The sequence below is a fragment of the Neltuma alba genome, unplaced genomic scaffold (genome assembly GCF_004799145.2).
Source record: "Neltuma alba isolate B1F8T4 unplaced genomic scaffold, ASM479914v2 tig00000105_pilon, whole genome shotgun sequence".
Lineage (NCBI taxonomy): Eukaryota > Viridiplantae > Streptophyta > Magnoliopsida > Fabales > Fabaceae > Neltuma > Neltuma alba.
In genome coordinates, this window is record NW_021631921.1 from 728973 (window position 1) to 873151 (window position 144179).

Genomic DNA, 144179 nt, shown 5'->3' on the forward strand with positions numbered 1-144179 from the left:
ACTTTTTTTTTTTTTGGTTATAAGGAAAAATTAATCATTTAATTCTTATAGTTTTAACCTGTCTATAACATAATTCCTAAACTTTTTTCAACTCAACGCAACTCAATTATTATAGTTTAACCATGTAAAAAATAATTTCCCATATATCAAAAAGTAAAATTATATATTTCATGAAGTTTAGGAACTAAAACTTTAAACTACAGAGACTAAATTGATTTAAACAACGAATCAAAATTATATAAAATAAGTTATAACGAGTTAAAGTCTAGAAATTGAATTACAAGTAATTGTCTTAAATTTTTAATTTTAAAATTAATAAGAAAATTAAAAATGATGATGATACAATGGTGATAAGAAATTAAGGATAATTAGTAAGTTAATAAACGATAAAAGAATAATAAAATGGTAATGCTCATATATTTTATTTTAATATAACGTACCAATTGATGACTTGATTTTAGGGAAAATCACAAAAAAAGATCTTAAAAATAGAAAAATTACAAATAGGAATCTGTTATAATATTAATATTAGTTTTGACAATAATTGATAAATAAATAAGAGCAATTTTTGTGAACTGGTCCCTGTATGTAATTTTTCAGTTTTAAGATTTTTTTTGTGATTTTTTCTTCATTTTATCACTATGAGTGAAAGAAACTCGTCAGGGTAAAAAAAAAAGTCCATAGTATTAAGAAAGTATTTAACCAAAGTTCAAGGAACAAATGTAAATTTCTAAATTTTTAAATCCGCTTTTATATACTGAAAAAGTTTTAAAAAACCAAAAGGAAAAAAGGAAACTTATAAAATTAAGAAGACACAATTGCACGTCTGCACCTTTAATTTTATAAAATTTTATAGTTTGATCCTTTAATATTTTTTTAAAAATATTTTTCAGTTCGTTAATCCTAACATGAGTAGTCTCTAAGTCTCGAATGATTTTTTTTGTGCCAAATAGTATTATTATTTTTAAAATTAAAGTTATTATGTATTGTTATTTTTAAAATTAAAGTTATTATGTCAATATTCTAATGAAACCTTGTATAAGTTTTGTGTGTTAACAGTTTTTGAGTTAGTAAACTGAAAAGATATTTTATAAGAAATATATTGAAATGAAAGCTTGTGTAAATTTAAAGAATTAAAAATGCATTTTTGTCTATTAAAAAATATCTTTTATTTCTTATCATATACTCCTCCGGTTTTAATATAAGACCTAATTATTGAGTTTATTTTGATATTAAATATAAGATTTATTTCTTATATTTATCAATTTTCTCTAAATTACCCCTATGGATACTCCCTCAATCATAATCAAGTAAAAGAGGTAGAAGGCTATTAAGAAAGATGATTATGGTGTTTTAGGACAAACATGTGATATTTCTTATAATTAACTTACATACCTAACTGTTTTAATCTAATCAAATTAATTAAATAAGTTTTATAGTAAGGACTACACATGCTACTGGCAGTTCGTTAAAAAAGAAAGTCGCGTATTCTTTTTCAGGTTGAAACACAAAATCGCGTGTTTTTACAAAACTGGAATGGAACGCGTATAATAAATTTCACAGCAATGAATGCAGAAACGAATGGGTACGTCCCTAAGGCAGGAGATGGATAAGAACCTAACATGAACGTGAATGAATGGATTGATTGATTGATATATAAATATCCCACCATTTTTCACATTCCTCAAATTTGGGTTTACCCCACCAATGCCCCCACCCTCCACTTTCTCTCTCATGTTCATCAAGCAGAGCCAGGGGGCCACCTCCCACTTATAAAGCAATAAAACCAGCATCATCCTCACTTCTCTCTTCCTTTTCTCTCCCCCCCCCCCCCCTCTTTTCGCATCTTCCTTCTTCTGAAGAAGAGCAACTCTCAGAAACCCGCCTTCTTCTTTTTTTCTCTTGTTCTTCTACTACGGTTGACTTTTTCTGACTGCAGAAGAGGAGAAAGTCCCAGTTTTTTTGGGATCTTTTGGTGAGATTCCCTTGCCTGCTTTTGCTTGTCTGCTTCCTTTTTATCTGTTTGTTGTGTTGTTTCTTTCGTGTTAGCCTGTGATTGTTCAATCCGATCTGTGGAGTTCTTTTAAGGTTTATGGTTTTTGAATTGAAGCTGATTATGTTGCCTGGTGGATCTGCACGAGTCTTTATAATGGGTTAGTTTATCTTTTGCTATATTTATGATCTAAATCGCTTTTTTAACTCGCTTGTTGGTTGTCTGAGTGATTGAGTTGGTCTTAGATCCTGTTTTGAAAGCCTGCTTGGAAAGTTTCCTGGAAAGTTTTGCTTCTATCCTTTTATATTCTTGATGAAGCTTTGATTCCTCTCTTGGCTGCTTTCTTTTGATGATTGTTTGAGAGAATATCGATCTGAAATTTGAGTTTCCTTTCCATAAATCACCATATGAGTGACTGTGGACGCTTTTGTTCTCATGGTTTACATGTGGAGGGTTTAGATCTGTGCAATCAATTAAGCCCTGATTGCTTGGTTAATGTGTGTTCGAAGTGAAAAGAATTTAGACGTAGTCCTGTTAATATTATTTTTTTGGTGATCAGGAAATTTTACCCAATATCTAAGATTCCCTTGTTAGAAATTAAAGAAGAGTCTATTGATGAAAATCCTACGGCTAAAACACTCTATTCAAATGGAGAGTATTTGATTTGTTTGGTTTTACTGTGATTAATTAATGATATGATCTTTGCTTCATGACTTTGGACAGGTGTAAAGCTATTCAAGGTTGAGGTATTGTGGAATCTGATCTGTGTATAAAAGAAGGGAAAGATGATGATGTTTGAAGAGATGGGGTTTTGTGGTGATTCGGATATGTATTCTGCTCCCACTGGGGAAGGAGATGTTGTCACCCGGCAGGCTGAACCAGAGGTGGCTGTTGAAGATGATTACAGTGATGAGGAAATCGATGTGGATGAGCTCGAGAGGAGGATGTGGAGGGACAAGATGCGCCTGAAACGGCTGAAGGAACAAAACAAATCTAGGGAAGGAATAGATGCAGTGAAGCAAAGGCAGTCCCAAGAACAGGCAAGGAGGAAGAAGATGTCAAGGGCTCAAGATGGCATCTTGAAGTACATGCTAAAGATGATGGAGGTTTGCAAGGCTCAAGGATTTGTTTATGGGATAATTCCAGAGAAGGGAAAACCTGTGACTGGGGCATCTGACAATCTCCGCGAATGGTGGAAGGATAAAGTCAGATTTGATAGGAATGGCCCGGCTGCCATCGCCAAATATCAGGCTGATAATGCAGTTCCAGGCAAGAATGATGGATGCAGTTCTCTTGGTCCAACTCCACACACTCTGCAAGAGCTTCAGGACACAACCCTGGGTTCTCTCTTGTCAGCGTTGATGCAGCACTGCGATCCGCCTCAGAGACGGTTTCCTTTGGAGAAGGGAGTTCCTCCACCATGGTGGCCCAGTGGGAATGAAGATTGGTGGCCACAGATCGGTTTACCTAAAGATCAAGGCCCTCCACCATACAAGAAGCCACATGATCTCAAGAAGGCATGGAAAGTAGGTGTTTTAACTGCTGTCATAAAGCACATGTCTCCTGATATTGCCAAGATTCGCAGGCTAGTCAGGCAGTCCAAATGCCTTCAAGATAAAATGACAGCCAAGGAAAGCGCGACCTGGCTTGCCATCATCAACCAGGAGGAGGCTTTGGCAAGAGAACTATACCCTGATTATTGCCCTCCATTATCCTCAGCTGGAGGTAGTGGATCTTTGGTAATCAATGATTGCAGTGAGTATGATGTTGAAGGAGCCGAGGAAGAGCCAAATTTTGATGTGGAGGACCAGAAGCCTGAAAATCTTAATCCATCCAATCTTGGGATGGATAGAATGAGGGGAAGACTGCCAGTTCAGCAACCTTCTTTTCCCATCAAGGGAGAGATTGTTACAAACTTGGATTTCCTTGGGAAGAGGAAGGCTCCCAATGACTTTAACATGATGATCGATCATAAAGTCTACACATGTGAGCACCCTCAATGCCCTTACAATGATGTTCGCCTTGCTTTCGCTGATAGGACATCTCGGGACAATCATCAATTGAATTGCCCATGTCGAGGCACTTCCTCAGATTTTGGTGGGTCAAATTTCCATGTTAATGAGGTGAAGCCAGTTATCTTCCCTCAATCTTTTGCCCAACCCAAGACTACTGTTCAGTCTGTTAATTTCACTGCCTCTTCACTAAATCTATCAGGACTTGGGGTCCCTGAAGATGGCCAGAAGATGATTACTGACCTTATGTCAGTCTATGATGCGAATGTTCAAGGAAGCAAGAACATAAGTTCTGGTAGCCGTGTAACTGTGGAAAACCAGAACCTTCCCCAATCCAACGTTCAGCATCAACAAAACAATTTCTTCCCTAATCAGGGAGTTATTATGGATGGGAACTTCTTTGAAGACTCCAACATGTCCAATAATCAGCAGATGTTTGCTCGCAAGGAAGGTTACTTTGACCGGTTCAAGGCCATGAACTCTCCATTTGAAGCCAACAATCATATCAGCAACAGCAGTAATAACTCCAATTTCAATTTAATGTTTGGGTCCCCCTGTGATTTGGCATCTTTTGATTTTAAGGACGATATGCAAGCAAGCGTAGGAGGCATGGAATCTCTTCAGGAACAGCCAGATTTATCGTCAATATGGTATCCTCAGTGAAAGTGACTTTGAAAGAACTCATGTATCATGGGACTCTTCTATTTTTCCTTTAAATCATGTGAAGTTCCCGTGACTAAGAAAAGGTAGTTCACTGCATTTTTCTTCACGTGTAATCCATGTAGGTTTTGGCCCCAAAAAAAAGAAGAAAAAGAGTCCTTGTAGGTCTAGATATTATTGTTCTGTGCTTGGCAGGTCTGTTACATGGGGTTAATAAACAATGGAATCTCCTATTTTGTAACCCTATATTTTGTGTGTTTTATCAGTGTAGCCCTGTTGTCAGTAATATTTTATGTATGAATGTGATATAAATAAGTTTATAGTCTCTCTAATTTTCAGTTCCACCATAGTCATGGCCTGAATATCTGCCTGCTACCAAAGCATATTTTTGTGCAAGTTAAATCCTGTGTGAGCCTGAACTATCTGTTATTGTCAAATTATTACTTAGTGGGCTCCATTATGCTACAAGACGTTCTTCATTATTTGAAAGCTTGTAAATGACTCATTGGTGGACTCTACTATTTGGTGGATTCACTTGTTTGAATGTGAAGATTGTGAATAGTGTTTTGTGACACATGATTCAATGAACTCTACCCTTTTTCTCTTGACAACGATCTGATATTATTCCATACCACCGATAGTTTCATATTCAAGTATTATCAGGTCTTAAAATAAAATATACTTGTTCTCCAACATAGCCTTGTTTTTTTTTTTTCCATATGCAAGACTTAAATCTGAGATTTTACTTGAGAAATTTTTGGGTAGGAAAGATAGGTTGAAGAAGAGTTTGTCCTGATATGAAATGCTTCCACCCCTTTTTTTTTTTGGTTGAGCTTATCGTTAGGCATGTGAAATGGACCCCAGAAACAGATGGAGGAATGGGAGATGCCAAGTTAAGAGCTGTTCAATTGCGTGATGAAGTTGAAAACTAGTTAGTGTTTGGGGGTGGTGGGGTCTTTTTCTGTGAGGGACTGGTCTTTGTCTTTTACAAAAGTCTCTGGTCAATGATCCAGCAAGCTTTTTTAATGTCTTTTCCTCTCTAACTTTGTTGAAATGAAAGTGGCTTGTCCATGAGAGGCCATGGAAAATGATGGCCCCCTTCTTCTTTCTCTCTTATTGCCCAAGGCGGCTGCAATTTTCTCTCTTCATATCAGGGTTAGTTTCCTTCCCCCGCCCCACGTGTCTCTGTTCCATTCTTTTCCTTTTTTTACCATGAGATTCTCCCAATTAGGATGCCTTTTTTTTTCCCCCATTTTTGACGTGAGAGGATCTCACAGAGGTTCTAACCGGACGGGGCCAAATGAAAGAACATAACGTAGGACTTTTTTGGAGTTTCGTTCAAAACGGATTTTTAAACAAGTTCATGTAAGTTGAAACAAAACTCTTTTCATATAGTTACCTCGTATTCCGTAAATCACATTTGAAAAGCTACTTATAAATTAATTTAAATAAGCCCATAGAGTCATCAGGGATTATCACTCAAATTATGAGTATTTACTGCTCACATAATGTAAATTTACAATTAAAAAATATCTAACACTATTCATTACTCAAATACTATCTCCGGTCCTTAATATAAAATCCTGTTTGACTTTTATTTTGATCCTAAATATAAGACTCCAATCCACTTTATCTCTCATATATATACATTTTTTTTCAAAGTAGCCCTTCTAGTAATGATAATTCTAGTCAATATACTTGATTAGCAAGGATATTTTAAGAAAGACAGTATCTATTTAGGACAAATAACTAACTCAACTTACTTTCTTAATCTCCTCAAATTAGTCAACTGGCTCTTATAATTAGGACCGGAGGTAGTAATAAAAATTTACAAGTAGAATAATAGGTATTTACCATTAGAATATATGCCTAAACTTGAACATATGCCTTTTTTATTGCATATTGGATCAACCTTTTTGTTAATTACCGGGTCAAACTTTTATTAATATGCACTGATCATTTTTATTCAAAGATGTCCCTTTCGTGGTGTTTAATACATAATGGCATTCTAAATTAGTGCCATTTAATTATAACATAGAAAAATATTATAATATGTGAGATGAGTGGATTTAAGATTATAATATATTAAGTGCTTCCATGTGCATATTGATATATAAGAATTATAGCTCGCATGTGCATATTGATGAGTTTAATAATGGCAAATTATTCGAAAGTGTCGCTGCCACAAGTGTCATTGAATTCAACAAAGTAAACTATACACTTTGAAAACAACCACAGAGTATTACATGGAATCAGAATTATTTAAAAGCTATGCTATAAAATTTTAAAAAAAATGTTTAATTGATCAGTCTTGCTCTTCCTCTTTTTTTAAAAAAAAAAAAATTCTTCTCTCTCCTCTCTCCTTTTTATTTTACATGAGTTTATTTAATATTCACTATATTAAATTAAACTTAAACAACTGAATAGCAATTGGATTTGATAGGAGGAACTAGTCCTAATATGACGAATCAAATTTGAACTCTCACTAAAAAAGACATATTTATATTTAATATCTGACAATATTTCAAGTAAGATTATTTTTAATAAAATAATACTTAAGCGTGTGACTAATGTCACCAGTCACCACTCTTCGGAAGCGCTAACTTGCAATAAAAAATTTGTTTGCTTGAAGCTAAATTTTCCTTTTGGTCATGTGCGTGGCATTTGAATTATTCAAACTTAGTGTCAATGAATTCTGCTTGATTTTGATCATAAGGATTACTTTTTAAGACTAAAAAAATAGTCTAACTTCTTATATTTTGACAAGAAAAGAAAAGTTAAGTGCGTATGACTTTCTTTGTCATATACTGTACGCAAAATAAAATGAGAGAAGTTAAAATATAAAATTAAATTGTATCGTTTTAAAATGAAATCAATATTACAATCTTTAATATTTTATCCTTATTGTTTCTTGAGGAAACTTTAGAACAGATCATTTTATTTTTATTTTATTTTATTTCTTTATCCCAAAACAAGAGTTTAGAACTGATTATTTAGATAAGAAAAATTCCAATGATTGATGGTAGGCGCCATGTGTGATCTTTTACATTAATTGAGCTCAAGCCTAAGAAAATGACAGATTATTTAAATTGAAAATTAAAGAATATCTTAAACTTGATTTTTTTTGTCATCCTTTTTAGAAGCTGTGGAAAAACATTAAAAATGTTGATAACGGTATATGAAAGCCATAAATTAAAATATCATGAAATTTTCATTAATCTAGGCATGAGAGTTTAGGGTGATTAATTAAAAATTTAACTAGAAATTTTTTTCATTTATATGTTGTATAAAGTTTGCAAAATAAGCTCTTCAGTCATAGTTGTACAATTCATTATATTTTTCTGTATTTTTTATTGATTTTAATTTGATATAGGGATGATAAGATCCTTGCCCTTGAGGATAAGAAAATTAAAAGTGAGTAAACAAAAATTAGCATGTCAATTTATTTTCTTTAATATTATTTAAGCACTAAGATAATATATATAATCTATTCATGCCGTACTGTCACTTTTCATCCACAATTTAACGTGCTATCAAGGGCGTGTTTGGATGAGTACCAAACCACAACTTTATAAGTAATTTTACAGTATACGAAGAGAGTGTTTAGATAAAATTAAAACCATGATTTTGCCAATAAGTAGAGAAATTTATCTTGATTTGCAGTTTTATGTTACCTAAATATTCCCGAAGTAAATATATAGAGAAATTTATCTCAATTTGTGAAAAAATATTTTTAGTTATCCAAACATCCTTTAAATTGTGGATAAAAATTAAGAGAAGAGCAACACAATTTATATTACCATGTACAATATAAAAATCATAAACAGTGATTAAAAAAAAACAGAATTCTTTGCAATCATGTTAATTTCAAAATGCAAGAATATTTGATTCTCATGCATATGCTTAATAAAATTAGACATCTAAAAATATTTTGAATATAGAAAAAACCAAAAAAAAATAAAAATTTACAGTTGTTCTCTAATTTTATACAAAGTATTTATTCATTTTCTTAAATTCAATCCTTAAATCCTAATATTATTAGTGTGAAATGATAATTTTTGTGCGACAATTATTATTATTTTAATTCTTTTTTTTTATAAATTCAAAATCTCCACAAGTCACTTTGGATTTAAGATTAATTTTTATTAGACTGGAAGTATTAAGGTTAAAACTATCCCCATAATTATGTTTTTTGAGATTTGAATTTATATTTTTTTCTTTGTAAAAATGAGACTGCTTATCATCTTAACCAACAACTTGTTGGTAATATTTGATAATTCTTAAATGTTGCCTAAAGTTAAAAGACTAGATAAAATTTTTATAACACCTTATCTAAAATTAGGGTTAAGCGGCCTATCTTCAGCATGTTTGGCAATAATTAGATAACATGTTATAGTAACAAGATAACCACATAAAAATCAACCAAAAGGGTCTTGTGCCCCGCAAAAAAGAGGTACCCATCCCAATAAAAGAGCATCCAATTGAAAAGACATATTGATGGGAATAGATTGCATTTATTTAACTAATTTAATTAAATTAAAAAAATTAATTAAGTTAGTTAATTATAAAAAATATAATATATCTTTTAAAAATATAATAATAATTTTTTTAATATCTTCACTACTTTTTCTACTTAATTATGGTTGAGAGAGTGTCAATAAAAATAATTTAAAAAATTAATAAATATGAGAATTAGGTGTTATATTAATGACCAAAATCATCTTAATAATTAAATTTCATACTAAAGACGGGAGTAAATAAATGCAAAAAGGGATTTTATTTTATATTTTATATTATTTTTAATTTTAATTATAAAACTTTATTTATAATCTACAGGCAAGGTTTTATAATTAAAATCAAAAATAGTATTAATAATTTGACATTCGTCAACTTTTTTCCTTTTTTAAATTTTTCTAAAAATAATTTGATAAATTTAGGTCCACTCAGTTTGGATTTTCCACTTTGGTGCAACGGAACAGACCTTTTTTACTTGTGTGGCCAAAAGTAAGGCACTCACAGGCAACAGGTGAAGTAGCATTTTCTGACACATGAACATGCAACCCTTCTTGCGGGAATAATTATTTTTTAAATCTAAGATGAATGAACCTAGTACATAATTTAGGCATCTGCATATCTGACAAACAATGTACAAAATTTATCAAAAAAAGAAAAAGAATAAATTATATTATCCCTAATTTATAAATAATATAAATTGCTATAAATTTAATTTTATGCTTCTCAAAAATATAATCCTAGATATAGAAGTTAATTAACGAATTCATTTTTATTAAGAAAACAAATATATATTTTTTATAAATAATTAATTTAACTAATCTTCTAATATTTACAAATTAGTTATCTAATTTCTATTTTTAGGATTAGATAGTGTAATAAAAATATATGAAAATACGAATTTGTTGGGCTCATAAAATAGTTTATGGTGATGTTAATGGATTAATTACACTAATATGATCAACGATATAAAAATTTTAAAAAAATTATATTATTTATATTTTAAGAGTTGTTATCTATAAATTGGTTAATAACATTGATAGGTGTTAAGTTTATTACAGTAATATGCTACTCCTCTGCTCCTAAATATAATACTATTTTTATAGTGTAATTTATACTATAAAATGAGTATTATATTTAAAACCGGAGGAGTATTAAGTTAACACGGGTCTTATGTACTAAATAAAGCTTGACTCACTATATGAAAAAAATCAAGTTGAAGTTATTTGATTAAACTGATACTAAACACATCTTTTAGTTTCATCCTAAGCAAGGAGTTTAAGCTTTCATGAACACAACGAGTGCATAATTTTTTTTAATAAGTGAACGGTAATAAAATAAAAAAAATCTTAGAATATCCAAATTTCCTCACACATATAAAAAAAATTTTTTGCCTATCACAAATATAAAGAATTTTTATGATATACTACTACTTCTGGTCGTAATTATAAGAGCTAGTTGACTAATTTGAGGAGATCAAAGAAAAAGTTAAGTTAGTTATTTATAATAAATAAGTGTTGTCTTTCTTAAAATATCCTTGCTAATCAAGTGTATTGGTTAGAATTACTATTGTTAGAAGGACTACCTTGGAAAAAAATGTATAAATATGAGAGACAAAATTGATTGGGATCTTATATTTATGATCAAAATAAAAGTTAAACAATGTCTTATATTAAAGACAAGAGGTAGTACATTTTATTGTCCCCCAAAATAAAGTAGGATGCATGACCATATCATTATTCTTAGTCTCCATTAAGGCAATAATGATTTAATTAAAAACAAAAGAAACGAAAATAATAAAATGTAAACCTTTTGAATACTAGTTTTGAGAAAAAAAAATTAATTGTTTGGCTAATAAATAATTAACTTGAATGTTCAAGATTCGTTAAAAATATATAATATTATAATAATTTATATTTCAAGCGGAAGCACCTGGACACTGTAGAAAATATTTATATATTTATTTTATCATTTTTGTCAATAAACAAACACATCAGCGTCCAATAATTCATGAGACATATGTATCGATGTGTTAAATAAATTGAATATGGCTTCTATCAATAACTTACGCAATGGACAGCTTAGTTCAAGGCCTGAGAGATTTGTCTTCCTATTCTTTTTATATAAAAAAATGAAAATATATTGCTTCTTATCTCAACAATTAACTAAAAGTGTTATACATTTATTAGATGTTTGACATTTATTAGTAAATTTAAAAAAAGAAGAGAGAGAGATAAGAAGAGGAAGAGGAAGTTGCATATATATAAATATATATATATATATATAACGTTTTAATTTTTAGGTAACAACAACTTTTTTTTAGGTAACAACCATTTTTTTCCTGCATACTATTAAATTTGTTTAAGGTGACAACTAATTGTTTAAGAAGTTGCATCTGTTTTATTTTTTTGGGTGCCACCTACTTAATAGTCATATTTCTCTCTCGAGTCTTAAATATAAAAATTAGATAACTAATTAATATATATTTTAAAAAATTAGTAAAATTATATTTGTAAAAAAATGTTAATTTATCAACAAAGCTTGACAAATGACTTGGGTTCAAATCAACAAGTTTCAGGAGGATTAATCTCTGACTATCAGTTAGGAAATACCGCTTGGTTTCTTAAAAAAAAATATGTTAATTTTTTAAAAATATCCATCCAATATAAAGTAAGTATACTTTGAAAAAAGAAAACAAAGCTCTATTCGATCACATTCTTCATAAGCATGACTTGCTCTTGTCAAATAACACATTAAAAGCTCTTTATTTTCATCACGCATTTCTTCATTCTAAAACTTGTAATATTTCTTACGATCCATATATATAAATATATATATTATGGCTTATTTTTAAATTTAATATATTGTAAAGTAAGCAAGAAATCGGGATTTCTAGCCACTGCTTTTGATTGATCCTGCTTTGTCTTCAATATCAAGGAATACGACGACGTATATAGCTGGCTATTTCTATATGTTGACCATACTCGCTTCCAGAAAAAAATATATATATATAAAAGGGGAGAAAAAAAGATGTGGTTCTCCACTATATGTGGGTTATACTTCACGCTATATATAACATGTTTTATCATTTAATTATTGGTCTTTCCTATTTAAAATCGATTCAAAAAATTATAGTTAAAAATCCAGTTTGACTTGAAAATTATAGTTTTATTTTACTCTATGCTTTAATTGATTTTTTTTAATGAACATATTCGTATATTACGTCTAAGAATGCTTAATTATTGAAAACTCAAATTTCGCTATTTATATTGTATAAGATACCATTGTCTTATATTTAATTGATCCAGATATTATTCAGCCTGTTTGGTATAGCTTATAAGTAGTTTTTTAATCATAATTTATGAAATACGAAGTAAGTATATGAGAGAATTTCTGTCTTGATTTATGTGAAACGTGTTTATAAGTACTTCTTCAGTCTTTAATATAAGACCTATTTAACTAATTTGATTATATTAAAAAATTAAGTAAGTTAGTTAATTGTAAGAAATATAATACATTTTTTCTAAAACACCATAATTATCTTCCTTAATATTCTCTTTCCTTCTTTTATTTGATTATGGTTGAGGGAGATCCATATGAGTAATTTAGAAAAAACTGATAAATATGAAAAATAAGTCTTATATTTAGAACCAAAATTAACTCAATAATTAATTCTTATATTAAAGACCGGAGAAGTACTTTTCAACCTCATCCAAACAGGCCTCTTCTCTTCTTGAATTTATAAAGTTTCTTATAAATGACATCACTCATTATCTTCTTGAAAGCGGTAGAAAGCACCACACTTTCTTCCCACTCAATGACATTTGACAGATCCATGCATGCATCCTCTCTCTCTTTAACTGTGCTTGACTAAGATTTCTCTTCAACTTTTTATAGCTTTTAGTTTTAAAAAATAAAAATAGTGCATTCCACCAATAATAATAACAATAACAATGATAATGCTTATCACGCAATAATAGTCATAATCAGTAATCACGGTGAGAGGTTGTGATTGAATTAGATTAACCTGATTACTGATTCATGAGTTCTTTGAATTTGGTTCATAATTAATAACATGCTTAACTTAATTACTTTGATTATTGTATTGGGCCTGCTTATCACTTGACCTGATTAAATCAAATCATGAATCTAATTGCCCCTTCTGTTTCTTTCCCCTAGCCAATCAAGAGTAATTACGGCAAATCAATTTCTTGCAGTCTCTTTCATTGATGACATATTAAAATCCAATTTGAGTTGGTAAGCTAGATTAATAAACTAGTGAACTATTTTCCTGACTAGTTCAATTAAGGTTTCCTTTTACAAAGCTTAAAATCACATCATTTTGAGTTTAGAAAAATAATACTCCTTCGGTCTAAATATAAGAACTATTTTATAGTGTAAATTACACTACAAAATAGGTCTTATATTTAAAATCGGAGGGAGTTACAATCAAAAAAAATTATGCTATTATAACTCTATTTTGTTAGATTAGGTGTGGTTTATTGATGAGTGTTCCATTTCAACCAAGCAATTCCCTTAGTCTAAGGGGGAAATCTCCGGATCTAATTAATTGGCCATGACCCTTCCAGTGCAGACATTAACTAACTCACTAAAATATTTTTGACTTGCTAACTATAAGATAAGAGGGCAAATTTTTAAGCAGGGAAAATTACTGTTTTTATTTTAAAATCATGAAAGCAGACATCAAAGTCTTTCTATATTGCCAAAGCTAATGGAAGCATATAAGCACTGTTGTCAAACTCGCGAGTTGACTCTTCGAATTTAACGTTTTTACGTTTTCAACTAACAAAATCGTGTCGACTCATTTATAAACTCGTGATAACAGTAAACTCGGTTAAACTTACAAGTTCATTTATCGAGTTTACCATTTTTACGTTTTTAGCTTACAAAATCGTGTCAAATCGCTCTTAAACTCGTGTTAAATTTTTTAATTTGATTATATTTAGTGACTTTATATGATTTTTTATAGAAATTTCTTTGTTGAATATGATAAATTATGAACATTGATAAATATAATTTCAATTATTTAAATTTAAAATATATTTAAATGAAAGTGTTCTCATTTTTTATATATTAATTATTTAATTATATACTTTTAATATCAGTTTATTAATAAAAATAAATCCTTACGAGTTCACGATTCGAGTTTACGATCCGAGTTTACATCATTCTCACGAGTTTAACAACCTTGCATACAAGAGTTTTTTTTTTTTTAATTTTTGATGTCTCTGTTATGAAACCAGACTGGTGTTTGATAAGGCTGCATTAGCCAATGACTTTTAGATAATACATTTATTTTAACATATTTATAACTATGTTGGATTCTAACTTATACAGATTTTACTTTTTTGCTTTCAATATTTTGTCATAGTTTCTTATGGTTGTGTTAACATTTTTTTAAAATGTCTCTTACTATTATCTAAAGCATTTATTTTGAAAGCATGGAATCGTGTTTCTATATACATAAGAATATAACTAGTATCTTAGAAATAAAAAATTAAAAAATAAAAATATTTATTTAAAAAAAAAAAAAAGATGTACACCTTTTGAGGGGCCGGACTTAAAAAAATTATTCCCCCAAGGAGGTCGGTAAATTCAACCCACCCCACGAAAATAATCGCTTATTTTATTCTATGGTGTCTTGAAAAGGGTGTCTATACTTAATGGAAAAATTAACAAGTTAATTACCCATATGGACATTGAACTTTTTCGAATTATTTTGCAAAAGCAATGTCCTTCTTTGAAAAGAAAAAAAATCTATAATGACCAAAAGTCCAAAATAGTGATTAGAGAAATAATTTGCTCTTGTCTATCACAGGTATACAAGTTAGTACTAAGCTAAAGAAAATATAATAGTCAGCCATAGAAAAAAAAATGCTATTCTTATCCTTTATATATGTGCGTGTAAGACTGGGAAATATATTTTATTTTAATATTAAATTATTTGTGCGTGACTATTAAAGGAGATAAACTATTTGCCTCTGTCATCTTAGTTATTACCGATTTTCTTTTGTAGAAAGATCTCGTTCTTGCAAAATAATTTTATAAGTTGAAGGTTAACATCTATTTTTTTTTTAAAAAAATGGAAACTTGTCATTTTAATCTTCAAGCATAATTCCCCGCACATTTAACCTCATACAGTGTTAGTGTGTGTATTAAAATAAAGAAATAAGCACCTAAACAAATTTCGAATGTCGAAAAGTACACCTGTTGAGAAGATATTAATTTTAACGCTCTTGACTCAGAATAGTCACTTTATTTTTCCTCTTATACAGATAGTTTTAGATGCATTGTGTTCCAATGGCACATCATGGGAATCAGGACCCATTTTGTAGTTCAAAGAGTGTTTATAGATGAAGATACTTACAAATTACTCTTTAGTAAAATCTTTACATCATTATAATTAAGATGCTTACAAATTATTTCTTTGGTTCTATTTGTCAATGACTTTCAACGCATTTCACTTGAATTAAACACACAAAAAAACACATTAAGTCTTATTAATCTTGCCCTAAAAAATTTAACAAATTTTTAAGTTTACTTTTATTTGAGATATAGTATAATTTTCAAGAAAATAATAATCTAAACAATAATAATTGAATGGTAAAATAATATATTCGTATTAAAAATTTAATAATGTGTCCTACTCTCTCAGTCCCCTATTTTAAGATCCAAATAACTGAATTATATGGTTTGAGAAGACTACTATTAAAACTATTTAAAAATAATAAACATGGAAAAAGTACATTTTTCCCTGAATATATTCTTATTTATGATTGGGCAGGTGAGTGTTGGAAAAAAAATGAAAGAGGATGCATGAAAAAATGAGAGAAAATATATCAATTAAGAATAAAATAAATAAAAATGACATTTAATGTTTGGACAGACAAAGGGTAAATCTTATAAAATGGGGAGAACAGACCAATTAAAAAATTTAAATATTATAATAATGAATGGACAGAGTATAAATAGGATCAAATAAAATGTTCTCTTTATCTTATTTATAAATAAGACTAGAAGATTACTTGTTAGCAAGATCCTTATTCAGGACAAAAGACACCATAATTAATCGATTAGGACATTTGTTGTAATGAACGACAAGTGATAAATTTACTATTTTTTGCTGTTGTCATTTCAGCTACCCCTTATATATAGTTGCGAAATTGCAGTTTTAAATAGATTTTGAATATATTATTTTATACTAGTGCATATAAAACAACATAATTTTTACAAATAATTAACTAAACTTATGTTTTTTAATTTTTACAAATTAATTATTTATATTTATGATCCAGACTATATAATTTATTAATGTGGATGGAGAATGCTTCTAGAAATATTCTCAAATTGGCCAATTATGCTAAAGTGCAATGAAACGCATGTTGATAAGATTATTGGTCGCATGTGCTTTTCATATTCTTTCATAATAAGGTTGTCATACTGATTTAATCATACATCGCTTTCAAGAATCAGAATCATTTCTTTTTTATAATCCATTGTTTCTCTTTTTCTCACTTGCTTTAATTTTGAAACATGAAAATAAGTTTAGTTTATACCATAAAATATCAGGATATTTGTAGTATCTCAAATTCTAGAGGCATCTCATATACTGTGATTACTTTTGTTATCTCGAATAATGTTTAATATATTCACTTAATACATTTTTTATTTCATTAGGACAAGTGCTAAAATTGAACACTAACTCCATAAGTTTAATAAATTAAAATTTAAATAGGGTAAGGTGGAATTAAAAAAAGTGTTTGAGTTGGATCATTTAATTAAATGAATATATAGGGTTTTAAATCTATTTTTTTAATTGATGATAAGCCTCAAGCCTCCTGCCAATAAAATCACTCTAATAATTTTTTTCCCCAAAAGAAGGCCAATATAATGTATGGCTCAACTCCAACAATTTACACTCTTTCGTTGTCATTGTTATATGCACACGCATCAGCTCTATTCTTGGCACGAGGGAAACAGAAAAAGGAAAAGATTCTTAATAACTTTGATTTAAAAATTAGAAAAGTGAGATTTTAAAATATTAATAAAAAGAAGATGTAATATAATAGAGTATTAAAATTTTTTAATATACTAGAAAAATGGAGGGAAGGGGAGGAGGTGAACAATTTTAATGAGTTGGGTTTAAAAAATTAAAGAAGTGAGATTATAAAACTTTGATAAAAATCAAAGACATAGGGTAATATACCTATCATGAGGCATTTTCTAGAATATATTCATTGTAAGTGATTAAGTAGGATATAGCTTATATTCTTAAGATGTAGTACCTCGAGTCCTAAGTACAAGAGAACTAACTCTTATGTTTAGGACAGGAGATAGTAATTCATAATTTTTTAGCATTTTCTAGAATATATTTATTGCCATTGACTAGATAGGGTATTAATTATATATTTTTAAATTGTCTATGTTTAAAGCTTGATATAATTTTTTTTCCACTTCTTAAGATGTAATTCATAATTTTACATCTCTGCCTAAAAATAAAGCATAATTTTAAATAAGGGTGAATTGAAAATTTTTTCATTTCCAAACAAATCTGATAACTTAATTACCTCTCATTTGTATGATTGAAGTTGTCTTATAGTAGATATCATAATGCCACACATTTCTTTAGTCTTTCTTATAGAGCATTCTTACACGTTTTATTGAAATTATGAAAAATTTTAAACCTTATGAACACTATCTTGAGATTTAATAATTTTTGGATTTTATCCGTATTTAATTTGTATATATTTTTTATGAAAATAGTAATAATAAATTAGAAGTAAAATTGTGCATTTATATAATAAATTTAAAGAAGTGACTTATATTAAGAAAAAAAATTATTTCTACCTTATAAATAGAACCAAAAAATATATTCTAGCAAATTAAAAAATACTCACACATGTGTTGTTGTTTTTTTAATTTTTGGGTGTTGCCACCACATGTGTGTGTCTAAAACAAAACCTAGTGTTATATTATTTATGATCGCAATTATAATACCTCATTTATAGACTATAAATAAAATATTATAATTAGAACTGGAAGTATTATTATATTATTATCTCTTGGTAAGCGTGTATTATTCAGTTACTTGATGCAAAAGGGATAATTGTAGTTATTTGCAAACAATTGATTTAATTTAACTTTTGGTAATACTAAATAGATTAATCTTATTTGAAAATTGTTTTGTTTCAATATCGTGGCATTTCATATGGACACAAAATTCATGAACTTTGTGAATTGTAAACAAGGCACTACGCTTATATGGGGCCAACTAATAAGGAGCATCTTTTTATTTGTTTAATTATAATATAATAGTCAGAATCAAGGTGCCAACTAATTAATATTATTATTTTATGTGTTAACGTAAGTTGACAGTTGGGATGCACACACATCGACATGACCCCAATAAAAATATCCAGTGAGGAATTTTTCACTTAAAAAATTAAATTTCAAAAATAATTAAAACTCTTTTATATTAAGAAGTCAATTAGTGGGTGTGTGTCTGTATAGTTATATATAATAAAATAAAATACTGTAGCTCCATAATTTGTTCTTCCTGAACATAAAATAGTTGGTGCAGTTTTTCAGTTAGTTTATTGAAACCGAAAGGGCATCTACTATCTGGGAAAGTAATAAAGAAATTGGCAAATGAAAGACAAATATAAAAATAAGAAATTTTTTTTCCAACAAAAAAGGTTTGTATATATTATGTTCCCTCTAATCTCCAATATAGGAGCTGGTAGTGAATGAGGCGGGATTCTAAACATAATACCTTAATATATTTTGTTTATCATATTTATAATTTTTTATGAATTAATTTACTTAAGTTATAACGAGATCTTATAATTAGGATTGTGTCTATGTTTTGTGAACTCTACTATTAAAATACATATAAATTTATATCACGGGATGTAGTTTTCCATTAAAAAAAATGTCATTAAAAAAATAGAATAGTAAGAGAAAAAGTATAGGCTGATAAATAAAATAGTACTAGTAATATGTAATAAAATATCTAAGCTTGATTATGCAGCAAAGCGGCTCATCCCCATATATGCTTATCCAATAAAGTTAATCCCTTAAAATTCCATGATCAGATTTCATCAAGAAGAAGAAGAAAAGGCCATGATCAGAACACTAAAGCAGCAAAGATTAATGAATCCCCTTGTTAAAAAATTATGCTACCTCCAGTCCTTTTTAGTTCTAAATATAAGATCATAATATATTTTGTTTATCATATTTATCCTTTTTTTTCAAGATAATCCTTGTAATAATAGTAGTTCTAACTAATAAATTTGATTAGTAAGGATATTTTAGGAAAGATAATACTTATTTATTACAAATAACTAACTTAATTTATTTTTTTTAATATACTCAAATTAGTCAACTAACTCTTATATTTAAGATCGGAGGTAGTACAAATTTAAGTTGATGAAAATTTTCAACGTGTTCTAGAAAAGTAAGAGGTCAAATTCTATCATCAATATAATAGAATGATTTTGTGCGAAGCACGTATATTCTTTTTATTTGAGACAATTCTGTTTGATACATTATCATATACTAATGTGAATTCTCTTTCAATGGTAATTTGAAAATTGATTTGTTACGTTGTGAAAAATTAATCCCTTCTAGTTTCTACTAGACTCAAATCCCATTGATAAAATGATTTTAGTATAGAATAGTTAATGAGTAGTTGTTTTTTTTTTTAGCCAACTTATAATGGGTAGTTTTTAAACTATGAAAATTGTCTTGATTGACAACGTCAAGCTAAGTAACCTAAAAGAAAGATACATCAACGTATAAGAGAATCTCACGCGCAGCTGAAATGAGACTAGAAGAATTGCAAACTCTTTCCTGTGGTGCTATAAAATACCATCAAAATTTAGCCGGCTGTAAATTTTTTTGCTAGCAAACAGGTATTTTTTTTTTATTGAAACTAATTCTATTTGAAATAGTATTTGATACTAAATATGAACACTTTTTTTAAATAAAAATTTGAGCATTGATTTACCAATATCATATTGTGAATTATTAGTTTCTTTTGGTAAGCCTAACCTTTGTTAGTAGCTTAAGCTTATTAAGGGTGTGTTTGGTATGAGGGATTTGGGAGAGAGGGGAGGGATTTTAATTATTTTCTCTTATTTGGCAATACACAAATTTTAGGAGCGAAGGGAAAATTTTCCCTCCCCTCCCCTCCTCAACCTCCCTTCCAAAATTGGTGGAATTTAGAGAGAAAATGTAATACTGTAACTATTATACCCATATCTTAAATAAAATAAGGGCAAAATTGTCCATTTTAAAATATTTTTCCCTTCCCTTCTCTGATGAACCAAACAAGATAATATTAAAATTCTTTTCCTCCCCTCCTTTTTTTATAAATCCAAACAAGATAATATTAAAATCATTCCACTCTCCTCGCTTCCCCTTCCCTCCATTAAAATCTCTTCCCTCCCCTTCCTTTCATTGAGTCAAACGAACCCTAAAGTTGTGATTGTACTTCGTAAATTTATTGTTCACTGCCAAAGTTCTTTTTTTTTTTATAAAAAAATTAGTAAAAGGATATTGTGGTTTTTCCCATTATATACAAAATATAAAATAATTTTTATACTAAAGTTTGATTTATATACGCTAAACATATTTTGAAAACTCACTTCCATCCATCTTACTATCGCTTTTACTTTCACTTTTATTTCCACAGCCACTTCTTTTGAAAATACTTTCAAAGTACCATGGACTAGGTAAATGGACTTAGAAAAACTTCCCCAAAAAACACACACTGAAAAAACAATTACTCAGACTTATTTATTCTTATTATTATTATTATTATTATTATTATTATTATTATTATTATTATTTTATTTATTTACTGTTTGCAGGTAAAGTAAAACGATAGCGGATGAAGGAGAAAAAGTCCGCAGTGGCCAGAAGGAATAATAGGGACGTCTCTATTAATAATTTATTATTAATAAATAAAATATCTGTTTTCCTTATGAATCACGGACGGCGGCGGGCACCGTTTCAAAGAATTTTCAACGCCATTAAATGATATTTATAGGTGAATCGTACTTAATGGTTAGGCAAAGGTAGTTGATGACAAAGAATATAAGTAAATTAACTGAGCTGGAAAAAACCCCTTTTTTCAAATAACAAAAACAAAATATATGCCATTAAATTTTTAGGATTAATTTAAATTCTAATTCAAATAGGATTTTCAGTATAAAAAAAAACTGTTGAGTTTTAAACTAATAAGTTAGTGATTTTCATTTATTTTGCCATGCCAAGAGTAGTCAAAATTATTACTAGAATAGTAAACATCACGTTTTTTTTAAAAAAATTCAATAGGTATTTTTTTTTATCATTTCCTCTGTTCTTTTTTGTGTTTTTCTTTATTTCTTAGGCAAACTTTCATGGATTTTATAGTAGAAAGTGTATTTGATTGTACGTCAGATATCATTATAATTTATATTATGATTGCTGGGTTGGAAAAAAAAAAACTTTTGTATTCCTTAAGTTTTGAGTTCAAGTCTTGTAAATTAAAAAATATGTTGTAGGGAGAATTTCCTCTCATTTCAGTCTAACATAACTTTTATTTCAATTAATGGATACAACATTTTATTATAAGGTTATAAATATCTGAAGATAGAACTGAAATGCATGGTGATGCATTTTTCATTGTAATATTACAAAGCAAAGCCAATTGAGAATTGAATAATTTCTTTTTAGTTCAAATTCTGTTTGGTCAAAATACCTGCTCCACTCTTTAAATGTTGATTAAAATGTTTGTTAACGAGGTACTCACTTGTCTCCTAGGTACTTATCACTCCCATGGATAAACCAATCATTATTCGATCAAAAAATAAATAAATAATACTCTTTTGGTTCTATATATAATACACTTTTAACATGTTTCACATAAATAAAAAAAAAAACCTTAAGCTGCATTAACTCTTCATTAAAATATAATAACTTTTCAATTTTATCTCTATTTAATATATATATCTTTCAAAAAAATAACAATCTACATTATAATAAATGAAAGACAATATAGTACATTCATGGTAAAAATTTAATGAAGTAATTTATAAATTAGACAAAAAAAATTTTCTTTCTTTATCCTATAAATAGGATCAGAGTAGTAAGAATTATTCAAACTTTGCTTATCAGAAAATGATTTTAAAGAAAGGATCAGTAGGATTATAGGAAGAAATTGGAAGGCATATGTTTCTTCTAATTTTTATACTTTTAATAAACTTTCACAACAATGTGTTAAGTTAATGAATAATGAAAAGAGATTCCTGGGTTGGTCCTTCCTTTTCGTGTACTCTTCTATGTTTGGTATTTATTTGACTGTATATTTTCAGTTTCTATTGAAAGAAAAGTGTTAAATAAAAAAAAATCAAACATACAAAAGTCATATTAACATGACAATGTGACATAGATATTATCCTCAATTATTTTTCCAATCAAACATCGTATTCAATATTTTTTGTCATCTTCTTTCTCATTTTTCTCATTGTTGGCGTGGTTGGCATTATTCATGAAGAAGTTGCCTATCCCTTTTATCACAGTTTTCTTTCCTAAATTCAAATGTTCTAGATAACTTCATCCCTAACTGTATCATTTATTGAAATTATATTTCTACTTATTTTTTTATTTGTTAAAATTTTTATTATTTTGAAAATTGAGAAAAAAAAAGGTTGGTATAATTTTGGCATAACTTACAGGATGTAAAGCAGTTTACTTTTTCTTCATAGAGTAAAATTTTGTATAAACTTTAAAAATGAAAAATTTTCAAATTAATTTTAATGAAGTTTAGGGAATGCTGTGTAATTTTTTGAAAAATTTATGGCCATTTAGAGCAATTATCCTTAATTCCGGGTCCTTAATTTTAACTTTCTCACTTTGGCACTTATTAGAATAATGAATAGTTTGGTTATGCTGATCTTCAGGTTAGCCTAATTCCCAAAACCTATGCACTAGAACGTCACGTCTTATCCAAATGCATTTATTATGGTTTTATTACAAGATAGGCACAAATTTAAAATCAAATCTTGTTTTAATAATAAAAAATTGAAATTAAATCAATTACAGCTGGGGAAAAAATCTTGGATGGAATATATTACCAAGAAAAATTAATCTTATCTTACCATATTGTAACTTAGAAACTAAATGATTGAGGGGTTATTATGCAAGGGTAGTAATGTAAATTGCCATCTCATATTAGGACGCCCATTTCACTAGTAGTAGTAGTGCAATGAGGCAAGGGATTGCTGGTCAAAAAAAGGGGCGGGCATCAATTTCACTGTGTAGGATGGAATTTTAAATCACTGGGAAATGGGATAAAATCTGATGAATGTCAACCGAACATGCAATTGGCATTTGGGGAATTCCAATTCCAATTTTCATTTTTTTTTCCTTTGCTAAGAATACATATGAAACATTCTTGTATTGAAAATAATTTAATTCAAGATACTGTTAGATATTAAATGTAAGCATCTCTTCTTATGAAAATTAAATCTTGTTCTTCATATTATGACTTATGAAGAACTAATCCATTCTATTAAACTCAGCTTTTGTTAATATTTTAATTTTAAGAGTAAACATTGTTAGAAACCAAACAGGATTTGAGGAAGCCAGGACAACAATAACTAGGAATTGGATTGGATAGTAAAGATTGTAACTTGTAACATTAGGGGGAAAAAAGGTTGGCAAGAAAAAATATAAGGAAAAAAAGAGATTGTAACTACATCAGCTTAGATGAATTAGTGAATCTAGGTCAAGATACTAATAATATGATTTTTTTTAATATAAGAGGTATTTAATTAATTTGATTAGCTTCAGAAAACTAAATAAATTATTTAATTGTAATTAATATGACATGATCTCTTACGTACAATATACTTAGGTAATGGATAAACAACTTAAAAATAAAATAAAAGCATCCTCCTCTTCATCGTCTGTCCAATAAAATATGAAGAAAACTTCATTGTTTTTATTTAACAAATTAAAGGGTAATTCTTTTTTACTAAAACCATATTAAAATCTCTAACGGCAAGAGTGCATCTTTGGTCCCTTAATTACATATAAGTTTTATCTTGATCTTTTGATTTTGTAATGTGTCCTTTTAATCCTCTAACACTAATGTCATTAACAAAAAGATGTCTATATTAAAATTTTAAATGTTGATAGAATATTCTCAAATATTTACATATTAAGATTAATTTTTTAAAATAATAATAATAATCAGCACAAAAAGATACTGCTAGTTGAACATTTCCCGTTTCTCCAAAAAAGAAAAAAGAAAAAAAAAGAGCCTATCTCTTTTAACATCATATATTGAGAGAGATAGAGGGAGATAAAGAGGGACCTACCTAGTTCATATTAATATTATCCTTACCAACAGGAGTTGGGTATAATAGAAGGAGTTAGTCCCTTACAACGTGATAAACTAAAGTTCGAATTCTCATTGAGAGAGGTGCCTATATTTAGTGCCCGACAGTGTTTCGAATAGGATTTTCTCTAATAGGAGGATAACTATGCTTTAGCACAATATATATATATATATACCCTCGGACAACAGTTAATATAAATTGCAAAATCTATAAAAAAAAAATTAGTAATGTTATTTATGAAGATTATTATGAAGCCTATTCAATGACAAATGAATAATATTTCTTATTATTGCCAAACTATACAGCCAAGTGTCATTAGTCCAAATGAGAGAAATGCAAAATGTTTGGTCAAGGTTGAAAAAGAGGAATGGGGGTGAAATATCAAGAGTGGAAAGGGAAATTGAAAAAGAGACATTATGAATCTAAAACTTGCCAGGAGGGGTTCAAAAGAGAGAATTATTGAATGCAAGCAAATATAGAAAGTTTCAACTATTGTTGTGTTTTGTGTTTCTTTTCCTCAATAACTATCCCATCAACCACTCTCATTCTTTCTTCTTCTCTCTTGGTTTTTCTCCTTGTTTCCCACCTTTTTCTAAATTAGGTTTTTTTTTTAAATGTTAGTGGCTGATAATTTTTAAGCAAAATGTTAGAAATCGGGCCAATCATCAAATTAATTGAAGTAGGTAATTTTTAATCAAAATATTAAAAATCAGATCAGTCATCAAACAAATCAAAACAACAGTTTGAGATTTAGTGGTCTAATCAAAATTAGAACGATCATGATTAAAATAATATAATTAAATTAAAATATAAAAATATTTATACATAATCATAAAAAGTAATATTTATATAAAAATATATTAATCCACAAACAATTAAAAAATTATGCATAAATTTACAATTTATGAGCTATGTAAATTTTCATAAAATTTATATATGGATTATTTTAATTTTTGACACAAGCTTTTTTTTTTCCCAGCAATTTTTAACATAAACTGAAATGTTCCAATGTATTTCATACGGAGGTTAGCAAGATATTATCTTTGGCATATGATTATGAATATTCCAACCTTTTTTAACCTTCTTGGATATTACAACTTGTATTGTATCTATGACTAATCTCTTACTCTGTTTTAGTTTTTTTCATAAACACGAAATAAAAAAGTTACTTAATATTTCTATATGCATGGATAATGCTGCTATTAGATTTTTTTTTTTGGTAACATATTCCCATTTATAGAAGACACAAATACATATCCAGATTTTTAGTATCATTTTTTAATTTTTACTTCCATTGGTTGGTCTCATTATATTAATTATTCTCATTCTCTCTTTATTGGATACTTTTAAAAAAATAGGTTATTAAAATATCATTTTTAATTATATGTTATGTAACTTTCTTTTAATGAAAACTCTTTTATTATATACAATTTGCATGGATATTATGAGAAAGATTATAATTTAAGAAGTAAAAAGGATCAAAATTTTATATTTAAAATTTATATCCATTTTTTGACCAGGATTTAAAATTTATATCTAATTCTTATATTTATGACTACATGTAATATAATTTTTTTTATGGTGAAACTTACATCGGGTTTTAATGAATTATTTGCTTTTTCTTTAAAGACACAAAAGGCCAAATACTTTCTATGACGTGGGTATTTCTTTTCCATTGGATGACATGAAGGGTTCAGATTTGCCATTCACAGGGAGTCACGTTGCCGCTCCCAAAAATAGATGTGAACGCACCCAAAATCCCATAATCATCACTTCCCTCTTCCTTTTCTCTCTCCTTCTTCTTCTTCCCACCTTCTGCCTTCCTCTCCTTCCTCTCGTCTTCCTTCCCTTTCTGGTCAACTCTCATAAACCCATGTTCTCCTCCTTCCCTTATTGACTTGTGCCGACTTCAGAAGAAGAGAAAGTTTCAGATTTTGGATCTTCTGGTAAGATTCCTTCATCCGGTTTTGCTTGCTTCTTTTGCTGTTTTGTTGTGTTTTTTCTTTCATCTTAGCTTGTAATTGCTCAATCCGATCCGTGGGGGGTTTTGCTTTAAGTCTTGTTTGAATTGATGCTGGTTTTGTTCCCAGGTGGATCTGTATGAGTCTTATAGTGGGCTCTCCTATCTGTTTTTGGATTTCTCATCTGTTTCTAACTTTTGAACTTGATATTGTTTGCTTGAGTGGTTGGGTCGGTCTTGGGTCCTCTTTTCTTTGGATGACCTTGTTTGGAAGGTTTCCCTGCAAGTTTGCTAATATTCTTGTGACTTCTTTTGGAGGAAAACCTGCCTATCTCTCTCGGCAGTTATCCTTTTGATGATTGTTTGATGAGATAATCTTCAAAATCGACCTGAAGTTTAAATATCTCCTTCATGAATCACCATATCAGCGACTTTGGATGTTTCTATTCTTGTAGCTTGCGTGTGGCTGGTTTAGATCTGTGCAATCATTCAAGTCCCCAGCACTTAATTAATATTCTGACCGACTAAAGATTTTAGATATGGTCCGATTGATTATGTATTGGTGATTAGGACATTTACGATGTTTTTGGTGAGATTTTTAGCACTTTATCTGATTTATCTGCGCTTGAAAATGAAGGAAGAGTCTACTCATGACAATTCCGTTGTTAAAAGCCCTGTTTACATGAAAAGTGTTTGATTTGCTTTGTTTTACTAGGTTTGATTGTTCTATGTTTATGTCCTTTGACAGGTTGAAGGTCTAGAAAAAGTCTGAGAAATTCTTGACTTTGATCTGGGTATAAAGAGGGGAAAAAGTTTGGAACACTGGTCCTGTAGCTTTTATTGGTGGAATCCTTTTTTTTTTAAAAAAAAAAACATTCAGGCAACGTTTTAGGCATATCTTTATCCGTGGGGAATGATGATGATGTTTGAAGAGATGGGGTTTTGTGGAGATTTGGATATGTATTCTGCTTCCCTTGGTCAAGGGGATGTTGTCACCCGGCAGACTGAACCAGAGGTGGCTGTTGAAGATGATTACAGTGATGATGAAATTGATGATATGGATGAGCTTCAGAGGAGGATGTGGAGAGACAGGATGCGTTATAAACGGTTAAAAGAACAAAGCATGTCCAAGGAAGGAACAGATACAGCAAAGCAAAGGCAGTCCCAAGAACAGGCAAGGAGGAAGAAGATGTCAAGGGCCCAAGATGGAATCTTAAAGTACATGCTAAAGATGATGGAGGTTTGCAAAGCTCAAGGATTTGTTTATGGGATAATTCCAGAGAAAGGAAAACCTGTGACTGGGGCATCTGACAATCTCCGTGAATGGTGGAAGGATAAAGTCAGATTTGATCGGAATGGTCCAGCTGCCATAGCAAAATATCAGGCAGATAATGCGATTCCAGGAAAGAATGATGGATGCAGTTCTCTTGGTCCCACTCCACACACCCTGCAAGAGCTTCAGGACACAACCTTGGGTTCTCTCTTGTCAGCACTGATGCAGCACTGTGATCCGCCTCAGAGACGATTTCCATTAGAGAAGGGAGTTGCTCCACCATGGTGGCCCACTGGGAATGAAGATTGGTGGCCACAAATCGGTTTACCTAAAGATCAAGGCCCTCCGCCATATAAGAAACCACATGACCTGAAGAAGGCATGGAAGGTGGGGGTGTTGACTGCTGTTATAAAGCACATGTCTCCTGATATTGCCAAGATTCGCAAGCTAGTGAGGCAGTCAAAATGCCTTCAAGATAAAATGACAGCCAAGGAAAGTGCAACCTGGCTTGCGATCATTAACCAAGAGGAGGCTTTGGCACGAGAGCTGTACCCTGACTATTGCCCTCCATTGTCTTCAACGGGGGGGAGTGGATCCTTGGTCATCAATGACTGCAGTGAGTATGATGTTGAAGGGCTGAGGATGAACCAAACTTTGATGTGGAGGAGCAGAAACCTGAGAATCTTAATCCATCCAATCTTGGGATGGATGGCATGAGGGGAAGGTTGCCAATCCAGCAACCTTCTTTTCCAATCAAGGGAGAGATTATCACAAACCTGGATTTCATTCGGAAGAGGAAGGCTCCTGGTGACTTTAACATGATGAATCAGAAAATCTACACTTGTGAGCACCCTCAGTGCCCTTACAGCGAAGTTCGTCTTGCTTTTGCTGACAGGACTTCTAGGGATAACCATCAATTGAATTGCCCATACAGAGGCAGTTCTGCAGATTTTGGTGGGCCAAATTTCCACGTTAATGAGGTCAAGCCTGTTGTCTTCCCTCAATCTTTCACGCAGCCAAACCAAGTGCCCAGTCTGTTAATTTAGTTCCACCTTCATTGAATCTATCGGGCCTTGGAGTTCCTGAAGATGGCCAGAAATTGATAAGCGACCTTATGTCAGTCTATGATGCGAATGCTCAAGGAAATAAGAACGTAAGTTCCAGTAACCGTGTCGCTGTAGAAAATCAAAACCTTTCCCAGCCCAACATTCAGCAGCAGCAGAACAATTTCTTCCCTAATCAAGGAGTTGTAATGGATGGAAACTTCTTTGAAGACTCCAACATGTCCAATAACCAGCCGATGTTTGCCCGAGAGGAAGGTCATTTTGACCCGTTCAAGGCTTTTAACTCTCCTTTTGAAACCAACCATCAGCACCACAACAACAGCAGCAGCAGCAGCAACAATAACAACGGCAGCAATTTCCATTTAATGTTTGGGTCCCCTTGTGATCTGGCATCTTTTGATTTTAAGGATGACATACAAGCAGGAGTAGGAGGAATGGAATCTCTTCACAAACAGTCAGAAATGTCATCAATATGGTATCACCATTGAAATTGACTTGGGGAAATCACATGTATCACGGGACTCTTATTTTTTTCCTTGAAATCATGGGAAGATCCCGTGGCTAAGAAAAAAGGTAGTTATTGCATTTTTCTTCACTTGTAATTGTAGGTTATGGCCAAAACAAGTCCTTGTAGGTCTAGATAATATTATTATTCTGTGCTTGGCAGGTCTGGTATATGGGGTTAATAAACAATGGATGCTCCCATTATGTAACCCTGTATTATGTGTCTTTAAACTTTTATGTAAGAATGTGATATAAATAAGATTTTATATAATTCTCTCTTTTAGATTTTAGTTTTCCCTTGAATCATGGCCGGAATTGTTAGTTCAGCCTGCATAGGGCCTAATTATCAGTTTCCTGTCACGCATGACTTTGTGGGCTCCATCGTGTTGGAAGATGCTTTTCATTATTTGATGCTTACAAACGACTAATTAGTGGACTCTACTGTATGGCAGACTCACTGATTTGCAAGTGAAGATGATGAGAAGTGTTTCATGACACATATGATTCACTGAACTCTGCCATATATATATTGTTATCTGATATAACAGGTTGAACAAGCAGGAGAAAACTTTGGTGGTGAATTGGTTAGGAAAGGATATAGATGGAGTAAAGTTGTGTCCTTTTTTATGGCCCCATTTTTTTTCATCACTTGAGCTTATCCTCTGGCATGTGAAGATGGACCCCAGAAACAGATGGAGGTATGGGAGATGCCAAGTTGAGCTCTGTTTGGTTGCGTGATGGAGTTGGAGACCAATGTGTGGGAGTGGTAGGGTCCATAGTGGGGGGAAGGAGTCATCGTGTTTTGTCTGTTTGTAATTGTAATTGAAAGGGTCATTGGTCAATGACCCAGCAAGCTTTTTAATGTCTTTCTTTTTCCCTTTCCTTTCCTTTCCACTTTGGAGAAATGAAAGTGGCATATTCATTCATTCATTCATGGGACCAAAGAAAATGGCCCTTTCTCTTCTTCCTTGGCCCTAGGCGGCTGCTGCTGCAGCTTCTCTCTTTCTTCCTTTTGAGTGCTTAGTTTTCCCCACCCCACGTGTTGCTGTGCATTTCTTTTTATTCCTTTTTTCTTTCAAACTCCAGTACAAATATTTGTGGATCTCAATTCTCAGCATTTAGCAAGTGAAAATGTGTCGTGCATGATTTGAGAGATGAAAAGGAAACACAGTAGAGAATAAAAAGATAGTCTTATTTTCACTTTTGTTGTTAAGTGCCACGTACCGTAAAATATCAATCAATCAATATGAAATGTGAAAATTATAAAAAGCAATACTATACTTCAGGACAGAGAACATAGAAGGCAATACTATTGATGAGAAGTTAATAATAATTTTACTAAATCAGATAGCTTGGTCTGAGTAATGGGGATTGTCGTTATTTAAGGAAGTGATTGAATATTAAAAAAACAATGGCATCTTTTGTTTTCAGCCGTTTTGGTTTTCTTCAAACACACTATTTTTAACAAATAATTTTATGTGTGTGCTGGTTTGATTTGTACGATAAAAAGTGGGGGGGGGGAAGAACATGGAAAGTAACCATATAAATATGAAAAGACACTTGAATTCCTAAATAAGAGTCAAAAGATAAAATGATAATTGAATAAACATAGTCTGTGTTTTGAATTCGACAACAAAATACGATTCCTTCACCCCTGCCAACCGTATAACAATTAATCATGAGAGACATTTTATGATTAAGATACTATTTATTTACCTGCTAGTAGAATCAAATTATGATATAAGCCTTACATAAAAAATACCCCAAATCAGTAAATTAATAATTTAGGATCTCAAAACAACTCAATTACTATGAAGTTTCTAGAGATTAGTGGGATTAAATTTTGTAGCAAAATTACCTAATGCCCTTAATTTGAAATATAAAAAAAGGTCAAGGGGCAAATTTGTCTTAGAAGTTTTGAATTTGATACAACAGAATACGATTCCTTCACCCCACCAGCTGTATAACAATTAATCATGAGAGACATATCATGGTTAAGACACTATTTATTTACCCGCTAGTAGAATCAAATTATGACATAAGCCTTACATAAAAATACCCCAAATTTGTAAATTAATAATTTAGGATCTCAAAACAACTCAATTACTGTGAAGTTTCTAGAGATTAGTGGGATTAAACTTTGTAGCAAAATTACCTAATGCCCTCAATTTGAAATATAAAAAGGGTGAAAATGTAAATTTGTTCTAAAAGTTTTTACTCGTTAACAAAATTTTTTTGAATGCAAATTTGTTTCAAACAATTTTGTCCATACTATTAAAAAAACTAATGTAAATTGTTACAATTTTAAACTCTTAGAGGTAAATTTGCACCTTAACCATATTTAAAAAAAAAAAAAGAAGTGGCAATTACAATTCAATAAGTAACAAATTAACTTATCGCATGATAATAACAATTGAGACAGAAACAACTAATTAACTTGACAAAATTTCTTCTAAATATCAATGGCAACAAGAGGCTAACAAGTAACAAGTATAAAAAAATAACAGTTAAAACAGTAACAACTAATTTTGTCGAGGACAATTAGATCGTTTGGAAAAAAATAATTCCTAAAAGCTTCATAACAATTAGGTCATTTCAAAAAATTATTTGAGATTGTCATATTTCGGTGATGCTTATACCTTTCTCCTAATTTATTGTGTATTGGTGAGTTAATGAACGATACATGCCAGGGCATAATCATGTGAGCTCACGTTATTTTACAAGTGATGCATTTCGTCTTATTTGATTTGGACTTTTTTTCTACTAAAAAGATATTAATTATGTAACACTCAAGAATATTTAAAGCTGATCATTAATGAAGATATGTGTTACTACCTCCGTCCTTAATATAAAACCTTGTTTGACTTTTATTTGATCATAAATATAAGATCCCAATTCACTTTGTCTCTCATATTTATAATTTTTTCCAAAGACCCTTCTAAATAATAGTTCTAGTCAATACACTTATTAGTAAGGATATTTTAGGAAAAACAACACCTATTTAGGACAAATAACTAATTCAACTTACTTTCTTAATCTCCTCAAATTAGTGAATTGGCTCTTATAATTATGATCGGAGGTAGTATTAAATTTTCAAAACTCTATAACTTATAATGTGTTTAGTGTAGTGTAAATTTCAATATTGCTAATATGGTTACATAATATTAATGTGTACATTGCCAGATACCAATTAATTTTTAAATTCTGAATAATTTTGGTGCCGAAGACATCATATTTAACAAGCTAAACATAATGTTTTAAAGCTGACTTAAGTGTTTTTTTGGGGGGTTAAATCACAAAAGTTTAAACTTTAATCAGTCATTATTAAAATTGGCAATATTAGTGCAAAAAAAGAGCCTGACAACCTGCAACCCACAAGTTGACCTGTTTTTTTATTTAAATTCTTATGTTTCGTAACATCATCACATATGTGTTGCATTACACTCTTAAAAATCTCCAAGAGGATAAAACACTATTGCGGACCATTATCTTGTTTGATTCTCACCTTTTTATTAGTAATATGTAGACTCTCAAATATTCAAACTTGTTTTTGTGCTCTTGATTTTATAGTTAATCAGTCTAATGATGGCTTAAATGTACCCTAAATTATTGGACCGATGGGGAAATATTAAAAATATGATTCAAATCTAAAAAAAATTTAATTTATTTTTCTTTAAGCAAAAAAGAAAAGAGGTTCGATTAGTTTGAAATGAATGTCTTTAGACCATGTCTTGTTATCATTAAAATCTTAAAATGTGATTACTTATGTTAGTAGTGGAATCAAATTGAGCCAAACATTATCATGTAAAAATTTTTAATATATTCAAATACTTTTAATTTTCTAAAGTCAATTATAATAATTTGCATATTCGTAAATTGTAAATGGTAACACGTAACCTATTTTTCAAACCCTGTAATATGCAGATCATCTACTTAGTTTTAAATAAATAAACACACATATACATTTCTTCAGTCCCAAAAAAATATACAGATACATTCATACACTATATGAGATTTAGTACTATTGAAATAATGTGCGTATTTCTTTCTGTAATTAAAAATATCATCTTGTAAAAGAATTGAAATATTCAAATCAAATTGAAAATTGAATATATCACTTTGAATTCTTTTTTGAGGGGGCAAAAAAAAAAAAACAATCCGAAGAGAAGCATAAAGTTGACGTTGATAGTGGTTAGTGACTTGGTGCATACCTAAAAAATAAGAGTATCTTGCAATTGTCATTAACCTTAAAAGGAATCTATTAATTTGGATTTTCAAATATTAGTTTGATTAAATTAAATCGTATCTATTAAGACCATAATCACATGGCATCCGAAATTAGTAACAGTAACAATAACTAACAAGGCCTAATTTGAATATTATTGAGGGGCTCAAAAAAGAAAGAAGTTTTCAAATATACTTTTTTCATACATACACTCTGAATTCATAAGTAATTTAATAGTTAATGACAATATATTAATAGTGAATTTTTAAATTCAATTATGGACTCCGTTAAAAATTTCGATCCCTAGGTATAATTTAATAAATATATAAGGCAAAATTATGCATAGGTCCCCTGCGCTTTATGTTATGGATAGTAGTCTTTTTAAACTTTGAAATTTTACCATGAATCATCTTAAACTATTACATTTATACAAATAACTCCTCTCATAATAATTCTATTCGCTACTTATTTTTACGTGTATTTATATACATATAAAAATATTATATACAGTTCTTAATATAAGAAATAGATAATTAATTTAAAAAGATTAAAAAGATTAATTAAATTTATATTGACTTTCTTAAATTATTTTATTTAATTATGTATATTGGAATAATCTCTTAGTGAGAATTCCTTACAATCAATTAATAAGAATATTTTAGATAAAAAATTATAGATTTAGAAAACAAAGTTGATTGAAATCTTATATTTATGACCAAATTTAAATTTTAACTAGATCTTATATTAAAAATTAGAGCGAACATAACTTAAGGGGCCATTGATGACTGAGGTTTATCCATGCAGGGTTGAAACTTTAGGTGGGTTCATTATTAAGTTCAAAAGGTTAACGGAATTATTTGTATGTTGTTCAAAGTTTAGGAAAGTTTTATATAATTTAACCTAAAAATAAAAATAATTGGCGTTGGTATTGTTTTACTTTTTATTTATTAAACACTTTTTTGTCTTTGGCAAAGAAAAAAACTCTTTTTTGTCTCATAATTTTTATTTAATGATTTGTTTAATCTTATTTAGAGGGATGCAACAGGAATGTGTCTTCCTTTTTTTTTAAAAAAAAAAAAAATTTGTAAACCGTCATGTCACACCGCAAATAAAGCCTTTTCAATGATTTTGTTTGTGCAGTTAATTCAGCAACCTAATCATGCATGCCTAATTAGCTGCGTCATTGTTAGAGAACAACTAAGAAAATACATTGGACCTAATTGAAAAATAAATAAAAACAAAAATAAACATGAATCTAAAGCTAAAGTCCTAAGCTTATTTATATTGGCACCTCCATGAAAATTTTATTTATTGGATGGGTCCTAAGTTCAAATGAAGTTTCAAGCAAAAGTATTAATTGGGTCAATGCCCAACAACTTGAGGCCTCGGCCCAAAACAAAAAGGCATGGCCTTTATTTCGACCTTATTTTACCCATTAAGTTCGTTTCTCTCTTCTTTTTTTTTGAGTGAGATTTTATCCAGCAAATTCGTTATTGCATTAACAGAAACAAATGCGCCCTTTCAATTTAAACCCAAAAAAAAAGAAAAAGAAAAAAAGTGCCCAACGAGGTAAATTTGCTCATAGAAGACCAATAAAAGTTGATTTAATTAATAAGGAGTTGGCTTATAATTCGCACGGTCATAAGCTTGAATCTTGCTGTCGTTGTGAGGGCCTTGTTGGTAGACAATATATAAGTATCTCTGTAATTGTTCTCAAAACCCAGAGGTCTTGACCTTGATGAGCTTCGAAAAGTCAACTCAGCTACACCTTTTTGTACAAAAAAATTTGCTTATAGAATGAGAACAACAACAATAATAAAAGAAAATGCAACCAATTAGGCTTAAATTTAGTGGAAGTGACTAGTTACTCATAATCTTGGCAAACCAAGATTTCAATTATCATTAAGAGAGGTGTCTACATTTAGTGTTCGGTAGTGTTTCGAACAGAATTGCTTGTAATAATGGGATACTTGTGCATACTAGAAAAAATAATAAGAGAAAATGCAACTTTTAGATTTTAAACTTTAATTTTACGGTTAACACAATTTTTTATCATTTAAATTTTCCTTCATTTTAGTTTTATTCCTCCAAGTTTTAAACCATAAGTATTGGTTCATTAAGTTTTTTTTCATCTAAAACAGTGGTCCTTATAATTTAATAAAAATCTGGACCATTTTATTTCATGAGGGACCAAAACTTATAGCTTGAAATTTGAGGGACCAAAACTAAAATGAGGTCAAATTTGAGATACTCAAAATTATATTAACCCTTAATTTTATTTAGCCTTTGAACATTGCCTTTAAAACTACAAGCATGTTACCTAAAACTAACTAAGTTAACATACTCTGATATTCAAAACTTTAGTCCAAGCAGGACCACACACATCAACTCATCTAAAGGGCCACATTAAGACTCTTGTTTTTGAATACTAAAACTAAGAAAACTCAAATAGTTATAACTGATCACACCTTCACAGATTGTTATTAGATTCTATTTCTGATACACATGATCCTCTTAAAAAAGCAAGTACAGAGCATACTCAGAATCTCTGATCTCTGATGATAGAAGAAAGATATTATAAGTTAGGTTTTCAGAAAAAGAAAGAAGCTTAGAGAGAATTCATGAGAGTACACTTGTATTATATAATGAAGCTCATACAATTCATCCCTGCCTCGTCACTTGGCAGAGCTCCATTTGCATAGATCCTTGGATTACAATATGACAAACAAACTAAAATTATTATTACAAACACTAAAGCAAAGATTCCAAACAGATACATAATATAAAGGTAAAGATACCTTTAATTATTAAAACAAGACTAGAACTCTTTGACTTAAAACAAACTTAAAGTAGACACGTGACATGAAGTGACATGAGTCACACTTAAAGTATATTTAAAGTAAATTCCCGATAGGACATCCTTATCTCAAACTTTTGCACATAGGTTGATGACTTGAGTGAATAGATTATATCGGCTAAATTGCTTCAAATTAGCAAGTTATAAATATTGAATTGTTATGAGTCAAGAATAATAAGTATTGAGTTGTTTCCAGTTTATGCATCAGTAAAAAAAAAGAAGAAGAAGATTTATGCGATTTGTTTCAACTTCTAACTGTCAAGTCAAAATTTAGGGGAATTGATAATTAAGAAAATAAAAAGATAAAGCCAATTTAATTATTTAACCCATTTAGATATTGATTTAAGGGTTAATGGTCTTATCATTGTTAAATTGAGATCGTCCTACTACTACTACTGTTACTACGGCTGCTATTACTACTGCTATTGCCGCTATTACCTACTATTGCTACCGCCTATAACTGCTATTGCTGCTGCTACTACCATTGTTACTAATCCTACTGCTACTATTGCTGCTGCTGCTACCACCACTAGCTCCACTATTAATACTACGACTATTGCTGCTACTGTTATTATTGTTGCTGCTACTACTACTACAATTACCACTACTACTGCCACTACTGCTACTACTATTACTGCTACTGTTACTAATAATAATAGTAATAGTAGTAGTAGTAATAATAATATAATTAAAATTTAAAAAATATTTATAACTTAGAAGAGTAATATTTAAATAAAAAATTATTAATTTACAAGTAAATGAAATATCATCCCACAAATGACACATAATCTAATAAAATAAAGTTACTAAGCATACTTTAATCTTTGAAACAGTTACCACCAAAATATGACTAAAATTTGTTTAAGAACTTGTTTTTTGACCAGACAATTTGTTCAAGAACTCAACTCCTTGAAGGGTTGTAACAGAGCATTTTGGTTGCATGCAATTCTTTTTAATTTTATGAAATATGTCTTTAACACATAGTTAAAGATACGTGGCACATAAGTAAAAAACTTTAGGTACCTTAGGCGATAAATATTGCAATGAGAAATTTCTCAACAATTGTTTTTTTTTTTTTGAAAAAAGCTCGTATAAATACCATTTCAATTTTAAAATTTCATATTAGTTATTCTAATTTCATAGGAGGTAAATAAGTCTGTAAGAATTAATTTGGGATTTGTAAATTTTGACAATTTACTTACATTTCCTTTTTCTTATTCCATTTTTGTCAGAATCAAAGAGTTCTCCTCTCTCTCCCTCACATTGTTCCCAACGTCCTTCTTTTAAAAAATAATTATAGACCCTTTCCTTACTTCCAAGTCATCCCTCTCCGAACGCCCAACTTCGGTTCACCTATTGTTTAAATTTCCTATTTTGATTACCTTCACGTTCCTCATATTACCATTCTTCAATTATACAATGGATTACTTCTCTATTCTTTTGACTTTTTCATGCCACTTGAAGAACACATATCTATACCTGGACTTCCTCATTCCTCATTTGAATATATATGTAATGTAGTTGTTGTCATATGGTTGCTAATTTTTGATAAATATCATCACTTTAATAGTCAAATTCATTACAAATATAGCAAATCATAAAAGTTATTATTAACATGTTTATTATGATGTACTTTAGATATATTCATCTACTATCAACTAATTTCTTAAAAATATTTATCTCATTATTTAATTCCCCTAAGAGGTTATACTTAGTGAAAATTGACTGTCAATAGTATGAAATGGTCAAATCCATTTCTTAGATTATCAATCATATTATATGTCTAGTCAATTTGTCTAACCGAATGTCCTCAAATTGCACAAAGTATGGAAATGACTAATAATATGTTGCAAAACACATTAAAGAAATAGTTGAATTCATTTCTCAAGGTGTCAATCACTTTATATGTTTAGTAAAGTTGTTTTGAAATGGCTAATAACATGTTACAAAACATGTTATATAAATGGTCAAATTCATTTTACAAGTTGTCAATTACATTATATATTTAGTAAAATTATTTGGAAATGGCTAATAATAGGTTACAAAATGTGTTATGGAAATGATCTATTTCATTTTCCAAGTTGTTAGTCACATCACATATTTAGTAATTTTATTCAATTCAATCCTTTTGAATTTTACTAAGTCTGTATATGACTAATAATAGATTGCAAAACTCATTATGAAAATGTTCAAATTCAATTTGAAAGTTGTTAATTATTTTACAAATATCGTACCTAAAAGCAAAACTTTTTAATGCTTTTCATCTCTCAATGACATTTTAGTCTTTCTATTAAATTTTGTAAATTCCAAATTCATATTTCAAGCCCCTTAATCCTTTCACTTATTTGCATTACTTATTTGTCTTTTTAAATTTGAATAAATATTTTTATCCATTTTTTTTTGTTTTTTCAAAGGGACGATAACAAAAAAAAAACTGAAATTTTGTAAATACCAAATGAGGAACAACAACAAAAATTTGTTATTATTTATAAATTCAGACTTGTTAATACTGAATATAATTGTGTTGTCAAACTTGATTTGGGATTTATAATTTTTATTTTCATTTTCTGTCGTTTTTTTTTCCCAAATCAAAATGATCGAGTGAAAATTGTGAAATCCACTGCCAACCGGGTTGGGTTTTAATACCAGATTGTTCGTCGTTAATTTACCTTGTCCTCGTTTCCTGCAGCCAGGTCTCCCTCCTCAACGGCTTTCCTGCGATCCAAGGAATGGTTCTTCCCCATCTGCTGCACTGTTCTTTGTCTTCTGATAGAAAGGAGGCTGCTTTCCGTTTCCTGAGCTAAGCTTTCGTCCAATCAAACGGCTCTTAAAAAGTTTCTCCGGAGCGAAAGCATAACAGTACAAGAGGGAAGCTCTTCCCTACGAGTGCGAAAGTGAGGGTTTGGCAAATTGGCTAAGAGAGACGAATGGACGAAGATCAAATACTGGGTTTTGTCACTGCGTACCTGAGAAAGAAAGGGTTTACTCAAACGGAGCATGCTTTTCAGGAGGAACTTCAACAGAATAAGAACACTTCCTCCGCTAATTCTCTTATCGAACCCGACATTGCCAAGCAAATTCTTGCCTTCTCCACGTATTTTCCCCCTTTTTGCCCCATTTCAGTTTTATCTTATTTCATCTTTTTTGCTGCCCCTAATTTATGCGTTTACGGTTTGCCTTGGAGGAATGTGTCCTTGCAGATGATTTGGTATGCTCTTAATTGCTACTCTGGTAGGGTAATGCTGCTCAAACAGTAAACTTGTATATAAAATCTGACAAATGATCTCGGTCATCTTCATCATAAATAATCAAACATCATGCGTTCCGCTGAGTCAGTTTTCAACTTTTGTTCAAATACTAGTTTTGTTAGCAGTATTACCTAGGGGTTGGGTATGTTATGATAGGACATGTTAGGACGTTAGTTCATACTGAATAATTTTACATTATCGTGGTTTGCAATTTTTTTTTTTTTTTGATGAACTGGATTTGCAAAATTTATGTGCCGTTGATATTCCATCCCGGCGTTTACTAGCCAAGAAACTTGCTGGGATTTGGGTACAAGTGTGAAATTAGCTGTGTGTTACAGCCAGTGAAAGCATTCATACTGTTAGTATGATGATAAGAATTAGTTTACGGGCCTTGCCCCAGCGCTTTAAACCAAGTCGGATGGAGGATGCCAATAACTGACTTGTATTAGAGACAAACATTACTTTGATGAGTTCTGATCAATGGATAACATACAGTTCATACCATTTGTCTAATTCTTGTAGTACATCATACTCAAGGTTTTCAGATTTTCACTCTTGTAGTCCTGTAGAATGTATGCTTAACGGCCTTGAAGTAGTATCCTTCAGTTGCAAAGAATGTGATTTTGGGCAGGCATATGAGAATTTTTATTTTGACTCTGTCTTTTCGCATAATTGAGATGCCCTCCCAGACTGCTGGCGCTATTTGTTTGATAGTTGGATATTCAAAAGTTTGAGGATTGGATTTATATGTTAAACCCACTCTGCTTTCGATCAACAATACTAGTTTGTGTTGGATCAGATGTCCGAACCTATTTGCATGCCCATCTGAGTGACTTATACTTCAATGCTAATGTGAATTTAAAAATATAGTTTGGATCCATTTTTTTGGGAGAAAGCAGTAATAGAAAAAGGAAATAACATATTCGTGTGCCAGCAATTTATGATAAAGAAAGAAAAAGTCAAAGTTATTATTTAGCTGAAGGAAGACTGTAGATCGAATGGACTTCTATTCTAACAGGCCTCTGTATTTCCACACTGATGACATGCTCTTATTGCCAGTAATTATAAATGTTCTTGACATTTTTAGTGTCTGACATGTTAACTATTGCACGAAGATAATTTTCAAACTTGAACATAGTTATCTAAGTGCTAAAGGGTAGGCTGGCGCATTATTGGGACATGGCCATACCATTGAGTGAATCCTACCCGTCAGATTATTTTTCAAATTGTTGCCATTAATATGGTTCAATGAATATCCTTTAATTTGTAGGTTAGAAAGTGGTCCTGCAAGATTTCACGATGGGTATAGCAGACTCAGATCATGGGCATATAGTTCATTGGATTTGTACAAGGTAAAACGCCTATTAATTACTCTTTCATCTGAATTTAACTTTTGAAACTGCTATGTTCAGTTTCTGCTGTCATTACATTTTTTGCCTTGTCCTTGCAGCATGAATTATTGCGTGTGCTTTATCCAGTGTTTATTCATTGTTTTATGGATCTTGTGGCAAAAGGGCATATCCAAGAAGGTATAGATAAATTATCATATGCACTAATTTTTTTTGTGTCACAGAGATTGCAGATTTTCCAATATGAGCTCTCCATGTAACATATATTACTTTTTGTTTATATGCTTGTGGTTGATATCCTCAGCCCGGAACTTTTTCAATACCTTCCGTGAAGACCATGAGATGATGCACTTACGAGACCTTCAGAAGTTGGAAGGTGTGCTTTCTCCTTCTCATCTGCAGGTTGGTTGCCACCTTAAATTTGCTACTTTTGGTTTCTTCTATTATTGGATCATTAGCTTTAGATAATCTGACAATGTTTTTACTTAGGAAATGGAATTCGCTCATTCACTTAGACAGAGCAAATTCAACATAAAGATATGTCAGGTAATTTCTTGACTCCTCTGGGTCAGTCTATCAGATATGTTCTAATTGAAATTTGACCAACATTATGACTAAAATAATTGGGATTTAACTTCCACATTATTATTTTTATGCTATGTTATTGTTGTGTTCTACTCTCACCTCTGTGGATGAGGTTTTCTTGAAGACATAAAGTCATACACTGTTTGAAGATTAAAACGTAATTTTTTTTTAAAAAAAATCAGAATAACAAGATATTCATCAATGCCACAATAACTCTTGGAATCTGCTGAAATTGATTAATCATTTTTTTTTTAATTTCCCTTTGCTTTAATACAGGTATATGTTGTTTTGTAATTTCCATTATAAGGAATGGTCCTTTCATTTTTTAACTAAAAAGTTGAGCTATATTCTTGGGAAAGATGATATGAGTAAATGTCTTGCCAGTATTCCCACCAGCTTCTGTTGCAACATCTCCGCGATACGCAATCCACCACTGTACTTGGTATAATTAATGAGCACATTGACTTCCAAGGTACTTCTCTTCAGGTTAAGTTTATCTTTTCAGTGGTACTTGTTAATATTGCTGGTATTACTCATTCCCCTCCGCATTTGCAGTTACTCCCGGACAACCTAGCTCAATTTCTGATGATCCAGAGGCTGTTACGCTCTCTGGAAGCAGCCAGGACGCAGCAAATCAGATAAATCAAAAAGAAATACATTGGGGGGTTAGTTAGTTATTATGTGTACAAAACATGACCATGTAATGTTGGAAATTATTCTTTTTACGATAATTTTATTAATGTGATCCCAACTGCCTTTGTAGTGCTTCGAATGAATTTTAGTTCCAATAATAATCTGATCTAATCTTCACTGGATCTAGTTCCGTGGTGTGGATATCAGTGTACAACCATAGGATGAGAATATGATTTGATCTGTGAAAACTTTAACTTAGGAAGCACTAAATCAGTTGTTCTATCTTCTAATACATGGTGCCATTCGTTGTAATAATTGTGCCATCATAGTGCTTGGAATGATGCATGGTATTAATGTTCAAGTTCTAATTGTAAACTGACATAGTCTCTACTGGGCCAACCCTTGGTTTCTGTGGTGTGGAAATGAAAAAACTAACATAGGAGACCATGTGTAGTCTTCTGCTTCATAAGGGGGATGGGGTAAATTGGGAGTGACACCAGAAATTAACTCAGTATATATAGTAAATGACTGCGGTTTGTTGGTTGTGAAAAAACATGCAACTGTATATATTTTGAAAAGAAAAATTACATATTGCTAAACTAATGATACAAGGTTAACGTCATGCATGTTGAAATCCCAGAAATAAGTGCAAATATTGCATTTTATTACTTTGGTTGGCTCTGCTAATCTGCTATTAATGCAATGACCCACAATTTGCCACAGTTTAGAGAGTAGCAAGAGAAAACTTGAACCGTGAAAACTTGGTGTATATCTGATTTAGTGTTCAGTTTAAACTCAAAAGTACGGTCATTTTTTGTATGGGGTTGTGTTGAGTTGGCTGTTTTGATTGTTACTGCCTTATTAGGTAATTAATTGGTTGTAAATTGTAATCCTGCCACAGTTGCTTGAAGACTCTCTAGAAGAACGCCTAGAGAAGGCTGGTGCCTTGCTTTCCGATTCTGAAAAGGGGGAAGGGGAAGCCAAAGAAGGGGACAATGAAGAGAACAAGGTACCGTTTGATTTTAAACCTTAATACGTTTAACCATCATGCCTGTCCTCTGGAATCTGATATTGCATGTTGAACAGCATTCTTGCACTTTCTGATGCACGAGTTTCTTGTTGAATACATCTTTTATTGCCTTAGTTAAATATGAATTTATTTTGGTTGATCTTCTCAAGTTATTTTTGAATGATTTTAACTTCTTGTTTTTTTAACGTGAGCATTCTAGAAAAGATCAATTGAAGGGGGAAAGCAAGGTGCCTCAATCAAGAAAGTAAAAAAGGACAAGGGTGGAAGTGCATCTGGGAAAAGCGCAAAACCTGATGCTAGTACTATACCTGCAGCACCACGTGTTAAACCAGAACTTCCCTTGCCCATAATGTATTAACTCTTGAAGTCCACTTCTTCATTTAACCTCTTTCGATTTACATGTAGGCTCTGCATCAAAGCAGAAGGCTGTATTTTTTGTCCTTTTCAGTTGGAATAGTTGCTGAAAAAAACGCAAGTAGTGATTTTATTTCAAAACATAAGATGAACACTGTTTCATAAGACCCAACAATGAATTCTTTCTATACTTTATTAAAACATTTTGTAGTTATTATGCTGTCAAATGTTAGCTATGTGAAGGTGTTAACATTTGTACCCAAAAAATGTAGGTGTCAACATGAACTGGAGGTCTGATTTTTCAATTATAAACTAGTAAATCTTGTAATTACTTTCCATTAAATTATACAATTTTGCATTGTTGCAGTCCAACAGAGGTAGAACAGTCTATCCTTGAAGATTTAAGGAACCGCGTACAATTGAGTAGTGTTGCACTGCCTTCAGTTAGCTTTTACACGTTTCTCAATACACATAATGGGTAATGTTCTAATGCTTGGCAGATCAGCGTTAGTTGATTATGTTTTGAACTCTATTGCTTAATGCTTATTTTCTTGGTAAACTGTTACAGTTTAAGCTGCTCATCAATATCCCACGATGGTTCGTTGGTTGTTGGAGGGTTTTCTGACTCATCACTGAAGGTTTTCTCTGGACTTTCTTTCTTTGACCTTCCAATAGAAGAGAGTTCTAACCTTTCCTTTTGGTTTTGAGAGGGTTATTTTGCTTGATTTGGTAATCTCTAACCCGTACGTGTAGGTTTGGGATATGGCAAAGCTTGGACAACAGACTGTCAGTTGTAAGTTTGTAGTTATCACATTTAATTTTTATATTTAACTGCACATGTCTCGTTCTTTGCTGAAAATTTGTGGATGTATGGACAGAACATTGATAATTCTAAGAAAGCATCAATATCAATATAAAAATATAAAATTTTTAGGCCCCATATGACCCTTTAGTTTTTTAATGAGTACCTTCGAGATTTCTACTACCCTGACGGAAGAAGTTCTATGCAATGTCGTTTTTGGTGATGAAATTGTTTGATGGATTCTTTTGCTGTTAGGAAGGTATCCACCGCCTAATCTATTTGTGGTAACATTATCTGTTCAAGTACTTCCGGTGGGAAAGAAAGAATGCAAGGGAAAAGTTTCTTTCTTTCTTTGTTTTTTTTTTTTGGTGGGATGTGGGGTTGCTGATTCATATGACCTGTGGCATTGTGGGCACTGTATTTCCATCATTTGAAAAGTCATATACTAGTTATTATATTTGTAATAATTGGTCCTTCAATTGAACGATGGTCTTTATCAATGTTCTTATTCCCATATAATTCGCACTTCTTGAGCTCAAATATTTATTCTACTGCTGAAAGTGTCAGGGCATCTTAACCAAACCAAAATGACAGTTGAGTTAATGAAAACCAAAATTAAGTTGCTATTTGACAAAGTAAGCTTGGTTTGAAAAAAAAAATATGGAGGGAAGATTTTGTGTGTCTGGAGCAATACAACGTGCTCATATTAAGTTGTTTTACTTGATGTAATAGTCCACTAATTAATTCCTTTGTGTTCAGCTCTTTCACAGGGTGAGAATGACACGTCTCAAAATGAACAAGTACTTGGGCAAAGTGGTGGGAGAAGACAGTATACATTATTTCAAGGTCATTCAGGGCCAGTTTATGCAGCCAGTTTTAGCCCTGTTGGGGATTTTATTCTTTCCTCTTCAGCAGACTCGACTGGTATGTTTATACTGACTGTTCTTTGCTTTTGGTATTTATCTTATTATCGTCACTTTGTTTCTTCGAACTTTTCAACTTCGGACTTAATTCATACATGTATGCAGTTAGATTATGGAACACAAAACTTAATGCAAACCTTGTTTGCTACAAGGGCCACAATTACCCTGTCTGGGACGTTCAGGTAAAAGCCTTTTTCCTTAATTTTTTTTTCTAAATTCAACTGATTTTTCACCCGTGTATTCTCATGACACATGTAGAATAATTATAGTGCCTATATACTGTAGAAAAGGTGGTTCACATCCTTTTATGCATCTTTCTGTTCCTTTACCATACACGTTTTTTCCCCAGTTAATATAACTTCCAATAATTGTTTGGCCTCTCTATTTCCCAGTTATCTCTCTGTGATGCACCCTTAGTTTTTTGCTAATGCATTCTTCCTTATGCAGCCTACTACTTTATGAAATAGATGTCTTGGATGTTGTCATCACTCAGAGTCATAGCCATTGAAAAACTGGACTATTGATTGACCCAGTTGAGGTACTAATTTAAGGGTTAATAGTCGATTGGTGGTCAAACTTGTAATGATTAAATTACTATAATAAAGGTCTAAATTACAATATAAAAAGTAATTTATAAATAATAATAAGTTGAAACATACTAAAATAGTAATAAAACTGAAATAATTAAAAATCTATAACTAATAATTTTTTTTACTTTTCTCTTCCACCATATAATTTTTTTTATTACTCAAGAAGTATAACTTCAGCTAACAAATATTATATTAAAAGGGAAAAAAAGATTTGTTTTGGAAATCAAATATATAGACTCGTGCACATACCCTTTGGATTTTGTAACCACCCAATGTAATAACCTGTCCATTCTATATTTAAACAGAAAAGTTAATTACCCGTCCACTATCCTAGCCACTGAACTATTATGTGCAGACTCTTGCAACTCCCAACACGCCTTCTTTTATCCTTCTTGCGTCATCTTTTCACCTTTTTGTTTTCACTTTTAAGAAGTAAATTGAAAAACAAAATCAAATGTCCAATGCATTGAAATCCCTAGGTTCTGCAGACTTCTTTCTCTTCATCCTCTTCTCAAGGTGTTCATGTGAGCCTTAACATCAATGCATAGAAAGATTAAAAGTGTCAATGGAGGTTTCATCCGACTGATGTAGAAGTCAGCGTAATAAAGACAACCATACTCAACCTCAATTTAGATTTTAATGAGTTCACTGCACAGAACTCAAAAGAAAGAGAGTCAGAAACAGGAAAAAAGACGTTCAACAATGGGTTCTTTGAAGTCTTGTTGGGTCTTTCTTTCCTATTTTTGTCTTATGTCTTATTTTCCTTCCTTATTTGTATTCTGTCTTCCCTTTCTTCTTCAATCTGCCTTCTGTTTTCCCTTTCTTCACTGTTAGTTTGATTTTGACCAACCTGGTTGACCACTTGATCCCAATCAATCCGCTGGTTTAGCAAGGTTGCACTGGGTCAACATGGGCTTGATTGGGTCAATCTGGTTTCAACAAATCCTGGTAACATTTTGGACCAGTTCACCAGTCGGTCTGGTCTTGTTTTCAATGCCATGTGGATGCTAGATAAAAATGTAGCACTTTTCTAATCTAATATTATTTGGGAGGGAACAAATTTCTTAGTTCTCATACCAATCCTCTATTACGTTTAAATATTCTTAAATGTATCTGATCTCTGGAATCAGTTGGAGGCCCCGTTAGGTGACTGTTGTTATTTATTACTCACCCTTATGCTTTATTCTCTCAAGTACAGCAGCTTTTTTAATATTATCGTATACATACATGATTTTCTGCCCTTTTTTTTTTTTTTAACTTTTAGACTTGTTTTATTCTTTTTCATTTTCCTTACTCTGACATAATGGGGGTTGGGGGAATTATTGTCTGTATGTGTATTCTAAAATGCTGCTTTTCTTTTGGTGCAGTTTAGTCCTGTGGGGCATTATTTTGCCAGTGCTTCACACGATAGAACTGCTAGAATTTGGTCCATGGACAGGATACAGCCATTAAGAATAATGGCTGGGCATTTGTCTGACGTTGATGTGAGTTATGAAGTCCACCTTTTCATTTTGTGCTCTCTGACTTGATTGTAATTAGTCAAAACTCAATTTCAAGCAAAGCTCTTGGATTTATTATTGTCAAGTCTGAAAATTCTTCTGCGAATGCTTACCTGCTGTATTCTCTTGTCCAGTGTGTGCAATGGCATACCAACTGCAACTACATTGCTACTGGCTCCAGTGATAAAACAGTTCGATTATGGGATGTGCAGAGTGGGGAGTGTGTCCGGATTTTCATCGGTCATAGGAGTATGATTTTGTCTTTGGCAATGTCTCCTGATGGTCGCTACATGGCATCTGGTGATGAAGATGGTACAATCATGATGTGGGACCTCTCTAGTGGCAGCTGCCTCGCACCTCTGGTTGGTCACACCTCATGTGTCTGGACACTTGCCTTCAGGTGATCTTATGATATTTGAAACTGGATCATAGATTGAAGGTTTTTCAGACATATCCACATCCTAATCCTGCCTCTGCCCCTTCCTGCCTCTGCCCCTAACATTGTTGTTGGATGTGTCAGCTGTGAAGGTACTCTTCTTGCATCTGGATCCGCTGATTGCACTGTGAAACTATGGGATGTGACTACGAGTGTAAAACTTCCAAGGACTGAGGAAAAGTATGTTTATCTAATCCTCTTCTTGTTCTTAATGTAAGTTAGTTAATTAATTAGTAGATTAGTAGATTAAAAATGTAGTTAAATTAGTTAATATATTTTTTCTAACACGTTTTTCTAATCATTTTCTTAATTTCTCCTTTTCCTTCTTTTATTTGATTGTTGTTGAGAGAATATCAATAGGGTTAATTAGCAAAAAAATTGATAAACATGTAAAATAGGTTTTACATATATGACTAACATTAATTCTTAAATTAGATCTTACATTGAGGATCAGAGGAGTATGAACAGATTCCAGCCTATCAATGTCTCGGGAATTTTTTTCCCACCAAAGATTACTACTGTCGTCAAATGTAATTTGCAGGAGCGGGAGTACTAACAGACTCAGATCATTAAAAACTCTGCCGACCAAATCTACCCCAGTTTCCTCTTTGCGGGTAAGTGTTCAAATTCCTTATTTTTCATGTTTACCCATCGATAGTCCTGAATCATGCTGAAGTCTGTATCCCTGCTCATGGTGCAGTTTTCCCGGAGGAATCTGCTTTTTGCTGCCGGAGCTCTTGCAAGAAATGGTTAAAATAAGCTTGTATCGAGTAATATAGCACATATTCTTCTATTTTATTCTTTATTGGCAAGTCATTGAAACTATCAGTTGAGTTATAATATTCTGTCAGGGTGCCAAAGAACTACCATGCCTCCTTGAGATCCTCACAGCAGACATATGCTAGTGCAACTTTTCAATTTCTTCAGAACCAAGTCTTCATGCATTTAACATTTCAAAATGAAGTCTCTGCATTATGCTGTCCTACCGGGCAACCCATATGGACGCCAAGTGTATGACTGTGAAATAACTCCTTTAGTTCCTTTTTTTTTTTTTTTGGCCTTCAACTCCTTTAGGGCGTAGAATAGAAACCTTTTGCCAGTTGATTTGTTTATTGAGCTCCATGCCTCCTAACTAGTCTTTTTTCTCTCTGAATTGTATTAAGGAAAACAGTGAAACCTCGCATGACTTTATACTGGGAAATATTTTATGGTTTTTTCTAACCTGTGAATATTTGAATCATATGATTATGTAGCTACAAAATTAATGTCTGGACACAGGTAAAAGAATTTGCCTATCCGGGTACAGTTACATGGATTTTTTTTTGGTTGGTTTTTTTGTTTTGTTTTGTTTTTTTAAAACTTTTTCAATCTTTTCGTTCTCAAGAGGAAGCATCTCTGCCTAAATTAGTAAATACTTACAAGTTTAGTTGGAGAATGGATCCGTTACACTTAATAAATAAATATACTATAATATGTTTCTTTATGTTGGTCCTTTTCTTTCGTCCTTTCTAACGTTTTTATTTCGGCGTAGTGTTTGGAGCTACTCTGGGCTCGGACTAAGTGGTCACAACTCACAAGGGCAGTGAGCTGTTCCAACAGATTCATGAGACCATTAATTAAGCTAGCAAAGCTTTTTTAATGAACGAATAAGCATATACTTTCGTGGGAGGAGAAGAAAAGAAGGCTTTACTATAACGCAAATTTCAAAAATTGAAACGTGAATAAAGATTTTAGAATAATATTTCAATGTGAGTTATGTGATGGATTCCCCAAGACAAACACAATTAAGAAGGAAATAATGAATACTTAATGAAATCTTTATACATTATATTTGACGACATTGCTCATCTTAGGAATGCTGAATTTCAAATGCTGTATTTCGGAAAAGAATGTTTCCATTTAAACTTTTTTTCTCCCCATTTCTTCGTTTACTATCCCTACCCATTGGCCTAATATCCAATGGTTGAGATTTAATAAATTATAACAATATTGTAATATTAAATAATATATAAATAACTTTAACCTGTACATAAAAAATACTATGATATTATTATAATGAGACAGCACAGGATAAAAAAATTACAAAATATTTAAATAAAAATCTATAAAAGTAATGTATGCATAGTAATTTCTGATTGCTTTATATATTTGTGTTGTTTAATTAATATTATAATAGTATTTTATAATTTAGTAAATCTCAACTATTGAATGTTAATCCAATGATAAAAATAATAAATGGAGAGAATGTGGAAAGAAATTAAATGGACGTAATGGTTGGGTTCCCACTGATTTATAAAGTCAAGATGGGTTTATATCCTGGTCAAATTGCTGAAAGTTGGCTGTTTTCTTAAATGAGTGAATTGGGGATAAAAAAATTTCTCTAAAAATTATAGTAACAGTGTTAACAGTACTTGAGCGGAAAAAGAAAGTATAAATAATGAGAGTTTGAGTTCAGGAAAATAAAACAGAGATAATTTATTCTAGCTCAGCTCCAATTACTTAAGTGCAAGATTAAACCAAATTCTCACATAAGCTCAGTATATCCATTTGACCACCACATGTCAATTCTGTTTCACTGCCTTACACTTGAAGTAGACTGATCCCCTAAAGATTTCCTCTAATTCTGAGCGTCTCTCAAGCAATAATGAGATAAGGTCATGAGATTAAGTTGATAATGAATCCTCAAAAGTTTAGATAATATACAATGAAACACTAAGTTGATAGTTGGAAGAGTAATTCTAAATTGAACGAATTAAGTAAAGAATAAGATTTTCAACACTTATAAACAATCAATTCATTATTCAAAACTTAAATGATGCTTATTTATAGGTTTTATGAACAACTAGTAGTGAGATATAAAAATCTAGTCATTAGTCAATCAAATTAGCTATAAGTAAGTATTTAATGTACTTGTTAGAAAAAGTAACATAACCAAAACAATAAAATTTTGTCCCACCGAAAAAAGTTAATTTCTCATAAAATGATAAATCAAAGTTCAAATCTCGATTAAAAGAGGTTTTTATGTTTAGTTCCTAATCTTATCTCATATAAGGCAGACAAATACAACTAGTATAAACAACTATAATTTCTTAGCTAGGTAAACTATAAAAGTAGATGGGGATAGAAAATAAGACTGGTTATGAATCATATATGAGTATAAATTGATCCAATGACAATGGTATTCATAGAATATTGTATCTTGTTGACATGATGTTGAGGGTGCATGCCACAAGTTAAATGGGGTGTTGGCTTCTAATTATTTCCAAAGAAAAGATATCTATGAAAAAGAAGATACTATTAATGAATAGTGAATGTGTGTGAATTACTTGAGTATTAAATCCGGCAATAAATCAAATGTGCCAAATATTAGACCGGACATCATCCATATATTCAGACCAGAAAAAGCCTAAAGCAGGCCATACTTTTATTGTGATATTTTTCAACAATTATATAATTAGTTCTAACATATGTGAAGAACTATTGGAAAAATTTGCACATATAATTAACAAATAAACACCAAAAATACTATATTCGTTGGGATAAAATTTCTCAAAAATGAATCTTAATTTGCAGCAACAGCCTTTGAATTTCCTAATAAACTTATGGATAACGATTGTTTGTTTTTAAGCCTTGGGCAAGGTTGTTAACTTACTTTGAAACAAAATCTTGAAATTCGGGAAAGTTTTAATTATCCCATCCCAAATGCCCAAATGTGAAATATAATTGTTAAACAAACAAGCTTTAGTTATATTGTTGTTTAAAGGAAAACAACTATGGGTTTATAATTTCACTATTTGGCTATTCGTATGGTTTTTTCAGTTTTACCATAACAATATAAATAGCTCTCTGTGTAATGGGGATTCATCATCTTCTACAACTCTAATAGACATTGTTGTATTCGAACAAGAGAGGAAGAAAGGCCTATAAAGGAATTCAAGGAAGAAAAACTAAACATGGATGCGAATTTCAGTATTATTTATATTTATGCCTTATTCCTCCTACTAGCATCTTCAATTATGGCTCAGCCTGTGGTTTTTGATATAAGAAAATACGGTGGAGCACCTAATGGAGATCTGACTTCAGTGAGTATTTATCTTGAATTCCTAATTTGAAAGTTCACTGCAAACAAAAAAATTGGGATAAAAGAATTAGTATGTGACAAATTGATTTTGCAATGCTGCTTTGCAAATATTTCTTTTGTGACAAATTTATAACATTTCCCTTGCAAAACTTGTTCAACCAATCTTTTGATGGATTTCTTTAATGAAAAGTTAGTTTTCCCATAAATTTTTGTTTTGTTGTTGTCACATGTTAAGTATGTATACCTGTCTAAATTTTTTTAGCTATTATATTTTATTGAAATATATTTGGCTTGTTGATTGATGTTGAGAAGAGCTTAGCGAGAGCTTGGAAGACAGCATGTGCATCAACAAGTGCAAGCAAAATTTTGGTCCCAAAAAGTACATACAGTTTGAGACAGATAGAGCTAAATGGTCCATGTAAGGCTCCAATTGAGCTTCACATTGAAGGCAACATTGCAGCACCAGAAAACCCAAATCAATTCGATGGGGATGCTCAATGGATTAGATTTGGATATATTGATTCCCTTACCTTATCGGGTGGTGCCACTTTTGATGGTCGAGGTTCAATAGCCTGGAAGCAAAATAATTGTCATCAAACTTGGAATTGCAAAAAGCTTTCCATGGTAACTAATAAATTATACACACTTCCAAAATTCATAAACGTGTTGAATTCCTTATATCATCATTTTCTTGAAATTCTGATTGAAACATAATAGATGTATAATTTCTAAATAATAATATGAGAGTATTCGTTTTAACATGAAAAATCACATAAGGTGTGAATTTTCTTACATGATCGGTTAAGAGAAAGAGAAGAAAAATTAGATTAACTTATGTTCATTCTATAATGCTTGACACCTTTTCCTGCTTTTAATTTAGCTTCCTCTTATAATTAAAAAAATTCTGAATCAATGATTCATGAATTCTTTTAAAAGTCTAACTTCTTTGAAATCTTTTCAGAATTTTGGTTTCAGCTTCATGAACAATTCGATCATTCAAGACATAACATCAAAACACAGCAAACACTTTCATGTGAATGTTCTAGGGTGCCGAAATATCACTTTCAACAAATTCACCATTGAAGCCCCAGCAGAAAGTCCAAATACAGATGGAATTCACATTGGAAGATCAACGCAAGTGAAAATACTCGACTCAAATATTGGAACAGGAGATGACTGTATCTCATTGGGTGATGGAAGCAGACAAGTCAGTGTTGAGAATGTGACATGCGGACCTGGGCATGGCATTAGTGTTGGAAGCTTGGGAAGATATGAAAACGAAGAACCTGTGGAAGGTTTGATAGTAAAGAATTGTACTTTCAAAAACACTGACAATGGTGTGAGAATTAAGACGTGGCCTGGTACTTCAATAAAAATCCCAGTCTCTCAATTGCGTTTTGAGAATCTAGTCATGATTAACGTCACCAATCCTATAATCATAGATCAAGAATATTGTCCATGGAATCAATGTTCAAAACAGGTATTTAGTTCTTTCCCTCCCTCAAAATGCATGCATATTTATATATGTAAAAAATAGTAAAAAATGTGAAATTAAATTAAATCCTACATAATCACTTTAAAATACATCCATGTTTCAAAACATTTGAAATTTCTAAAAATGAAAAAAATTGTGTATTTGGTACAATTGTTGGAATAATATTAGGATATGCCTCTAATTTATACAGTTCTTTTTTCGCGGTGAGTTTTCCTTGAATATTTCTAACTGTTTTGTTTTGTTTTGGTTTTTTGTTTTTTGCATTTTGAGCTGCTACAACAGACTCCATCCAAAGTACAAATAAGTAGAGTTTCTTTCAAGGACATTAGAGGCACATCAGCAACAAAGGAAGGAATGATTCTAATTTGCAGTAGCGGTGTACCATGTGAGAAGGTAAAACTCACAAATATTAACCTCAAATTCAATGGCACTCCTGTGATTGCGACTTGTAAGAACATCAAACCCCAAGTCTTTGGGAATGTACCAGTTTGTACTTCTTAACATGTATTTTACTCATTTATTAAGTAAAATTCAATTCATATATTTAAGGTTTTATTGTCCATTTTCATTTTGCTATGAGCTTGCTAATTTTTAATTTAGTATTTTCTTTTTCAGAACACGGAAATGGAATGGTACTATTTTGATATTCGAATACTCAAGAAAGTGACAGTGAATAAAGTAACTTTGTGGAGTAAGCTAATTGGTAAATAAATAATTGTGTAAATGAATAATATTTTTGACAGAAGTGGATTATTCCTCAAGAGTTGAAGCTCTTGCTATTCATTTACTTGCACTATAAAAATTTACTGGTTCATAAGACAAAGATTACTCAAATATTCTGAGAACAGCCAAAACAATAAGTTTCGTCCAGAGGCTAAACAAGGTTAAAGAAAGCCCACTACTTCCACAGAAAGCAATTCTTGAGAAATACTACAAGCACACATAGACGAATACAGCTTAGTAGCCGTTTACAAATGTTGCGTTTGAAAAACAAAACTTCTAAATATTTGCTAAAACATGCTCAAGCATCATGAAACGATGTCTTCTCAAGCCATTTCAATTTTAGAACAAGTTTTACAAGAAACCATTTTGACAAATCGAGTTAATCCTTATTACTACCATTACAAGTAAAAAACCTAAAGATTGGATTACTTAAATAATATATCTTCACTTATAGATGTACCTTCAGCATGTGTGATAATATGTTCCCATTAAATCATAATTTTTAAAGTTTTGGAATTATCAAAATCGTGGATATTTATAGTAGGTAGGATGGCTCATTTTATTTTGGAGTCTGAATGATAATCTTTGGGGTTATGTAGTGAAATGGGCAATATCCAAGCGATTATCGACTATTTCTTGAATTATGGCAATCTAATGACAAAGTTAAATCTCATCCCTTCCTCAGTGTTCTCTTTAATTTTATGTGAAATATATATTCTGAATCATGATTTATTGGTCCTTTTATTTTGTTGGCAAAAAGATTTTTATATTTTGGACATTATGGTATAAGCTACTATAGCCGAATTCAAACCAATGTGCATATAGAAAATACCTCTGGGAGAGCTACATCCCATTTGAGGCTCAAATCTAAATTAGTCAGAGTCCAGTGTGACTTGAATACCAAATTGTCTTAAATTATCAGTGGGGCTTATCATCAGTGTTTGAAAATCAAACATAACTTAAATTACGCAAAACAGAACAAAAGTTGTCCATCCGCTGACAAATCTCTTCCACATGTGCAACTCTCAGCTTTAGTTGATCATTTTCTAACTCTAGCTTTGTTACCCTATCGATAAGAGGAACCATTTCATGTTCAGGAACTCGTTCGACATTGGCAATTTTAGTTTCTGCAATTTCTGGCGTGACCCAAGCGAAATATTTGCACCTCCTTGTCGCACATGTTGCATATAGCTTGCCAGGATTCTTGTCTGAGTCTGATATTTGAATGGACGCTCTCTGATTGCATAAGCAGGTCCTATTTCGATATCTTAACTCTTGAATCATCCTACTCGAAGAAGCCTTAAAGTCTGCCAATGAAAGTATAAATCAGCAAAAACCAACAATTACACACATTCACAGGATACCAAAGATTAAACCAGCAGCTAAAGTTATCAGTCATGAACCCCTTTGCCTAAGATTGGACGCTGATCTGAACCAATAATTTAAGATTCAAATATGAAAAGGAAGGAAATTTTCCAGTCAATTTCATGGTTCAAACAAGAAAAAGTGTGATTTTTCTCGTCATCCACAAGGTGCCTCTAATCTAAGGATGACCGGTCTGTCCTATCTCTTTGTTATGCTCAGACATTCTCAAACTCCATTAGAAGGGATGGAGCTAAGGGTGTTATGGTCCTTTTCCTTTAATTTATATTTAAACAAATAATAAAAAAAATTCTCAACCCCCCCTCTTAATATTATTTCAAAGAGATTCACAGTGATCAATATTCCATTTCCTACCATTCTATTCTGTTATCATATTTTTTATAAATCAAATGGGCCTTTAGGACATTGGAGCCACCAACAAGTCATCTTCACTAGACTATACAATACCATTGCTCATAATGGACTAAGGAGACATACCATCAACAACAGTGACTTCTTGGGAAGGGTTAACCTTTTTAGCATCCTCTTCTTTCACCTAATCAGATGTAGAACTGGCACATTTCAATTGAAAATATGCTAAAGGATGACGAAATATAATGAAACCAAAAGGAAAATTACATAAAAGCTTTTATCACGGGGATAGAAGTTGGCAACGTTTATTGCCAACATGTAAGTTAAATTGAGACTGCCGAAATTTACCATATTTTCATTGGAAACACGTGAATCATTCTGCTCCAAGCTACCAGATGTACCTTCGCATATTGAAGCAAGTACGTTGCTGTAATTATCTAAAGAAATACCGAAGGTGGGGATAGCTGGCACTAAGTAGGGTTTCAGCTTTTCTGCGCAACTTTCCAGGACCATCTCCCCAAATATTTTAGCATTAGGCCAAACACCCTAAATTGTAATGTCAACAATTTAAATATTAACATTGAAGGCAAATCTCATTGGAAAAATCATTAAATAAGAAAATAAATGAAATCGAAATGGCCAAACTCAAACCTCAATATCTTTCTTCACGCTGGCTAGGATTGGAGAAAGGAGGTCCAGAGATATCTCTTCACTTTCCTTTATAACATGAGTCGTAATAATCTCAATGGATGATAAAACATTCTCCGGATGATGTTCCCTGGCAGTTACAAATGGATCTGGTGAGTACGATGTCTATCCATGGGGAATTTCTAACCAACTAAAGAAATGAGGAAGGCAAGCACAAAAACCACCAACGCTTATAAGGCCTTCTCAGCAGGGGAAAAATATGCAACGACATAAAGTCTGCTATTGAAGACACAAATTTTAATAATATTTCAGCATTTGTATAACCTACCAAAACTTGCCACCTCATCTTGGCTATTAGTATGAACAGATTTCAACATGGAACACAGAAAGCCAGCCTACATGAAAACTGGAAAGTTATATCCCACAACAGTCATCTGAACTGAATGGAGCATCATCCTGATACTAGTTGAATTTCAAACTTTGGCAAGATGTTGTTTCGTTACATCTGTGGATTCAGTGCTTTACAGATTTATGATCATTTGTCAAATCCAATAAATAACAGTCAAGGACAACAGTTAAATGAATTACATGAATCCTCATCCACCATTCACATTTGATGATCCAGAAATTTGCAAATGCATCCATCTTAATATGTCTTACATCGAAAATCTACAGAATTGCTCAACAGACCATACATAGTTACAATATAATTGCAACAAATGCTAGTACATCAGAGTTTTACAGACGTATCAAGTCAAAGTTTAGTAGTTAATAACATGATGAATTATAAAGCATAAGCATACAATGACAAGCATAAGATCATGCTGCTTGCATGCATGCTGGATCTGTACTCAACAAAGATCTTACCTTACAGCCTTGAAGAAATGCCGAAACATCTCTAAAATAAGGGCGTCACAGTCAAGATCTAGCATTACAATAAACAATCTGGTCTGCGCAAAAGTTACAAGAATGGATGTTGTCTTAGCATATAACCGGCTTGACTTATCATTTAGATTTTCAAATGAAGATACAATTGATTGAAACACCACCTGCATGTAATTAGAATGTTAAAAATTTTCTAGTTTAAAGTATATAATATAAAATAATGGCCAGATCCATCAAATTTAAAGCAAAGAAAGATTTCTCTCACCCGCATTTGGTGATCATCATACGGACAATCAGGTGCAGTTATTCTTGCTATTTCAGTGATGCAAGAGGCTACTGAAACTTTCACATCATCATTTGAATGCCTCACAAGTTTATCAACAATTAATGCTTTCAGTGACGTTGAGAGTGCATTTTGTATTGATTTTGTAGGAGACTGTTCAACCCCCAAGAGGCAACGCTCAAGTTGCTGCCGTTTCGAGACCACCAAAAAAAAAAAGAAGGAAAAAGAGCTCATGGAAATGTCTCCACTAACATAACCCCCTCACACATATTCCATCACGGATTAAAAGCACAAGTATAAATAGCACGTAGTTACTAATAGCAACAATTGTTCTTCAATGCTATAGTACGCAGCACATACACAACATGTTTTGAAATATGGTGAACATAAAAAATATGTCCATATATTCAATATAGGTCATCCTGAACGCAGTATACTAATAATATGATATCCTAAATTTGCTGTTGAAGGACAAGTGAAACCAACTTAATAATTATCATCTCCAATTGAATTTAACCATAAAACGTAACATTTAAGCATTAGAAAATTTAGGAGTTTAGCAACATCCCTTGCGTTCACGCTCTTCTTTGCTAGAAGCAGCACCATGCCAAAGATCATTATCAGCATACACTCAATTTCATATCTCCAATATCTTATAAGTTTGGCTCCTATTTATCAATACCACCAAGAGGATGACATATGTTCTTGTAAATGAGCATTGAAAACCTGATAATATTATTCAATGGAGTATGTGCAGATTGTATAGAATGAAGGAGGAGAGGAAATCGCACATTACAAAAGATATTCCTAATAATCATCCACCAGAGACAGTCTCCCTGATAACATCATATTTACAATAAATACAATTTATTTATTTCTCAACAGGTTAGCCCCATTTCTGAATGAATCTTCATTAACAAATGTCACCATCGATAAAAAATGAACAAACTCAATATCAGAACCAAATGCGATTTTAGGTGAATTATAAGAAAAATAGCAGAGACATATTTATAAATACATGCATACATACAAACACACGCACACAAGCATGAACGCAATCATCTACAAACATTTACGCTAATTTACTTAGTCCATAACATAATATTTCTGCCGAGCAAGGAAAGCCAAATGGAGTTGGTGGAAACAAGCATTCGTCAGAACCTACAAAAGCATTAAAATCGCAATCTTACAGGAACTAAAATAGATTAACAAAGGCATCGGAACTTGAGAGATAGTTCAGCATCGCAATACATGATAATCCTAGCTAGCCACCAAAAACAAACCGATATCCCCAGGGAAAAAAAAAGGGATAGCAGAAACAAGAACATTAGAACACAAGCAAGACTTAAACTAGTAGGACAAAGCCCGAAGAAGCAAAAATATGATAGGAAAATCATCAAAGATTATACTTACATTTAGAAGGCGCAGGACATCGTTGGCAGAAGAGGGAGGATCCAGGAGCTTACTTCCAACTTCGTGAAGCTGTTCTTCGAGTTCTTTGCTGGCGGATGCCATTGGTGCTGAAGGCACAAGTCTCTTCATCCTGATCTTCGACCGCGGGCCGTCCATCAGTCTCCGGTGCTTCACTCCTCGAAGCCCTCGAAATCGACGAATTGATCGAAGCAGTTGACACAAAGCAGAGTTTTGTAACTGTTGTGATTCCACTATCCATTAAATAGTAGTATTAGAAATTGAAAGGTCAGGCTCGGACTTGGATTTGGCGGGTTCAATCAGGCACGTGGCTTTCACGTGCTAATAACCCTGTTTTTATTTCTATCCAAAACAAAAAAGAAAAAATGTTTAACTAATTGTAATTAGGGAAAATTTGGTTAAACTTCCTTACTTAAAAATTAATTATGTAAGGGTACCTATTGCTATCTTTGGTCCTTAACATAAGAGGTAGTTGATTAATTTGAGTAGATTAAAAAAATTAGTTAAGTTAGTTATTTGTAATAAATAGGTATTGTCTTTCCTAAAATACTCTTACTAAACATGTTATTAGCTAGAAAACCTTTAATATGTGCAAATACTATGAGGATTATCTTAAAAAAATAAATAAGCATAAGAGACAATGTAGATTGAGGTCTTATATCTAGGACTAAATTGAATGTCAAACTAGCTCTTATATTAAGAATTGAAGGTAATATTTGCTTAAGGACTCATATGCTTTTAAAAAATTTATATAGTACCTCAAATCCTAATTATAATACCTTGTTTATAATTTATAATAAATCTTATAATTAAGACCAAGATAATATCTTATAGTTGAACTATGTGCAAAACAAAAAATATTTACAGATGAAAAAAGATATGTTACATACAGTTTAAAAAGAGTTATATATGGGCAAAAATATGTTGTATTCACTCAAAAATTTATCCTTTACGTAGCTTTTCCTAATCAATTTTTAAGTAGGAACTTTTAACCGATTTTTTCCTTACAATTATACATCAAATCTGATAAATAATATTTTTTTAAGATCTTTTTATCTTCTTAATTTAGTCTCTTTAATATTAACTTGAGGCTAATTGAATTTAGTTAACCATAATTTAATTTTATTAGCCAATTTTGATCTATGAATTTTAAGTGCTAAATTCTTAACTTTTAAATATATAGCATACGCGCTAGTTTAATTTATTTTATTTGTGTAGATTCTATCGAATCTAATTTACAAGGTGTGAATGAAGATCATTCTTTGTCAAAGATTTTAGACATTCTCAAGAAGAGCCTTTGTGGATGGAAGGCGTCGAGCCTCTACCTAGCCGGACGGATGACATTAGTAAAATCTGTCGCAGCTTCTATGTCTCTTTTTCCGATGCAACATGACAGACTGCCACAGGAATCATAGAGGAAATGGAAAAGGAGCAAAGAAGCTTCATCTGGGGAGAGCAAAATGGACAGAGGAAATGGCATGCACCGTATTGGAAGCATATGTGCAAGTCGAAAGGGGAGGGTGGAGTTGGCATTAAGTCACTGGAACTGATGAATGATGCCTTTCACTTAAAACTTCTCTGGAGGTACCAATCGCAACCTAACGAGCTCTAAGCACAGGTGCTACGAGGAAAATATGGACGGACGACAATGTGAACTGGGGCAGAAACCTATTCCCATGCAATCAGATTCTAGATTATGGAAAGAGATGAGCAAATTGTGGGGTGAATACCAACTTGACGTGGAAGTCCCACAAGAGGCCGATACTGATGATGGAAGAAGAGTGTGCTGGAGGCTGACGAGAAGTGGTGAATTTACGACAGCTAGCGCTTACAGAGGATTGCAAGAGCCTACTACTTCCTCTCAGAATACTATTTGGAGAACTACTTGGAAAATGGAAACTAACGTCCCGCTTGGTAGGAAATATTAAAAATAAGAGATAGAAATTGGGATTGTAATTAAAAAAAAATCATCAAAATAGTATTTAACATGAGTAATTATTTGTTACATAGGATTAGGCAAACTCATAGAAGTGAGATTGGGAAATATCACTTTCTTACATATATAGATTTGGATAATCCCATATAACAAACAATCTCTTATGTTAAACACTCTTTTAATAGATTTTTTCAATTCCAATCATTATCTCTAATTTTTAATGTTTCCTACCAAACACAATCTAAGAGCCCCGGAAAGAGTGAGAGTTTTCGTGTGGCAAATAACTCATAGATGATTAATGACTGAGAAATTGATGAGCAAATGGGATGGGCGAGTGGGCTTTTGTGATCGATGTCTACTGGCGACAGAGGACTTAACTACATGTGATGCGTGATTGCCCTCTTTCCAGACTGATATGGAAGAATCTCGCACCCCATCGGAAAAGAAGATTCTTTTACAACGCGGAATGGCAATGTTGGATTAACTCCAACCTCAGAGGATTCAGTTAAATAGAGGAATATATGGTGTGGCCAGAATTATCCGCAGTGGGATGTTGGTGTGCTTGGAAATGGAAAAACCAAGGCCTACGTGACCGAGACTTCCTTATACCAATAAATCCAGCGATGATAATCAAACAACACCTGCGACATTACAAGCAGAGGTGGGATGGTGATACTTTTCGAGATGTACATGAGGCCTTCTATCAAGTGAAAGGGTGGTGTAAGTTGAACACAGGTGGATGAAGTTCGAGCAGAACATCGGCGGGATGCCAATAAACTTTAGGAGCTGTTGAACAGAGATTGGGAAATCCAAATCCAGCATGTTTACAGAGAAGGAAATGGGTGTGCGGACATACTTGCTGCGTTAAGTAGAAACCAAGGCAGACAAAAGACCACCTGGAATACACCCCCAGCCGAAGTCCAGCAACAGCTACCGAAAGACCAAGCGGGGATTGGCGTTTTGTTTTTGTGTTTTTTGCGCGCTGGCCCCTTATGTTCACCCAAAGAAAAAGGGAAAATTTAAGTGAAGGACTATAGTAGACAATTTATTTCAAATAGCCCCCAAAACATTACGAAATATCAATGCAGGACCAAAACAACAAACTTAAATTAATTTAAGAAGGGAAAAGACATTGTTACCCCTTAAAAACTATGACTATGAAGCTCTTCCGTCTCTCTCTTAAATCTGTCAATAACTCAAGCTTTTCTCTCTCTCACTCTCTGAAAAATTCGATGCTGCATTCGGAGAGCTCATTCGCCATCATCGTTGTTTCGATAAGGAGAGCGTTCACTATCATTGCTATTCTAGTATAGAGTGCCTTCGCCGTCGTCCCTATTTTGGTAACAAGAGCCTCTGTTGTTGCCATAGTCTCTCTCTGTGCCACATCTTTCACTACCTTTCCATTCAAAAATTTCTGCATATAATACTGTAAAATCCTTGCCCATTTCTTTTGTTGTAGATTTTCTAGGTTCGGTTTGGGCTGTCGTGAAGTTTTGAACCAGCGAAAATTTTTTTACTACTCAAATTTGAGATAAAATTATACAGTGAGTTGATTTTATATTCATACCGTTGATTGTTGAGAGTAAGCCTTTCAGTTCCTATCATGAATTGCATTATGAATTTGCAAATTTCACTTTTCTAGCAAAACGGTGATTTAGTATTTTGAAAACTCATATTTTTATTGTGAATTCACAAATTCCTCTTGTAAACGTATATTATGTTTAATTATTGAAAATTGATTGAAGTTAATACTTGAATGATGTGTAGCAACTTATTATATATGGCTAGCGGCGGTTGAAACTAATTATTTGCATCTTCAATGCAAGAGGCGAATTGTGAAGACCTTAGAAAGCAAAATGATATAGGAAGTATTGCACTGAAATTGGCTGGCATTTATGTAAATGCAAAACAAATTAATCCACTTGCAAATGGATGTATTTATGTTATCAATGGGTGCATCCGTATTACAAATATCCTAATTCTACTTTTGAGCAATCATTCTCAGATTTGTGATTTGTTCTGTTTAACTTTATGAATGAAATAAATCCATTTGTAGATAGATGTATTTATGTTTTTAATGGACATAATCGTGTTGTAAATTTTCTAATTTCACTTGTGAACTATCACTCCCAGACTTGTGAATTGATGTTCATGAATTAAATAAATCTATTTACAAATAGATGATTTCTATTGTTAATGGGTATATCCATGTTGCAAATTTTCCAAAATTCCCTCACTTGTGTTCAAATCTTCTAACAACTAGTTACTTGTAAATGTTGTTCTTGTTGTTAATATACGTATCTTTCTTGCAAATTTTCTAAGTTTAATTGTCAATATGACAGCCACATTTCTAAACCATTAAGTTGTTAGGCAATGTATCTTTGTTGAAAATCTTTTAATTCTATTTGTCAGTAGTATATCATATACTTGTAAACTAGTAGAGATAAGCAGAAGACTAGAATTAATTGACATGAAACATGGCCATAATATATATCCCCCGAAACTGAAATTGTACAAATTCTCTATACAGAAATTTGAACACATTCTAAAGTAGTTTAAATTACATCTCGAATAGAAATATAACATTTGCTATGTCATCTCTTTTTTTTTTTTTTGTATTTTCATCCATTGAAGTAGTTTCACAACAATGCTTGACTTCATATTTTTTCTGTGAGTAATGAGCCACCACAACAACTCAAACTTTAGTACAGTGTGTTGTTCCTTTGACATAAGGATAAGAGCCATCAATACATTTTCACAAGTGCAACGATAAAATTTCAAAATAATCAATGAACTCATACACATTTCATTCCATTGCTGCTAGCCATATATAATAAGTTGCTACACATCATTCAAATATTAATTTCAATTAATTTTCAATAATTAAACACAGGATACGTTTACAAGAGGAATTTGCGAATTTATAACAAAAATAAGAGTTTTCACAACACCAAATTATCGTTTTTTCTAGAGAAGTGGAATTTGCAAATTTATAATACAATTCATGATAGGAACTAAAAGGTTTACTCTCAACACTCAACGGTGTGAATCTAAATCAATCCACTATATAATTTTATCTGAAATCTGAGTAGTAAAAAAATTTCTTGCTAGTTCAAAACTTCACAACAGTTCAAACCAAACCCAAAATATCTACAACAGAAGAAATGAAGAAGGATTTTGCAATATTATATGCAGAAATTTTTAAATGGAAAGGCAGTGAAAGAGGTCACACACAGAGAAAGAGAGACTATGGGGACAACAGAGGCTCTTGTTACTAGAATAGAGCTGACAATGAAGGCACTCCGTACTAGAATAGCAGTGATGGTGAATGCTCTCCTTTCCAGAACAACGGTGATGGCAAATGAGCTCTCTGAATGCATCAGTGAATTTTTCAAAGAGTGAGAGAGAGAAGCTTGAGTTATTGACAGATTTAAGAGAGAGACGAAAGAGCTTCAGAGTCATAGTTTTAAGGGGTAACAATGTCTTTGCTCTTCTTAAATTAATTTCAGTTTGCTCTTTTGGTCTTGCAATGATATTTCAAAACGTTTTGAGGGTTGTTTGAAATAAATTGTCTATTGCGATCCTTCACTGAAATTTTCCCGAAGAAAAAAGATTCTAGACATTTTTGGAAATCAAGTCAACAACTAATGTTTGGAAACTTAAATTATTTGTAATTTCCTTTATGTCCTTTTATAGTTTTATCTTGGTTGCTAAGGATAGTTTATTATTATTATTATATTATTATTATTATTATTATTATTATTATTATTATTAGGGATAATGTGATTAAAGCCCCTAAAAATATTTACAAAGGAGCACTCGGGATTTTTTTTTCCTCTTATATGCCATAAAAGTTTATTTTCATAACAAAAATACCCTGAACGTAATCTGCCATTAGGTTTGATCATTAAATTATACAGTTTGACTAAGATCTTTAATAATTAAACTTAGCAGAGGATAACGGTTTATGTTAGAAATGCTACAAAATAACTCTTTTAGGACATATAAGAGTCAAAAAAAACTTTCAGATGCTGATTGTTTCTTCATGGATGCTTTTAAATATTTAAACACCTTATTTCTTATTATTATTCAAGACTTGGCGCGGCATGCTTAATGCTAACATGCACTTGCTTTTGGAGGCTTCAGCACTGTGTTCTCTCATCTCATTTCTACCTTCGGGGCGGCTTACTTTTCTTTTGCTTTTCTTTTTTGGGCAAAAAAAGGTTTGTTCAATTTTTTTTAAAAAGGACAAATGAAGTTATGAGATTTTATAGTAGCAACAAAAGAATTTGCTTACAGCGTAAGAAATTAGTCAATCACAACGTAATAAATCAATGTTTAAATTTTAATTGAGAGATATACTTATATTTAATACATGCTAATATTTTGAATAGGATGAACAAATAAAAAAATATGGTTAAGATGCATTAAACATAGAAAAATACTTTAGGGGTTCCGTAACCCAAAAAAAAAAAACAAATATTCTCAGTTTAAATGCACCAGCCTGGCTGCAACGTTTACTAAGGATAAACAAATAACAATAAAGAATCATTATCTGAAATTGGTCAGTAACAAAACCTTGCCTTGACTATGCGGATATAATTTGTTTAGCTAGGTAAAACATGCAAGTAGGAAGGAGAAGGGAATTAAAATGGTTTTAAGCTATACTATATCCAGTACTTAGTATAAGAGTTAATTAAAAAATAAATTTGATCCTAAATATAAGATCTTAATCTATTTTGTCTTTTATTTTTTCTTAAAATATCCCTATTCATCACAAGGGGTTCCCATCACGAGATAATTCTTATCATCCAATACAAATGATTGAAAATGATAGTTTAGAAAAAATTAACATATACTACTATTTATGATAAATAATTAATTTAACTAATTTTTTTAATTGTACTACATTAGCCATCCACCTCTGATATTTCTTATATATTAAGAACAGTAGGTACTAGTTTTTCCGATGGCAAAAAGACAAAAAGGTGGTATTAGTTGATCCCATAATCATATTAGCATTCATAGAGTATTGTGTCCTTTTGCCATAATGATGAGAGGGTGCACGTCACAAGTTAAATGGAATATTGGCATTGTTTCCAAAGAAAAGGAATCCATGAAAAAGGAGACACTTAGTGAATTTGTGTGAATTACTTGAGTATTACATCTGCCAATAAATTATGAATGTGCCAATTAAGAATTTAAAAATCAAATTGGATATTTCAACCGATTAGGAAAAGCCTGAAGAAAGCCAGATTTCTATTGCCATTTGAAAAATTACATAATTAATTGTTCTAACAAATGTGAAGAACTATTTGAAAAATGTGAACACCTATAAACACTAAAATACTATATTCCTGAGGATTAAATTTCTCAAAATGAATTTCGCAGCGACAGTATTTGAATTTCCTAATAAACTTATGGACAAAGATTGTTTTTTTTTAAAAATCGCGGGCAAGGTTGTTCACTTGGTTTGAAACAAAATCTTGAAATTCGGGAAAATTTTAATTATCCCATCCCAAATGGCCAAATGTGAATTATAATTGTTAAATAAACAAGTTTTGGTTACATTGGTGTTTAAAGGAAAACAACTATGGGTTATAATTTCATTATTTGGCTATTTATAGGGTTTTTTTTTCAGTTCTACCATAACAATATAAATAGCTCTCTATGCAATGGGGATTCATCATCTTATCCAACTCTAGTAGACATTGTTGCGTTCTAACTAGAGAGGGGAAAAAAGGCCTATAAAGAGTTCAAGGAACAAGAACTAAACATGGATGCAAATTTGAGTATTATCTATATTTCTGCTTCATTCCTAGTACTAGCATCTTCAATAATTGCTCAACCTGTGGTTTTTTATATAAGAAAATATGGCGGAGCACCTAATGGAGATCTGACCTCAGTCAGTATTTATCTTTTGAATTCTTAGCTTGAAAATTCACTGCAACAAAAGAAATTGGGATGAAAGAATTAGTATATTATAAATTGATTTTGCAATAATGTTGCTTTGCAAATATTTCTTTTGTGACAAATAGTTTTGTCACATCTTAATGCTTGAAAATATTTTTTAGCAATTATGTTTTATTGAAATACACATGGCTTGTTGATTGATGTTGAGAAGAGCTTGGAGAAGGCATGGAAGGCAGCATGTGCATCAACAAGTGCAAGTAAAATTTTGGTGCAAAAAAGTACATACAGTTTGAGACAAATAGAATTAAATGGTCCGTGTAAGGCTCCAATTGAGCTTCATATTTTTGAGTAGGATGGTATCGCTGCCTCAGGGTATCCCAGCACAACGGCCAGACTAATCCCAGGTGCACTCGCCAGGTATCGAGCCCATGACATGGTAGGGAAGGCGCCTTGCGTTCCCATTTACGACCAGTCGGACCCGACCCTTGCAGGCCCAATTGAGCTTCATATTGAAGGCAACATTACTGCACCGAAAAACCCTAATCAACTTGACGGAGATGATCAATGGATTAGATTTGGATACATTGATTCCTTTACCTTATCTGGTGGTGCTACTTTTGATGGTCAAGGTTCAATAGCTTGGAAGCAAAATAATTGCCATCAAACGTGGAATTGCAAAAAGCTTTCCATGGTAATTAATAAATTGTGCACATTTAAAAAATTTTCAAACGTGTTGAATTCATTATATCATCATTTCCTGGAAACTCTAATTTTAATATAACATCATGTGTGAATTTTGGGAGGTTAAGAGAAAGAGAAAAAGTTAGACTAACTCATGTTCATTCTGTAATGCTAGACACTTTTTCTCCATTTTGATTTAGATTCCTCTTATAATGAAAAAAAAATCTACATCAATGATTTATGAATTCTTTTAAAAGTCTAACTTTTTTTGAAATTCTTTCAGAATTTTGGTTTCAATTTTATGAACAATTCGATTATTCGAGGCACAACATCCAAACACAGCAAACACTTTCATGTGAATGTTCTAGGGTGCCGAAATATTACTTTCAGCAAATTTACCATTGAGGCCCCAGCAGAAAGTCCAAATACAGATGGAATCCACATTGGAAGATCAACACAAGTGAAAATACTTGACTCGAACATTGGAACAGGAGATGACTGTATCTCATTGGTTGATGGAAGCAGACAAGTGAGTGTTGAGAATGTGACATGCGGACCTGGCCATGGCATTAGTGTTGGAAGCTTGGGAAAATATGAAAACGAAGAAACTGTAGAAGGTTTGATAGTAAATAATTGTACTTTTACACTGACAATGGGGTGAGAATCAAGACTTGGCCTGGAACTCCAATTAAAATCTCAGTCTCTCAATTGCGTTTTGAGGATCTTGTCATGATCAATGTCACCGATCCTATAAACCCTTCTTTTTTTTGGTATTTTCATGCAATTTTCTTTCCTGCGTTTTGTGTTGCTACAACAGACTCCATCAAAAGTGCACATAAGTGGAGTTTACTTCAAGAACATTAGAGGCACATCAACAACAAAGGAAGGAATGATTCTAATTTGTAGTAGTAGTGTACCATGTGAGCAAGTAAAACTCACAAATATTAATCTCAAATTCAATGAGACTCCTGCAATTGCTACTTGTAAGAACATCAAGCCCCAAGTTTTTGGGAATGCACCGATTTGTACTCCTTAACACATGTATTTTACTCATTTATCAAGTAAAAAATCAACTATAATCTAAGGTTTTATTGTCCATTTTCATTTATTATTTTCTGGTTTAAAAAAATTGTTTACCATTTTAATTTTGTAAATCCAAGTTATAATAAATGTTAGGGATGCAACTGAGAAATAATATCAAGGTGTGATACTTTTTATTTTATTATCCTACTTCTGATCTTAATTATAAAATTTTATTTATAAACTATAAATGACAGTACTCCTCAAAATTCCACGAGCCTACAGTTACTTTTGTCTTTTTTAAGTCCCAGAAACTGGTTTTTCTTTTTATGTACTCAACTTTTACCACGGTATCCAAAAGGTAGTTGAGAAAGTCTCCGAGGTAAAACGGTACAATAATGATACTGTACCAGGGGACCAAGCAGTTTCCCCAAAGGGACGGTATCTTGAGAAGTCTCTCTCTATCTGAGATGACCCTTTTTTCCCCTCCCCCTCCCTACTTTTAATATTCAGTTTTGTTTTTCCCAATCATGCTAAAGCTAAACCACCACCCCACCAACTCCTCAGATTTTTGGTCCCTCTTCTTACTCTTTCCGTCTCACTCCATTCTCATCATGCCTTTCTCTCGCGAAGATTCTTCCTCTTTCTTCACTCTCCACTTACAGCATTGTACTACTGTACCTTTTCCTCCCCACGGTGCCTAGCTTCCTCTTTGTTTTTTTCTCACTGAGGTTCCGAGGTTTTCTGGGCTTGTTCTTCACGCGTGTATGCTTCGTCATTTAATTTCACTGGGTTTCAACCACGAGGTAGGATTGCATTGTAATTTGCAGCAAGTTTATTTTTAAGTGCATTTCTCGGTTGTGCTCTAATCACTGTGATTCGTTGCTCAGAGTGATGAACTCGTTTATGAGGTAGTTGACCCAGTAAAAGCTTCAATTTTGTAAAACTTGTTGTCCAGATTCGCAACTATAGGAGCAAAAGGGAATGTTTTGACTGTCTTGTTCACTGTTGGGCCTTTACCTGTATGTGCATTTGATTTTGTGTAGCAGTTGGGTACGTTATTATCTCACATTCCATGCTTTCTTGGGTATCGTGGTATTTCAGATTTTCATGTTTGACAATAGAATTGAGATGAAAGTTCAATGACCATACAGTAGGGATGTGAGATTCCTATTGTTCAAGTTGTGTGCTCTGGTGCATTGGATGGTACCAGACTTCTTGGATATCTCTTGAGATCCAAATGTCTCTGAATATTTTTATAATCCTTGATTATTGTTGCGAAAGCGTTCAAGTTTATTGCATTTGCAATGTTTTGCTTTGCTCATATCAGTGGTGATGCTTGGTGTAGGAGCTACTTGGGAAGGCATGCAGGCAATCTGTTTGATATTCTTCTTGTATGGAGTGATTGCGTTAGGGAATTCAGATATTGATGCACTACTTGAACTCAAGAAGAGCATTCAGAATGACCCTTCTGGACTACTTAATTCTTGGGATACCAGATCTTTGGCTTCTGATGGATGTCCTCAGAATTGGTATGGGATATCGTGTGCTGGAGGCAATGTTATATCGATAACTCTGAATAATGCTGGTTTGGTTGGACAGTTTAATTTCCTTGCCATTAATGGCCTTAAAAAGCTTCAAAACCTGTCACTGTCCAACAACCAGTTCAAGGGAAGTGTCTCACATTTTGGTCCAATGGAATCACTAGAATTTCTTGATCTTTCAGTCAACAAGTTTCATGGGGTGGTACCCTCTGACTTGCTTGAATTACATAATATAGTGTATTTAAATCTTTCATCAAATCAATTGGATGGTACAGTTCCTGTAGGCTTTGACAAACTCAACCGGATGAAGTATTTAGATTTGTGCTCTAATAACTTTTCTGGGGATATTATGCATATCTTTTCTCATATGGGTGGCGTGGTTCATGTTGACCTAAGCACCAACAGGTTTTCTGGTTCACTAGATTTGGGACTTGTAAACAGCACTTTTCTCTCCTCGATTCAGTATTTAAATGTCAGCCACAATTCCTTGACTGGTGATCTGTTTGCTCATGATGGGATGCCATACCTTGACAGTTTAGAGGTCTTTGATGCTAGTAATAATCAGTTAGTGGGTAATATACCTTCCTTCACATTTGTGGTATCTCTAAGGATTCTTCGGCTTGGTTGCAACCAGTTATCTGGTTCTCTTCCAGAAGGTCTATTGAAGGAGAGTTCAATGATGTTGTCTGAACTGGATCTTAGTCAAAACAAGCTTGAAGGTAGTTTGATTTGAAGTTTCATGCAGAAACATATCATATTCTTTCTCCCAAATAGAAAGTGTTAGTTTGACATATAGCGATGGCCTATACTATGATCCAATTGGGTTTGTTGATATTTTAGTAGATTCCCTTTTTCCTTGCTTCTGTTCCTTAAAAACATTCTTTTCCTTCTCTGCAGGTCCTGTTGGAAGCATTACTTCTGTAACTTTGAAGAAGCTTAATTTATCTTCAAACAATCTGTCAGGCCCCTTACCTTTCAAGGTGGGCCACTGCGCCATAATAGATTTAAGTAACAACATGCTATCAGGGAACTTGTCAAGAATTCAGTATTGGGGCAATTATGTGGAGGTGATTCAGCTTAGTTCAAATTCATTGACAGGAACGCTTCCTAATCAAACTACACAATTTTTGAGGGTGACTGAACTTAAGATATCTAATAACTCATTAGAGGGCAGTCTCCCTTCAGTCTTAGGAACATACCCAGAACTAAAAGAGATTGATCTTAGCCACAACCTACTTTCTGGGGTCCTCCTTCTGAGCTTTTTCACCTCAACCAAATTGACTGTGCTTAACCTCTCACACAACAACATTTCTGGATCAGTATATTTTAAAGAAATTCCAAATAACCTGCTAGTTTTTGCTGAAAATTCTAGTCTTGTGTCTGTTGATCTCTCATACAACAACTTGAGTGGGCATCTACCTACAGAAATAGGTAAGCTTCACAAGTTGGCAAGTCTCAATCTATGTAACAACAAATTTGAAGGTATCATTCCTGATGATCTTCCTGATCAACTGAGAGAATTCAACGTGTCCTTCAACAATTTTTCTGGCATTGTGCCTGATAAATTAATGAAGTTTCCCGAATCAGCATTTCACCCAGGAAATTCTTTTCTGATCTTTCCTCATTCGCTTGCTTCACCAGAAGATGGTGGTGAACTAGGTTTGAAGGGAAAGAGGCCACATATAAAACCTGCAACCAAGATTGCCTTGATTGCCAGTTTGGTTTCTGGTGCTTTTGTCATGGCCCTTTTGAGTGTAGTCAGTTTTTATAGGGTTCGCAGGCAAAAAGAAACAACTACACATGAAAATAGACCGAAAGATATTGCTCATCAGAGTTCTTCTCCATCTGGTAGTGAAGTACCTAACAGAAACTTAGAAGCAATTTCTTCAACCCAGAAGGAGGCTGATGATGTCAGAAATGTTCATACTGCTGTAGAGAAACCAGAAGATCTTGACTTTTTTGAATTAGTTAAGCATGAGGAGGGGATATCATCTCCAATGTCTTTTCTGTCATTTTCAAATCCTTCATCTTCTAGAAGCCACCCGTTTGAGAATCCTGGTGCTCTTAAAATATGCTCACCGGATAAATTGTTTGGGGATTTGAATATGTTTGATGGGGCCTTGGAGCTCACTGCAGAAGAATTTTCTAGCGCTACAGCAGAAATTATTGGTAGGAGCTGTCATGGGACATTGTACAAAGCTACACTTAAATCGGGTCATGTATTGGCTGTCAAGTCATTAAAGGAAGGAATAGCCAAGAACAAGAAGGATTTTGCAAGGGAAGTTAAAAAACTTGGGACCATCAAGCATCCAAGTCTGGTTTCTCTTCAGGGTTACTACTTGGGTCCAAAGGAGACTGATAAATTCATTATATCCAAATATGTCAATGCACAATCTCTGGACTTTCATCTTCATGGTAAGATTCTGGTTTTATGTTATCTTCATATGTTTTTGCATCGCATAAGCATAGTTCTGCACTTTTATTAAAAGAATCACTAGAAGACACTTATATTTGTCATGCAATCCTTATTCACTCAATGGTAACATTGGAACTTTCAAATGCATGGGACCATTTTATTTGACTTCTCCTAGTTTTATTCATTCATTCATTCATTTTTAATTTTACTGAGGCAGATGTAAGGAATGTTCATCCAATGTCTCTTGACGAAAGGTTCAGGGTGGCGATAGCTGTGGCTCAATGTCTGCATTACTTACACACTGAGAAAGCCATACCTCATGGCAATCTCAAATCCACAAACATCCTCCTTGAAATAGCTAACCCTAATGTGCTGCTCACTGACTACACCCTGCATCGGATACTAACTACCGCTGGTACTGCTGAGCAAGTTCATAATGCATGTCTTCTTGGTTACCGCCCTCCTGAGTTTGCAAGCTCAAGCAAACCATGTCCTTCCTTGAAGAGTGATGTATATGCATTTGGGGTGATCTTGTTAGAGCTTCTAACAGGAAGAAATTCTGGAGACATTGTTACAGGGATTCCCGGGGTTGTTGTCCTTGCAGACTGGGTGCAGTTTTTGGCAGAGCAAAATCGTGGCGGTGAGTGCTTTGACAGGCTGCTCTTGGACAGGCATGGTGGTGGGGAACGCCGGCCTCGAGTTCTTGATGAAATGCTCAAGGTAGCTCTTAGATGCATCCTTCCAGCATCTGAGAGGCCTGACATGCAAACTGTTTTTGAGGATCTTTCGGCATTAAGGTAGAGTTTCTGATCATATATAGCCTTTTGATCACTAACAGGATTATCCCTTATGGTCTGGTTGGTTTGTGTTTTATTTTGTTCATTGATTTCCACTTTTTAGTCCTTCCTCTCCCTAGGCATTGTATCAGGTTAGCCTAGGAAAATAAAGTTCCTTGGAGGTAAATTCATTCTTCTCAACACTTTGAAGGGGCAGATTGTATATTGTTTTGAATTTAATGCTAGTCGAAGTTTATGAAAATTCTTATATCTGGAACTATTTAGATATGATTTCATCTACATTTCAATTTTTCTTCTTTAAAACCATTATCATTCTTTTAGGTTGACAGTTGAAAAACTATTTTTGTGCTTTATAGAAAGACATCCCATCTGTGTCATCCTAGACATGAGCCAAGCCAGAATGTGGGCCTGGGAGTCTGCACTCACGGGTTGGGTTAAGCTAAACTTGGGCCAGGCTTTTTTGAAATGCAAAAAGAAAAAGGCCCAGACCCATTTTTAGGATTCTTCATTCATTCTTAATTATAGCCCCATTGTTAATTTGAGACAAAATACATATTATGATTAAATAGGGTTTAGGATCATGATATTTACTTAGAATGGTTTATTTATGCATTCTGCTCGTTGGCAGAAAAAAAAAAGAAAAAGGTATTCTGCTCACACAGTGCTTTGTAGATTGATCACACTCCAAAATCAATCATGAAACCGAAAAGTTAATAATGAAAGATTATAAGATAATCATGATTTTGGGTTGATAATTGATTGATTTGGCATGTGTTTAGATACTTTATTAAGAAAACCATGATTTCGGCTCCTATAATTAGGGCCTTTTGAGTTGAATTTATGATCCATTATGCTTGACAACTTTAGTGTACACGCGCCCGCGTGTTTTTTTTTTTTTTCCCCTCTCCAAATGATTCAAATTCAAGTGCCCCTTTTACTCTATGTTTCGTATGAAGGACATGAGGCGAGAAGGAGGAAAGGAAAAATTTTAATGAAGTTGATTTAAAAAAATTAGAAGAATTGGGTTTTGCAATTTTAATAAAGAGAAAATGTAAGATAAAAGAGTAATAAAAATTAGTTAAAAACTTTTAGATCCTGATTATTTAATTTTTTAAATTGAGCTCATTAAAATTTTTTCTTGCTTTTCTTTTCCTTCATTTCCCTCATACCAAACGAGCTAAGGTAAAATTTATTCTTGAGTTGAAATCTTGGTTTAATCCTATGGTATTCAAAGAAGTTTATGATAATCAATTGTTATAAATGAATTTTACAAATTACTATAACATAAGAAAATCTACATATTCTCTCCTAGCAAATGCTTGTATAGACTAGCCCAAAAGTTGGTGAATTTTTTTTTTTAAATACATTCAATTTGCCAACAAGGATTGGCTGTTAGTTTTTGGTTTAGTTTTTAAAACAATCATTTAGTGGCAGGCAACAGTCAATTGGGGTGTGCCTTACCAACCCTTTTTTTTACTTTTTTTAAAATATTTAATACACACACACGCAAAATAATTTGGCATTAATAATTATAAAGATGGTCATAGATTGATTCCTGTAATAATTGTCTAGCAGGTTAATTGCGTTAGATTTCTGTATTTACCCTTATGAACTCTAAATTTTTTCCTACAGTTTAAGTTTTTTCTACCTTTGAATCTCTTTAGAATAATTTTAAAATTCATTTGTAGTCACTCAATAAAAATTTCATTATTTTAGGTTCCCCAATTTTGTTAGTAATATTATCTTTAATTTTTTTCCAATGGAAAAGTTTAATGGCATTACGTGGTAGACAACTTGGTCAATTACTTTAGGTAGTACTGAAGAGTAAGTATGAAGATACCAAAAGTTCCTTTAAAAAAAATAATGTAATAACTAATAACCATGTGGGGTAGTTGGTATGAGGAAAAAATCAACAGGACCGCACCTAATTAGTTTACTTATTATAAACGAAGTTTAAAATGTAATGTCAATTACTTAATAAACATGTGAACATAATTTTATAGTTTAGTAATCATTCTATATTCTATCTTATTGAAAAAAAAAACTATACTACCTCCGGTCCTTAATATAAGATCTCGTTTGACTTTTTGTTTGGTCCTAATTATAAGACCCCAATCCATTTTGTCTATCATATTTATGTATTTTTTTCCAAGATAGTCCTTCTAATAATGATAGTTCTAGCCAATACACTTAATTAGCAAGGATATTGTAGGAATAACAACACTTATTTATTACAAATAACTAACTTAACTTACTTCCTTAATCTTCTCAAATTAGTCAACTGGGTCTTATAATTAGGACCGGAGGTATTATATATGTATCATACTTTAATTAAAAAATTATAGTTTAATTTTTGTATTGTTGGTAGTAGTGATTAAAGAAGCAAACGGTTGACTAATTAAGTTGTAGCAGAAATCTAAGATTAGGAGACGGGACAACTTCTAGAATTAGGAACAGATTTTGAGTCTGACAAAAAAAGAATAAAAAGAATTTAAAAGCCTATCAAAAAAATTTTAAAAAGAAAATTGAGACTGTTAGAAGTTTAATATATTTTCAGAGTATTTATGGTCAGTTGTTATTTTATTAAAAGTTTATATATTGTGATGTTATTATGTTGACAATAAGATTTATTACAAATTTATTTCATATATATTATATGCATATAATTATTATTTTTTTGGTTTAATCACTGTCATTGGTTTGACCACCACCAATTAAACCATGACAACAGAGATTAGTTGGTTTTTTAAGTTTGGGTCCAGCTTTTGAAACATTCATTCAAAACATTCCTTCTGAAAGACTAGTAATTTTTCTTTTTCTTTTTTATTTTATTTTATTTGATCCATCATGCTAAAAGGTTTGCTTAAATGTATTAATTTTTCATTATGCATTTTAATTTAGTTTAACTTTTTGTAAGTCAAAATATCTTCTATTAAACATTTTTTTGCCAATAAAGTGAAAACCTTATATTAAACATAAATATTTGTATTATCAACTAAAACTTAAAAGGCATTATTTCAATAATAAATTTCCAAAGTATGTGAACATAAAATGTATTCTTTTATTTTGGGAAAGTGCGTATAATTTAAACAAAGCTTGACATGTGTGGTATATTCTATGATATACAGGATATTTAAACAAAACGTAAGAACGTAAAAAATAAAATAAAACAATAAATATTATGCTAAAAAAGAAAAAGGCAGCACACGTTTTTGTTGCTTAATTTTCATTTTTAAAAAAGAGAAAAAGAAAAAGAATATTTATTCTCTCTTTCGCTTTAACTTTCCTGTTTCCAAAACCAACAGCTAGCAGCTAGGTGAAAAAGTACGAAAGTGATCCGGCGGTGGGGGTATTAATGTCAATTCATATGCCGCTCGCAGTCGCAGGCGCGCATCATCCCTACAAAACCGCGTATGGCTAAACACGCAGGAAAATGAGTTCCCATTGCGACACGTCACAGTCACAGCGTGCGTGCGTAGGAAAACCCGCGGAAAACGGAAATGTGAAAAAGTGACAACCAAACACGCCTTCCTTCTGTATTGCTTCCTTCCATGACCATATCCTTTTCATTGTAATAATAATAATTATTATATATATTTTTAAAATTATTGCCAATATATCATGCTTCTTAAAGGGTAAATCTATCAAAAATATAATGTCAAAATTTATTTGCCAGTAGAATGGATATAAAATTATTAAAAGATCTTTCCCTATGAAAATTTCTTGCAGTTAAAGTTAATGGGTTTGGTTTAGTGGTGGGTGGTCTCAATTCTCAATAGCAAGGGATATATATATATTAAATTCATTGTACAAAATTTTCAAGAATATTAAACTCCATATCAATGGAACATTTCAATAGCCAGTGGTAAAGTAAATCAGATTAGAAGTTCTATTTTGCAAATAAAATATGTCTCTTGTATTTCTAATAAAATGCATAACAAATAAGTATTGTTGAATAAGCATACTATAACTATAATTAATACTACATATCTTTATTTTTTTATATTGTAAAAACATTGTTCCTAACTTCCTATCCTGTGTTGCATGTTGCAATCAAATGAGACACAGTAATAGTTTATATAAAATACAAATAATCATTAATAATAGTTAGTTTAAGTTTAGTTTTAAAATCAATTGGGTCTTAAATCAGTCTTGTAATTATATAGAAAAGCTTTATAATAATATATTTTCTACTTAATCCAAATTAATCAAAGCCCAATATCCAAGGTACTCTCACTTGTCTTATATATAAGAAAATTTATTATATAGTTTATATTTTGTGTTTGACAGTGTCTCGAACATGATTGTTTTAAAAAAAAAAGAATATGTATGCCTTGCAAAAAAAATTATTATGAAGCACCTATTCTTATTTATAAGAGACTCTCATAGTCTGTCTAATTTAAATTTTTATTGAGTACAAATATTTCTTATTAGAAACTTGTTTAAACTAAATATAAACATTTCTTCCATCAAAATTTTGAATCTAGATTTACCAAATTCCTTCTATTAAATATAACCTACTTGCTTAAGCCTTTTTCTTTTAAGAATGAGCTTAGTAGTTGAGAATTTGTTTTATTTTTTATTCTTTGCTAATAATTGCACATTGCATTTGTCTTCCTTATGTTGTTGTGTTGTCTGCCTCCGGCCTCTATAAATACACAAACTCTCCCTCTCTTCTCTTCACTTCTCTTTTTTCTCTCTCAAGCCTTTCTTCAGAGCTCTCAATCTCAATCATTCATGTGAGTTTCTCTCTCCTAATTTTGTGTCCTTTTTTCATTAATAAGATTTTTTCCTGGATACATGAATTTTTCTTTTCAAAGCATTTTCATAACTGCGATTATTAATTGTTATACATTCTTTGGATTTATTCCTTTTGCAGTCACAAATTGATTGTTCATAGGAAAAATGGGAAATAAGATGGAAAAAAAATCATTAACACTGAAGATAAAGTAAATTTTATACACAAGTTTACTAGTTTTACCTATAAATATTTTTTCACATTTATTGTTGTATGATTGTAAAACATCTTACTCGATTTTTTTTCACTGTTCTTAATTTTATCTGGGCGAAAATATTTTATTATATATATTAATTTAATTTTAGGAAGCAAAACTGTCACAAATTTTAATGTCAAAATTAAAAGGAAGACTTCGAGGATTGTTTTACTGATTATATGGAAAATTTTAAAATTAATACTCCTTCTGTCCCTTATTGTAAGATCTAATTTTTTGAATAGGTTTGTCCTTTTTTATAAGATTCTTTTTGAGTTTGTCTGAACATTTAATACATTATTATCTATTTTACCTCTAGTTTAATATATTTAATATATTCTGTTTTTTTTCATTTATATCACTATTACTCTCTCACATTTACCCATTTAGATATAGGGATATATTTGACTGTTTTTTTTTAAACCGTATAATTTAGTTAAAAAATTCTTATAATAAGAAACAGAATGATAATTATTTATAAATTCTTATTTTTAAATGCAATGACAAGGCCATCGTACGGATATAGCCTCATAACTCATAAGTCATAACGTGCACCTCACAAACATGACAATGAAAGGAACAAATAATTCTCCCAAATCAACCAGCTTTGAAAACTAACATTTAAAACTAACTCTCTCTTTTTTATTTTATCAAAATTAATAAAATAAGTTATCATCAATGTGTCAAAATAGAAAAATAAGTTATATTTAAAAAGATATTCTTGTAAAATTTTTAATTTTATGGAAATTTTTGCAATTTCACTAAAAAATTCTTTATTTTCACATTCCACATTTACCCCTATCACGCATATGATATTACTTCGTGTTCCCCCGGTCCCGGCGTCACGCGGTTTCTTCTCTTTATAGTGCTCACCCCTCTTCCATTTGATCAGATCACACATTGATTTACTCTCTTTCTCTTTCAGACCTTTCAAATTCTCTCATCCTCACTCGTCGTCCCTGACTTACTCAATGGCTGACCGAGTTCATCCGCGCGACTCACCTCCCGTTTCCGGCGAATCCCAGCCCACATCTTCTCCGGAGCGCGGCGTCCCCAGGAAACCTTCTCCGCCGGGGCCGGCGAAGCCTGTTCCGCCTCCACAGGCTGGAACCTACGTCATCCAGATACCCAAGGACCAAGTCTACCGCGTTCCTCCGTCGGAGAATGCTCGCCGCCAGAGCCACTACGCTCGCCGGAAGAACCGCCGCGGTTCTTGCTGCTGCTGCCTCTGCTGGCTGATCGGTCTCATCTTCATCCTCATCGTCCTACTCGGTATCGCCGCCGGCGTTCTATACCTCGTTTTCCGTCCGAAGGCACCGGACTACACAATCAACAGCATTGCCGTCAAAGGAGTAAACCTCACATCGTTAGCAGCCTCGTCATCGGCGATCTCACCGGAGTTCGACGTCGCCGTTCGCGCCGATAACCCAAACAAGAAGATCGGGATTTACTACGAGAAGGATAGCTCTGTGGAAGTGTACTACAAGAAAGTGATGCTCTGTAACGGCGCCTTGCCGGCGTTTTACCAGCCGTCAAATAACGTCACGGTGTTTCAAACGGTGTTAAAAGGATCCAACATTGAGCTGACGACTACCGATGCGAGGGCTTTAGTGAATGCACAGAGCAAACGGAGCGTGCCGTTAACGTTGAAACTGAGAGCGCCGGTGAAGATCAAGCTGGGTTCCGTTAAGACATGGAAGATTACTGTTAAAGTTGACTGTGATGTAACGGTAGACAATCTAACGGCGAACGCTAAGGTGGTTTCAAAGGACTGTGATTACGGCGTTGATCTATGGTGATTATGAGAAAATATTCTGTGGAAGGAGCTGCTTGGGTATAGGGATAGGATGAACTCGTTTTGGGGATTACGTGTTTGGCATTATATTTGTTGCTTCATAGGTTGTTATATTATTATTATTTGCACATAGATCTTATAAATATATTATTCGGGATAGAATAATACATTTGATGATGATCGTTCATCACGCTTGATTTGGTTCATTGTGATTGTGATTTCTTCCTCCTTGGTTTTTAATTTTCCTTCGTATATTAATTGGTTTATATATGGATGGTTGGAGTAGAGTTCACCAAAATGCTCTTATTTTAATACTCTTCCGATCCTACTATAAGACTCAATTCTTGAGTTGATTTTGGTTCTAAATATAAGACTCATTTTTCATATTTATCAATTTTCTCTAAATTACTCTTATGGATGCTCCCTCAACTATAATCAAGTAGAAAAGGGAGAGGGGTACTAAGAAAGATGATTATGGTGTTTTAAAAAAAATGTGTCACTTTTCTTATAATTAACTAACTTACCTAATTTTTTTTAATCTGATCAAATTAGTTAAATGGGTCTTATATTAAGAATTGGAGGAGTAATATTTTTTTAAAGAACACATAAAAATAAAAATAATAGTTTAATATCATCCTTCCAAATCTAACCGAGAAAACACTTCCAATAAAATAATTTCCTGCATTTATTGTCAAATCCTAAGGTTTAGTTCACTTGCTCCATATTTCATGAGGAATGTGAATGAATTCTCCCAGATTGAAGAGGATAGAAATTATTTGGAAGAAATATATATAAGCACTATTAAAATATAATAATCTTAAAATGGTTCTTTAAAATATCTTAATTCTTATAAAATATGAGACTTATTTCTGTTGAGTCAGAAGTATTAATGTTAAAGTTTTTCTAACAAGTACGTTTTCAGATATTTGAACTTATGTTTTTCTTTTTACGAGAATAAAACTATTTACCATTTCAACAAGAGAGTTTGAAATTAGTTGTTTTTTTGTTAAATGATCTAACCATTAGTGGTCACCATCTTAGATGTTATCATCACTAGTTATTCTTTATTAAATTATTGTTGTCATTGATATTTGGTAGAAATTTCAGTAAAATTAATTGTCACTATTATTGTTGTCATTTGATAAACAGCTTTTTAATTCTAATTAATGGTAGTGAAACGTGCTTTTAAATACTTATATACGTAATGTCAAACATGCACTAAACTAAGATTATTATTTTGTTTTTTCAAACTAAAGACATTAAGATGATTTCGCTACAAAATTTAACCTCATACGAGTTTTTAAATATTCACAATGATTAAGACATTTTGCGATCATTGAGATTTGTATATTCGGAGGTGTTTTTGTGTTTTCCATTTTTCCTATGGAAATTTGATTTGAGAAAAGAAAACAAACATATATTTGCGGACATACAAAAGTTCATTCATTTTGTAATATTATAAGAAGTTTAAATGAATTAGGTTCCACAAATTCTGACATATGTTTTTTGTGATATGAAATGTGAACGGCATTTTTTTTTTACCAATTTCTCTTATCACATTATAATCTTATGTTCTTTTTTTTTTTCAAAGTAGAAGCAAAGATTAGTGTTTGGCAGCTGGATGTCTATATTAACGAGTCTAAGATTGGGCAAAATGAGGAGAAAGTCTACAAGTTGCTGAGTCATGTTTGGATAGTTGGAATTACATGTACATTCTCTGACTAAAATGGAAGGTTGAGTTAACTTGTAAGCAATCTATTCTCTTGTACCTAACCAGACATACCAAGTTGTATGACCAAAAATTATTCATGGCCGGGAAATTTGCCAACAAATATAATAATATTAATAATTATTTTTTTTCCATAGTAATAATAATATTAACATTAATGTAATCAATAGTGTTATTTTTTATAAGTAAAGTAATCAATAGTTAATTACAATCTAATGACTTACATGTGTGTACTAATGCCTGTGGTACATTAGTCAAAAGACTCGAATGAGTTCACATAAAAGCAGACAAATAAAATGATGATGCCTTTAAATATATGTACAATGCTTGTGTTATTTAATTATAGTTAATTTAATTTATTTAAACACAGAAAAGTCAAGAGAGGACAAAAAAAAAAAAGTGATGCTAGGAGCCTATGACAGTAGCAATCGGACGGTGTATTACAAAGTCAAACTAATAATGAAAGCATCAAAGGAAAAAGTCTACAATTTGCTGATTCATCAATATTTGGAATTTATTGCAGACGGAAGATCCTGGGATATAATTTCAGAATTTATGGATCAAGGTTTTAAATTTTAGAATTTTAAAATTTGCATCTTTCAAACATAAATTGTTAGGGGCTGTGTCGGAGTCGGGTGAAAAGATTCAATTTCTCTTGAATAAGATTGGGTACCCATATGAATTAGCATTAAACAAATATTATATCTCTTTCTTGATATAAGAGTTAATTTCACGTTCAATCTGGTTTTTAGAAGTTTTTTTGGATAATAGTTCTAACAAAAATATGTTAATAATGGTATTTTATGAAAGACAATACTATTTATTATAATTAATTAATTTAATTAATTTTTTTAATCCATTCAAATTAGTTAATTATCTCCTATACTACGTCCTGTCTTAATTATTAGATTTAGCTTATAGATTATAAACAAGATTTTATAATTAGGACCGGAAATAATATTAAGAACCAAAGGCAGTGTGATTTTAGATAATTACTCGTAAGATGTTTATAAGGAAAATTAGAATGAAGTAACTGAATATAATGATATTTAAAATCACATTTTTTTGAGAAAATTGCAAAAAAAAAAACACGCTAAAAATTAAAAAATTGCACACAAAGACCTATTTACAAATTGTTATCAAAACCCATACTAATCTTGTAATAAATCCTTATTTAAAATTTTTCTATTTTAGCAGTTTTTTTTTTTTTTTTGCGATTTTCCCTCTCTCTCTTCCCCCCCACCCCCACCCCCACCCCCACCCCCACCCAATTTGAATTGATAGCGGCTGATATATGGGTGCGTTAATACTGCACCAGCAGTGTAGAGCTGAAAGATGGGAGGAGAATATTCGAATATGAGAGCTTGAAGCGAGCTTTCAACTTAACAGTTTGAGATAAGAAGATGAAGATGAACGGTAGTTAAAACTTGTAACTACCATTTGATACGAAACATTAAAATGAGAAATAAGGATTAGAATTGAAATTGAGATTGAAAAAAATTTACTAAAAAAAATATTTAATATGAAAGATTACTTATTATATGGGATTAAAAAAATCCATGCATATGAGATTAAGGCATAACATGGGGGAAGTAGTATTTCCCAACTCTACCTTTATAGGTTTGCCTAATCCCTTATAACAAGCAATTACTTGTACTAAAAACTTTTGGAAAAATTGTAAATAAAGACCCCCAATATATAAAATAGCATTCAAGGACCCTGAATTTGAGAAATTGCTCACAAGGACCCGGTTCTAATTTGCAATTATGAAATCATGACCAAATTACCAAAATACCCCTCTTTAATTTTTTTTTTTGAAAAGAACACCACTGCCTTGCTAGAATCCGATCGCCGGCACCGGAGCTCCGCCACCCTGGCTGCTAGCCACTGGAGCTCCGATGCCGGCGGCCGGATTCCGGCCATTGCTGGCGGCCTTTTTTTGTTTTGTTTTTTAAACTGTTTTTTTTTTTTTAAATTGGGGGGAAGTGAGGTTGGGGGGATTTGATCCCCCAACCTAATGCTTCCCAAAATTAAGAATGACCATCGAGTCAACAAATTTTTGCTAACATTATAATACAAAAAAAAAAATAAGTTAACTCATTTACTCTTGTTCCAAGTGATAACAACAATACATTTAGAAATAACAAGATCTGATTGTAAAATAACACGTCTGGAATGAAAATTTAACAATATGTTTTTTTTATAACAACAAATTTTGTTGCAGGTGATAACAACAATACATTTGAAAATAACAAATTCTGATTATAAAATAACAAGTTTGGGATTAAAATTTAACAACACGTTTTTTTTATAATCAAAACTTGTTATTTCCAAATATATTGTTGTTATCACCTGAAACAGAGTGTGTTGTTATAAAAAAAACGTGTTGTTAAATTTTAATTCCAGACTTGTTATTTTATAATCAGAACTTGTTATTTTCAAATGTATTGTTGTTATCACCTGCAACAAAATTTGTTGTTATAAAAAAAACATATTGTTAAATTTTCATTCCACACATGTTATTTTACAATCAGAACTTGTTATTTCTAAATGTATTGTTGTTATCACCTGGAACAAGAGTAAATGAGTTAACTTATATTTTTTTTGTATTATAATGTTAGCAAAAATTTGTTGGCTCGATGGTCATTCTTAATTTTGGGAAGCATTAGGTTGGGGGATCAAATCCCCCCAACCTCACTTCCTCCCAATTAAAAAAAAAAAAAGTTTCAAAAAAAAATAAAGGAAGGCCACCGGCAATGGCCGGAATCCGGCCGCCGGCATCGGAGCTTCGGCGGCTAGTAGCCGGGGTGGCGGAGCTCTGGCACCGGCGGCCGGATTCCGGCGAGGCAGTGGTGTTCTTTTTTAAAAAAATAAATAAAGAGGGGTATTTTGGTAATTTGACCATGATTTCGTAATTACAAATTGGGACCGGGTCTTTGTGAGCAGTTTCTCAAATTTAGGGTCCCTGATTGCCATTTTATATATTGGGGGGTCTTTATTTACAATTTTTTCAAAACTTTTTTAATGATTTCTTTCAATTACAACCATAGTCTCTATCCTTCATTGTCAATATTTGGTACCAAATGAGGCGTGTAGGATGTCTAGATTAAATGTATAAGATTGAAGTTCTCACAAAGTAGGAAACTAAGGTTTGAATAAAAATTGTTTAAAAGAATTATTTTAAGAATTAGAGCTTTAAAGATAATTTAATGGCAGAAAAGCTTAATTCAAATGGAAAAAAAAGAAAAAAATTACTAAAATTATTTAATTGATAATAAAATTTGAAAAAATTATGTAATTATTATCTTGAGTATTTAACAAAATTTATGAAAAATTTTATTTTGCCAAAAAGGAATTAAGTAATTTTAAAGCTAATTTCTGGATTTAAAGGGGCTATATTTTTCAAGGAAAAATAGTTAGAAACTAATTTTTGAGATGAAAGTTTTAGAATAATTATTTCATAAGTTAAATAGGCTAATTGAGAAAGAAAACCCTATAAAATATTAAGGATTAATTTATAGAATCAATGCCTTTTTTTTTTTTTGCAAAATTCAAGAAAGTATTTAAAATTTTAGATAAATTATTTTATAAGGCAAAGAATTTAATTGCGGAAGAAAATTCTTCTAAAATATAAATTATGAAGGATTAATTTCTAGAAATTATTGGGTGTTTAGAATAGTAAAGAAGGGATATGAGGGTGGTGGAGATATAAGAAGCATTACAAGCCTATGATAGGGGTTAGGCTAGGTGAATGGAGTGAAAAAACCCAAATGCAAGGTGAGATGAGTGAAACAATTGTATCCTTGAGTGGCCTTCTATGCTTTACACACCTTGTTTAAATAGAGTACTTTGATTAATTTCCTCGTATCAAGGTATTCTATGGATCGTGATGCATTTGAAGGTTTTGGTTAATTAAATTGTAACACTCATGCTTTTGAACTTGCTCGATTTCTTTCCTCTATTGGCCTTGGTTTTGTGAACTAGCTTATTGTTGTGAAATAGAGTGAAAGAACCCCAAGTACAAGGTAGAGCTCTATCACAAACTGGTTTTGTGTTGCTTGAACTTCATTCACTGTCATAATTTTGGTTTGTTGTCACTTGAGTTGATATAGTCGCTATGATTGTGGCATTTTTGTCGTTAAAAGTGCTATACCGGACCCATTGTTGTCATAACTTTGTTGCTGTTGCAAGTGTTGTTTTAAAATATTTAACTGTGGATTGTAGTTTGTGGTTGAAGAGATACGGTTGTTGTCATTTAAGTTGATATCTTGGCTGCCATTGAATCATCGAGTTGTGTGATTTGCGTTGCTTGGGACTCATAGTTCTGATTACTACTGTGGTTTACTGTCACAAAGCTGTTACTGACTGAATTTTGGAATTAAGCAACTTTTACCTGGGAAAACTGTGTGCGCACTGCTGTTAATTGGAGAAATTTCATTTTTTCTTTCAATGTGTCCCGCCCATAAATCTAAAGTCAAATACTGTTAGTATTTATCAAGTCTGATTCATAAGCTGACTCTTGAGTGAATTTTGTGTGCTTTGAATGCACTGTCTGAACTTTGCGTTTCAATGAGTTCTGTGAATTTTCTCCTCCCTGGTTCTTGTTTACTGAATAACTACTGAACTTTGGGTTCTAATGCTGTTACTCTGAACTTTGGCCCTATGAAATTGTTGAGTCTGAAAGCTGAGTTACCCTCAATTATGATTCTTTTTTATAAGGACTCTTGTTCCTACACCTTGTTGAAATTTGAACATTTGAATACTAGTATCCTAATCTCGCAGTTACTGAGTGCTCCTCTGGCTTGCCCATGCAATTGTTCATGAACTAGAAATACTTGTGAAATATGTCCCTAAATTCTGTTCTGACCAGCTAAGACTCATTTCAATTTCCCAACATGATGGCTGTGTGAATCATATTTCTGAGTTGCTGACTATGTTTGCTGGCTGGCGCTGCATTTTGAAGTTTGATCTATCTCCATGTCTTCCAACTTTGTTTAACCAATGGATATTCACTGATTCGAACTTGCTGAAACCGGGGAAAAAAAAAAAAAAAAATCATTCCCTTGCTTGGTTTTAACTCAGTTCATTTGAGCTTGAATTGACTGATACTTGCTTGCTCATAAGTGAGTTTGATTAATTGGGGGAGTTGATTTTGCCTCTTGCAACGTTCATTAAGCTGAATACATATTGAATCTTGAAACCTTGAGTTGTTAGAGAATATTTCACTTGCACATGTGTGTAATTAGCTGCTGAACTTAGTACATTTTAGCTATTGGTTATGCAAACTTGGTACATTTTAGCCACCGGTTATGCACATTCTCTTGGAACTACATTTCTGAACTGTATCATCAACATTTCACTGAACTACTCAATTATGGTCAAGTTGCACAGCAAAACATCTCCTGAACCATATTAAAGGTCAAGGCTCACCTTTATACTGTGATAATGGTTCTTAGTTTTCCAAGCTTTATTTTGGGAAAACTGATTCATTTTGTACAATGGATAATCACAGGAGAGGTTGAAGAAAGACCATGAGGAAAAAGAACATAACAAGAAAGAAAAGGTTGATGCTCACCCATTAACTATTATAATGGTTCTTGGTTTTCCAGTCTATATTCTTAAAGACTAATCCTTTTTATACAACTCATTGTTGCTGGAGAGGTTGAAGAAGGAACATGAGGAAAAAGAACACAAAAGGAAAGGAAAGGTGATCCTTGCCTATAAAGTGGGCTTATGATACTTTGATTGGAAGATATCATATAAATTGAAGGAGCCTCTGCTGTCTTCTTATCTTTGGGAGTATCTGCACAATCAGTATAGAATACAAGCTATGATTGTTTCCTGTTCTTCTTAGTACATTTCTGAATTACTATTATTTTGGCATACCAGTACAATTTCAGCGCTTTTGGTTATGGGCAAAGCGACAAAAACCATGCATATAGCCCTAATTTTCTCAAATAGTTTATTGATCGAATATGAGCATGGAGAGGAGGCATGAAATGTAATTGAAGTCAACACTTCATTTAGCAAATTAAACTCCTCGTCACTGTCATAATTCCAAAAGATATTGACTAAAAGACAACTAGTTGTGGAAAAACTCGCGAAAATATATGAAAATGGATTCTATTGGCTGAGTGGTGACAATGCCTATTTCCATTAGTTCCTAATAGTTTGATATAAAAAATAACGAATGCAAGATTAAGAGATAAAACTTATTGACTGACTCACTTTTTTTCCCCCCTGGAAATAGTCGCTTTCTCGATTTTTTTTAAAATTAAAGTCGCTTTCTTATTATTAATTTTATAAAAGTGCCGCACTCTCAATGTGAAGTAAGAAGTTGACACATGCTGTACAGAAACTATACTGAATCGATCATGATACATATATGATATATCCATACTTCTAATTTTGAAAAATATAGGATAGGCACTTGTACAATACATACTTTCACCGGCTCTTAATATAAGAGTTATATAACCGATTTATAGAGATTTTAAAAAAACTGATTAAGTTAAAAAAATTAGTATGCTCGTTATTCCCAAAATACTAATTTTAACACTCTTAAAATACGCAGTACACATAAAAAAATATAAATTTAGATTATAGTGAATACTTAAATTTTATTTTTATGATCAAAATAAAATTTTCTAATAACTCTCACATGTCCGTAGAGAGTAGTAACTTACACGTTACCCTCCGACAGTTTGCATAGAACGAGACCTGTTAGCAGTTATATTCCTTACCCAACACTCCACTTTCCCAAATAAAATCACCCAGTATCCCTAAGGAAGCTGGATAAAAGGATGTGTTCCAAGCAATTCTCTATCCGACAGAGCATTTTCGAAGTTCGGTTCACAAGGATACTGATTCACAGCCAGCTATCTTAATGCAAACACATATAATTGGAAGTTGAACCGAAACCAGGAACCAGAAATGTAACATGTATTAAGATCTGAGCAAATTTAAGGAATTCCAGTCCCCGTGGTTTGCAAGCATATACATACATGAATGAACAAACAATGAGTGGAAGTCCTGCCTAGCATCCTCTGTTTACAAAATGAATTAAACTACCATTGAAGGCCTAGAAGAAACTTGTGTCATCAATTTAATTTTCAGAAATAAGCAACATCATATACGACTAAAAAATTTTAAAATAAACTCAATATGGTCTTGCTATGATTATGGTCAACAGTCCATTTAAATCACAGCATGACTATATTGATGAGCTCCTTTGTTCCCCCCACACAAAAAAGGAAAATAAATTAAATGATAATTATTTTTCTGGAGACCAAATTGATGAAACATGCATCTTACCGATATGATAGTTCATTCTGTACAAAATTGGCACTATACAAGTTCTGTCTCTTTGCATGCATGCCTCTTCACTCTTATCTATCATGAACTCCTCAATGCAGTATCTATTGGTTCCGTTTTATTGTTATAGGAGGAAAGCAAGCAAACCCAACCAGCATCTTTATTTCTTACCTTCCATCACTCCACGTAAAAATGCCACCTCCAATGGACTGGCGTCTGAAAGTAAAGTTCATTCACGTGTTCGACAGAATTGTCATGCAAGTTTTCTCATGTCATAAAAGATTTTTTCTTGTGATTAGACAGCTTCAGATTGTGCCTTCGATTGGTTGTCTTGAGGTTGAGAATTCAAATGGCCATCTTGAGACATGGAATTACGTCGACAGTAATGAATTTTAGCATCATGAATCGCTTGTTGAAGTTCGGCATGCATCTTAACACAACACCCAGCAAAATTATTTAACTGGCCAAGAAATCTGATCAAACTTGCTCGAAACCTATCAAAACCTGATACCCAGTCCTCTGAAGCATCATCTCCTAATAAATTGTCTTGAGACTCACTACCAATATCAGCCTTCCAAGTTGTTGTATGAGGATGATTTACTCCTTTTCTATGGTTCTCCTTGACGTGGCAAAAACCGGGCAGTTTCACCCGCTAAACTCTTTATAGAATCTGTAACATCCTTGGTAGGTAATTCCTTGAGCTTTTCCAGCCAGAAACCACAGGTGGCATATATAGGAGGGCCAAAACTTTTCTCAGTGGGGGAGTTTGATACCTTCTTTTTCTCTTGGATGATTTTTCTTTAAGCAGAACACATTTGCAAAGCCATCCATTTATGGACTCAAGATAAGACTTTTGAGCCTCAATCACTTGGCAAAACTTGATGACAGAGAGCGGAGTTCATTTTCAAGATAGGCAGTTATCTGCCTCCGTAACTCAGATTGCATGGTCGTTCTAGCATGATTATTGTTATAGGCTGCTGATATGATCTGAAACTGACGCTTGTGGCATTCGAACATCACTTCCCACATCCGATTTAACCTGCCATCAAAGTGAAGTAACAGTTAGAGCACAAGCAAGAAGTTTAAATTAAAGATACAATATATATATATATATATAAACAGTATATCTCGTGACATGAGTAGCCTATTTTATCCTAGTTATCCAAATAATATGAGAAGATCAGAAATACTGCATCAGTATGTTACAAAGCCTGCAATTTAATATCATTCATAATTGCAGATGAATGACAATTTGCTGCCTATGAGAATTCACTTTTCTCTTTCCCCCCTCAGAGTTCTAGGCTGTGTCTTCCCTCATCATTCAATTCGTCTCTCTTTCCCCCTCCTTTGTTTCTATCTTACTCCTTACATCCTATCCTGTTTGCAACCATTGCTCAGTGTGTGCGAGTGTGTGTTGCATCAAATATACATTATGCAGACACGTTTAGACATCTTCACTCTTCACTCTTAAAGAAAAGTCAGCAGTGATCTTCTCCCTAGAGCAGAACTCTGGACCCCATGCAGAATTTTCCTTCTGACCTTGAAGAGCAAAGAGTAATAAAAAGCTATTAATTGCGGCAACTGGGAAAGGAAAATGCGGAAACTAGTCTCTCACACCAGAATTACGTTAAAGTGTTGGCCTATTTTTCATTTTATCTCACAATTAAAACTGACAATGAGCTTATAAACATCGTATTTTAAATTTTCAGCTGGATGATCAAAAATTAATAGCATACAATTTCAGTACGCGGCCTTTTTAAGCTTTTGATTAAGTTTGCATTTGATAATTCGTAGCCTTTATCAAAATATTTTCTGACAAAAAGGCTTACGGCACAGTTCTTACAAATGTTATTATCAAATCTAAATATATAATGCATCATAAAGCCAATTCATGACGGCATGAAACATGCCCTCTGACCAAAAAGAAACCAGAGTCATACCCTTCAATCAACTCCTCAAGTTGTGGCTGAAGCTCTTTGTCCCTTAGTTCCTCAATCCTCGTTGATATAGAGTCTATCCGGTGAATTGCAACTCTAATTCTTGAATGTAGATCCTTGACTGTAGCACGCGTTTTATCAATTGTAGCAGTCTTTTCTCCTTTTGATTCCATGTGTCTCAAGGTTTTGCACTTCGTGTCATATTCCTTTCTCACCAACCCACTCGCCTGAAACGCCCATTGGAAATGTTAGTTTGATCTCCAGCTCACACTTGCTAATATGTTTAGAAAATCCACATCAAACAACTTTTCAAGATCTGATCCAGTCTGCTCCATCAAATGCATGATAATCAACATGCAGCTGCACTTATCATCTGATTATTTAGATTTCAGCCCAACTCCAAATAGGCAAGCAACATACCATAGTAATGCTCAATGCATACACGGTTCAATAGCTGTGCCAAATACCCAGAAGAAGCTTGAGACAAAATTTAAACAACATATTACTGAGATCTCTCCGACAAGCAAGTCAAAATATTAGGAGGCAACATCAACACAGCAAAAATGTTGATGCTGCAATGAGAAAGGATAATTTGTTTCGCTTCTCAAAATTAGGTTAGTACTAGAAGCATCTCCAAGAATGTTGTAATATCAAAATGAAAGTAGCATTGTTTACATTGATCGAGTCTTAGAAATCTTTCTGGAGCTGTTAGGCCACTATATGAGCCCATCTAATTTTATTTGCAAACCATGTTATGTACAATCAACTAGCCTCCCTCTGCTTTAGTTTGGGATAGGGCTTTCATAGGTTTCCTACCAGGGGGAGGCAAAAGGGAGGCATATAAGTCAGTAAAAGTGACACAATCACTTCATCCCCTGTTTTTACATGGTTTAAAAGCAGAAAGCTGTCCGGGTGCTCATCTCCGTGGCTTAGCATGATATATTTGCGTTATTGATTACAGATATTAACATATAGAATTCACCAAGCATTTGTCTATAAAAAGCGAACTTGATAGAAGTGTTGAAGCATATGAGGGAGAGAGAGAGAGAGAGAGAAGGAGAGTGCAATGAAAAGCCTTTCATTAGAATAAGATGAGAGGAATATCACGCAGATTTCTCAAGTAAAAGATTGGCAGGATGGAGTCCTCACACATTTGGAAATTTTTTTACAGAAATTTACCAGAAAACCTTGCTTTCCAGTTGCATTAACTATATGAAAATTTTATACGTCAGAAAAATGTTAATCTACCTATAAGCTTAAAACAGATGAACCTTCTTGAAATTTCTTGTTCAGTTTAAAAAATAAAGTCTTCCCCTTGGCCAATCCTCACTTTCTCCATTTTGTTAAGAAATAAGCTAGCCCATAAATTTTGGAGAAGGTCAAACTATGCATTTCAGAGGTTTGGGAATGGCCAAGGAGCGTGGAATTCTGTAGAGATGTAAAAGACCGGAAGTTGAGCCATTTCTCTTCTTCTTCTTTTTTTAAAATATAAAATTAGAAAGGCCAGCAACAGGTTGAAAAGAAAGTAGTGCCATTTCAGATTATTTGCTTACCAACAGATACAAAATCTTCAGGAAAAATATTGTAATGTACAGTGCAATCTGGGAAGTGATGCTTGGAATCCAAAACCTACTCAAAACTGAGAAACTGAAGTCTATAACACAATCTTGCCAGTAAAGCAGACTCGCCCAAAAAAAAAAAGGGAAAGAGAAACAACAGAAAAGAAAAGGAAATGGTCACTCATACTCTATCACCATATCAAGTAACCACCAGAAAATGATATATATAACTCCGACGCTTGGATAGAAATTAAAGTTATTTCCTCTGATCCCTAATATAAAGCACTTTTAACTACTTCACTGGAATTTTTTGGGAAAAAAAAATAATAATAATAAGTTAGCTGCATAACTAAAATTGTGTAAAAATTGCTTTGATTTCTATCTTTACCCCTGCAAATGCCGCAAATTTGAAAAACATGTCTCTATTCCCTCACTGGAAATTGAGAAGGGAATATTTGGAATAAAGCAATTAATGCTCCACAAACATTTGCAAAGCGACTTATATTTGGGACCATGAAAGTATTTTAAAAGACAGCCTGTATATGGGACTGGAGAGAGTAATACTCAAGAATAGGGGAACATGGAAAGACAAGACGAAGGGGAGAAAATGAAGAATAAGATGCCTTCTTTAAATGCATTAACCATACATTGTTCTGACTTCGTTACCTGCTTTGGACTTCTGTTGACAACTTTTCCTTTTTAAAAGTAGAGAAATGAGATGCCTTCTTAAAAAAAAAAAAAGAACCTAACTTTTCAACTGAGAAACACATGGTGTCTGTTATTGTGCAGAATGTAATGTTTTCCTTTAAAAAAATAACAATCATATAAGCTTCTTTTTTCAGTCCAGTATTTGACTAGGTAGATAGGAGGCTCTCTTAAGCCTAACTCCGATAGCTGCTCTTCAAGGTATTGCTTGTCAACGCTTAAGCCAATTAAAGGTTTTGAAGAGAGAACTTCAGGCCCTAGTTTAAGATCTAGAACCACACTTCACAACACTCTATTACCAGAATGTACCATACAGAAAATAAAACGAACACAATAATTGCTGAAAACATAAAATACACACAAATACCTTCACTTCGTCAAAAAGCTTCCTTTCCCATGCATATAGTCTATCCAAGGTTGACGCGTGACTTCCAGAATTCATACAAAAATTATCAAAGAGATTACTTGTGACGTCCTCCATATCATCTTTTGAGTTTGCTCCTAAAGGATTCCTAGATGAAGAGGATCTAGATGATGTTGTCCTATGCCATGTTAAGTACTTAACCGAGTTTTGAGCAGGTTCTGGGAAGATAAAATGAGAGAATTAAATATTGAAATCCAGAAACAGATATTACTTAACTCTCAGTAATCTCTCCAATGCTAAATCAATGGCAGCAATGTTAGAACATTTAAAAAAGATCCAATTAATTTAATTTTCAATGTATTTTCCTTTTTTTCTTTACTTAGATAAAGTCACCAAACTAGAGTAACTTAAATAAACCAGAAGATCTCTAAATGGAAATCAAGGGAAAAATGATTTAAGAAAATACAACATATGCCTTTATTATGAATTCTTAAAAGTGGACACTTTTACAACGCAAGACCAAAAAGGAAAGTTCCTTACACATGTTCTATATAGATCAACGTTATCCAAAGTGAGTTATACTTTCACTAATAGTCTGGAGAATGAGAAGAAAATGCTACTTTATTATACTCAAAAAGAAGAGAAAGATGAAAAATATGTTTTTATAACACTAAATAACAAAAAGTTGAAAAGAAAGAACATCATTCATATTTCCTTACAAACTACTTACATATACGATAGTATAGCCATGGTGAAGATTCCAGAACACCCCATAATTTCTTCAATAAATTCCAATTTACCTAGGTTTAGCAATAGAATATAAATAATTTCTATAATGGAAAATACGCAGTATAAAGTCCTAAGGAATACTATCTGAATGATGAAGCAGCCATTCATGAGAAATTGCAAGCAAAAAAGGTGAGAAAAATACCTTCTGTAACTTGACTTGGGTCTTCACCACACAAGAAACATGCCTTCCAAAATGAAGATGTCACAGAACCATCTGCAAAAATAAAGGAATCTCTTATTAGTTTACTGACCATTTCAGGTATAAATGAGTAAAGCAGTAATGGAATACATATATTCAAAAACCTTAATATCCCTGTGACTGTAAGCTTGAACTACAAATGTTTTTTAAAACACAAGTAAAAGAAGATATTTGGTAATGTAAATCTACCTTGATCTGATAAATGAAGTTACACAGGAACTATCTGTAGGATATTATCTTAAGAAGTCATGCTAACAGGTTGCTGCTTACAAAAATATTAAACGCATTCTTTTCATCAAAAAGCATAACTTCAAAGGGAAAGCGAATGCCATTGAAATCTTTAGCATAAGTTGATACAAATATATTCACATTTCCAAATTACAAAACTATAGCTGATTTATATAATCAATGCTAAAGTCACACACTAACAATTCCATTGTATTTTAACATTATGTTCATAAAAACTAATCATATGTATATTACCCACATGATAAAGACAAACAGAAACGCACGAAAAAGATAGTTTTCTTTGTTTTTTTGGGGGGTCCGGGGTGAGGAGATAGAGTTAGGGAGAGAGAAATTACTTTCTTTTGCAGGGAACATTGGACGAAAATGCAACTTATTTGCTTCAAGCATTCTTGGAACTTCTTTACCAGATTCAGAAGCCCTTACAAACAGAATTTCAATTTCTTTCATGCTTGAAAGGAAATCCTTAGGAGCAACTTTATCTTCATTGTGATTTTCTTTTTCCACTGGTTTATGTATTGCCTTAGTAAGGATAGCCTCAGTGGATGTTGCCTTCAATGGTGATACGCTAGCAGAATTGCTCTTCTCTCCATTTGTATGTTCTTCAGAAAGTTGATCCCTGGTCACAGGCTTGACTGTGGTGGGTACAGTATCATCATCTACATTGTCACCAACTCTATTATTAAGATTTTCAAATCTTCGAACTAAGGTATCTGTGGCAGGCTCCTCATCAAACTCATCTTCAGATTCCTCAGAGTCTTCCCTTCCATGGCAAGAGATCTTCTCTTCATCGTCTTCCAACTCAGGAATTCCTTCCTCTTCCCTTAGTCGTGTTATATCATCAGCATTCCCCATATCTTGGTACATGGCTTTCCCTTCTTGAAAAGAAAATTGGTGGTCAATAGGATGGTAAAGACCAAAGAAATCCCATGGTGAATCTGCAGCAGGAAGAGAAGAATCTTCAAATGCTGACACATCTGCCCTGCCAGTAGAACGTGGCGTGGCACTTTGTGGAGTACCTGATGACGCTACTACACCTATTATGGGTTCAGGTGGTTTTTCTTCAACTTTTTTAGAAGAGCTGCTGCCAAATTTCATATGATTTGCCTGGAATTTACTAGAGATAGGAGGAGAGGGCACTGGAGAGAAGGTTTCAGCTGCATCTATTCGCTGTGACGCAGATGGTGAAGAGAATGAGAGGTGGGACAAGGTCTTCTCAGTTAATGCAAGTGGCTCTGGTGTTGCATTAGTGGAAGTGTATAATGAAGACTCAATTGGTGCTTCAGGTTCAGTGAATTTTCTCAAAGCCGTTCCAGTATTTTTCAGTGACTGGACATACGAAACATGAGCAGCTGCTAATGAGCATCGGCCATCAAGTGCTTGCCTAACAAACTTCTTCCTTTCACGGCAGAGCTGCAGTGCCTTATCATCCTCCATTTTAGAGCTTGAGGTTCCCATTACTACAGAGTACAGACCTGGCTTCAGCTTTTTCTTTGCATAGAATTGCAGGGAGATAAGCCTCTATCTGAAAAGAAATTCAATATCAAACATATTAGAGAAGCAATGAGGCATCAACCATATGATAGCAGACAAGAGAAATAACCTGTCAAGAATTGCCAAAAGAAAAAAGAATTAAAAAATGCCCTTATAACCACATAAAGGATTCTAAAAGAAAACAAACAAGCAGCTGCATCACAATTAAAGGGTAAATGGACATGATATGGTCAAACCCAAGAAATGTCTTCATCAATCTTAATCAGGATACATGCAATCCAAACGTGTCAGACTGATAGCATTGAAGAAAACCCTAGTTACTGAAAACATCACACCACAAATCGCTGAAGTAAAACCATCCAATCTTCAAGATATCACATTAGAAAAGGGGAATCTGACCAATTTCCAAACAATTTTGTGGACCCTATAACATCTGGAAAAGAGGAGGGTTAAGGGGGAATAGAAAGGAGTAGAAAGGAGTAGGAAAAGGGAAAAAAGAATAGTTGGAAAAGCCCTAAATAAGAAACATAAGGACCAACGCATGAAATCCGATAGCATGCTCCAATTATCCAGTATTTCATACTACCAGAATACAGAAACTAGTTGGACATGGGTGGGTGAAAATTTAGTACTTAAAATCAAAATCAAGCCCCCCCCCCCCAAAAAAAAAAAAAAAGAAGAAGATCCAAACTGCCGAGTGAAAAGGCAAAGGAAAGCTACAAAATTTAAAACGAACTTTCACCCACTCCTTTTCCTTTTCCCTTAAGCATGGAACAAGAATCGAACCTACAAAAGGTATCAGATTGATCATCACTGCACACCGACAAAACCGGATCTTCTCCCTATTAAACCAAGCGCTCCAGGTTTTTGGTCCGGAGAGATTACACAGAGGGGGCGAAAAAAGGAAGTACAGTAAAGTCCCAATGGGAGTCACAATACTTGCAGACGCAGTAAGCAATGAAATAAAGCAGAAACACGCATTGAAGAAGAATTAGAACAATTTTGAGTAAGGGACAGAAAACTCAATCACAAATCGGTAGCCGAAAGCTGGGAAAACCTCGAGAAATTCCAACCCGTTGAATAAAATTCAGATACAGTTCGGATAGCAAGAACAGGCCGAATTCCCCCAAAAGCAAGAATTAGAGTGAACCCAAAGGTTAACAGAAAAAGAATTAGAGAAAGGAATTCAATAAAGTAGGGGAAATTTCAGCGTACCGAGGCAGCAGTGAATCAGAGTAGCACGCCAACAACCTGGATTTCAGCGAAGACGCATGTAAGAGAATCATTGACAGAAATAGATTTTAGAGAGAGAAAGAGAGAGAGTATTTACAGGGGGGCGCGAGAGAGAGAGAGAGACTAGACTGATAAAGAAAGAGGGAGACGAATCTCTCTTTCGGTCCATGGCCACTTCCATGCAAAACGCACATAGGAACGCAGACATCTTTGGTGTGAACAGTGGAGCCCATTTCGGCGGGTCCCACTTCTTAAGCTGAGCTGATTGCCCTCAGGAAGCGTGAGGCTCACGCGCTGAAACGGTTCATTTGTGAGAAAATTTCTTTTGTTGCTTTCTCGTAAAAGCATCGAGCCCCACTCCACAAAGATCTGGTACCAAGAGCTGGAAATCTTTCTATGCTATTGTAATAGGGCAAAAGTACAATTTTTATCATAATCTTATTTCTCATTTCTCAAGTATAATTTTGTCTCTAATATTTTAGTTGAACAATTTTGCCACTAATCTTATTTTTTAGATACAATTTTATCTTTGATTTTTTTGGTATAATTTTGTGTCTAATCTCTCAGTGCAATTTTAACCCTGAGGGACAAAATTGCACCCAAAAAAAGACAAGGGTCAAAATTGCATCATTGTAAAAATCAGGGACAAAATTACACCTAAAAAATAAGATTAAAGTTAAAATTATATCTTAACCCTTTGTAATATCATCTGTATTGAATTATAATTGAATGGAAATATACATATATACCTATATCCTAAATTATTTCCTCCATTCCACTTGGTATCTTAAAGTATTTTTTTATGTAACTTTGCGTTTAACCATTCCTTTGAGTAGTATTGAGATTCCAAAACTCAAGATATTGGCATTACACTAAAAATTTTAGAATACTAAATGAATTAAAAATTATTTTAGGTTAATAAGTTCTGTCAAAAAAATATTTTAAGAAGCTAAATGTAACCTATTTCCATATATATATTTACATGGAAATGTAAGTGGAAGTAGGATAAGAGGGCTACACAAGGACCTGGACTCAATGGTGTGTAGTACAATCTTGTGGGAAGAATTATCATCATTGTTCCTTTTGACGCAATATCATACTTTGGAAAGATTTGATTATATTCAATTATTATGTTTTTCTCTTACAATGTTGATAGAATTAAATTTGAGTAATACACACAACATGTAATATAACAGCTTAATGTGTAAATTTGTTCTACACCCAAGAGTATTAGGCACTCAAATTTTGGTTAAAAATTTAAAATTGCAAAAATACTATTCCTATTACTAAAAATATTAACAGTTAATGTCATTATTATGATAATCAACATAAGTTTTCTTTTACGATATAAGACAGTATTGTTGTGATTTTAAATTATTTGAACAAATTTGTACCCACAAAAACTTTTGGGTATCCAGTGTTTTTAAATAAAAACTTTCGGAATAAATTTACGCCTCAATTACATTACAACATTGGATAAAAATACATTCAGCATCTTGATCTTATTTTTTGGGTGTATCCGATCTTTATTATGGTACGTCCATCACAGTAATCTTATCTTTTAAGTGTATGAAGCACTGTAAAATTTTTTTTTTTTATGTATCTAGCAATTGAAAAATTACAATGTTAAATATAACTAAAAATAATAATATCATAATATTAGCGGATAAGTCCGAAAAAATGAAGTGCTGGACATAGCGTAAGAAAAATCAAGATACTAAATTTACTTGGAAAATAAAGTTATGCTCTGCTGTACCTTTACCCGTATTCTTTTGAACAAATTGTCATATCAGCCATCAGCCTCTGCTTCACGTCAGCATTGTTTAGCATAGTACATTAGATGATGTGACAGACAAATTCCTCTTGGCTAAAGGAGTTAAATATAATTTCAGTAATCTTCATACATATTCTGCCGACCCTAACTGTTTTTTTTAATTTATTTATTTAAAACCAGAGATCCTAAGTCCCTAACTGTTAAGTAGCATTAAAAAATGCTAAGAGAGAAAACTCCTAAAAGCAATAACAGTAACTGATGAGCTATTAATATCCCATTCTCTCAATACTATTTTGCTGATTTTAGCTGTATAACTTTCCTTGTTTTATATCTAATTGACTATTTTATTTTATATATATGTGTGTGTATAGTAGAGGTGAGCATAAGAAAGGATTAGATGGAAAGGATAAAGAAAGGTGGGGCTGAAGTGTGGAAGTGATGGCTTTTGGCTTAGACTGCCTTTTTGATTGATGCTTTAACTATTTGGTGTCCAATGAATTGAAAGATTTACCTAACATCGTCTTACTTTTGGAGTAAACCCACTTAAATACTACTCCCGGTCTTAATTATAAAAACCAGTTGACTAATTTGAGAAGATTAAAAAAGTAAATTGAGTTAGTTATTTATCCTAAATAGGTGTTGTTTTTCCTGAAATATCCTTGCTAATCAAGTGTATTGACTAGAATTATCATTATTAGAAAGGCTACTATGGAAAAAAAGTATAAATATGAAAAACAAAGTGGATTGAGATTTTATATTTAGGACAAAAAAATTAAATAAGATCTTATATTAAGAACCAAAAAGTATAATCCGAGTATGTACATAGGAATATTGCAAAAGAACAATACAACCAAGCAAGTAATTTTAAAAGGGGAGAGAGAGAATCGGCATCTTAGCTCAAAACACTATGAGGATTCGAGATAATGTTACTAATAATATATGTAAAGAGATCATTAATTAAAGTAAGTTGTACATTCTGAGCTGAAATATTTAAAGCTAAAATAAGCCAAAATAATTTGACATTATGTGAGCCTAAGATGATAAAATTGACAATGTTTCCAAATATCTTCATGTCCTCCGCTCCTTATAATATATTTCTTCTGATCTGAATATAAGAATTGGTTGGAAGTTTGTTTTAAAGAACTCATTTTGTTTTGTTTTCCAAATTTATAATATTTTCTTCAAACTATATTTCAATTGATTTCATGTATTATGAAAATAACTATAAGTAGTTCCAATATAAATTGTTAAAAAAATAATATTTTAGAAAAACTAACATATTTTTTAATACATAGTAAACTTATTTTTTTTCTTGAAACAAATAACTAATTTAACTTTATATATATATATATATATATATATATGCAATTAGTCTCCGTCCTATCTAGTTCCCATATTTTGTAGTCTCTCATAAGTCATAATCTAACTAATCAAAAGTGTTCAAAATAAAAATTACTCATCTAGTTTAAATTATAAGAGCTATTGATAAATGATAAATGATAAAATAAATTAAAATTGTATATTTAGGATCAAAACTAATTTTCTAGTTGGCTTCTATATCTAAGATAAAAAGAGTATATTCAATAAAATTATATTTAAAGAGAATCATCGTTCAATATAAAATAAAGAAAGTGTATAGAATTTTATCGTTCAGAAACCATAAGCAATGCGATTCATTTTGAGCTCTATATAAATGCATAACTCCTGTACTAAAATTTTGATTTAAGTATGATATCAAGCTCATTTATATAATTCTTTTATGGAATCCCACAACTCACAAGAATAGTTTTCTTTCAGGCTAATCACGCAAGGCTATATCACGTAAGATAAAAACAAAGATTTTTTAAAGAATAATATCATTATTGATTTTAGTTTTGGTCTTTGCAGTTTCAAAAAAAATTAGTTTTGATCCCTATAAATTTATAAGGACTGGGTCCGAATTTAAATATAGAGACCAAAACTAAATTTATTAAAAACATATGGACTAGTTAACTTTAATTTTAATGAAATTATGTGGGTCAAAATCAATGATTTTAAAAACAAAAGGTCCCAGTATTTAATTAACAATAAGAAGATTTAATAAACTATTATCATTGACCTTTAATGTAAGAGTTAATTTAAATTTTATTTGATCATAAATATAAGATCCTAGTTTATTTTGTCTTCCATATTTGTTTATTTTTTCAAAATAGCTCTTATAATAGTTGCATGTATCATTGTGTCAAATATTTCATATGTCAAATTATAGTTCTAACTAATAAATATGATTACCTTATTAGAAAAGATGACATCTTTTATTATACATAACTAACTTAACAAATTTTATTAATTTATTCAAATTAGAAAACTTTTTCGTATTAAGGATAAGAAAGAAATAATAACAGATAACCAAATAGAAAATATTTTATTTATTGCTATTGGTGAAGGTCAAAGCTTAACAGGAGGGAAATACTTTAAGAGGAGTAGAAATTAGGTGGGAATGTAATAGTCAAATACAAGGAGGTTCAGGAATCTTACGTTAGCACATAAAACGTTATTGTCCTACGATGATAGAGACTGAGGAATAACAACAAGCTTTTTAAAGTGTCCTTATCATAATTACACTGACGTGGAAACACATATATATGATTTTTTTTTTTTTGGCCTTACCTTTAAAGACTATGGACGCATGTGAACTTTGGTCATCTAATACAGAAAAAGATATAAAGTTATAACTGAATACTGAATCATACGCTTTTTCTCATTGATTTACTTTATCGTAAAGTAGCCAGCATGTATATAAAATAGAGACAAGGGACAGAACTTGGAGCTAATTAGGGTTTGGATAGGAAGTGAAGAAATATGATATATATATATATATATATAGACTTCTTTTTCCCAAAAAAAAAGAAAACTAAAGATGTAAACTAATTTTACAATTTGGTTTTGTCATTAAGCCATCTTTAATTATCATTACTCAATATTACTTTTTTTTTATTTAAGGAAACATCCGTTTAATTTTTTAGAGTTGCCACATTTTTGATCATATATTGTAAAATAACTCTTAAAGATAATGTCGTCTGACATGACTTGAATCATATGATTTTACAACTATTTTCAATAGAAAAGAAATTTTTATTTTAGATTTTATATGTACTAAGATAAAAATAATTAAAGATTATAAAAATAAACCACATATTTGATGCTTACTATTAAGTGATGAGAATGATCAAACTTTTCTTCAACTATTTTCTACTTGATTCTATCACCATTGCTTGATATGATATTAAGGATTTTATTATGAATATGAGGTTAATTGAAACTCATAATTAAAATAAATATTTTTCCCTCAACCCAAACATAGTTATTAATTGATTCAATATTAAATCTTACATCATGTGCCAAACTGGCCTTAACGTACCAAAGAAAAGTTTTTTATTTTTATTTTTTATTTTTATTGGGACCTTCAGTTCCAAAGAAAAGTTGGAACCTCTCATGGTTGGTAAAATAAAATAATGAATCCAAATATGAGGTTTCTGAATATTCGACAGGCGTGCATGTGAATAGGATCCAAGGATAGAAGATTACACTAACTTTCTTCTTAATTAATAATGTAATTAAGTTTGAGTCTTTAATTAATCAGTTAATTAATACTTAGGAATCTTCCATGCTGTGTGCACCTGGTGTTTTATAATAAATTAGTAAAAAGGAGGGGTTAAATTTGAAGATCCTGTAATATTAAATATTGTTCTGGAGTATTCTGTGGACTCTATCAAAATGGGAAATAATAATTAATGTGGCACTTTAATTTGAAAGAATATTTTCATAAAATTAAATTCAATTACAACATTAAAGTTAGAGAGAATATAACATGCACTAATGAACGTGTCTTTCTTCCTCCGATAATAAATATAAGAGTTAGTAAATAGACCTTAACCTATTTTATTTTCTAAAATTATAATTTCTTTTTAAAATTGTTTATTGATTACACATATTAAGACGGTGAGTAGTTACTAATATAAATGATTAAAATTGATATTTTAGAAAAACTAACACACTTTATTATAAATAATTAACTTCACTAGTTTTTTTAAATATCTACAAATTGGTAAACAAATTTCCTGCCTTAAAAGATCACGAAAAATTATGATTAATTAACTAGTAATTTCAGCTGCACATGCATTACTAAAGACATTTTGCATTATATTAAAATGTGAGGGAAGTCATTTCATTTAGAAAAAATCACAATTAAAGACCTTAGAATTTGAAAAATACAAATAAAGACTCTTGACAATTTTATTATGGTTTTTGACAATAATAATATGTCATGAAATTGTCAAACCCATAGTGAAGTTGTCACGGGTCCCTATCTGTGTTTTTTAAATTTCAGGATTTTTTTTGTAATTTTCCCTTTTATTTATGAATAATGATATGTTTGTAAAGTTTATGTATATTAATGATATTAATATTAATACTATATATCTTGGAATAAAGTTGTTTATAATTGATTGCCCAAATGACATGACTCATCTTGCGAGGGAATCCGCCACGGTGACACAAGCTGCCACACAATCAAGTCTGAAAAGGAAGTACATGAGAAAGAAAAAGAATATTCTGCTTTTCCTGTTTGTGAAAAGAAAAATAGGCTAGAATAGGCAATGGGGATTTTTCTATTTTAAATGAGTGACTTTGGGTTTGATTTTCAATATTTATATTTGAAAGAAGAATTCAGGAAAAACTTCAGAGAAATATCCTTAAAAAAATCAACATCTCAAATCAGTGGTTCCAATTTTGGTAATTCCAAATCAGTCTATTGTACCAAAATGGATTTTTTTTTTGGCCTGAATACCAAATCAGTCTATTGTGGTTTTTTGGCCTGAATCCAGCAGTGACACTTGGGATTTTGTTTTTGTGACAAAGTTGGTTGATAAAATGTAATAAATAGTTAATAAAATGTTGTAAATATCTTGAAATAATGACCTTTTAAATTGTCATTTACTAATCAAATGTAGTAAATAGAGTACAACAAATAGTTGATGAAACGTAAAATGAATATTTATTACACTTTATTTGCTATTACTGTATTTGATTAGTAAATAATATCACTCCAATCCTAAATATAAGACTCATTTTATAATGCAAATTATATTATAAAATAGGTTTTATATTTAGAACCGGAGGAGTAACATATATTTTCAAATTTTACATATGGATGTTTCAAATTTGGATGTTTCAAATTTTACAACCCTTCATGAGTTATTTACTACACTTATTACTCAAATTTCTTTAATAAATCTCAAACACTGGCATCGAAGTTCTGTCAACAAGGATGCTAAGGTGACATTTTTTTTTTTTTAAAGTGAGGAGCAGTGACATTTCTTCCCGTTGTTTGAAAATTACAAATTAGTCTAGGCGAAGTAATTTAGTGTTTTAAAATTTCAAATAATTGATTTTTCATTTCTATTTTTTAAGATATTTTTTTGTCATTTACCTAGGAATGTGCTCATGTAAATGTTGTCAATAAGAAAATGGGTACAAGAAAATACATTTACGTCATGATTTAAGGGGAAAAAAAAGTTTTCAAGTCAAATTTTTTCATTGGAGGAGTAAATAATATACTTTATTTTTAAAATTTTATGATATATATTATATATTATAACTATAATTATAATATATAACTGGATGAATTTAAATATACATTAAAATATAGACATCTTATGTCCTTGTCAAATCCTTAGCATGCAAGGTACTTGGTAGTGGCAAATGTAATTGTCAATGCTTCTTTTTCCCTCCAAGTCAGCTCACTTTCACGTGATTTGTCTTCTTTTCTTGGTGTAGGGTACGTTATTTTTTGAAAAAAATAAATGAAGGCACATGAGAATTTTCTTGGTGAATCATTTATGAACTTTTCAGAGAATAAAAAACCAGACCGAATCGGCTAGTGAACCAGTCCAGTTTGGATATTAATCAGGGAGAGAGTTGAACTGATAGTGAACCGGTCACACCGGTGTGAACCAGTAATAAGCTGGTTTGGATGATTAAGTTATTATTGATCATATTTTTTCTCATTCAGCTCTTAATATCTCAGCTCCTATAGATTTAAATGAATTTTAATAATAATAATTTTGGTATCAATGATGATTAATTTTAGTTAATGATGAACCATAAAGATCAAAATTCTCAATATTATTATATTTGATTATTGTTACAATTAAACTATTATCATGTTTCTTTATGTTTTATTATAAGTGATTATTAATGTTGTTATACTTAATTAAATTACATTATTTTAATATGATCGGTTGGATCCCGAATTGACCTCGGTCCGACCAATTGACTCTTGAACCACTACCTTAACCGGTTTAGTGTTTGATTCGGTTTTTTGATCCTTGAAACTTTTAGATAAGTACTTTTTAAACATAAGACACGTTTTGAACTTGGAGAGGAGGATCAAACTCAACGTAGTATTGCCTCAGCAAAATATATCATGATTTAAAATAAGAATATGACTAAGTTTATATAATTCTTATTTAGTTTAGTTAATATCTTTAATTTTCTAATTTTTATGAAAATTGTTATCCTACATATGTCAAACAATAGCAATTTTATTTTTATTTAAAAACATAAATACAATAACTTATGCTGGGAAGACTTGATGACTTACCAGTAAAAGAAGAATGACAGATTATGAAACTAACACCACATAATTCAAGCATTGAATACTAGATCGGATCAGCTGTACTATGATATAAATTACACATTTGCTTTCTGGTCAGAAAAGGAAAAAAAGAAGTAATTATAGTTAAATTAAATGAATCTGGATTCTGGACCACAGAAGCTTCAATGTTTCACCAAGAAAATTGAAGAGGCCTGATTAAATTGTGCAATGCATGAAAGGTAGGAGTTTTACCCCCTCTAGTCTAGTCAATGTAGAAGTTAACTGACAAATTTACTAATTCTAAAGGTAAGATCTTAATATATTTCGTTTGATAAATTTGTAATTTTTTTAAAATTATTTTCATTGATTATATTCAAAGGGAGTTTCCACCAATAATGATTAAAGGGGTATTTGAGATACCAACACATTTTTTATATGCAACTAAATTAGCTCTCTTAATCTTTATAAATTATCTCACTCTTATATTTAGAATTAGACAGGTGCTTGTGAAATTTCTATTCCACTGCAAATTACACCCCTCCCCGTAACCAAAGCCTGCTGTCCTGAGTTTGTGTGTGTAAATTCAAAGTAGTCCTAGCTAATTATTCTTTCAGTCCTAAATATAAAACCCTTTTTATAGTGTAAATTACACTGTAAAAGGGATCTTATATTTAGGACCAGAGGAATATATCACAAAATACAGATTCGCCATATCATGTTACAAGTCATCTGTGGCAAAATATGGTACAGAATGCTTTGCCCAGTATAACCCGGTTCCCAAAAAAAAAAAAAAAAAGCATTGATTTTCATCAGACCGATGAACATGCTGGTTTCTAGCACCTCAAAATGAGTCAAGCAAAATATTCAGTTAATATCAAAGTAAAAGCAACAAAGATTTTGGATCTGATAGCTAGAAAGTAGGAATTTTCAGACCGGTCTGGCCAATCTATCATGTAATCAGCATATTCTGGATTTTCAGACAATCACGGCAAATTAATCAAGGGAACATCTCCGTGACACAGCAAAGTTGAAAAATCAGAATATGCAGTCGTCAGCAGCAAAAATATACAGCTCAAAAGTGTGCCAGTATTTACATTAGACGAGCAGACCTTCGAGTTACTCTTCTGAAGTCAGAAGTAGATGATGAAGATTGAGACACACCAGATCCATTTACATCTGCATCGTTGGTTCTAGCGGTTTTACGCCTCTTTTGTGCAACTCCTGCACCATGCTGGCTTCCTGTTCCTTCATTTTGCTCATCCCTATTACTGCATCCAACAGCGTCTTCCTCAAGAGTTCTATCGTTTCCACGTTTTTTACCTCTAGAACGAGTCGACGGTTGGCTGGCTCCAGGTACGGTGTCATCTTCAATCTGGATAGCTTCTTCCTTGGGTAGTGTATATTGCCAGTTGTTGCCACAGCTTGGGCAAACTTTCTTTGCCTGGCAACCAGTTACTAGTCATAATCAGATAAATACTCGATGTAATTTTTTTTCTTCTTAAATTTGAGGACAAACACTAACAACTTGAGGTTATAAGTAAAATAGAATCCGCAATCTCCTAGTTATAGGAGAGCTTTCATGCCCCAATGCCATTGACAAAGACTCCATGTTCTAGATGTGGGAAGACAAATATGCAACAAGAGTTATACCTGTCTCCGATTGAAAAGTTGCTTCAGACAGTAGTGATGAATTCGAACTGTGCAAGCGTCATTTTGACATAATTCTGCCTGTAAAACAAAAATGAACGGAATTCAAGACTCAAATACTAGAAATCAGATATAATTGTTTTCAGCCCCCACTACTTCAGACACAGTAATATCTAGTGATGTTCACTTCTTGTTCTCAGTGCATGCAAGACAGCTGGTTAGTCAACTGATGATTCAGAATAAGGGAAAAGGGAAATATCAAATCCACTGATGATTCAGAATAATCGAAACATTAACAGAAAAAGACTTAGAAGCAATGCAACAGGAACAACCTTCACTCCGGCTTCATTGCAAACATGACATGATGGAACATCATTATTTCGAAACCAACTCCGGAGATCAAGAAATGACTTCACACCCAGTGTGATATTACCATCTGCTGTCAAATTGAGCCACTGGTCCTGCACAAGTTCATCAAGAGTTTTTGCCTTCTGAGAAATTGAGAAATATTTCAACGCAGGTGGGACTTCATGCTGGCCTCCTTGAGATTGTGATGCAACCGTAACCTGAACATACTCAAACCATAAAATTGTGGATTGCCGTTGAGTGCATCCATAATCAACCACGTTCTTATTTTCCAACAGAAAAATAACAGCAATCTACTTAAAAGCGCAAAATACAAATATTCTATGTTGATATATTTGAAAGGTTCATCTACCTAAAAGAGGATAGTTCCTTCACTAGTAAAGTGCAAGTCAGTAAACATAGATGTGAAAACCAAGAAATCGGGTTTCTCAAGTTTTATCAGTTGCTTGTCCTCTATTTAGAAACTTTATGTCAATCATACTTGGGCAGCAACTACCAATAAATTAAAAGAAGAGTCAATTATCTATGGGCAGAGAAATTCAGGCAAGTGAAAATGTATAACCTGATTATCCAGTTTAAAATTCAGAGCATCAATGTTGGAGACAACACCTTGAGCTGTACCATCTTGTACTATTGCTTCAATCTGTCATTTGACATTAAAATGAAGCAATAAATATTGTGTCAAATGCCATAATATGAGAGGTCAAATTATTAATCCGCAAAAACTTATGGTGCTATAGGGGCAAAACTTTTGCATGCATAATTACCCATTCTATAGTCAAATGGACATGCACACGCTGTACATTAGCACAAATAGAGGGAAAGGGAAAGCATAAAAGCAACATGAGATAAATTGCTGTGAATCAATTTTAATCATGAATTATTTTCCTGAATTATCAAAAAAAATAGACAACCGGCACCATGCTTTTTTTTTTTAAAGCAAAATAAATAAGAGGTGGAGGACCTTTTACTATTGAAGCACAAAGATGCATGTGAGCACATATTCCATGCAGATATTGTAGTTGGTTTGCATAAGGATCAATGGGTTGAAGATTGCATTTCGTCCCTAAATCTGCCTATTCTAGAAGTCCCTTCTAATTTATGATTATTACTCTTCCCTTTAGGTGTATCTCCATCAGTTCCTGAATAATAAGACTCCGAAGAAGAAGAAATGAGAATGTGGCAACAAGATAAATAGTGTTGGATGCCTAAGAACATTTTCCCCCCAAGTCTCCTTGGAAAGTGTGCATGAGGATGCTATGTTGCTACTTATGCTACACTTCACCACTACCATCAAAGTTTTCCCTAGAATACAGTGAGCAGCTTAGAACTTGATGCAAGTCCTATTACCCCATAAAAATCATACTAAAAATTCCATTAAACATCACCATACCCATTTCAAAATATATACCCGCAGTAATTGACCAAAACATTCGTAATCTTCAACAAATTTCAGAATGCCATAAATTATTCCCTGCTTAGATTGTTAATCTGAAGCAATTGCCCTAACAAAGCAGTTAGTAGAGATGAATACTTTTTCCACATGCAGTAGACACAGAGAAACAGAATCAAATGTAGGAATACTTACAATGGCCTTATAAAAAGCAATTTGTGGAACTGTGTACTTTGTCCCCAACTTGGATTGTTCATCTGAAACAGTATTGACCACTCCGTAATAAACTTGAGCATCATATTGATTCATGCAGCGGCGCAGCTCTAAATGAACAAAAGAAAGTGCTTTGTTTATCTTCAGAAGATACTCTTGGAGTTTATGTTGATCAGTGCCTGTATTATCAATTATGACAACCGCAATCAATAGCTTGACTAAAAACTGCATAAGGAATACATGACACGAACCTTTTCTCAATCATAAAATTAAAACTCTTCCCGATTATACAGTTCTCAGCTCATTTCCAGTTTCATTGCTTCAGCAGTTGAGCCATTAATGCTTACATTGCTATACTAGATTTGATGTTCAGAACATATCATGCAAAGATTCCTTGAATTTTTTTTTAAAAAAAGGAAAAAAGAGAGACAGAAAACATTTGTAAAGGCTTGATTGGAAGGATGGTTTCGAGTGGTGGATAACTTGATCAGGATGATTTTTAAACCATCCTAATCCAACCCGAACCCAAATTTTCAAATCATTCCAGATTGGATGGTTCCCCCACCCCCCCCCAAAAAAAAAAAAAAACCTTTCCAAATAAGCATCAAGAGCATCATGTTACCCTTCAATTTCATCTCATCCTATTAATGGCAATGTAACGTCCAATCAGTGGAAGGCGGAGAGTGAGGAAAATATCAATATTTCTATTTGATTTTACTTCCGCCCAACCCCCCCCCCCCCCAAAAAAAAAATCAAGCCCTAAAGGAGAAATTGACATAATTTATCAAAGGCATTTAGGCTAGATGCCATATTCAAGGTTAACAAATACTTGAGTTTCCACAATAAGCTCTTATTTAAACCAAAAAACCAAGTAATTTAAGGAAGCAGCTCTTGTGAAGAAGTCTGGAACAAGACTACCCTTTTGAGAATCGACAACATAACAACCAAGTCCAGAAAAATAAATATGTGGCCTCAGATAATCAATCTTCTATGAGTTACAGAGGAAGAAATCATATTTTCAGAACCTGGGTTTTTCCCTGTGAGGCCATTGAACATAGAGTAAAAGTCCTTTTCCTTCAGTGGCCCGCGTGACAATAGAGCTTGAATTATGGCATGATGCTTCCAGCTTAACTCCGTCATGTTTCTCCAAGGATATAAGAAAACTCGAGATGAGATCAGGGTTTTAGAGACATGACTGGTGACTCATTTACTTCAAATTCCCTAGTACAAACTCTTCGAAATGAGTGTAGAGCGTGAGCTTTCTGGAAACCTCAGGAATCTAACAGGCGTAATAATAAAAAGTTGCATACAACATTTTAAGTTAGACAACAAGTCAATAAAGACAAATTAACAATATACAAAATGTAATGATCCAGCCTCAACATCCCACACTAGTGCCCCAGCATCCCAAACTCAAATCATATGTAAAAATCTCAGATTCCATATCCCGTATCTGAGTTTCACTTATCTCTTCATAATCATATTTTCCTCTGCAAAACCTTTGTATCATAGAAAAAATTAAGGGCAAAGCTGAGTATTTTTTTCAGTCAAATTGTTTTTTGTCAGTAAGGCGATTCTTCTTAAGTAAAATAGAAATGGAGAAAAAGAAAAGAGAAGCTGGAAAATGAGGAAATAAACTTATATATAAACTCTTGATGCTTTTATTTCTTTCACTTGATAGATATTTAACTTAAACCACAGACCCTTCGCTTAATTTTGAAGATGCTGAATCTCTTGGATAACAAAAATTGCAGATTGATTCTAAACTTCATTTTTCCCCATATTGTTTGACGATATATAATTGAATTAGACGAAATGAAGCAAATAAGCGAATAACTTGTAGTAGAAGATGAAAGTCAAAACAAAGACCAAATCTTTGTTATAACTATCGCCACGAGAATCTGATAAAATCTTTGGTATAATAAGATTGTATGTCATTTAACTTACTTTTGTCTTACATGGCTCTTTAAATTCTATAAATGATGAACTTCGCTGAGTAAAGTGACGAGACTGCTACCATGACGTTAGAATTTTGGTTATTACCTTCTATCCATGGTCTTTTGCAAATAATGAGAAATTTAAGACTAATTAAGTCTTAGTCACGAGCCTAAAATTTTCAAATCAGAAATCCTATTATTTATAATTTTCAAGCCATTATCAGAAATCCCACCATCTATAAATTTTCAATTCATAAGCCTATAATCAGAGAACCCATGGGCTCAATGAGCCTCCCATAATTTCGAAGCTAATATTCAGGTAAGTCATAAAAAATCAGTAGGTCCAAAGGGAGAAAAACTACATCTCGTGTAGAAGTAAAACGCAGGCCCGGGGGGGGGGGGGGGAGGACGCAGTAATCCATTAAAAACCAGAACGACAGTAACCAAAAAAAAAAAAAAAACCAGAACGACATTCCTCAATCACCTCCAAGAAAACCATTTGACATAACATTTTCAACCCTTAATTAACTGCTGATCCCCAAAAAATTTGATCCCAACTTCCTTAATATATTTGTCAAGGTCATAAACAAGAAAGGAGGAACGATTTCCAACTGTAATTACAATAGCGAAAATTCCACGGTACACAACAAAATCGAGAGGAAGAAGAACAATATGAGACGAGAGGTAGACTTCAAAATAACCAAATACAATGAATACACAGTAAAATTCGAAGCTTTGAGGGGAAAAAGGGAGACAAAGTCAGGAAATAGAAGAGAAGAGGGTAAGAGGGGGGAAAAAGAACAGCATTAGAAAAAGGGAGACGATAAAAACCTGAAGGTAAGCAAAACAGCACTGAAGAGCAAACTGGAGACGGCGAAGGTGAGCAAAGTAATGGGGGGAGTTGCGAAGAAATGCTCCAACAAAACACTATTAGGCTTTCACCATCGAAGGAGGCTTCTGAGATTTTGATGGCGGGAAAATTCAGGGCGGGAGCGCCTTTCTTCTTTGCATGAGTTTATCGCCGTCTCCAGGCTTTTTGTTTTTAAACAAAAATTTAAGTGAGGGGTTGGACTTAGGGATGTGCATAGACCAGACTGGACCGGGTTTGTTATCAATCCGAAGTCTGGTCCAATAAAGACCTCGGGCTAAAAAAGACAGTCCGAGGTCTGGTCCAGTCCAGTACCAACCCCAGGTTGCTGAATTGGCCACTTCAGAGCAAAGGCTAATGTTCAGCAATATTTTGTAGAGAATTTTTTTGATTGTCAAGCAGAAGAAACACTTGTTCATGAAAACACACAAAAACAGTGACATATGAAACCCGTTCATACCAGATGATAAATTCGAGAAGGAATAGAATATATACTTGTCACTGTATATTGATCATTTCCTTGCTCAATGGAATAGAGAATGCATTGCGTCTTCATAACTGGTGCTGCGCTTGCGATGCTCAACAAACAAAGGAGACAATCCAGTCATGACTTGTGTTCTTGGGTCTTCAATTTTTTGCCCTTTTTTAACGCCGTTTATATTCTGTTGGCCCTTGAGAGGATATTCAAAAACATAGGGGGTAACGGTATTGACGGAAAGAAGTTGAAGGATTTTCAAAAAAAAAAAAAAAAAATACGGGTAACAAATTAAAATTGAGAGAAACTATAAGTACCTGCAAGATGGTTTTCTCAAAATACTAATTAGTCATATGTTTCTCTGGTACTCTATTTATAAGATATAGAGAGAAAATTTTTATAAGAATATACAATTTTATCATTTATTTACTATTATGTTGATTTTGTTCTAATAGGATATAATAAATATTAAATATGGATAAAATAGGATGAGCAAGTACAACGAAAGCATTTTTTATAGGAACTGAGTACAAGACCCGTGCGATGCACGGGTTGTAATATGGTCTATTACACATATAAAAAATCAAATGAAAATAAAATGGTTAGCCATTGAAGATATTGAATGCAAATAGTGTCATATGATAATATGACACACTACAAGAAATTGTAGAAGTAGCAGCGGAACCTTTCTAGCGGTTAAGAAAAAACCGCTAGAAATTCCAGATATTTCTAGCGGTTCCTACAAAAACCGCTGCAAAATACAGACGGTTTGACCATTAAACGCACATTTCTAGCGGTTACCCCCTAACCGCTAGAAAATTAGAGCTAGAAAATCCCCGGGCTTTGGCGGGAACTTGGCGCCAAATTTGTAGCGTTTACTTTCTAGCGGTTCAGGCTAATAAACCGCTAGACACCGAAAAATTCTAGCGGTTGATGCATGAAGCGCTAGAAATTTTTTCATTCCCGGAGGAATTTAGAAATTTCTAGCGGTTCGGTCCATAACCGCTAGAATCTCTAGCGGTTCGGCCTTGAACCGCTAGAAAGTCTGGCGGTTCGGTCCTGAACCGCCAGAATTTCTAGCGTTCAAGGCCGAACCGCTAGAGATTTCTAGCGGTTCAGGCCTAGAACCGCTAGAAATCCCCAACGGTCATATGACCGTTGGGAATTTCTAGCGGTTAGGCACAAAACCGCTAGAAATTTCTAGCGGTTTTGTGCCTAACCGCTAGAAAGTTCTCGGTCTATATATACCCCCCCCCCACACTCTCACTTCTTCAATCGTTCTGGAAGCGAAGCTCTGCTGAATTTTCTTCACAAACATATTCGAGTTCTGATTCAGTTGCAGATCCTTATTTTCAGGTAAAAATAGTAATTTATTGATAAATAATTTTTATTTTATGTTTTATTTTATTAATTTTATTATGTTATAGCTTATAAATAAATTTTTTTTATTTCATTTATAAATAATTACTATTTGTTGTTATTAGGATGCCTCGTCGACACGGGGAAAGACCCAGTTGATCCTGAGAGAGCTGGACCCAGTGAGGTTCATCATGATGCTGGTGAGCCATTTCCCAGCATTCATGACTACGATCTGAGCGAGGAGGATATCCTCAGTTTTATGGAGCAGGATGGTGTTGAGCGGACTGAGGAGGCTCATTTACTGGGGATGAGCAACCCCATGCTGATGCTGCTGACGAGGAGGAGGAGGAGGAGGAGGAGCAGGATCAGGGGAATGAGTATCCCCAGGCTGCACAGCGTCCTGCTCCGAGACGTCAGGCTGGTTATGAGGTGGAATTTGTCGGTAAGTATTTATTTAACTTTTTAAAGTTTTGATCAGTATTTAATTTATATAGAAATTATATTAATTTATTGATATATAATTTATTTCTAATTAAATTTTGCAGACACTGAGGGGAACAGGTCCTATCGGAGGCTGACAGCCAGAGAGCTGTCTATGATGACGGGCGGACGAGTGGTTGTGCCGCTCAATGAGTTGGGCCAACCGACGAAGAAAGGTGGCCAGTTGTACAACAAGTACGTGCGCCTCCTGGTCAGCAGTGGACGCTGTTCCCCATCTACGTGCAGGACTGGAAGAAGATCACCTCAGACAAGAAGCAGCAAGGCTGGGAAATGATGAAGGTAATATAAAATTGTTATTTATAATTTTTTTTTAATTTAAATAAATGATTATATATTTGTTTTCAAATAATTTAATTGTTTGATTATAATTTTTTATTTATTTAATTTGTTTGTTATTTATAATATTTTAAAAGTAGTTAAATGAATATATTTTTAATTTAAATTATTTAAAAGTAGTTAAATGAAAATAATTTGTTATTGATTTCATTAATTTATTACTTATAATAATTTTAATTTAGTTGAGTAAAATATTTTTTCATTTAATTACTTAATTGTTTAATTATTATTTGTTTTTGATTAATTTTATTTATTTATAATATTGTTAAATTAGTTAAAAACTAATTATTTGTTTTTATTATTGAAATTGCTTAATTATTTGTTTATAATTGTTATTTAGTTAATTTATTATTTTAATCATAGAGTAAATTTATTCTGGGGGAGGAGTTGAGGGCTGACACGATCAAGAGGCTTGGGATGGCATGGAAGAACAGGAGGGCCGACCTGTGGAGGGAGAAGAAAGGTGACGGGACGAGGCCCCTCCAGGAGATACTGGCAGATGTACCTGGTGGAGTCCCGGACCAAGACTGGTCCACTACGTCTATTTTAGGATGACGGCTGACCAGATGGTATGATAATATTGTATTAATTATAATTTCTTTATTTTTATCCGACTTGACTCATTTAATTTAATTTTTTTACATTTTGCTTCAGGCTCTTTCTAGGAGAAATGCTAGGAGCGTCAGGCATCAGACGATACGTCATAGGGCTGGATCCAGGAGCTTTGCGATCACTTATGACGAGATTGTGAGTACTTGAAATAAATTTATTAAATATGTAGATGTATTTAATTTGTAACTAATTATTTCTTTGATTTCATTTACAGATGGAAAAGCGCAGCAGGAGCGGGGATACACGCCCACTTATGGCGAGATGTGGCCGATGGTGTATAGACCCGAGACGGGCGTGCGTCGGATGAGGTTGAGGAGATAGCGGTAAGTAATAATTAAATATTAATATAATATCACAGTGTAGATATCATTATATTATAATAAACTTCTTTATATTAATTTTGGTAGGCACGGATGACTCAGGTCGATTCCGAGTTGCGTGAGTCTCAGGGGTCTGCCTTGGATCCCACCGCCTCACTTTTAGCGGGTCGTGGCCGGCCGCAGCACCCTGGTCGAGTTAGCGGGCTTGGACTTGGACCTACACCGACTAGGTTGCCCCGCTCAAGTGGCGCTGGCCCTTCATATACTGCTGGGAGCTCTCATGCGAGTGCGAAGCGGCCGGGTTCCTCATCTTCAGAGGAATTGCGAGAGGAGCTCAGACAAGAGTTCGAGGCCAGGATCGTGGAGCGTGATCGTCAGTTCCAGGAGCGTGATCGTCAGCTCCAGACGCAGCTTGACCAGCTCTTGGCAGCTGCTACGGCTCTGCGTCATGTGGTGGTCAGTATAGCTCCAAACATCTCGGTTCCTGACATCCCCGACCTACACATGCCACCAGTCCCGCCCCTACCCCGCCATCCGCCAGTCCAGTCCCAGCAGGTTGAGCGGCCTGCCCACCGTCAGCCGGAGGATTCAGCAGAGGATGATCCCGATGATGCTGCTTCTGCCCCCCACCCATGATTTGCTTTCATTGTATCGGATTTTATTAGAATCTTGATTTACGGTTTTATATATTATTTAGATATTTATCTAAATTTATATTTATTTGTTTCTTTATTGATTTATTTCTATAATTTTATTTATGTCAAGTACTAATTAATATTGAAATATTTATTTATTTATTACAACATCAACATTACAATTTATTAAACACGTTAAACATATTAATTAATCAAATAATTCTATAAATTTATTATTTAATAAATATTTATTTTCGTAATGTATTAATTTATTGTGGCGGTATTTCTATTTAATATTTAAAAATAATATCGTTTGTAGCGGTTCAAAAACCGTTAGAAAATTCAACTGCTAGAAAATTATCAAATTTCTAGCGGTTTTGTGAACCGCTAGAAAATTTGATAATCTAGCGGTTCTGTGAAACGCTAGAAATTGTAGAATTTTCTAGCGGTTCAATAACCGCTAGAAATTATCAAATTTGACCGAATTTTCTAGCGGTTATAAAACCGCTAGAAAATTCAAAACAGATAGAGAAAATTTAAACCGCTAGAAATTTAAAACCGCAGAAATTTTACCTAATTTCTAGCGGTTTTATAACCGCTAGAAAATTCAAAACCGATGGAGAGAAATTTCCCGTTAAACCGGTAGAAATTCTATCGGTTTGTAACCGATATTTAGAATTTCTAGCGGTTAATAACCGCTGGAAATTGAAATTTTCCGTTAAAACCGCTACAAATTTGTAGCGGTTTTGTAACCGCTACAAAAAAATGACCGTTCCTCCAGCCTCCTTTATAAGCTGAAGCACTTCAACTGAATTTCATTTTAACTTCTCTTTGAGCTCTGTGTCATATTTTCACGAAATTTGAGCATTATTAGTCATGGATAGGTCGTGGATCAACTTGCACCGGTCGACTCCGCAATACTTGGCTGGTCTAAACTATTTCTTGGATTTTGCTTTCGCCAATGCTGCCGTAAATGGTAAGATTCAGTGTCCCTGTCCTAAATGTAATTTCAAAAAGTGGCATCCCAAAGATATTGTTAGGGAACATTTAATCTTTAAGCCTTTTCCGCGAGAGTACGTATTTTGGCAACTACATGGGGAACGGCTAGATATGGGTGCTGAGTCAGTGCCAGTAGTTTTCACGGATGGGAGTTCGAGTGGATGAGGCCGATGCCGTGAATGATGCTGTGCGTGATGCTTTTGGTGTTCACGAAAGCTCGAATCCCAACGAAGATGAAGTAGAGGGACCTCAACCGGAGTTTCTAAGAAACGAAACTGCTCGGGAATTTTTTGACCTCATGACCGAAGCTGACAAGCCTCTTTATTCTGGGTGTACAAAGTATTCGAAGTTGTCATTCTTGGTGAGGCTGTATCACATCAAATGCTTGTGCGGTATGACTGACAAGGCGATGTCTATGTTGCTGGAATTACTGGGAGATGCTTTCCCCCAAGCTGAATTCCCTCCGTCTTTTTACGAAGCAAAAAAGATTATTAACAAGCTTGGCTTGAACTATAAGAAGATAGATGCATGCCCAAACGACTGTATGCTATACTGGGGAGATGATGCCAACAAAGAGATTTGTACGAGATGCAAGACGTCACGCTATAAGTCGGTACGAAGGGCAAGAAGCAAAAGAAGAAACCGGCCAAAATTCTCAGGTACAAATTATTACAGCGTGTTACTTGTTCCGTCTCTAAAAATATTCGGTATTTTAAATTTTTAATATATTATTTTCTTAGATACTTTCCTTTGAAACCACGGTTGCAAAGAATGTATATGTCATCAAAAATGGCTCAGCACATGAGGTGGCACGCGACTGAGGAAAACCTAGATGGTAGGTTAAGGCACCCACGAGACTCGGAGGCGTGGAAAGCGTTTGATGCGAAATTTCCAGACTTTGCCAATGATCCTAGAAATGTACGTCTTGCATTGGCAACCGATGGTTTTAATCCCTTCGGAAACATGAGCACAAGTTACAGTATCTGGCCGGTGGTGTTAATTCCATACAATCTACCACCTTGGATGTGCATGAAGCAGAGCTCCTTTTTGCTTTCCATGATCATTCCTGGCAAGAAAGCACCAGGAAATGATATTGACGTATACCTGCAACCGTTGATACACGAATTGCTCGACCTATGGACGAATGGTGTTGAGGCATATGACTCACATGACAAGCAACTATTCAATCTCCGTGCAGCCTTGATGTGGACAATAAGTGATTTTCCCGGTTTGGGAACTTTGTCTGGCTGGAATGTGCATACTGGGTTGGCCTGTCCTGAGTGCAATTTTGATTCTGTGCCATGTCGCCTTCCACACAGTCGCAAGTGGTGCTTCATAGGACATCGACGGTTCCTTGATTCCAAGCACAGACTTAGATTGCAACGGATTCGCTTCGATGGGAAACAGGAGAAGAGAGATCCTCCTGTTACTTTGTCTGGTATGGATATTTTGCGGCAGTTAGAAGATGTTCATATCGAGTTTGGTAAGAGTGTGGATCCCGAACGATTGGGACGACGATCTCGTGGGACATCTGATACGCAACCTATGCAATGGCGGAAGAGAAGCATATTTTTCACTCTTCCTTATTGGGAATCTAATTTGCTACGACACAGTTTGGATGTTATGCACATTGAAAAAAATGTGTGCGATAATGTGCTATATACGTTGCTCAATGAAGCTGGAAAGTCCAAAGACCATCTCGCAGTTAGAAAAGATTTACGGGCCTGGGGAATTCGTGAAGAGGCTTGGCCTGATGAAAACGACAAGTTTCAGCCAGCTAAATTCACCTTGACAAAGCAGAACAAGGATATCTTCCTCTCGACGTTGAAGAACATAAAAGTACCAGATGGATATTCTAGCAACATCTCAAGGTGTATCGATCTGCAGGCTCGAAAGGTTACTGGGTTGAAAAGTCATGACTCTCATGTTCTTATGCAACAGTTACTTCCATTGGCCTTGAAAAACACACTTCCTTCTGATGTATCGGTGGTTTTGGTAGAATTATGTTCATTTTTCAAGAAGTTGTGTGCGAAGGTCTTGGTAGCGGAAGAGCTTGATCAGCTGCAAAATAAAATTATTCTTACACTTTGTCACTTGGAGATGATATTTCCTCCATCATTCTTTACTGTTATGGTTCACTTGACTGTCCACCTTGTTCGAGAAGCAAAGGTTGCTGGCCCAGTTCACTATCGATGGATGTACCCTATAGAGAGGTACTAGATTATCTTTTATTCCCGCCTCTTTAAATTTCACATTGTTCTTTCATTTACTCGTAATTATTAATGCAATTTTAACTTACAGGTACTTGGGAAAATTAAAATCATATGTTAGGAATAAGGCATGGCCTGAGGGGTCAATAGCAGAAGGTTATTCCGGAGATGAGGTCCTAACTTTCTGTTCGAGGTACTTTGATGACATGGAGACATCTTTTAACCGCCCGCGTCGCGTAGATGATTCTCCTCCCGGTCCTTCCACGTCAACTTTATTTCCTCCTGTTGGGAAACCAGTTGGAGGATATGAATTCTTCAGACTCACTCCTACAGAGAAACTCCAGGCACACAGACACGTTTTGATAAATTGCAGCCAAGTTGAACCCTTCATGCAGTAAGTATATATATCATATAAGCTCACTAGCTTTTACACTTTATATTTGTTTCTTACTGACTCTTCTAACAAATTACACTTTACTATAGTGAGTTTAGGAGTTATCTCAGGCGTCAGCTACGGGGCCGTGCGCGTTCTGCTGACATTGATAAAAGAGTCCACAAAGAGTTTCCCAGTTGGTTTACACGTCGAATACGTAATGACAACAGCCCATACACAGATGAATTCAGAGCTCTTTCTCTCGGTCCGTTAGACCATGCACGAAGGTTTACCACGTACAATGTCAACGGCTTCAAGTTCTGTACGGTTGCACGTGATCAGGGATTGCTCACACAAAACTCTGGAGTTTGCGGGACATTCGGAACGAGATGTTATGCTAGCAGTAGTGATGGCGATATGCGCTTTGGAGGCGTCACTTACTATGGAAAGCTAATTGACATTATTGAGTTGACTTGCCAGCTTTTCACCGTGACACTGTTCAAATGCTCCTGGGCAAATACGACAACTTCACGGGGACTCGCTACTGACCATTTGGGCATCACCTCAGTCAATTTCTCTAGACTTATTCATACGGGGGCATCTGAAGATGATGAGCCATATATCCTTGCTTCTGAGGCACACCAAATTTACTATGTCGAGGACGAGAAACATAAAGACTGGAATATGGTCGTTCACCTCAAGCCACGGGATCTTTACGATATGGGTGATGGTGACATTATTTACGACAGTGAACCCTTCCAACCCTCGAATTTTGAAGACTTCTTTCCTCAAGGAGATGATAATTTGCCACTTATCAGGTACACGTCTTTTCTTAAATTATTTAAATAATTAACTACTAATTACTAATTTTTTCCAAATACAACATAAATTTAACAAATTTTTTTAAAATATGTCCTTTCAGGCCGGATGATGATGGAGAGTAGCAGCATCCAAAATAAATTATTTAACAAATTTTTCGTCCATAAATACATATGTATAAATTAAAATTCGTAAAATTTTTTTAAAAATAAAAAAATTTCATTTGTAGCGGTTCATAACCGCTACAAATTTTTTCACGAAATTGTAATTTGTAGCGGTTAATAACCGCTACAAATTACAATTTCGTGAAAAAATTTGTAGCGGTTATGAACCGCTACAAAATACATACCTGTAAATTAAAATTCGTTCAGATTTTTAAAATAAAAAATACTAAATTTTTAGCGGTTAATAACCGCTACATATATAACCGCTACTAATTACTAGCGCTTATATATACGCTAGAAAATGAATAACAGCTACAAAATGTTATAAAACGCTACAAAAACACCGCTACAAATGTGTCGCTGATCTCTATAAATACCATATCTTCTCTACATTCATTTACTCCATCTCTTTTCCTTCCTCTCCTATTCTTCTTCATAATTCTCTCTTTTTTTCTTACTATCTCATATTGTGGTTTTTTTCTCTTTACTCTATGGTAAGTGAATTTTATTTTATAATTCATTGTATCTTTTATTTGTTTTTATTTAAAATTTACTAACATATTTATTTCTCCTTTCCTTTCAGATTTTTCTTCTCCACATTTGTCATGCCCTCCTCAACTGATTCAAATACTCATCAACTTAATACTATAGGTTTAATATTCCAAAACATATCATCTTCAATTCAGCTATCTTATTAAATATTCAATTAAATTATCTTATTAGATTAAATTCACTTCTTTTAACACATTCATAATTTAATTACATATTTTTTATTACAAAATTTGAATATATAAAATGTAACATATAACTAATTATACAAATTAACAAAAATTCTTCAAAATAATTTATTTAATGGTTTTTAAAATTATAATATGAAAAACCATAAATTTTTTTTTCTGGCACGGTAAACATTTCTAGCGGTTCAGAACCGCTAGAAATATTTCGTCAAATTTAAATTTTGCGCCAAAATTTCTAGCGGTTAAAAACCGCTAGAAAAGTTTCCCGCCATTCTTAAAATTCAATTGGTGTGAAAATTTAATTTCCCAAACATTTCTAGCGGTTCTATAACCGCTAGTAATTTTCGCGCGCTACTGAAATTATTTAATTCCCGTTTAGCAGGTTTCTAGCGGTTATAAAATCACTAGTAATGTGTCTCCTTCAGATATTTTCTAGCGGTTCGGAACCGCTAGAAATTTTCTATCGTTTTGACCATGATGTGTAGCGGTTGCGATAACCGCTAGAAATTTTTTCTAACACCTGTTTTTCTAGCGGTTTCCTTAACCGCTACAAATGTTATTTGTTGCGGTTAAAACCGCTAGAAATGTAACACCATAACCGCTAGAATTAACATATTTTTTTGTAGTGACAGTTGATAATTACAAAGAAAAAATATAATGTTTGAGTCTGATATGATTTTGTCTTATTTAATAATTACAAGGAAAGATGTATAGACAAAGAAAATCTAAGGTATGAAAGAACGTTTGATTCCTTTTCATCAACACAGGAAATGGAAAGATACACAATACTTGGTGTTCTCCATCCTATCACCTCGCACTTATTTCCTTTAAATGATAAAAAAGAAAGAAACAAACCATTGTAAATGTAGAGATTAGTCACCCAACACTCCATTATAAATAATATAATAATTAGCCCTAGTCGTATCAGACAATTGTATAGGCCAACAACATACTTTATATGAAATTATTACTTATACTGGAAGTACAAACATATGATATAGAATGAAATGTGTGTTCCCATGAAATTTGAACAAATATTTAGGCAGCATATTAAATAAAAATATGAAGTGAAAATACCCCATTCAAATGATATCTAAATTTTCATTGTTAATGTCATCATATTAATACAAAAAACAAAGTAATAGCAAAAGAACAGCATGGATATGAATCTGAAGATATTATCACTTTTAAAGTTTCAATTTACCTGCCAGCTCAAAGGGAGAAAGTCATAATCACTACACATTCACAAAATATTGCATATATGAAATGGTTACCTACTACATATATGTTTGTATATGCACAAGCATGGATCAATACTGACCTAGGTGTCTCTCAATTCAAAAGGTTAGAGAAGACTTTCTTATAAACAACATTTGAAGTTTTATTGTTGGGAGTGCCTTTGTCATCAAGGAGCAATATTTTTAAACCTTCCCGTCGCCGCACTCGTGAGATAGCAACGTATAACTGACCGTGTGTAAAGACAGGACGAGGTAGAAATAATCCTACATTGAGAAGACTTTGACCTTGACTCTTGTTTATAGTCATTACAAAAGATAGCATTACAGGAAACTGTCTTCTACATAGAGTGAAAGGCAAAGACGTCTCAGATGGTGTGATGGTTAAGCGTGGAATCAAGACATGCATGCCAGTATTGCTTCCTGTGATAATCTCAGCTCCTATTACATGTTTCTCCAAACATGTGACAATTAACCTAGTCCCATTACAAAGACCTATGGATTTATCAATATTTCGCATCAACATTATAGGAGCACCGACTTTAAGGCTTAGCTTGTGATTTGGCAATCTAGACATTGTGATTGTATTTAAGAATTCAACCGAGTGTATTTCTGCAATGGAACTGTTGGCACCATCTGATTTGCAGACACTGTCAGCACTAAGATAATTGACTTCCTCACCTGGTAGCTTTGCAAGCATATAACTATTCAATTCATAAACAACAGATAATGTAACTGTTAGGATAGCACGATCCCTGAAGTAAGACCCATCGCCTAGGCAGTCAACCAAACTTGGATATGTACTGTCAATAATGCAATCCATAGGATTCCCTAATGGAAACAATAACAAATCTCTAGGTATGGTAATAACATCTTCTGTGTCAGGTTCAATGTCAACATTGCCATCTCCAACAGAAATAATCCATTCTGAAAACTTTGTTACTGCATCTACATCATCTGTGTAATGACCTTTGGTTAGTCTCATGTTTTTAGTCAGTGTGAAGACAATGGATTCATTCCACAAGTATGAAGCATTAATAGTAGCAAAGACAATGTCTTCACGCCCACCTCGTGGTATGACAGGAAGTATTTGCCTAAAGTCTCCTCCAAGCACCACAGTTTTTCCGCCAAATGGTTTTCCTATAGCATTAGGATCATTTCTTCTAATGATGTCTCATAATGTTCTATCCAATGCTTCAAAACAATGCCTGTTTGCCATTGGTGCTTCATCCCATATTATTAAGGAGGCTTGAATTAAAAGCTCTGCTAGTGGTGTTCCCTGTTTAATGTTGCAAACTGAATCTTCGGTGATGGCAAGAGGGATTGCAAATTGTGAGTGAGCTATTTTACCGTTAGGTAATAGAAGTGATGCAATGCCACTCGATGCAACAGTAAGAACAATCCTCCCTTCAGATCTTAATGATGCACATAATGTTTGCCATAAATATGTTTTCCCAGTTCCTCCATATCCATAAACAAAATACAGCCCTCCCCGCACATTATGAACAGTGTCAATTATTGTATTGTAGATTGTACTCTGCTCTTCTGTTAAGTTTCGAAGAAAGACATGTAATTGCTCCTTAAGGACATTACGATCAAAATCTAACTCAGCCAGCACCAATTTATTGACCGCTGATACATTTAATGATTGAGCTGGATAAGGCATTATTGGATAATCTTGAAGACTTCTCCCATTAAGTTGTAGCAAATCTTCAATTTTATGTAAAGCATGGTCTTGCAATTCAGCATCACTAAGAGAAAGTCCTGTTTGATCATAGAATGACATCTAAATTGTAATGGTTGTTGAAATAACAATTAATTAACAAAACAATATAAAATAACAATGAGATGTGAGAGAATAATTTTTTAAAAAAAGAGTGTAAATATGGGGGGACGCATACCAGGATGGCCTGTCAACTGTTGTTGGGTATAAAGTATGTCCTCTGCCATTAATTTCCATGATTGCTGCCACACAATTTCAGGGCGTGATATACAGTTACATAGTAACAATGTGCAAAATAGGCGACGAAGGTAATTTGGAGTGGCCCACTGATTTGCCTCCTGAATAGCATCAACGTACTCTTTGTCATCCTCTAGTAACCCTAGGGCATAGCAAGCATCCCTAAATGTAGGATGGAGGACATCATCAACAGTTCTCAATTCCTCAAAAGATCTTGGCCCTTTAACAGTTGCTAACAACATACGAAGATAAAAGGCTTCTCCAGTGCCAGGGGGAACATAGAATATTCTTCCAATAGAGAATCCTGTTTTTCTAAAGTCCCAATAATGACCAGGTTTTTTGAACACAAATTTGGTTGGGAATTCAGAGTATGTTAAAGCACGTGCTTCATCATATTTTTCATTTGCCTTCATCCAAGCTTGGAACATTGTTGGTTTGCCTTCATTATGGTTAACCACATCATCAAGGTTAGCTTCATCTGCATAAATAATTGTTTGTTGATTTGGTAGGTGGAAGGAAAGTCTTTCAACTGATGGAGTTCTATAGTTTATATCAAAGCCAAAAATCCTCCAAACAGCTTCACATGGAGACAAATACCGAACATCATAGTACATTTTAATTTCATCATGAACAACTTCCCTCTCACCTGATGAAGACTCATCGTAAAAGGCTATGGTAGCTCGATCATGACCCTTACTCACATATTTGAACAAATACTTAATTGATTCCCCATGTTTACATCTCTCAACATTTAAATGAGCCTGATATTTTAACAGCAATGTAGGGTTGTAAGGAATCACACTCCTATTGTCTAATGGAACTCCATTTTTCAAAATATATTGACCATTGTTCAGTCTTTTATAATGGGGATACCCATCTTCATGAATGATCGTTCTGGAGTTAAAAGGCTTTGGATAGTATGTAACATCCAAAAAAATATATATATTTAGATTTTAGTTTATTAAAATGAGATTAATTAATTATCATTGAAGCTAATCTTAATTACGGGTAGACTACTAATTAATAAATAACAGTTAAATAATAATTAATATATATTTTAAATATATATAGTAATAGTGGGTGGCACGCGGCCACCCGCTGTTTGTTTTGGGGGAGGGGAGTTAATCCCCGGTGGGCCGTGACCCACCTTTAAAAAAAAAAAACACAATACACTAAAGGTTTGAATAAGGGGTCACATGACCCCATAATTGAATCATTTTTCCCTTCTTCCTCCTCCGTCCAGTGCCTTTCGTTCCTCTCCGTCTTCGCTGTTCTTCTGGTTCGCTGAAACAGTAAGAGGTAGTTTGAGTGTGTGAGAAAGGAAGGACTCTACTTGGGTACATATAAGATATTTAGGTAAGCTATTTTTATCCTACTATTTTTATTTAGCTTTTTCTTTTTATTTATGTAAGTTTATGGCAGAAAATAAGATGTGTTAAGGCTTGATAGATTTTTAATGATTTGAGGCTTCTAACTTATTTTGATGATATTAATGGAGCCTATGGGGTTAGAATAGAAGCCTTATGACTTAGATTTTTAGTTGATGGTTGATTTGAGGCAATGTGAGTTAGGGATTGGTTGGGAAATTGTGATTTGTGTTAATGATGATATTAATTTCGAAATTTATCTCTTAGTTGAGTTCATTTGAGGTTATATTGAGGATCCAATATTTAAACTTTGAGGATTGTTGTTGAAATAGTAATGTTGATGTTTCTTGGAGAGACTTTAATTAGTGGAAGTTGGGTGTTTGGAGGAAATTGAGGAAAATATTATAAGTTATTGATTCTAATGAATGGAAAATGATTAATGGAAGAACGGAATAGGATTTTAATAATGATTGAAGGCATAGTTGACATATGGTTATTTTCCTAAGAGTTAAGGTAAGCACTTTTTGGAGGTTTTTAGATGATTCGAATGGATTATTCTTATTAATAATGTGAATGAGAGAAATAGAGTTGGGAAGTACTAGAAATTGTCACTTGGAAAAAAAAATAGATGAATTATTATTTTTCCTAAAGATAATTTTTTTTAGGGTAAGCCAATTATGGGGATTTAGTTAATAAACTATTCTAATGCTATATTAATTAGTCTTTTTATATTAATAGATGTTTATCAATTTATTATTGTAGAGTAAGCTTGGTTTGGGCTCTTAGGTCTTGAATCCCCCTACTCTTAGTTCTTGTGTCAAGAACTTGAGGTAACCACTTTCTAATTTACCTTGTATGCTTGTTGATGTGATTATAAGCATGTGTTGATATTACAAATGTTATCAAGATGTGTTATGGTGGTTTTTGTATGAAAAGTAATCTATATATCTAAATCAAGATTTATGTTTTGATAAATTTATTAGTTAAGTGGGCATGAATTATTTCATCTTATGAATATCTTGTTGATGTTGAACAAATTTGATTATTGAATCTGAGAATACTTTATGGATATGAAATTGTGTGGAATTGGATGGTTGGATTGGGCTGTGTTGGTTGTGCTGAAATGTAGTTGTGGGAGGTCTGATTAATTATACCACGTGGTATAGCCGCCACTTGGCGCCCAGTGGTTGGCATTAACATTCTTAGGGCCCTCGGTATCACCCTTCCTTTGGCCGGGTTAAGGGTTAGCCCAAGGGACATGACACCTTTCCATATTCCAAGGAAAGAGAACCCATGGTCCGATATGAGCTCTGTAACTTTTGGCCGAGTTACACCTCATTATTGGAGAGCTTGGTGCAGTCTTGTAAAAGAGACGAATCCTATTATGTGTGTATAGCCCATGGGTTCTGTCAGAGGTTACAAGGAGGTTATAAGGATGGTTGATGAAGTTCTATGCATGCAAGTTACTCTTTGAATTATTATATATTGTTTTCTGTAAAGATGTTTAACTTATATGTTATTTGAAGTTGTACTTTGCCCGCTTAACTATCTTGTAATCACTCCCTGGATACTTGTTGAATTAGAATTGTGGTTACTGGGTCAATTTGACTCACCCCGTGGTTATTTAACATTTTTCAGGCGAGGGTTCAGGTGTTGGTCCCAAGGGGAAGGTGTTCGAGGCTTGAGTTTTCCTTTCCACTCTGTATAGCCTTTATTTTGATATACATGATTTGACTGATGTATATTGCCAAACTTTAGGGCCTTTTTGTTATACTTAACATGCGTTTAATGTTCCGCTGCATTCTAGACTTGAGTTATCGGGCAGAGCCCTTTTTGGATATAGGTGACTGTTATTTTGATTACGATTGTTATGGCCAGTGGTAGCAGTTATTTTGGTGGACCGAAAATGCTACAGTCCATTCATGATTGGTCTTAGTTATTTTTGAGATTTTAGAGATTCATGATGGGATTTGTTATACACATGACAAATCAAGTATTAATTACTTCTTGTTACATTAATTATCTTTACTACTTTAGATTAGTGGCTACTACATTGTTATGAATGTATATTGTTAATGACTATGGTAAATTTCTATTTGATTTATTTTGTCTTTCCTAACACAGTTAACCTTTCGAAGTAATTATTGTTTTGAAAATGTTTAGTTACCATGAATCACGAAGGGGTTGTTTCATAGTATTTGGAACACTTGCCATTAACCATGCATGGAGATTTTGGGTTAGCTAAACCACATGGTCCATGCATCATGTAGTTACTAACAGCTTCAAACAATTCTGGCTGTTCATTTTTATCCAGTATTTCAGCACTAATGACTCGATCAATTTCTTGAGGAGAATCAAGATGGGATTGGTTTGCTAGAAACAAAATGATGTGAGCATGGGGAAGGCCTTTCTTTTGAAATTCAATTGTATACAATGCTGTAAAAAATTTAGCAACATATGAGAAAGATGAACAACTGTAATATAATTTTGAACCACCTGACCATTACTCATTTGTGAAAAACAATAATGTAAAGAAGATTATAAGATATGGTTAATTTAATAATATGCAAACTGACCTGCTTTAATAGGACCAAAAATATCACCCTTCTTCAAATCTTGCATGAGATGCTCCAATTTCATCTTGAAAACTCTTGTTAGAAAATCTGGACGGTCTTCAAGTCGTAAATCTTCTTCTTCTAAAGCTCTTGTTATTTCTGGCCATTTTGGGTTGCAGGTAAATGTGATAAACAGTTGAGGATAACCAGCCCAATTGCAAATTGCTATTGCATCTTGATAATTATTCATGATGTAACGTGCTCCTCCAGTAAATGATGAAGGAAGGATGATCCTTTTTCCCCTTGCAGCTGCATCAGTCTCACCCAACAACAAAGCATCTGTTAACCCTTTATACATTTCTGCTCGTAGTTGTTGTTGATTATTCCTTATGAAGGTTAGCCTATATGATTCTATCATTGTGTATGCATCAACAACAAATTGTTGGAAAAGTTTCCCACCATGCAATATTGAAGAATATTCAGTATTCCTGTCCTGTATCATATAAGCAAAATACTCACGCATAGAAACATAGGTAATCTTGGCTACTGGTGCCTCTCCTCTTACCACATGAGGTATTTTTTCATCATACCCCCCTTCACCATATGGAAATAACAATGGATACTGTAGAGGCAGAAAGTCAGGATGATTTTCATGTATCCTATGTAATAATCCTGTCTTGTATTGAACGATGATATCTCGACCGTATTCAATGGATCCAATATCTCCTACAATTAAAGCAGCTATCTCATTTTCAGAGGTTGGCATATCATATTGGCGGACATTTCTCCCACGCCTATGCATAAGTCTAATTTTGATAGTTTGTCCCTCATGAGCATGAATATAATCATGAGCCCGACGGAATACTTTCACTAACTTATTGTGCTCATCTAGCATATTCTGTAGCATCTGTACAAGAGAAATATCTACTGACGATGATGTGCTACTATCTCCACTGAAAAGCAAATAGTGATAATTAGGAAAAAGGAACAAATGATTTAACATGTCTGTAATAAGGACAAACAATAAGCAAGTAATATAAGTTGATCAAATCTCACTATTTGTACCTTGTTGCAGAAATTCTGTTGGCAACTTCATTGGATGTATCATATATGTACAACTGAGCAAATTTTGGAGTAGCTCCATCTGTAGGGAGTATGCTACCAATCAAATGCATATTTTGACCACTCAGCTTATACACATAAGGTGCACGTCCATCATTAACATTTCTATCTATTTTTCCACCCATAGATGTAAAAGCAAACATCATATTATATGTCCTAACATACATACGAAAATGATTGCTTTGTGGGTGATGTCCAGCTAATAAGTTGAACAATTGAACTGGTGGATCTTGAAAAGTAGGAAGCGGTACTTTGCCTTGAAGGCAACACATGCCAAATCTTGGTGGATTCTCATTTCGGTATTTTCTAAGTCGTTCATCATACCACATCTTTGCACCACAATCAGGACAAATGTAAATGCGGTCACCAAGATCTTCATAAGTTGGTAACTCTATAGGTAGTAGTAATGCATTGTCATATAAATTACATAGGAAAAATTCTACACCTAAAATATTTAATTTAGGTAAATTGAAAAAAATGACATATATTTGGTGTATATAGTACCTTGATTGTTACCAGCTGAGCCTCCAAATGGCACAGTTTTTTGGCATGTATTTTCTTTATATGAATGTTGATGGAGGTGGGAACTTTTCCTACGACGGATATGAAGCCGTTCTAATCTTGATGCAGCGGGATTAATGTTGTCTATTGACCATGTGTGGGGAGTACCAGAAAGATTTGCCATTGATATTATGATTGAGTTGGGCAAAAGCAGACAAAGAAGTAGTAGATGTGAGAAAGTTACACACTACTGAAATATATGATTGATATATATGGCAACAGGGATCGCAAATTATGAGTGAGCTGTTTACCGTTAGGTAATAGAAGTGATGCAACGCCATATATAAACAAAAGTGAATAACTCAATAACATTTATAATATACACTACCGAAATACTATTACTTGTGAAATTATCCACTTCAATATAGGAGGCAATGGGAAATGAACTATTATTGGAATTCAATCATCAATATCACAGCTAAGATAATCTACGTTCAAAATGCAAATATTCGATATAAGTATTTTACAATTAAACGCTTACATTCATGTTGAATAGGTGAACGCTAAAGTTAAATTTGATTCGTGTAATCATCAAATGAATTATTATAAGTTTTCATATGCCATCCCTTTGGAAACTTGATATTTTGTCATACATATTCTAAATAAATTGAAATTAAAATTTGCACAGTTTGAAATAATTAAATAATGTGTGTTGAATTGAATTTTATTTAAAAATAAAATAATGTGGTGTAGTATAAATAATAGAAATTCATGTTATCTTAACAAAATAAAACAATCTAACCAACTATGATTTTTTTAATGAAAAGATGCTAGACACAACTGTTTGGCCAGAAGGTGCGGATAACCCAAAAAAAAAATCCAATATTATTAGTCTTATAACTAATACTACTTCCAATAACTCACAATCAAAATAAATAATATTACGTGTCATTATTTCTTGTTGGGAATAAGGCCTATATAAATTGTAATATACTTAATATACCCATTTAACTAATTTGATTAGATTAAGGAATTAGGTAAGTTATTAATTATAAGCAAAGTGACACATTTTTAAAACACCATAATCATCTTAATCTCTACTTGACTATGATTGAGAGAATATCTATAGGGGTAATTTATAAAATTGATAAATGAGAAATGGGTCTTATATTTAGGACCAAATCAAGAATTAGGTCCTATATTAAGGACAGGATATATTATCAAGATATTGGCTTTACATAATAGTTCTCAAGCTAGAAAAACAAAGTGAATAACTCAATAACATTTGTAACATATGAGAGTGAGGCAACATTTAATCATGGAGAACTTTATCTAATACAATAGTTATCATCAGCATAATGCGCACATTAAAGTATTAATAAACAATTCAGTTTCAAACACGTACGGTTAGTGATTGTGGTCATTGCAGCTCGAGAAGGAATGATTCTTGCTTTCTTGAGACGTGGAGATTCCAGGCATGTATTTGAATTTTCTGTAAAAACTTTGTATTAGATTATATAGGAATGGAAGTTTATAATGAATGTATAGTAGTGTTACCCTTGTCCAATTTATATGCGTCATTGTTAAAGTCAGAACGTCTCTCTCTTTTCCTTCTGAGTATATGAAGTCGACGAGCCCGCGCTAAAGCACAAGAATCTCCTAACAAAGTTAAGTATACATGATTAGAAGGTGGAAAAAGCATCAAACGTTATTAACTAAACTAAGGATCACGTGTAATATATTGTATATAACAGTGACACCTTAATTATTTGAGAAAATTAGGACTACATATGTATATAAAAAATAAAATGCGTGAATTCTCAAGAAAACTTAAGGTAGCCAAATGGGTGTAAAGGTATTCACAAATGCTGCCTGGTGAAGGTTGTAACAGTATGAAATCAATAGTAAAGTACTACAGCAAATACATTAAATAGGCTGAAAAAAGCATACTACCAAATTGAAACCAAATGAACTAATAAATGCACCTTCATTTAAGTTAATTCCATGGAGGGTCCCAGCAGGAATTCTTTTTTGCTTGTTGGAACTACTGAGGATATTGGGGTCATCATGGACAGCATCAAAATTATGCATATTGTTTCCGTGTAATGACAATAAAATAGCTTAGAAGGAATCGAAGAGGATTCAGGGCTCCTCAAACTGTCAACAATGTTGGAATGATGTAGATTATGAGAATCACAACCATGCACAGAAAAATAAAATTGGAAGTTTCCAAGAAGCAAAATAGTATATGTCCTCTAGAAAATCATGGGAGAGACCGGTGATATCATGTACACACCCACAAAGCGTAAATACCAGGACATGCATGATGTAAAATTGACAGTTAATTAAATACAATTTAAAAACATTTATATCTGTTTATTTTTGGCGGAAAAAATTTTGCTAATGGCAGGAAAAAGTAATCTGTATATTGTTTGTTACGATGATAATCATATGCATGCCTTGCCGAATTCGAATTTGGAAAAAAATCATGAATTGTCATATATAAATGTTAAAGCATTGAAATCTTCCTAATTATTTATCACTAATATCCATCATGTTCCATGGAAAATTATACAAAACCACCAGTTGAAATTTATATTGAGCAAAAGGATTTTTTAATAAAATGTAATTACTTGAAAGGATCAAATACTTAAAACATAAATTGAAAAGAAACTACCTCAAGCCAAATATCCTAACCTTCCTCATATCTTCATAATTTTTTTTTAAAAAATGAGAAAAATAAAGGTAAATCCACCCATTATACAACGATGATATTATATATTTTTAGCACTCTTTTTATGAAGATTTGTATCCGCCATATCTATGTACAATACATCACTTAATTATTAATATAAGTAGGAATTGATTTATACCATTGTTTCGTTACTTTTTGTCTTACTTATAGTACTTTATATTTCATATCACTAGCACATTACCCATGCGGTATGAATTAGTACTTCTCATATACTATAAAATGTTTAATCATTCTCGTATAGTATAAAATGTTCAATCACTATATAATGATTATTTAAAATTCATATATATGATTTTGTCACGAACAAAATATAGATGGTTTTGTCACGGACAAACACAATTGGTATATATGCTTAGGATATAAAATTATAAAAAGTCTCTTTGTAAGTAAGATTGAAGGTTTTTTTTTTAATTTTATTTTACGCTTCTATCATCTAAGATCATTTTTTTTCAAAACATTCAGAGCATCATTCCTCATAAGTGTTATACATACTCTTATAATATGTTTTGGTAAAATAATAACCGATCTTTGGTGGTCCATAATCAAGGAGCTCTCTCTTCTTGAACCCTGCAACTTTAACAGCTATCATGCATATATAATTTTGATGCAAAAAAAAAATCATAAAGTAACTACTGCTTAGGCATAACCACGAGTTTTATAAAGAATAAGTAAATAAGAAACAAAATATAGTCTTATAAAAGAGAAGCAACTAACTATAGAACATGCTGCATTTAATAGGAATAGTCAATTTATACCATTGCAACCCATCACAAAAGGTTCAGTGAAATATACATGTAGGGGATCTTGTATGTGCGTGAGAGCATGGGAATTTAGATTAGGGTAGTAAGAGCTATAAGCACTTCAAATTAAACTCTCGGAAGCAAAAACATATGGACCACGGCAGAGAAGTTGGATGAATCAAATCATGAAATAAATGAATGCAGCAAATGAATCACTTTGAAGGGATGGCTGACCTCTATTGTCACCAACAAATGAATCCCACAAGTAGATGAAGGAAGAAAAAGAAATAGAAATCTTGGAAATTAAACTCCCTCTTTTCCAGGCCATCCAAAAAAAATCATGGAGATGATGATCCGCTCAGGAGCACTGTGGAGAAGAAAAATATCCAAATAAGAACAACAAACACAATGAGATGATGAGAGAGAGAGAGAGCAGAGAAGAGTAGACATAATGACAATGGAACCTGTAGGCTTTGGCTCACAGGACTAAGTTTGAGCATTTGATAAAAATTGTTGGGAAGAAGCGGCTTCACAGAAGGCCATTTGAATCATTCAACAAATTCCCCGTTTTGTAACTTCTCATATATGATTTAAAATTCAAATTTAAAAATTTAAAAAAAAATCATGACTTTCTGATAGAGTTCCGAGTTGTGGCTTTAACGGAAAAAAATGAAAAAAATTTAAGAATAACATGGGGATGTGGAGAAAGTGGGCAAAAGGTGATGGAAGTTACTTCACATTGCACTAAACTTTTATTTTTAAAAGCTATGTAAACCTCTATTAAAATATAAAACTAAATTGTACAAATTCTTTTAAAATGGATTAAAATTCCGTAATTCATCTACTTTTTATCCATATATAAATCTTCTTTAAGTAAAATAATTATTTATAAAATAATGCTAACTTTTACTAAAAATATATAACTTTTATTATATACGATCGTTCAAAACAATTTATTTTTTTATATAGATAAAAAAACTTTATTTTTCTCATGACTCAACAATGTTTATATATTCTTCAACGGGTTTTTAAATATGCATTAGCTTTAACAATAAAATGGAGGATAGAACAGTGGAGAAAATGTAGGAGATATGGATATGGATAATAATGTATATCTATATTTAAATGTTTGATTGTTTCACGTAATTATAATTTTTATTATCCTGCCCAATCTCCCTCCTGATTCTTTTCTCTAATTTTTCCCATGATCCTGATATTCTAATTTAAGTTAAATTGATAAATTTATTATCTTATAAAAAAGAGCAGCTTGTAATTGGTTGAAAAAAAATAGCATTTTATTAACCTGCAATGCTTATTTTAATTGAGCAAAAATGAAAAAAAAATAATAAAAACATGAGGATGCAGAGAAAGTGAGTAAAAAGAGATGGAAGTTACCTTAAACTACCCGCTTAATTGCAGTTTTATTCGAAATGGAAGAGGATATCATGATTCTGAATATGGCCATCAGTTTTGAGGTGATTGAGATCATGATAATAAGAATGGGAAGTTTTCAGAAAGCAAAATAAATAAAATATCCTCTAGAAAGCCACCAGAAGGCAGATATTGATTAAAATGAAGACCCTAACATCGGATATGAGTTATATAAATATAATAATACATTAAATATAAATAAAAAATCTTTATAGTTGTTAGTACTCTAATTTTATATAGTTATAGATTAACATTACATTAACCTTTTATTGTTAAAAGTTATATAAACCTCTTTTGAAATTTAAAACTAATTTGTACAAACTCTTTTAAAATGGATAATAAAATTCCGTAATTCATCGACTTTTTATCCATATATAAATCTTCCTTAAGCAACATAATTATCTATAAAATAATGCTAGCTTTTACTAAAAATATAGGATCATTCAAAAAAATGTATTTTTTTATATAGAAATCAAAACTTTATCTTTCTCGTGACTCAACAATGTTTATATATTCTTCAACCGGTTTTTAAATATGTATTAGTTTTGAAAATAAAATGAAGGATAGAATAATGGAGAAATTTTAGGAGATTTGGATATGGAAGATAATGTATATTAAAATAAATATTTAGATTCAAATATTAGATTGTTTCACGTAATTATAATTTTTATAATCCTGTACAATCTCCCTCCTGATTCTGTTCTCTAATTTTTCCTATGATCCTGATATTCTCATATAAATTAAATTTAAAATTTATTAGCTTGATAAAAAAGAGCAGCTTGTAATAGATTGAAAAAATAGCATTTTATTAACCCTCAACGTTTATTTTAATTTAGTTCATTAAAAATCAGGTAGAAATTTTGTTTCATAACACTTATAGGATTTAAAAATAGCGCGTTAAATAGGAGACTTGGATATGTGTTGAACGTGAAGAAAAAGTAGAGCACAAATTCAATAATAATAGATCATGGAATGAAACGCATAAAAAGAATCTAAACATTAAGGCTAATCCTAAATAGATGTTTCTCACAATAAACACAAACAAATTATGCAGTAGAACCAAATATACTAATTGCAAAACCATGTCTCAGCTTTTTTCGCACACATCACCGCCAAGGAGTATCTCTAGCTCTCTTAATTAAACTGGTCTTTCTCCTTCGAAGTCACTGTGCCCATCTATGTATTATCTGAAATATCGCGTGCACTCTTCTCATCAGAACCCATCAATGATGCTTGTATTTCCTGGGAGAAAAAATAGCTAGTAATAAAAGATTTAACTCTATATCAAAGAGTCTAAAAATAGTCAAGACTTACATTATCTTTAAGGTTCAGATTCTCAGCACCTAACTGTAATCCCATGTCGCCATCAATTGTATCCAAATGCAGCTTTATTATATCACTGTTGTTGGTCATCCTCATTACACTGCATTTTGCTGATCGACCCATGACAAATTCATGGGAAACGCGCACTTTGAAAAGGTGTTTATGTCCCATAATCTTTTCTACTATTCCAACAGGGAGGGTGTCACATGGATCAACCTGCAATAGAACAGATGCATAGCAAATAGAATTGCTAGATCCATAGAGACATATAGACATACATAAAGTACAAACTTCTGAAATACAAACTCCAAACGATAAACTCTCATAAAGGACACGGTCTTGCATTTCGGCAGCTGAACATCCCACCAATCTACTGAACTCACGATCAAAAATAACAAAAGTGCATGTACCAGACTCATCCTTAACTTTGCAGTGCACCATAAATCTACATAACCAGATGATAACAAAACATGTAACGTAACCCATACATCTAAGTTGAATTTTGCATGATGATAGACGCTTATACTAACTTAGGAAATGCAGTCTCTATTATTTGAGAGCAATTTGGGCAATAAAATCCGCAGCCATCTGTCACAACCCTTCTGTCACAGTTTTTACAGCAGTAATAATACCATCCACGATCAAAACAGATACCAACTATGTCAGCAAGAACTAACACAACTGTATCCTGCATTTAATAAAGAAATGCTTTTACAACACAAGTCAATCCACAGAATATACTTTCTTGTTATTAATATTATTATAGCTTGAACTGGAAAATACATACAATAGGTGCTGAACTTAGCTCTGAAATCTTTCGCCGATCAGCCATACTCAACATTTCATCTGCAATAAAGTTAATGGGCTGTGGCACGATGCGTGTGGGAGCTTCATTGATATCTATGCCCACAGATTTTAACCTGACCAATTTGGAAGATGTATTGTCTCATGGAGGAAAAATGTAAATATTGAATTCAAATGATCTTATGTAGGTAGTACATACTTGGTAATAAAATTATCAACCTCGGGAATTGAAGGATTGATAAAAAGCCGGGATGAAAATATTGAATTTGATATTGTAGACCTCCCTAGGATTTAAAATGAAGATACCGTCAAACAGTTAAAGTTGTGCACGTGGGTATACATAGATCACTAAATGCAAAAAAAAAAAAAATTAGAGTGTGTACTACAACAAACCATGAAACTTGCGGACTTTGCACATCTGTATGATAATTATCACAGGTTCCGACTCCAAGGAGAATGCAAACTCACATATAGCATCCGCAAATGCGCCCCAAAGAGTGCAATCTAAATGCTCCATTCTGCAAATATCGTGGATGCACAAATTAACATTACAATCATATGTTAAAGCAGAACTTTCTAAAAAAAACAAATAACAGAAATTTAAAAAGTTACTCCTCATTAATAAGCTTTATGTCCACCCTTCGATGTTTGCACCCATTAACTTCACACTCATCAATATCGCCCACTGCACTCAATTTTCCAATTACATCTAGATGCAAACCGAAAAGTATTATTTTCATTTTAAATTCACGAAAAAAAGAAATTAATGTAGTCTAGACAAATCAAGAATTATACCAAATAAAAGCTTGTCATCAAAATTAGAACTTAAAATCTGCGTGAAGGATTTGAACACAAATCCAAAGAGATTGATATGGTGGGCATTCATGTATGGCCGCACTGAGGTGGAAGATTTAAAGCTAATTCTATAAGGATGATCTGTAGTCCGATTAGATCCATTATTTGGAACCACGTTAAAAGAATAGATGACGAAGGTTTTTCCTTCCTGCAGACTTCTACGATGACATTTGACGAAACCAGTACGGATAGTGGCATGAATTCGGTCACCCTGTTTTACATACAAAGAGATGTATCTTTAGTGAGAATGAAAATACACTAAACACAGATATGAAGTAATTTCAACAATAGCTTAGCATAGAAATTATAGGCGACGAAGGTTGAAGCTGGACAACTTGCACATCTAGAAGAATCATCTCAATCGATGAAATCTCGTCAGTTGAGTTTCGGGGTGGCATGGGCCACATACGTGCTATCCGAACCATAATGCGCCAATTACATCGAGAAGGATTGATTTCGCAAACAGGATCATAGAGAGCTGCCATGGAGACAGTGGGGAAGGTGCTATCTGAATGGAGTAGGAGTTCTAGTGGAGAAGCTGTCCGATAGGTATACAATGAATGATATTTATACGCACATGTCAACAAACAATACTTACAATATCCTATTATGTCACGATGATAAAATAACTGCCAAGTACTTTACCCACACAAACATGTTTGGATAGATTTCCGTAACTGGCACCCACATTGCCTAATGGCGAACATGCTCAGCCTCCACGTTTGGGTGTGTTTTAAAGTGGTGTCATGAATATATAAAATTTCTTAATTTTATATTTATGATCAGATTGAGTTTAGTGATAAATGGGCATGTAAACAACAGATTAGTATTTTATGTGTTATTATTAAAGCAGTAGAACTAAAATGAACACACAATCAACGACAGTATTCACTGGGTCCACATCTTGAACCCCAAATTTTATAACAGATCGATATACATGTGGTATTTTTTTTAATATCTCAAACCAAACATGTGGTATCAATAAAAATTTAATAATAAATAAAGACATATATGGGTTTTACTTGTATTTCAAATGCCATATTAAATAATTTATTCTGAATCGAAGTATCAGTCTTCAAAATAATCCGGGAAAAATTAATTTGGTAAATGACGCATATAAAATTAATCAATAATAATAAAAAAACATATAATTTTGAATAAAATTCAAAATAATCAATAAAAAAAATTCCCCATGCTATCAATTAGTAGTTCAAGTTATATATACATACAAATATATCATGCATAAAAATAAAAATAATATTATCTTCTGTTTGCATTCCCACTTACATTGACCTACTATATTGACGTCGTTAATGACTTAGCGGGAGAACAGGGAGACTATAATAGATAAATATAAAATCATAATCACTAAATGGGCCTCCATCTGTCATAGAATCAGAGCAAAAGATTTCCAAATTCATGCATGTTAAATACATTGGTGCTTAATATAAGACTTAATTAGAAGGTTGATATTGATACTAAATGTAAAAACTGACACTTTCCAGTAAGCACGCTACCTCTAGGCACCCATGCACATGTACAAGCGAATCACAATGATTCTTATTTTAAATCAATCAATAGTACTCCTCCGGTCCTTAATATAGGACCTAATTCTTAATTAGTTTTGGTTCTAAATATAAGAACCCATTTCTTATATTTATCAATTTTCTCTAAATTATCCCTATGGATACTCCCTCAACTATAATCAAGTAGAAGAGGGAGAGGGGGTATTAAGAAAGATGATTATGGTGTTTTAGGAAAAATGTGTCACTTTTCTTCTAATTAACTAACTTACCTAATTTTCTTAATCTAATCAAATTAGTTAAATGGGTCTTATATTAAGGATCGGAGGAGTAATATTTAGAATTGGTGTTAGGTCTCTAATGATATTAACATAAATAAAATATATTCCTCATATCCTAATTCGGATTTTAAAGTATCTTTGAGCCCGATATATCCACATCCTTAACTTCCCAATAATTTGAATATAAATATACCTTATATTTAGTTGGTAAGTAGCTCTTATTTAATATACAACTATAATATTTATCCCAATGACTTTTTTTTCTTAATAGTAATTGGCAGTTTTTTATTAGTCTAGATATACAAATGCATTGATATTTATTGTACTAAACTGCCGATAAATTTGTAATAAAAAACTGCTGACGTTTCCGGAATTTGTGATTACAGCTCTTCCTATAATTTATCAATTTATACAATATTTTAAATATTATGTGGCATATTAATACAAATAAAATATATTTCCCATATCCTAATTCGGATTTCAAAGTATCTTGGATTCTGATATATCCGCATCCTTAACTTCCCAATAATTTGAATATGAATATACTTTATATTTAGTTGGTAAGTATACTGCTCTTATTTAATATACAACTTAAATATTTATCTCAATGACTTTTTTCCCTTGATAGTAATTGGCAGTTTTTTATTAGTCTAGATATACAAATGCATTGGTATTTATTGTATTCAATTACCGATAAATATATTAAAAAAAACTGACCCACGCTCCCGGATTTTATAATTCTAGCACTCCCTATAATTTATCAATTTATAAATCAAATTAACCGATAAATATATTTAAAAAAAACTTCCTTGCGTTTCCAAATTTGTGATTATATCTCTTTCTATAATTTATCGATTTATAAATCAATTTTAATAATAAGTGGGTAGTTTAAATATTTAGTGCCATAACCACTTGTTTGGTGTATAGTAAACAGTTATAAGCACGATTGGATAAATATACAGCAATATCTTCATAACCAATCTATTCTACGAAATTGCTGATAAATATGAAATAAAAAACTGCCCATGTTTCCAGATTTTGTGATTATAGTTCTTCCTATATTTCAGGTGAAATATATTTTAAAAAAATGCCTTGCGTTTCCGGATTTGTGATTATATCTCTTTCTATAATTTATCGATTTATAAATCAATTTTAATAATAAGTGGGTAGTTTAAATATTTAGTGGCATAACCACTTGTTTGGTGTATAGTAAACAGTTATAAGCACGATTGGATAAAGATACCGCAATATCTTCATAACCAACCTATTTTACGAAATTGCTGATAAATATGAAATAAAAGACTGCCCATGTTTCCAGATTTTGTGATTATAGCTCTTCCTATATTTCAGGTGAATATATAATAGTTTAAATATTATGTGACGTATTAATAGCAATAAAATATATTCCCCATATCCTAATTCGGATTTCAAACCAAACATGTGGTATCAATAAAAATTTAACAATAAATAAAGACATCTATGGGTTTTATTTGTATGTCAAATGCAATATTAAATAATTTATTCTGAATCGAAGTATCAGTCTTCAAAAGAATCCGAGAAAATTTAATTTGGTAAATGACGCATATAAAATTAATCAATAATAATAAAAAATTATAATTTTGAATAAAATTCAAAATAATCAATAAAAAAATTCCCCATGCTATCAATCAGTAGTTCAAGTTATATATACATACAAATATATCATGCATAAAAATAATAATAATATTATTTCTGTTTGCATTCCCACTTACATTGACGTACTATATTGACGTCGTTTTCATATAATTATCAAAACTGCACTGGGATATGTATCCAAAAATTATCAAAATTACATTATATTAAGTAACATTTATTTTTGGTTAAATTTAAACCGTTTATTTATCAAACAACAAACTCTGTTTGTTGATAGTATTATCAATTTTCTACTCAGGTAATATGAAAACCGAACAATTTCAAGAACTACCGAGTCATATATATCAATGAAGATTACCACATTTTATGGATGAGAAATGGGAAATGTGCTGAGCAAGGCAATTAAAGAGGGAAAACTGACTGAACTGGGATATGCATTAAGTAATATGGGCAACAAATCATAGTCTTGCCAATCCAAGCACATAAACATAGAAAACCAAACGAAGTCTAAACCAACATTAAAAGGCTAAAGTAATCAAGAACAACAAAATAGACATAATGTAAGACTGGACAGAAGACACAATATCCGATGTTTAATCTTCAATGGTCAACTTCCGTTTTGCCTTCCCACGACGACGTAAAACCGCCAAGCTATCATCTTTATTGTTTCCTTCACCATCAGCTTCCACATCAGGACCTTGCTCATTCACCTCGATCTTTGAAGATACATCAGCATTTTCTCCAATAGCACCCTTGGATGGGAGCCCAACAACAGCCTCATGCTGAACGTCAGCTTCCATAGCAAGATTCTGAGATGGCATCTTCTCTGCTATTAAATTTTGATAGGAATGAATTATATCCTTATCACTGGTCAAGCGCATAGCGATACATGTGTTTGAATATGTCTTTACATAATCCTCAGGAACACGCAGTTTAAATAAGTATCTCTTCCAAGTGAGGGGCTCTAAGATGCTTGCTGGGATTCCATCTCCATCACCAACCTGAACATACATCAAGAAATCTATTAATAAATAATATCCCACAAGAACATATCAACACTTGAATAAATATATTAATATAGATATACCCCTTCATCACCAAACTGTTTGAGAATGCGGTCCCTCATCTCTGCTGCAGAACAACCAACCATCCTAGAAAACTCTGTCAAATATGACAACGCTGCAGGATCCACTCTCATCCATAACCTCACAAGTAACCATATACCTGTGATAACAATTTAAACCAATAGGAACAAAGTGTCATGCAAGTCCCTCAAACATTCAGAAGTATAACATATGGTACCAAAAGCATTACCTTGGCACGACTGCCTTAATAATGGAAGCACACTTCTCACAAAAAAACCCCTCCCCATCGGGCACCACTTTTTTTCCGCAATGCTTACAAGAGACATACATCCAACCCTTCTCAGTACGGAAGTCTACTATATCTGCTAGAACAGTGCACACACCATCCTACAACAAATAACTAAATATGTAAATATTGAGAAGCAAAAGGCAAAATTGAGAGCATTATGTGAACAATGAATAATAGTAGAGAGAAATAGGAAACACACACCCCAGTTAAAGAACGAAGATAAGATATCTTTCACCTTAATTCAACAGACAGTAACTCATCAGCAACACTCATTGTTGACTGGGGAGCAATCCTAGCCGGAACTTGCCCCACATCGACACCTTTTGCCTTCAATCTGCACCAAGCGAGTTTGTCACCACTTGCTTCCAAAATTAAAAGCAACATATTGGCTTTACATAAATCATGCGCATTAGTCATCACGCTATATAAAATTAATACATAATTGAATGTAGGAAAAAATCTCAGTACTTTACAGATGAAAATTT

The 144179-nt window shown here is 32.8% G+C and overlaps 10 protein-coding genes and 3 pseudogenes across 13 annotated transcripts; 7 read left to right on the forward strand and 6 right to left on the reverse strand.

The window, feature by feature from the left end:
• The first annotated feature begins 1745 nt into the window (after positions 1-1745).
• LOC114715451 (protein ETHYLENE INSENSITIVE 3-like) lies at positions 1746-5003 on the forward strand. Of its 2 annotated transcripts, none has more exons than XM_028900652.1 (2): positions 1746-1975; positions 2717-5003. In XM_028900652.1, exon 2 carries the CDS (start codon positions 2779-2781, stop codon positions 4666-4668), a length of 1890 nt encoding a protein of 629 aa, XP_028756485.1. In that variant the 5' UTR covers positions 1746-1975; positions 2717-2778; the 3' UTR covers positions 4669-5003. The 2 variants fall into 2 exon arrangements, with proteins under 2 accessions (XP_028756485.1, XP_028757192.1); XM_028901359.1 differs by lacking the exon at positions 1746-1975 and adding an exon at positions 2118-2153.
• Positions 5004-26370: 21367 nt separating this feature from the next.
• LOC114721026 (protein ETHYLENE INSENSITIVE 3-like) lies at positions 26371-29658 on the forward strand (annotated as a pseudogene).
• A 9538-nt stretch (positions 29659-39196) lies between these two features.
• Positions 39197-49228, forward strand: LOC114744882 (transcription initiation factor TFIID subunit 5). 3 transcript variants are annotated; one of them, XM_028933114.1, is made up of 20 exons: positions 39198-39564; positions 40989-41070; positions 41169-41247; positions 41372-41469; positions 41557-41613; positions 42037-42124; positions 42208-42317; positions 43187-43294; positions 43515-43666; positions 44037-44147; positions 44238-44307; positions 44423-44462; positions 45231-45395; positions 45500-45576; positions 47352-47468; positions 47618-47883; positions 48004-48099; positions 48461-48533; positions 48620-48689; positions 48771-49228. In XM_028933114.1, the coding sequence occupies exons 1-19, from the start codon at positions 39398-39400 to the stop codon at positions 48671-48673; spliced, it is 2010 nt and encodes a 669-aa protein (XP_028788947.1). In that variant the 5' UTR covers positions 39198-39397; the 3' UTR covers positions 48674-48689; positions 48771-49228. The 3 variants fall into 3 exon arrangements, with proteins under 3 accessions (XP_028789010.1, XP_028788947.1, XP_028788890.1); XM_028933177.1 differs by having other exon boundaries at positions 39197-39564; positions 42049-42124; positions 48620-49228; XM_028933057.1 differs by having other exon boundaries at positions 48620-49228.
• Positions 49229-51872: 2644 nt separating this feature from the next.
• LOC114739944 (polygalacturonase-like) lies at positions 51873-53996 on the forward strand. Its single transcript, XM_028928083.1, has 4 exons — positions 51873-52001; positions 52313-52624; positions 52962-53480; positions 53778-53996. Exons 1-4 carry the CDS (start codon positions 51873-51875, stop codon positions 53994-53996), a joined length of 1179 nt encoding a protein of 392 aa, XP_028783916.1.
• Positions 53997-55166: 1170 nt separating this feature from the next.
• LOC114740030 (uncharacterized) lies at positions 55167-62501 on the reverse strand. The gene is made up of 9 exons (XM_028928178.1): positions 62353-62501; positions 61826-61994; positions 59182-59418; positions 57751-57954; positions 57468-57649; positions 56604-56730; positions 56301-56498; positions 56079-56136; positions 55167-55525 (listed from the first exon to the last, which is right to left on the reverse strand). Exons 1-9 carry the CDS (start codon positions 62499-62501, stop codon positions 55167-55169), a joined length of 1683 nt encoding a protein of 560 aa, XP_028784011.1.
• Positions 62502-66911: 4410 nt separating this feature from the next.
• Positions 66912-68765, forward strand: LOC114740119 (polygalacturonase-like; annotated as a pseudogene).
• Positions 68766-69384: 619 nt separating this feature from the next.
• On the forward strand, positions 69385-73785 carry LOC114719265 (probable inactive receptor kinase At5g10020). Its single transcript, XM_028905061.1, has 4 exons — positions 69385-69555; positions 70098-71012; positions 71191-72708; positions 72927-73785. The coding sequence occupies exons 2-4, from the start codon at positions 70115-70117 to the stop codon at positions 73508-73510; spliced, it is 3000 nt and encodes a 999-aa protein (XP_028760894.1). The 5' UTR covers positions 69385-69555; positions 70098-70114; the 3' UTR covers positions 73511-73785.
• A 5606-nt stretch (positions 73786-79391) lies between these two features.
• On the forward strand, positions 79392-80560 carry LOC114743433 (NDR1/HIN1-like protein 13). Its single transcript, XM_028931677.1, has one exon. The coding sequence runs from the start codon at positions 79469-79471 to the stop codon at positions 80294-80296; it is 828 nt and encodes a 275-aa protein (XP_028787510.1). The 5' UTR covers positions 79392-79468; the 3' UTR covers positions 80297-80560.
• Positions 80561-88923: 8363 nt separating this feature from the next.
• Positions 88924-97972, reverse strand: LOC114744713 (nitrate regulatory gene2 protein-like; annotated as a pseudogene).
• Positions 97973-107075: 9103 nt separating this feature from the next.
• LOC114744300 (non-structural maintenance of chromosomes element 1 homolog) lies at positions 107076-112799 on the reverse strand. The gene is made up of 7 exons (XM_028932504.1): positions 112660-112799; positions 110917-111035; positions 109874-110070; positions 108848-108928; positions 108252-108485; positions 107923-108000; positions 107076-107713 (listed from the first exon to the last, which is right to left on the reverse strand). Exons 2-7 carry the CDS (start codon positions 111029-111031, stop codon positions 107363-107365), a joined length of 1056 nt encoding a protein of 351 aa, XP_028788337.1. The 5' UTR covers positions 111032-111035; positions 112660-112799; the 3' UTR covers positions 107076-107362.
• Positions 112800-123568: 10769 nt separating this feature from the next.
• Positions 123569-124456, reverse strand: LOC114740220 (ATP-dependent DNA helicase PIF1-like). Its single transcript, XM_028928372.1, has one exon. It carries the CDS (start codon positions 124454-124456, stop codon positions 123569-123571), a length of 888 nt encoding a protein of 295 aa, XP_028784205.1.
• A 189-nt stretch (positions 124457-124645) lies between these two features.
• LOC114740311 (uncharacterized) lies at positions 124646-131160 on the reverse strand. Its single transcript, XM_028928468.1, has 6 exons — positions 130980-131160; positions 130419-130866; positions 129375-130306; positions 129077-129234; positions 125373-126192; positions 124646-125235 (listed from the first exon to the last, which is right to left on the reverse strand). Exons 1-6 carry the CDS (start codon positions 131158-131160, stop codon positions 124646-124648), a joined length of 3129 nt encoding a protein of 1042 aa, XP_028784301.1.
• A 5918-nt stretch (positions 131161-137078) lies between these two features.
• LOC114740399 (replication protein A 70 kDa DNA-binding subunit D-like) lies at positions 137079-139369 on the reverse strand. Its single transcript, XM_028928574.1, has 9 exons — positions 139294-139369; positions 138642-138714; positions 138423-138547; positions 138229-138313; positions 138013-138145; positions 137756-137913; positions 137532-137670; positions 137217-137441; positions 137079-137144 (listed from the first exon to the last, which is right to left on the reverse strand). The coding sequence occupies exons 1-9, from the start codon at positions 139367-139369 to the stop codon at positions 137079-137081; spliced, it is 1080 nt and encodes a 359-aa protein (XP_028784407.1).
• Positions 139370-144179: the final 4810 nt, after the last annotated feature.

Excerpts from the sequence above, each read along its gene's own strand:
- LOC114715451 (XM_028900652.1), top strand. The coding sequence starts at position 2,779 with ATGATGATGTTTGAAGAGATGGGGTTTTGTGGTGATTCGGATATGTAT.
- LOC114744882 (XM_028933057.1), top strand. The coding sequence starts at position 39,398 with ATGGACGAAGATCAAATACTGGGTTTTGTCACTGCGTACCTGAGAAAG. Across the intron at positions 39,565-40,988 it reads CAAATTCTTGCCTTCTCCAC|GTTAGAAAGTGGTCCTGCAA; the intron begins GTATTTTCCCCC and ends TTTAATTTGTAG. Across the intron at positions 44,463-45,230 it reads TGGACAACAGACTGTCAGTT|CTCTTTCACAGGGTGAGAAT; the intron begins GTAAGTTTGTAG and ends CTTTGTGTTCAG.
- LOC114739944 (XM_028928083.1), top strand. The coding sequence starts at position 51,873 with ATGGATGCGAATTTCAGTATTATTTATATTTATGCCTTATTCCTCCTA. Across the intron at positions 52,625-52,961 it reads ATTGCAAAAAGCTTTCCATG|AATTTTGGTTTCAGCTTCAT; the intron begins GTAACTAATAAA and ends AAATCTTTTCAG. Across the intron at positions 53,481-53,777 it reads GGAATCAATGTTCAAAACAG|ACTCCATCCAAAGTACAAAT; the intron begins GTATTTAGTTCT and ends CTGCTACAACAG.
- LOC114740030 (XM_028928178.1), bottom strand. The coding sequence starts at position 62,501 with ATGGCAACAACAGAGGCTCTTGTTACCAAAATAGGGACGACGGCGAAG. Across the intron at positions 57,955-59,181 it reads ATGTCCTGCGCCTTCTAAAT|CAACTTGAGCGTTGCCTCTT; the intron begins GTAAGTATAATC and ends TCGAAACGGCAG. Across the intron at positions 56,499-56,603 it reads GCGTGAAGAAAGATATTGAG|GGTGTTTGGCCTAATGCTAA; the intron begins GTTTGAGTTTGG and ends ATTACAATTTAG.
- LOC114719265 (XM_028905061.1), top strand. The coding sequence starts at position 70,115 with ATGCAGGCAATCTGTTTGATATTCTTCTTGTATGGAGTGATTGCGTTA. Across the intron at positions 71,013-71,190 it reads TAGTCAAAACAAGCTTGAAG|GTCCTGTTGGAAGCATTACT; the intron begins GTAGTTTGATTT and ends CCTTCTCTGCAG. Across the intron at positions 72,709-72,926 it reads TCTGGACTTTCATCTTCATG|ATGTAAGGAATGTTCATCCA; the intron begins GTAAGATTCTGG and ends TTACTGAGGCAG.
- LOC114743433 (XM_028931677.1), top strand. The coding sequence starts at position 79,469 with ATGGCTGACCGAGTTCATCCGCGCGACTCACCTCCCGTTTCCGGCGAA.
- LOC114744300 (XM_028932504.1), bottom strand. The coding sequence starts at position 111,031 with ATGACGGAGTTAAGCTGGAAGCATCATGCCATAATTCAAGCTCTATTG. Across the intron at positions 110,071-110,916 it reads CCTCACAGGGAAAAACCCAG|GCACTGATCAACATAAACTC; the intron begins GTTCTGAAAATA and ends TTGATAATACAG. Across the intron at positions 107,714-107,922 it reads AACTTTTCAATCGGAGACAG|GCAAAGAAAGTTTGCCCAAG; the intron begins GTATAACTCTTG and ends ACTGGTTGCCAG.
- LOC114740220 (XM_028928372.1), bottom strand. The coding sequence starts at position 124,456 with ATGAGACTAACCAAAGGTCATTACACAGATGATGTAGATGCAGTAACA.
- LOC114740311 (XM_028928468.1), bottom strand. The coding sequence starts at position 131,160 with ATGGCAAATCTTTCTGGTACTCCCCACACATGGTCAATAGACAACATT. Across the intron at positions 129,235-129,374 it reads TTTTGGTCCTATTAAAGCAG|CATTGTATACAATTGAATTT; the intron begins GTCAGTTTGCAT and ends AATTTTTTACAG. Across the intron at positions 126,193-129,076 it reads AGCCAGAATTGTTTGAAGCT|GCTCATTTAAATGTTGAGAG; the intron begins GTTAGTAACTAC and ends TTAAAATATCAG.
- LOC114740399 (XM_028928574.1), bottom strand. The coding sequence starts at position 139,369 with ATGGCAGCTCTCTATGATCCTGTTTGCGAAATCAATCCTTCTCGATGT. Across the intron at positions 138,715-139,293 it reads CATTATGGTTCGGATAGCAC|TGGGCGATATTGATGAGTGT; the intron begins GTATGTGGCCCA and ends AATTGAGTGCAG. Across the intron at positions 137,442-137,531 it reads ATGAGAGTTTATCGTTTGGA|GTTGATCCATGTGACACCCT; the intron begins GTTTGTATTTCA and ends GTTCTATTGCAG.